Source organism: Sapajus apella, unplaced genomic scaffold, assembly GCF_009761245.1.
Source record: "Sapajus apella isolate SASKATOON/1434 unplaced genomic scaffold, GSC_monkey_1.0 scaffold28, whole genome shotgun sequence".
Taxonomy (NCBI): Eukaryota; Metazoa; Chordata; class Mammalia; order Primates; family Cebidae; genus Sapajus; species Sapajus apella.
Genome location: NW_022436968.1, coordinates 9,313,443 through 9,457,621, shown reverse-complemented (window position 1 = coordinate 9,457,621; position 144,179 = coordinate 9,313,443). Strand labels below are relative to the sequence as shown.

At 34.2% G+C, this 144,179-nt stretch overlaps 1 protein-coding gene and 1 long non-coding RNA gene across 9 annotated transcripts; one reads left to right on the top strand and one right to left on the bottom strand.

Annotated features, from left to right (window-relative positions):
* Window positions 1–26,126: 26,126 nt before the first annotated feature.
* Window positions 26,127–121,994, top strand: FSIP2 (fibrous sheath interacting protein 2). 8 transcript variants are annotated; one of them, XM_032292726.1, is made up of 23 exons: window positions 26,127–26,848; window positions 27,213–27,338; window positions 30,970–31,131; window positions 32,204–32,293; window positions 33,268–33,407; window positions 37,594–37,735; window positions 38,237–38,347; window positions 44,764–44,890; window positions 47,224–47,310; window positions 51,534–51,646; window positions 52,479–52,524; window positions 53,658–53,764; window positions 54,967–55,027; window positions 69,880–69,937; window positions 73,420–73,456; window positions 75,748–84,637; window positions 86,773–96,176; window positions 107,853–108,350; window positions 109,543–109,643; window positions 118,576–118,622; window positions 119,188–119,231; window positions 120,393–120,453; window positions 121,622–121,823. In XM_032292726.1, the coding sequence occupies exons 1-23, from the start codon at window positions 26,750–26,752 to the stop codon at window positions 121,756–121,758; spliced, it is 20,688 nt and encodes a 6,895-aa protein (XP_032148617.1). In that variant the 5' UTR covers window positions 26,127–26,749; the 3' UTR covers window positions 121,759–121,823. The 8 variants fall into 8 exon arrangements, 7 of the variants coding, with proteins under 7 accessions (XP_032148617.1, XP_032148618.1, XP_032148619.1 ...); XR_004273271.1 differs by lacking the exon at window positions 118,576–118,622 and having other exon boundaries at window positions 121,622–121,994; XM_032292727.1 differs by lacking the exon at window positions 32,204–32,293.
* Window positions 121,995–136,208: 14,214 nt separating this feature from the next.
* Window positions 136,209–139,878, bottom strand: LOC116560970. Its single transcript, XR_004273241.1, has 2 exons — window positions 139,696–139,878; window positions 136,209–136,874 (listed from the first exon to the last, which is right to left on the bottom strand). It is a non-coding gene; the product is annotated as an uncharacterized LOC116560970 (long non-coding RNA).
* Between the last annotated feature and the right edge of the window lie 4,301 nt (window positions 139,879–144,179).

Below are 144,179 nucleotides of genomic sequence, written 5' to 3'. Positions count from 1 at the left end.
ATTTCAAATGTGTTTTACTTATTTATTTAATAACACAGGTAACTAAGTTGGTTTCACATTGAAAAACATGATAGTTTCTAAAAATTGAGTATTGAAATAAAATATACTTCATAATCAAATGCAGATATTTTATTTCTGTAGACAATGGAAAAATTGGATTTAATGTACTTGTGGATACATTCTTTTCTCCTAGGGACTATTTAATGGGCCAAAAACATTGCCCATGTAAAGGGTTTGATTATCAATTGCTTAAATAAGTCAACTTAAGTGATTAGTTACATTCTGAACCTAAGAGATTTTGATAGTTTCATAATTTATAATAAACACTTACTAATTGCCTTCTACACATAAGTAACTGAGTAATACAGACACTCTGTGAGGCTCATTAACTTTATCAGCCAACCTGGGATTCTTGGATTTGGTTAAAATGAGGGTTTGGGGACTGAAAATTCACTGTTGTATTCTTTAGTATTAAGGCAGAAAATTATTATTGAAAATAATATTATTTTGGAGTACATGAACCTATTTATCTTCTAAAGACAATTTGAATTTTGGCCATAAATGCTTAGAGCTCATCTGGCATAAAGGATAAATGAAATGATAAATCATCAGACAAACTGCAAAGGGTCACAATGGAGCATGTGCCCATGTATGAATTTGAGGACTGTACCCTGGGGAGAGTGGAGGCATGTTTGGCCTGCTGCTTTAATTTGTCTGTACATGATTTGATAAGCAAACAAAAGGATATGGGAAGCTTGCTTGGCTAAGTGTGCCAAGGCTGCAATCAAGCCCTTCACCCATTCTTTCCAGCTGCCACCCTTGTGAGAGCTGCAGATGCAGAAGAGCTGGCTACTGTACCAAGGTAAAAAGGGCACAGCAGCCAGAAAAAAATATGAACTACAACAATGTAAACCACAGATGCTGGGTCGGAAAAATACACAGAGATGAAAAAAAAAGAAAAAAAAAAAAACCAACAAAAGCACAAAATATTCATAAAAAGCAAAAATTAAAACTCGCCCTCTTAGATATCTAGATAAGCAATGATTATGAATTAAAATATACTACTGGTAGTTAATACAAATATTACTGTGAATTGTATGCTATTGATACAGAAACCCAAATGTGATGGAAATTGAATTTAGAGGAAAAATGTCTGTAACTTGTAAGGAAAAATAGTTTGCCAACACACACAATAAATTTGAAGCATGGTTGAAATTATAACCTGCATTTTGTAATTCCTAATTATCTTTTCACTGAAACATGCTGCCTTTCTCCCATGATGATAACATTCTATGTCAACAATATGACTCATATTATATAATAAAATGATGCTGTTAGATGTGTTGTTTAATAAATTTAAATTGTTACTTGATATTTTAATAATATATGATATAAACATGTAAAACTTTTATTAAATTTCTTATTTGATTGAACAAATAATATAGTAATTATAAAACATTTAAGTAATAATGTATGTTGTCATTTTTCCTGTCACAATATTCCTTCTATTACTCAACACTTTGGTTGTTTTTGGTTTTGTTTATTCATTTCTTAACAATCTGGATATAATATATTCTTAATCCTGTTAAAGAATATCAATTGCATTTTATTCTTTGCATTATTTCTACATGTTTTAAAATCTGTGCTTTAGTTTTTATAACCTGTTCTTTCTCTGGCTGCTACTGGCCCTCTTCAAACATCTGTTAGTCCTTGACTAGTATTCCATATTTACAAATGAAGGATTATGTTGGTTAGTATTGGCATTGGCATTGCATTCTTTCGTAATGGAAGAAGATTGTAAAACACTTAGTTTTTTTCTGTATTATTGCAAGAACTTTATATAAATTATGTGAAGAATTACTATAGATTTATTCTGAGAATCTAGAGCAGTAGATAAATTATGTGCAGAATGAAAAAGTGGGCAAGTTCTAAGGAGACTAGGCAGGCTTCTATTTAAGGTGTGTAATTAGGGAGATGCTTAAGACTCTCAAAATCTCTCTAACAATAAGTATGCTACCCTGGGATTGGCGGATTAAGTGTAAATGGCATACTTTCATATTGAATGGCACTAAATACTTATTTAGATCTTATGAGTTCTGTTAATCATATATATATGAACCAACTCAGTTTCATTCATTTTTTGTATGGATTTTGCATCTCAACTTCACTAAGTTCCTCTCTAATTTTAGTTATTTCTTTTCTTCTGCTAGCTTTGGGGCTTCTTGATGAAGGCAATTAGTTCTATAAACTCTCCTTTTAGCATGGCTTTAACTGCATCCCAGAGATTTTGGTAGTTGTGTACCAACTTTCATTAATTTCAAAGAATTTTAAAATTTCTGCTTTATTTTTGATGTTTGCTTAGGAGTTGTTCAGCAGCAAGTTGTTTAATATTCATGAATTTGTATAGTTTTGAAAGATAATCTTGATATTGGTTGCTATTTTTGCTGCACTGTTGTCCAAGAGTATGCTTGGTACAATTTCAATTTTTATTAATTAACTGAGACTTGCTTTATGACCAAGCACATGGTCAATCTTAGAATATGCTCCATGTGGAAATTAAAAAAAGTATATTTTGTGGTTGTTGCATGGAGTGATCTGTTAATGTCTATTAGGTCTATTTGGTCAAGTGTCAAGTTTAATTCCAGAATTTAATTAGTTTTCTGCCTCAGTGATCTGGCTAACGCTATCAGTGAGTTGTTATAATTTCCCACAATTATTGTGAGTCTCTCAGCCTTTTTTTTAGACCTAGAAGTTATTTTATGAATATGGTGCACCAATGTTGGATGTGTATATATTTAGTATAGTTATGACCTCTTGTTGGAGTGTCCCTTTTATCATTATGTAATGTCCTTTTTTGTCCTTCTTAATTTTCAGTGATATAAAATCTGTTTTATATGATATAAGAACAGTGACTTCTCTTCTTTGTTTCTCATTTGCATGCCAAGTCTTACTGTGTATCCCTTTACTTTAAGCCTTGGTTGTTGTTATATGCACGATGGTCTCTTGAATACAGCAGATATTGAATACTATTTTTCTTTTATTCAGCATGGTATTGTATGTCTTTTAAGTGGTGTGTTTAGCTTATTTACATTCTGAATTAATTTTGATATGTGAGATTTTGACCCTGACACTGTGTTGTTAGATGGTTATTATGTAGGCTTGATTACATGATTACTTTATAGTACCTTGGGCTATGTGCTTAAGTGTGTTTTGTGGTAGCAGGTGTCAATCTATCAGTTCCATGATTAACACTGTCTTAAAAAAACTCTTATAAATCTGGTCTAGTTGAAATGTATTACCAAAATCTTTACTTGTCTGATAATTTTATTTCTTCTTCCCTTAGGAAGCTCATATTGATGGAATATAAAATTGTTGGTTGAAATTTCTTTTCTTTTTTTTATATTATACTTTGAGTTCTGGGGTACATGTGCAGAATGTGCAGGTTTGTTACATAGGTATACAAGTGCCATGGTGATTTGCTGCATCCATCACCCTGTCATCTACATTAGATATTTCTCCTAATGCTATCTCTCCCCTAGTCCCTCACCCCCTGACAGGCTTCAATGTGTGATGTTCCCCTCCCTGTGCCCATGTGTTCTCATTGTTCAACATCCACTTATGAGTGAGAACATGGGGTGTTTGGTTTTCTGTTCTTGCGCTAGTTTGCTGAGAATGGTGGTTTCCAGCTTTATTCATGTCCCTGCAAAGGATATGAACTCATCCTTTTTTTATGGCTGCATTGTATTCCATGTTGTATATGGGAATTACCCAGTAATGTGATTGCTAGGTCAAATGGAATTTCTAGTTCTAGATCCCTGAGGAATCACAATTTCTTTTCTTTAATGACACTGAAAATCTGCCCCCAATCTCTTCTGGTATATAAGGTTTCTGCTGAGAGGTCTCTTGTTTCCCTGATGAGATTTCTTCTGTATATGGCTTGATTCATTTCTCTAGCTGCCCTCAAGAGTTTCCTTTTGTCTTTATTCTTGATCTTCTTGAGTATGATTACTATGTGCCTTGGGGTGGTTTTGCTGTATAGTACCTCACCATGGTTTTCCTCAGAAACAGACTTCTAGGGATATTTTCAATATCTTCATAAACAACTGTGATGAAACGGCCACAGTAGCTGCAGGAGAGGCAGAGTAGGTGAATACTAAATTGCTGGGACTAAAAAAGAAGGGAGACATTGCAAATTAGGAATGGAATTAGAGAGTTTGCTGTAAGATTCCTTCTATAATTTCTTTCTCTGTTCTTCAGTACAATCACAATAGCTTATGCTTTCCAAACTTTACAAAACGATCAGTTTCAGAAAGACACTGTTCTCTTGGAAAAGCTCTTTGAAAGTTTACCCAAATGTGTCTATCTTCTGCCTGAGAACATGAGAACATATGTAAAATCAGTCCTAAAACACTCTCCTTCTTCAAGAAATCTAAAGTTGACATGAAATCTGAATCCAGATAAACTGATTTCCCAGGTTCTTTTTCTCCTTTAGACATACCACATTCTGTCTATTCCAGAGCCTTTCCTCGCAGATCTGAACTGTACGATCCCCTATATGTATCTGCAACTTTTAAAATCCATTGGTCTGCTACATTATGAGAACTTTACAAAGCTGTAATATGCTTTCTACATAGACTTTTCTAGTACTGTAAAAGTTGTGCCAAATTTTAAAAGCCTCATGATCTATTTTAGGAAATTATTCAAATTGTGTAATACTTGGTTATTATTTGATTGCTATTTATTATTCTCCACCAATCTGAAAACTTTACTCTGACATAGCAAACTTCATTAAACTAAACTTTTGAATTAAATGATTATACATTTTCCTGTCTATAATTTTTCTTACTTTGGCTACTTGACAATGGTTTTTATTTTAGCCAGCTTTACCATTAACTTATTTTATCATTTCCTGTAAATGCAAATATCAGTACATAAGCCTCTGAATATGGTTATATAGGGAAAGTTTAATATTCATTCAAGTTTTTTGTTTTGTTGGTTAATATAATCATTACATACAATAAAATGCGCAAATCCTAGGTGTACACTGGCTGAGTTTTGATGAATGAATATTTCTAACTTGAATCTTATCAAGATAGAGACAATTATCATCACCTCAGACATTTCCTTAATCTCACTTCCCACTCAATTCTTATGCCCACCCCCTCAAAGGCAATAATTGCCCTGAACTCTTGACCAGCAAGAGGGTTCCAACCTGAATGGAGGGTGCACAGAAATAAAGGAGACAGAAAAGCGGGATCAGGAGGTCTGGAGAGTAAGTGCTCCACCAGCAACTTTATTTTTCAAGGCTCAGAATATACACATTTTCAGGGTCTGATTGACGTCATGGTAAGGAGAGAAACAAGTAGCTAATTCATCAATTCTATACAATAAATTGACAGCTAAGCAATAGGTGGTTGTAGAAGATAATAATACCTTTGGTGCTCATAAGCAAGTTTCTGTAGCAAAAAACCTTGTTCCGCATGAATGCAGGCCATCTGGTTTCGCCCGTCTGGTTATCTTTTAACTAGATTCTCCTTTTTCTCTTGTCCCCGACTTCCCTATCTCGACTTCCCTCTGCCTGGAGGCCCTGCTCCTGGGCTCAACCTCCCATATAGTGAATACCTGCTTTGCAGTCTCACACAGGAGGGCTCCCAACAAATAATTATTATGACTTTTGTCCCAAAAGCATTAGTTTCATCTGTTCTACAAATTCCTATAAATGAAATTGTTCAACATGCACTCTGGACAAGGCTTATTTCACCAATAAAATGTTTTTTTGTTTTTTTTTTAATATTTATCCATGGCTATTTTGTGTATCACTAATTTGTTCATTTTCATTGCTGAGTAGGATTCCATTGTATGAATTATCACATTTGTTTAACAATTCTCCTTTTGGAGGACACCTGGGCTGTTCGCTTTTTTCTGGCTATTATTAAATAAAGTGGCTATGAATATTTGTTACACTTCCCTTTTGAAAATAAGTTTTCATTTCTTTCTAATAAATGCCAAGGATGAGAAGGCTATGTCACAGATTGTATATTTTTACTTAAAAAAGGGGAAAACACTTCCAGATTTTCTTCTAAAGTGGTTTTAACACTTCAATCATATATGATAGGTCTGGTTATTCCATGTTTCTGTCAGCATTTGAAATTGACAGGTATTTTCACTGCAGTCATGCTGATGGATTCGTAGCAGTAATTTATTGTAGTTTTGTGCTTCCCTGATGACTAATGAGGTTTAACTGTGCTGCCTAGTCTTGGCCTGAAGTATACATGGTTTCTGAGTCAGCCAGAGATTTTATCAGAATTTATACATTGACTTTGGAGCTCTTCATCCCTATTTTTTAATCTAACATTTCCAATAAAATTGTGTTCATATTTTCTCTCAACTAGTATGAAATGTATTCAGGGCATTTCTCTTGTATCTGCTATAGGCAGCTATTCCATTAGTACAACTAGTCCAGTAGTCCCATTCATTTCTGCAGCTCTTATACATATCAGTCAAGTAAGAAATTTTACAGGAGAATATCTTACTCTGATTGGGGGACTGAGAAAAACAGTATTATGTGTTTACAATGTACTAAATGTTTGTTGGAGAAATGAACTCCAAACACTGGTTCTGCTTAAGCTTACCACAGCTACTGAAATCATTGACATGGCTAGGATTAGTGAAAGCTTGTATTTTCAGTGCTCAACTATGACTTAAACTACTATAAGTAAAAAAATTTTTAAAAATATTTACTACATGTTTAGAAAATTTTTAAATGTACATGTTAATTTAATATTTTAGATCAAAGTAAGTGGAAACTTTCATTTTAATTTAATTTTAAAATGCAGAATTTCAATAATTCTGAACAGAGAATGAGAAACAAAATGCATACACATAAAATAAGTACAATATGCAAAATGATTTCCATCTGCAAAAAGTAAAGATTTGAGGAGATACAATATTTTGTATTTGTACATATTTAGCAACAAGAATAAATATGTCTTACATTTTTATTCAGGCTAATATTTTATGAATTTTTGTTTAGCCTATGATTAAAACCAATTTCAATATCATATTTGTTTCCATTTTTATATAAAATGGGCTTTATATCTTATAAATTAACATTGGCACAGCTAATCCAGGTTTTAGAAATAATATACATTAACTTAAATAAAATACATGAACTTAAATAATAAATCTTAAACTGTGACTATTTTATTGGTATATTGATTTTGTTATATGTGATTATTTTAAAAGTATATCATTTTGATTATATATTTTACAATAGATTAAATGAAAAGAATACAACTATATTTTCAACTTACTCTATGAGTATTTTAATACACTGAAAATCATATTAAACATAATACCACATTGGAAAAAGTCCTTTCTGTTTAACAAAACCCAATTTTCTTTACAGTTCAAATTAATTTCATAAAGCTTTTCCCATAAAGTCATCTCTTCCGATGATTTCATAGCATGTCATTCACTGAGAATTAATTATATGTCATCTTGTGATCTCGCTTTTATTTGTAGTATTATTTCTGTTTTTCATGTAGATATGTCCTGTTCCCCTAAATAAACTTAATATTCTCAGGGAGCTTATGTAGTAATTCAAGCTATTCCCACACAGGAACATACAAGAGACACACATATGTGATCTGTTGACTGCATACAAAATGAGATATATCTCTGTTTATAAACATATCTATTCTAATATCATTTTTAGTGCTTAAATTTTCAGCATTTAAATTTAAATTCATCATGTAAATTAAATAAAGTTGAATGCAAAAATTTCAGCTTTTACATTGACAAACAAAAATATATGTTTTGTCAATGTAAAAGTCGAATTGATAGTACGCTAAAAACAAAGGTTTGGTATGAATGCCAGCCAATGGCAGATTAGGCATGTCACAGGGAAGAGGGCCAATATACCATATCTGGGAGAAGAGACTCAAAGAAAGCAAGAACCATATTTTAAACCCTGAGATAGATGTTAGTCCTGTTCCAAAGTATTACAGAAAGCTCAAGGCCCACTAAATATTTTCCTAAAAAAGAATAGAGTATAAGGTGATTTTAAGGCTTTTGCCTTTGGAATATCTTACATCCTCAATTATTATTATTATTATTATTTTTCAAATGGGGTCTTGCCATGTTGCTAGGCTGAACTAAAACTCCTGGGCTCAAAGGATCCTCCTGCCTCAGCCTCCTGAATAGCTGGGACTACAGCATGTGCCATGATGTCCAGTCAAACTCAATTTTTATTTTCCATTTCAGTGTTTAACACAAAACTTCATGGTAATTCACAGCAAGAGGTACATAAAATTATATACAGTCATGCAACACATGATGATGTTTTGGCTAATGATAAACTATGTATATGATGGTAACCCTATAAGATTATTATGAAGCTAAAAAAAATCATATCACTTAGTGATGTTGCAGCCATCATAAGTCATATTGCTACCCATTACTCAAGTGTTTTTGGTGATGCTCGTGTAAATGAACCTATTGCACTGCCAGTCGAATGAAAGTGTAGTATATGCAATTATGTACAGTACATAACACTTGACAACGATAATAAATAACTATGTTACTGGTTCCTGTATTTATTATACTATAATTTTATCGTTATTTAAAGTGTAATCCTTGAACTTATGAAAGAAAGGCATTAATTGTAAAACATTCTCAGACAGTTATTTCATGAGGTGTTGTAGAACAAGTCGTTATTATACTAGGAGATGACAGCTTCATGTGCATGATTGCCTTTGAAGACATTCCAGTGGGACAAGATATGGAGGTGGAAGACAGTGATATAAATGATCCTGACCCTAAGCAGGCCTTGGCTAACATGTGTGTTTGTGTCTTTGTTTTCAACACAAAAGTTTTACAAGATAAAAAATAAAAATGCTAAATATAGAAAAAAGCTTATAGAATAAGGACATAAAGCAAATATTTTCATACAGCTGTACAATGTGTTTGGGTTTTAAGCTGTTATTACAAAATTCAAGAAGTTAAAAAGCTAAATTTTTATAAAGTAAAAAAGTTATTGTAAGCTGAGGTTAACTTCTTATTAAAGAAAGAATATGAATTTAATATGACCTAAGTGCATAGTGTTTATAAAGTCTATAGCAGTGTACGAAAGCATCCTAGGCCTTCATATTTACTCTCCACTTATTCACAGACTCACCAAGAGCAACTTCCAATCCTGCAAGCTACATTCATAGTAAGTGACCTATACAAACGTACCACATTTTATATCTTATACTGTATTTTCACTGTACTTTTTCTATGTATACATTTGCTTAGGAACACAAAGACGTATCTTATGTATTATAATTGCCTATGGTGTTTAGCGAAGTAATAGGCTATACAGGTTTGTAGCTCAGGAGCAATAGGCTATACCATATAGCCTAGGTGTGTAGTAAGCTATCCTTTCTAGGTGTGTGTAAATACAATCTATGATGTTTGTACAATGATGAAATTGTCTAATGATGTATTTTTCAGAATGTATCCCCATCAATAATGTGTATATGACTATACATTATGAACCAGGTACTACTTTTTTTGAAATATGACTGACTACTTTGTTTAATAAAATATGATGTATGTCTAAAGAATTGCTGAATCCATATGTCTGGTATCCATAATCTGTTCCTTCAATTAGCTGAACCTAAAAATTCAAATCTTCAAAGTCTTTGAGACATTTTTATATGAAAAAAGGTCCTGTACAAATATTTGACAACCAATTCTGTTTTTCTTTTTTCCAAATGACTTTGATTATTCTTTATGTTATTTAGTTAACAATAAAAATTTAGCACTAAAAATAAAATTTAGAGATATTGTGGGAATCTCAGAAAATTCACTTCTAAAAGCAAAATAAAACAAAACATGATGCTTTAGACATAAATGCTCTATCTGCTACCAGCCTGAGGATTAAAAAATTTGTTCTCTAAAAGTCTCTAGAGCCATTTTGAGGGAAATGTTTTGTTCTTTTGCTATTGAACAACTTGTCTCCTAAAATCTCTTTACTATCATATAACAAGGACCACATGTAAAAATTAGGTCTCTACATCAGGTTTTATAGGAACGTGAAAATGATGAATATAAGTGCTGAGATCTAAACATAATTTTTCAGGTATGTAATTAGTTTCCAAATATTTTCAGTGGGTATATATGTGTTTCTGTGTGTGGTGTGTGTGTGTGTATTCTCTCAGGTTAAAAGCAGCATTTTTGTTTAGATAACACAAAAATGAGCATTTGCTTTGATCTAATTTTTTAAAGTGTAAAATGTATTTCAAAAAATTTATTTCCTCTGAAAATAACTATTTGTTGGGTTTGCTTTACTAATTGGTTAAATTCTATAATAAAAATTTAATGCATATGTTACAAAAAACAAGATTTCCCCTCATATTTATTCCATTTCAAATTATTCCGTATGTACATTCAAACATAATTATATAATATATATGGAGAACTATGTTTTTCTACCCACAGTAAAACCTTGTTGAGTCTCTAGAATATGTAAAAATAGCATATTAAATTCTGAATTATAAATATATTTAGTGCTAGGTGTATATACCTTGCTTGTGTTTGAAAGTGCTGAGATATTTAAATTTAGATACTATAAAATAGAGATGTGTTATAAAAACACTCACAGACTATAAGTTTTATTAAAAATATTAAAATCTTTCCTCATTATTGCTCATATCTTTTCATCCTCTCAATTATGTGAGGGGAATCCCAGCATCCCTGAAGTGCTCTGTAGTCACTCTTTTCTGTATGTCAGAAATTACAATAGTAACTGCTGCAATAAAACAGGAATCTTGGCCAGACGTGGTGGCTCACGCCTGTAATCCCAGCACTTTGGCAGGCTGAGGTGGGTGAATCACAAGGTCAGGAGTTCAAGGCCAGACTGGCCAACATGGTGAAACCCTGTCTCTACTAAAAAATACAAAAATTATCTGGGCAGGGTGGCTCATGCCTATAATCCCAGCTATTTGGGAGGCTGAGGTAGGAGAATTGATTGAACTGAGACCGGGAGGCAGAGGTTGCAGTGAGCCAAGATCGAACCACTGCACTCCAGCCAAGCGAGACTCCATCTCAAATTAAAAAAATAAAATAAAATAAAGAAAAAAACCCAGAAATCTCTGAATGCAACAGGGATAAGAGGATCCTAAGTGGTGTGGTCCACATGGTGGCACTTAATTACTACACAAGCCAAGCATGATTACTGTAACAGACAGGAGATGCAAAGCTGTGATCAGAATACATTGACTCACAGAGATCTATTGTGTTGGCTAATTGACCATGGCTTTCCTAGGAAAAAAAAAAATATGATGGCAGTCTCTTACATTCTTTCTCGATCTGTGTAAGTGAGTAGTTCTAGATCTACTGAACAGAAATATAACTTGCCACCAAGACAGACTCATGGACCCTTAATTGTTTCCATTCTTGAACAGTTTATATACTAAGAATCTCTTGAACAAAGGGGAGGCTGGGTCCCCTTGAGGCTGGGTCATATTGAGGAAGGACACAATTTCAATATATATATTTTGATTTCAATAGCTTTTGAAGTACAAGTAGGTCTTGGTTACATGGATGAATTGTATAGTGATTAAGTCTAAGATTTTAGTGCAGTTATAGTGTAGTTTTTCCCAAAACTCCCACCCTCTCCCTTTCTAAATCTCCAATATCCATTGTACCACTCCACATGCCTTTGCATACCAAAAGCTTAGCTCCCATTTATAAGTTAGAACATATATTATTTGGCTTTCCATTCCTGAGTTACTCTGCTTAGGATAATGGCCTCTAGCTCTATACAAATTGTGCAATAGACATTGTTTTTTTCTTTTTTTATGGTTGAGTAGTACCCCTTATTATATATGTGTACAGGTGTCTTTCTGATATAAGGATGATTTTTCCTTTGGGTAGATGATATAATGATGATTTTTCCTTTGGGTAGACACCTAGTAGTAGGATTGCTGAATTGAATGGTATATCTACTTTAATTTCTTGAGAAATCTTCATACTGTTTTTCATACAGGTTGTACTACCTTACATTCCCAGCAGTGTCTAAGCAGTCCCTTTTAACCACATCCATGCCAACATCTATTGCTTTTTTGTTTTTGACTTTTTAATTATTGCCATTTTGGCTGTATTAAGGTGATATCTCACTGTGGTTTTAAGTTGCATTGAGGAAGGACATAATTGAATGAAGAAGATGCTAGATCCCTTAAAGAAGGGCATAATTATTTTCACATAATTAAGTCCCTGCAAAAATAATGGTTATAATGATTATCAAGGTTATGCAAAGCAGAACATGATAAATTTAAAATGAAAGCAAATCTAAAACATGTTCACAATATTTAGACCTTTTGGAGAATAATAAGATCATATTTGAAATGAGGCACCTATGTAAATCAGAACACATGAAATAATTTAAATCATGAATTACAAACATTATCTGAATTTTCTCACTTAAATAAAACATATTTTTTGTATCTTCAAAATCACAGTGAGAAACAATAGTTCTAAATAAGACATATTTTTTGTATCTTCAAAATCACAGCGAGAAACAATAGTTCTGATGGTCTTTTAAATTTGACTAGAATTTCGAAAAATTACTCTGTTTTCAGTATGCACTTCCTGGGCCAAAAATGAAAATACTATGAGCACCTTCTATGAGTCAGTAGTTGAAAATAACTTCACTACTTTTTGTATAAAGATTTATTTCTTCCAAATTTATTTCTTCCAAAATAAATTTGGAAGAAATATTTATAAGTCAACTTAGGCCTTTAACATGATTAACCAAGAGAAGAAGATACACACCTAGAGAAACTTAGTAAATATGGCATAAAAGAATTAAACTAAGTAACATACAAAGTATTTATGTTAAGTGAAAGTAGGTTAATTTATTACATTTTTAAAAAGATTTCAAAGTGCCCACAAAACAAAACCCAACAGTTTTCTGTATGCAGGAAATACATCTAAAGCAAAGTGATTGAGAAAGATTTAAAAGAGAGAAATAGAAAATAATTTGACAAACATATGCAAATATTAATATAATAGAAGTCAGTTTTTCTGTATAGAATGTCTCCAAAGGTCTTTATTATTCCCACCTTCATTACTTTTGAAACCATATTAAAGATAAAGCTTTTCTGAGACTGTTCACTAATTAGCTAAAAAAAATTCAACCAAACAACAACAACAAAAACCCATAACTTGATAAGCAGCTTCCTAAAATAACACTGTGATCCCCTGAAATGTTAATATGAACAACCAGCTGGCAGAAGATGATAAGGATGCAGTAATATTTTTAATTGGTGCTTGTTCTGGACACATATTAGAATAGTTACAATACCAACTACATGAACAATTATTCCAATGTTAACAAAAAACAAATTTCTCTTAATTCATTATAATGAGGATAAAAAGTAAAGAAATTATGTAACCACAATTAGAGACATCCTATTTAAATGAATATTTATTCTTTAAAATTGGAGAACAGTTACTTTTTTTTGTGGTGATGGCACTTAATATAATAAATATGTTTGCTTATAAAAATAATCTTAATGCCAGTTTCAGTTTAATAAATAGAACAGATCCAAAGTTACATGCTTCGACAGTTAGCATATTTTCTTAGCCTCTATGATTTGATGGAAAACTGATAGAAGACTTGAGTTGTAAAGTTAAATCTCCCACTAATCTAAATTATAATTTTAGAAGATAATTTCATTTTTACTGAGCCCTGATTTTATTACTTATAAAATAAAAAATGTTCAACTAAATGATGTTCAATAGCAATTTTTGTTCTAACATTTTGAAGGGTTTTCACATTTTAGAATGTTTTATTGAAACATAAATACTCATAATCAGTCATCTTGTGTCACTTTCAGACCTTCCCTCCTTAAACTCACAATACACACATGACATGTCATATATTTATATAAGCAAAGTATGTAAATCATACATCTATAACTAAAACAAATTTGCATAAATTAATATTCCTACTAATCCGGAAGACACTATCCTGTTCATTTCTCATTTGCTTTACTTTAAAAAATATTACTCTTGACATCAGTTTCTCTTCTGCTGATCCTGCCCATTACCTCCTCACAACGTATTTTTCTACTTTCTCTAATAATGCCTTTATTTAAAAAAAAAATAAATTACACTTGACCCATTCAATTAATATCACAAGTTACTAACAGTTTGAGATCCACCATTCAACAAAACAACTTTATCTTCATGCAGATCCATAATCCTTTTACTATGATTAATTTATGGATACTTGCAGGTTTTATAAGCATCTGTGCATAAAGGTTGAACAATCAAAATCTTCTTCTGTAGTTAAAGTATGTAACAAAGTTATTACTACAAATTTGTGATGTACATATCATTAAGTAGATAAATAAATGAGAGAAATAGATCATAGCAAGCTTTAACATATTTTTTACTATTCCATAGCTCAGGTTCTTAATATTGAACAAGAAAACAACAATTTAGAAGCTAAAGGGCAGTGTCAATTAGAAGAATCAGTGTTCAGGAATGAATGTCCTCCTTTCCCCACAAATAAAGGAAGAAAGGAAGAAAAGGAAACTGGAGGTACCCTAGTGTAAACATCGTGAGAATGTCCATTTAAACAGTGACCCCCAAATAAATAAATAATGTATTTACTCATTTGCTGAGGTGGTATTCATTGAATATCTACTACTGAGCCCTTTCTACTTAATGTTAATTATTGGGCACTGTTCTAGTCATTGAAGAATGCACTGAACAAGAAAGATGAAAATATTCTCTAAAGATTTTTCATATTGTTATGATGAGCCAGGTAAAACAAGACAAAGAATTACAACAATACACCAAATTTCGTCTTCAGTTGAAAGGGGGACTGAATGCCTGTCTATGATTCATATATGCAGGATTTCACCTAAATAAAAAGAGTATTTGTTAGTCAAATAATAAAAGACTCTAAGTTTCAAAACTATTGAAACATTATATTGGTTGGGTCAGTGCTTCTGGAATCTCCAATACCACCCAGAACTCTGGTGATTCCTAGGACACATTGAACTCCATGTAAAGTTGTGCTCACTTCTAAGATTTATTACAGTGTAAGGCTATGCAACAGGATCAGCAGAGGAAGGAGTCCGGAGAAAACCATACACAGTCCTATGATGTTCTCTCCCTCCTCTTAGGGGACCAGCTAGCATGCTCCGTTCATTGGTAGTGAAAAGTGCAGTAAAATGTACGTAATGTGTCTGCCACAAAGCCCATTAGACACTCAGAGCCTGTGTTCGTTTGCTAGGGTTGCTATAACAAACTGCTGCATGGCGAATGGTTTACACATCAAAAATTTATTTTCTCACAATTTGGGAGGCTATAAATTTGAAATTAAGGTGTTGGTAGGTTTTCCCTATGTGTACATCTGTCCTAATTTCCCCTTGTTGTAACACTAGTCATATTGAATCAGAGCCCACCTTAATGACCTCATTTTAACTTTGTTGCCATTTAAAAGACCCTATCTACAAACACTGTCACATCCTGAGGTACTTTGAATTACAATTTCAACATATGAGGTTTGGGGGACATAATTCATCACATAACAGAGTCCTGGGTTTTTATGAAAGCTGATCATGTATGCACCTGCTCCTAGCACATATCAGAATTCCAAACACCTAGAAAGAAGGCAGGCATTTAGCATAAATTGCATTATTTTCACAAACTGTACAGGCACAGTAAACTAGTCTTATCAGTTTGTGAATGGTTCGATTGCTGAATTCCCTGGCGCCAGCCAAGGGTGAACTTTGCAAGCAGGTTTTTCATTATTTTTTTAAAATTATTATTATTATACTTTAAGTTCTGGGATACATGTGCAGTGTGCAGGTTTGTTACATAGGTATACATGTGCCATGGTGGTTTGCTGCATCCATCAACGTCTCAACTAGCTTTGAAGCCCCACATGTATTAGGTATTTGTCCTAATGCTCTCCCTCCCCTTGCCCCCCACCTCCAGACAGGTCCTGGCATGTGATGTTCCCCTTCCTGTGTCCATGTGTTCTCGTTTTTCAACTCCCACTTTTGAGTGAGAATGCAGTGTCTGGTTTTCTATGCCTGTGTTAGTTTGCTGAGACACATGCGCATGTATGTTTATTGCAGCACCATTTACAATAGCAAAGACTTGGAACCGACTCAAATGCCCATCAGTGACAGAATGGATAAAGAAAATGTGGCACATATACACCATGGAATATTATGCAGCCATAAAAAATGAGTTCCTGTCCTCTGCAGCAACATAGATGAAGCAAGCGGGTTTTTCTAAAAAACTGCATTATTGAGTCTACTGGGTTAAACTTTTGTGCATAGTTAAGCTGTAAAGTACACAGTTGTATTCAATTCGTGGTATATTTTTATGCTAAATGTTGTATATAACAGATAAAATGTGTACCGTAATTTTTAAACTTTGTTTTGATTTATAAAAAATACAAAAACTATAAAATTTTACTGTTGAGTCCTTAAGCAACTTGGTCCATTTTACTCACTACTTTTGGTCTTTTTATTCATAATCTAAACTTACATTTTTAAAAATAACTGAAAATTATCTATGAGCTTTGCTTAAAGTTGACAAAATACAAGTTTCTTTAAAGAAAAATAGAGTAAAAATTGGGGAAGGGAGAGAGGAATCTCTGTTATCTCTGAAACAAAAGAAAATTACATACAGAGAAAAAAATAGTTTTAGCCATTACCTGAAACACAATCTATGAAAAGGCTCTAAACGGTACAGAAAGAGAACACTAATTGCAGGTGCATAGCTTCTCAGATCTCCATTTCAGGGAGGATAAATTAGTGTAACTGCTTTGCGGAAAGCATGGCAATACCTCTAAGGAAAAAATCCTGGAGAAGTGGGCATACTTTTTAATCCAGCAATCTATGAAAAGGATGCTTGTTGTAAAATGTTTGTAATGTAAAAAATTGAACATTCACAAATAGAAGACTAGCTGAATTAATTATGGTAGTTACAGAATTAAATATCGCATCCATATGGTTAAAAACTAAAATCCTAGTGTGCTTATATGCAACGATCTTCAAAATATATTACTCGGTTAAAAATGTTCCAGGTGGAACTCTGAACGCTTAATATTTTATAAGATATTTTTGCATGTGTGTAATAATACACAAACTACTGTTGTTTGCTTATGAGTTGACAGTATTAGAACCTAGAATTAAAGAGTGAATTATTTTTCTTTTTACTGTGTAGAATTTTGCCTACACTTGTATTACTTTACCAATATAGAAGGTGACTTTTGTGCCCCTAAGGGCTACCAAATTGATTAAACCAACTGATAGAAGGATGAAGTTTAAGAAAAGCTATCATAGAAATAAATACATCTTGGAATTTAAAATAACAGAAAGGATCAGATTTATCATTCAGACTCATGGACTCAGAGAACTTATCCAGTATCAAACTTTACTAACAATTTCAAGTCACTTGGAATCATGAGGCACAGGTAAGGAAAGGTGAGATCAGAATGTCTATGTTGATTTCAGCTCACTAAGTCCAATCACACAACATCTAAGGCATTTCTGGCCCAACTGAACAGATGAGCTTTCTATGAGGTATGCAGGTATCTCACTTTCATGAAAGAAGACAGATTATAAAACATTTATATTTTCTACAGAAAGAGTTACATGTATAACATTTTCCAAGGAGCCATTATACATAAGTCCATATATTTCTGCTTGCTTACCATAAGTAATTCCAAACAATTAAGCACATTCTGCTAAAAGCTTACCATAGAAAAAGACTCTTTTGTTAGAAAAAAACTCTTACTGTTATTGTTGTTGTTTTACTGGTAGATTTATCATCAGTATGTTTATAAGAGGATTAGTTCAACGAACTTGACTTCTTTATTTTCCAGGAGCATCCCCAGCCAAGGGAGAATGTATTGCAAAAATGCAACTTAACTTTTTCCTTTCCAGATGGCATAGATGAGTTTCACAGACATGCTAATCAAATACAAGCAAATATATTTACACTAGAACTTATTCTAGAATAAGAAATTAGTATTTAATACATAATGTAGTTGACTTACATTATTCTTTGTTCATCACAGATTACTAAAATAGATGAAAATAAAGATAAATTTTGATAATAAATTGGCAAATGGGATCATAGTGGATTATTGAAGTGTATAAAATAGTTTAATGATTATATCTTTAACATGTGATATAGGATCAATAAAGCAAATTGTTATGTCAGTCTTTTCATAACTTGCCTCTCATGCCTCTGCCAGGTTTTGTTCAGGATCATGGTGCAGAGTACAGATGATGAAGCTCTGCCCATGTGATGGCTTTAATGTTAGTTTTCTATTTTTTTTTTCTAATTATATACTGGTGAAATCCAACATGAGAAGCAAACATATACATAGTTTTCAAGACTTAAGAGGTAAGAAATAATTTTACTTTAAAAACTGATGAGGAGAAAAGAGAAGTGTTTGTTGGTTAAGAACGATCCCTTGTGGCCAGGCGCGGTGGCTCAAGCCTGTAATCCCAGCACTTTGGGAGGCCGAGGCGGGTGGATCACGAGGTCAAGAAATCAAGACCATCCTGGTCAACATGGTGAAACCCCGTCTCTACTAAAAATACAAAAAAAAAAATTAGCTGGGCATGGTGGCGCGTGCCTGTAATCCCAGTTACTCAGGAGGCTGAGGCAGGAGAATTGCCAGAACCCAGGAGGCGGAGGTTGCGGTGAGCCGAGATCGCGCCATTGCACTCTAGCCTGGGTAACATGATGAACTCTGTCTCAAAAAAAAAAAAAAAAAAAAAAAGAATGATCCCTTGTAACAGAGCCCATTTCAAAGCTTTATGATTATAGGCAAATTATTTAATTTCTTCAAGCCCAACGTTCCTCTTTGAAAAATAGAGATTATAATAACTGTCTCATAGTGTTAATGAAAGGATCTCATACTTTGTCAGCGGACTACAACAATGAATGATACATTGTAACCATAGTTGTTCATTGCTATAACATAAATTGTTCTGAAAAGGAAATTGTTCTGAAACCTAGCCACTCAAACCACAAACATTTAGTATCTCACAGTTTTTGCATCTTAAGAGTCTAGACACAGCCCAGCTGTGTGCATCTGGCTCAAAGTGAGTTATAAGACTGTGAGCAAACTGTTGGTAAGAGCTGAGGTCTCATTGGAAGGCTGAACTAAGAGAGAAAATGATTCCTAGCCCCATCAAATGGGTGTAGGTAGAATTCAATTCCTCAATGGCTGCTGGACAAAAGGCTCATGTTTGTCCTGGTTGTGGACTAGAGGCCTCTCCCAGTTCCTTGCCATATGGACATCTCCATAGATAGCTTACAACCTGGCAGCTGGCTTCATTTGTAGTAAGTAAATGAGAGAGTAGAATAAGATGGGCAAGATGAAAGGGACATTTGGAAAGTCATCACTTTTGCCATATTAGATTTGTTAAAAGCAAGTCACTAGACCAAGTTCACTTTTAAGATTTGGAGGTTACATAAGAGTATAAATATCACAAAGCAGGAATAATTTGGAACCATTATGAGGGCTGACTAACTACAATAGAATTACTGAGGAATAAGTGGGAGATATTATTATTTGTATTAACATAGTTTTACTGCAAATTGATTATATAACAGTAAATTATTTACTCTTCACTCAGATATAAAGTTAATAAACAGAAAGACTTTTGTTTTTATAACATTTTTGGTAATATGACAAACTTTAGAAACAAACTACAGCCATTTGATTAATCAAACAAAAATACACATTTTGCTGGTTAATGTTTTCCGGCTATTTTTCAAACCCTTTCTCCCCAAACATCCAACATATATAACAGTGACTGGGATTGTAAGAGCAATTTATTCCAAAATTATAGCGAAAAAAGCTATAAAAAACAGAAAATCCAGCCCCACAATGTCTTTCTGTGATTTTAAGCTGGATAGCACGGTACAATGATCAGGACTACACAGAGATGGGCAGACTGATCACCATTAATCGTTGTCCCTATTGAGGCTACCCCATCAATGATATTATAAGATATGGTAATTTTAGAGATGAGGAAACAAGTCATGAGTTGAGATAAATAGGATTTAAACACAGGCAATCATACACCTGAGTCTGTACTGTTAAAATTGTACTATATAATCCTAATGTCTCTTACTACCAAGAAATTTTCTCCACTTATGATATATGTCTAGCTACCTTACATTTTAAGCTTAAACTTAAAATGCATTTAACATTACTTTTTATTTTATGTTTCACTTGAATTGTGTGTGTGTGTGTGTGTGTGTGGGTGTGCATGCGTGTGTGTGTGCGTTCATAGAGAGACAAAAAGAAACAGTATATACGAATAAGTTGGCCAACCAATATTTAATTTTGGCCCTTTATTTAAGGTCTGAACTATTCAACAAATCAGAAATCTGGGTTCGGTATCAGTTTTTCAACACCACTAGGATAAACATATTACAAAGCAATGCAAACTATAATGCAAAGTATTTTAAAGAGGGAGATATTGGCAAAGATATATATCTATTTGTTTATCAGGCAATTTTTTAGACTCCATATTGTAATCATTAGCATACATTTCTGTAAAAAAATGCTTGAAAACCTTTGAAACTTTCTGTCATTTTAAAATGTTAATGTCAATTCCTCAAGTTTCTTAGTTTCAGTCTATGACAAGTAATTCCATTACATTACAATATACTAGCTACTTTTACTAGCAATTTTAGATATGTTTTATGTGCAGACTGCCTTTTTGACTGTTAAATGAATTATGATCACTGCAATGTAATATCAAAAACATTTTATTATGTCTATTTTCTGATGAATTCATTAATATTAATGATTTTAAACTGTCAGGTTAAATTATTAAACCTGGACAATATAAGATTAAGAAGACAAGTAATTTTAAACAATATTAAACAAAATTTTACTTTTTATTTTTAATTTAAAAATTCCTTGCTTAAAAAAAGAGATAAGGTTATTGTGAGATATTAGTCAACCAAATATTAATTAAAGATGGCATTATTAAGAATATAAGTCAAATATTAGAAGAAAGCAAAAATAATCAAATTAATCACTAAGTAAGAAACTAAGAAAGTATATATAACTAAATACAAATTAAAATAAATAGAATTAGAAAAGATTATGGTTAGATTGAATCCACATAAGAGTTCATTAATTAAATATTGTGTTTAAAGAGTATAACTTAAATTGGAATGTTTTTCTAAATTAAAACCATCATTTCTATTTTTAGATTCAGAAATTAGCTCAGCTTAATGGAATAGACAAAAATGGGGATCTGTGATGTTTAATTCTACATATCATTGTTACTGAGATCCAGCACCCAGATATTTGGTCTAACATTCAGAATGTTTCTATGAGGGTGTTTTCTGGATGAAATTAACATTTCAAACAGTGGACATTGAGTCAAGTAGATTTCCCTCCATAATATGAGTGGGTCTCATCCAGTCAGTTGGAGGCCTTAATGTAACAAGTACCAATTTCTCCCAAGCAAGAAGAAATTCTGCCAACAGACTGCCTTTGGATTCAAACAGCAAGTATTTCTCAGCTTGTTGGGCAACTGGTATATGTAGAGACCTTTCTATACGTATAGAGAGAGGAAGACACACACACACACACACACACACACACACACACATATCCTTTGTTTGTTCTGTTTTTCTTGAAAATCTTGACCAACACAGGATCCTAAAGATCTTATATTTTATTTCTCAATAAAATATTGAGAATAGACATAGTAGGTGGTAAATCTCAAACATTTAAATATTCTGCTTATATAGTTACATTAAGAAATAATAAACAAAAATGAAGCAAAGTTGGGAGTAAAGTGGTTATTATAAATAAGCCAGGGTTTTGGGTTGTAAATAATAGGAAACGATCCTGGCTAACCTAGACAGAAAAGATTTGGGAAAGCTCAGAGACTGGATAAGAAGTTTTGATATCCAAGTTGAGGAAAATGGAACAGAAACAAGGAGAGGAAACACAGTATCAAGCCACAGGTGTAGTTGGATTAAAATGTTGTTGCTTGTGCTGTGACCAGACATTAAGCCTTCATGGTCCTTAACTGTACAAGAAACTTTGAATTAATTCCTTTTCAGAATACAAAGTCACATGCCCTTGACCTTGTTCCATGGCATGGCAAATGAAAATACGGTAACAAGTGAGATTGAACACCTATCAACATTTACATATGTGGAATTTTCTCCAAATAAAGTGATTGTTAGCTAAAGAATTAAAAACTCTACAAGGATTATCACAAGTAAAACTGAGTTTTATTTCCTCTCAAGACAGGGTAACAGGGAGAAGATATGCCCTGAAACATGTAAAAAACAAACAAAATATGTGAAGCAAAAATTTTCAAGACAGAAGGGTCAATGATCTCTGTAAAACAATAAATGAAACAGGCGAGGCATACTGATAAAACTTGAAAGAACTTTCAAATGACAGCATAGGGAGGGAGGATCCAGATGGAGCTCATCTGACTCCCTGAGTTCAGAACTCAGAGCCCAGAAAGGCAGATGTGGCTAAAGTATGGGAAAGAAAAGTAGAGAGAGGAGAGCTGCATAGAACGTGAACTTACGAACCCTCAAGATGTGCAGAGAATTATCTTTGAGTATTTCCTGCCTATTTGTCACAACTCTGAGAAAACTACCATATGCCATGGAAAAAATCACTCAAAAGGGATAGTGCTGGGCTTTCACAAACAACTGTAAACATTACGTGTTCCCACCAGCTAAGCTGGGAAAACTTCTGACAGATGAGTGATTGGGTGTGCCGAATAAAGCAATAATTGATCCTATACTGAGGTCTCTTCTGGTCTTCCCTAACAGATCTCAAAAGTAAGACCCCAAAGGAACAAATTTTCTCCTAATAACTTTAGAAGGAGCTGATTCTAGCTATTAGTCTTCAAGTTGGCCAGCTGAAGTTCCAAATATCGTAGAACAGAGACCAACTGTCTCCTTTGTGCCTCATTTGAATCTCCAAACCCAATGAGAAGCCACTAGGTACAATAAGCAATTAATGTTGTTTTAATCCTAAAGTTTTGGAGAAATTGATTTTTCATCTATAGATCATTAACCCAACTTGTTTTTTAGTTCATAGGTCTTTGAATTCATACAGGCAGTATCCAAATAGCTGTCCATGGACATAATTGTAGATTACAAAACACTGCATTTTAAGCCTAATCACATTAACTGAATGAGGCTTTTGGTTCTCTTAGGAGAGGTAAGTGTGTTTTGAATATGGGAGCATTGTGAATCATTGGGATCAGAAAGTGATCTTTGGTAGATTTTTGAGGCAATGAGCCCTATGGATGGGAGCCTTAGTGTATACATACCCTTACGTAATTTCCTTCCACGTTAGACAATAGCAAATGTTATGCTACCAAATACTTGAGAAGCACATAAGCACATTAATATTTACTCCCACTTGATGCTGGGAGTCTTGAGACTAAAATGTAAAACCATATTGCCTAATCTTCTGGAGAATGAACACATGTAGATGGTGGCCCTGCATCTCAAAATTCCATTGATTTTTTTGTTGTTGTTTTGAGAGCCCAGACGTGAGTGAAGCCATCCTAGATGATCCAGCCCTACTTAAGCAACAGCAAACCTAAACAATGCCAGGGAACCCAGAGAACTGTGAGAAATAATAAATAATTGTTTAAAGTCACTAAATTTGGGAAATGATTATGTAGACAAAGACAGTAAATAAAGTCTCTGAAAAGACCCCAATGTTCATAAAACCTCAGACACATATTCTTCTAACTTTTCCAAGAACATAACAAATTCTGCTTTACATATAAATATCATAGGTATCTTATCTACACTGTAGACTTTTTCTTTTCCATTTGCTTTCTTTATAAATAGAACTCACCTATTTGATGTGGATTTTTCTTTTGTTTTCAGAATTCATTTTTCTGGCTTACCTGTTTTCTCTGGAAATTCAAGCTTGTCATCCACCATTGTCAGGTTCCCACAGCTATGATTCCCTCCAACTCTGTTCTCTTAAAAGTAGGCAAGATGAGGAAGAGCTCAAAGTTTTGAAAGTTTTCTTCTTAAATGTTTCTCAAATCCACTCTCTGCATGTCTAAAAATCATGAAGTCTCCCAGACCTTTACTCTCATCCCCCACAAATCTGCCTTCCAAACTGTTGCCAGAGTGTTCTTCTAGAATAAGAATTTGCTTAAAAATTTTCAGTGGGTCCTCATTCATGTCTGACTGGGTCAGGAAACAAAATTTAACTTAGCGCTCACCAAGTGCTTGCTCAGCACTATGCTAGGTGCTGTGCATACAAGCCAACCCTTGCACTAAAGGAATTTACATTCTAGCAGAGAGAGACTGACAAGTAAACAGATATTCTTACTATAATGTGACAATGTTAAGATGGAGGGAAGCACAGAGGGAGAGAATTTGTCAAAAGCTTATAACACTTGAGTTGTTTTAAAGGCTGATTAAAATTAGCCAAGCAGTGAAGTGCAAGGGCCTGTCAGCAGTAGGGACAGCATAAACAAAGACACAGAATCATGCATGAATAAGCAGGCCCCATGTAGAGAGCTAATCAAGAACAGTTATGTGTCATTTGAGGTTCAATTCTGAGAGGTGGTATTGGGGAGTTATGTCTCAGAAATGGAAAAAAAAGGGCTGTGAGAAGTAGTATCATAGTACCCCAAAGGCGTCTATATCCTCGTTTCCAAGACTTGTGAGTATGTGAATATTTCATAGCAAGGAGGAATTAAGATTGCTAATGGAATTAAGGTTGCTCATCAGCTGATCCTAAGATAGATACATTAGCTTGGATAACCTAGATCAACCCAATGTAATCACAAAGATTCTTTAATTGTAGAAGGGAAGGAGGCAGAGGCCTGAGTCAGAGAGATTCAAAGATGCTACATTGCTAAAGTCTGAGGAAGAGGGAACTTCTAGAAACTGGAAAGGGCAAGAACATAGGTTGTGACCCAGAGCTTATAGACAGAACCAGCACTTCCCATACACTGGTTTCAGCTCAGTGAGATTCTCTTTGGACTACTAACCTCCATCACTGTTAAAATATTTGTGGTAATTTATGGTAAGTCACTACATTTGTGATAATTTGTTAGCAATAAGAAACTGATTCAGAAATCAAGTAACAGAGGCTATTACACACTTTGCACTGAGGGCAGTTGGGAGTTTAAAATGGGGAAGGAAAAAAATGGTCAGTTTGCCACCAAAGATGACATTGATAAAAGATGGATCATTAGGGTAGATGACAGAAGGGAGATGTTATAAGCCCATGGCAATGGTGCAAACAAACAAAATATGATTAGCTGCTTAACCAAGGAAGTAGAGCAGGAATAGGTAGAATGGGACCAATTAATTTTAGTGATAAAATTACTGGGACTTAGGGACCAACAGAACATGGGAGATAAGAGGAAAAAGAAGTATCTAGAAGCATTCCTCAGTTTCTGGCTTGGGTAGATGGTGGTATTGTCAATGAGATGGAAAATGCAGGGAGAAGCCTTTGTTTTTTCCTGTTTTGATGAAGGGTGTGTGCGTGTAGAGATTTGAGTAGATTGAATTTGAGTAGATTGTGGGACATCTGTGGAAGCTGGGAATAGATTATATCCCAAGCTTAGATTTCAAATTTAAGAATACTAAGCATATGTGTGGAATTAAAACAGAGCGGAGTGTACTGATTAAGAAAACAACCTCAAGAACCACCATTTAAAAGCAATTGTTATTCTTCCTCAATCTTTGAAAAATCAAGGGTAATCATTGATAAGACTATTGCAATAAATAAATGTTTAAAGGGTGTTTAGCATAGTATCTGGAGGTTGGTACATTCTCAAGAAATAGTGTTATTACTAGTCGGGCTAGAAATAAAGATGAAGTTTCAACTGTGGTCCTCTCAGATCAGGCCTCTAGCACCAAGCATTCATAGAAAGAATATACGAAGTTAGTCTAAACACCAAGTGGGTCTAGTTCGCTTCTTACAGGGCCAGGGCCATATTTCACTCACGGCTGTGTCCTATCCAGTGCCTAGCTCAATGACTGGCCCAAAAGGGTCAAGCACTTTATGCATTTCAGCTGGAGGGTTGGGGAGAAAGAGTTCCCCAACCCTCCAGCTGAATAGGATCGAGCAGCAGGAGCAGAGAGGAGACAGTCGGAGAATGGTAAAGAGCGCTAGAAAGGACAAGGAAGCCTAGGGGACAGAGGAGGCAGGAGGAAGGCAATGAGCCCCTTAGGAAGCCAGCACGTCTGCCTTGTGGACCTGGTGTGGGAAGAAGTTGTGGGAGCCTGGGCATGAGGTGTGGTCTCTATGAGGGAAGATGTAGAATGGGCCAAAACAATCACTCGGAAATTTTTATAGGACGGAACAGGGCTCCTTGGAGGCCAGGAGAAATTAGCCAGCTACCGACCAACATAGCATATACGTTTTCGTTAGGATTGGCTGAAGGGTGATGGTTTCAGAGAGGGAAGAAGTTTCCACAGTGGTCCTCTCAGATCAGGCCCCTAGGACCGATTTCTCCAACTGTGCGGGAGCTCTCGGGCCCAGCGCGAGCCACGCCCCTCCCCCTCAGGAGGCCGCCGCCCTTCTGGGGCCGCTGCCGTTCCGAGTCTGGAACGCTGGGGGTAGAGGCTGCGGTCGTGAGGCCCTGGCCGTTCCTGGTCGGGTCCGGACAGAGGGGCAACCGCGTGCGAGGGAAGGAGAGCGGAGGGGCCCGTGCCGACCATGGAGCTGTACCTCGGCGCCTGCTCCAAGCCTGCCCACGTCGCCGTCACCAAGACGGTCGCCAGCGCCCTGGCCGCGGACACACAGCAGTGCGGAGACGTGAGTGGCCGCAAGCCGGGCGGCGTCTTTCTCTGGCGGCCGCAGCATGGTGGGGAGCGGGGCAGGGATCTCCACTCAAGCAAGGGTCGTGAGGCTCCCAACCGTCCCGCTTCAGGAGGCCGCCCTCTTGCGGCGCCCGGGGACGGCGGCGGTGGCGGTGGCTTGGACTGTACCGGCCACAACTGGCAGGCGCGGGACGCCAGGGGAGCTGGTGACCCGGGAAGCGGGAGGACTTCCGGAGGCCTTGAACCCTGCCTGACTGTGTGATTCTTCGGTGTCCTTGGTTGGAGTGGAAGTAGATTGGTCTAAACGAAACGAATACTGTCTAAGAGGAATGACAAAATTCTCCAATTGTGTCTGACAGGGTGTGCACAAAACCCACTTTGTAGGGGTTGGACCTGCTCAGCTACTGGACCTACCTCTCGGGGTCAAGCTGCCTGTGATCCCAGGAAGCAATGCTGTATTCTATACTACGAATTTCGGTGAAAAGGTGAACGAGTTTTTATCATTTTCTTTCCTTTACCCTTTACTACTTTCTGTTCAATTCAGAGGCTGCATCATACAACATCCATTCAAGGAATTTGCATCAACATTCACAGGAAAAAAAAAAATCTGACCGAAGGTATTGTTAGAATGCATATGAAGCATTTTCATCTAATATGGTTTGGACATAATCATAGGCTAGAAAGTTTAAATTCTTAGTCCTTAATTTACAATTCATGGTACCATATTAATATTCCTTATAATAAAACTTCATATATACTTACATAGTAAGTTTTGATGTACCTAGAAACATGTTTGGGAGGTGAAAGGCTATTAGTGCTAGCTGCCATTTAATTATGTGTTATGATTTTAACTGACTATCTTGGACCAAACTCTCTTCACAGGACACATTATTTTGTTTTGAGTTGAATACTGTTTTACATACATAAATTTAAAAAGAAAAAAAAAAGAACTAAAACAGTGGGGGTTAAAATGAGTTAGTATGTTAGTACTTTAACATCATTTCAATGAAAGAAAGACCTGCCTCAATGAGGAAGAGACTCCGTAATGTGCCCCAGCCTTTTCATCCAGTATTGTCTCCAACCAGAGGCTCAGTTTCCTCAAGTTGATATCTTTCACACCTGCCCATGAATACCAGGCTAATAATTCTGTATTTTGTCAACCTTGCCCCCGAACCTGGCATACTCTATCTTCTTCTCCCCAGTCTATGAATCTGAGCTATCTTATAAGAAACCCTGAACTGTTATAGCCACTCCCCCTGCTATTAATTGATCTTTGCTTAGTATTCACATTGACCTGGATTTGTACGATCCCTTATACAAACCATGCTTAATCATACTGGATTATAGTGTGTACTTCCCTTAAGCCTTTTCATGTTTTAGTTCTCAACACCAAACCTACCCCCATACCTCCTCAGCCTTTGACTAAGTAGTCAATGCTGAAGGAGGTTTAGTACATTCTTGACTGGTTGCTTTTATCAATTTTGCAGAAAGTTATACAAGAAAGAATTCTAAGTGACCCACTTACCCTTCTAATGTCTATGATGTCATCAAAAATGAGTAAAACCCCTTGGTATTTGATACTTGCCTAATGCCTTATACAGTTCAGGCAGTTATAACAATGTACCATAGATTGGTGGCTTAGAAATAACATAAACGTATTTATCATTGTTCTGGAGGTGGAAGTCCAACACCAGGACACCAGCATGGTCAGATTCTGGTGAGGGCCCTTTGCAGTCTTTCCATTACCTCTCAGCATGGTAGAAAGAAGACTAGAGCATTCCCTGTGGTCTTTATAGGAACATTATCCCTCTTGATGAGGACTCCACCATCATAACTTAATTATCCCCCAAGGCCCCAGCTCCTAATGCCATCACATTGAAGGTTCGGATTGCATATGAATTTTAGGGGCATACAATCAATCTAACATACTAAATAAACGTGATTTCTTAAAGCAAGTTTTGTTTCTGGAAAAAGTATAATGCCCTTTTAAAAAAACTGATCTGTTCTGTTACATTAGAGCAAGTGAACTACAAATATACCATCTTCAAACAATTTGAGTCACATCCACAAAAACTTTGCAAAAACATGCTTGAAACTTATTCCATTACAGGAGATATAATTCCTCTTTAGTGTATAAACTTAGAACTCCATCTTCAGTCTCCTCCCTCAAATATATTCTTTTTACACTATTGCCATCTTCTCTGTCTACCATTAAGTCACTTGTCTACTACTTTTCAAAAAGATGTCCTATTTTTATTACATTATTTATCCCGAAATTTGTTTAATGATAATTAGGCACCATACTAGTTTTTCTAAAGAATTTTCTCTTTCAGAGTACCCTTCTTCATGAAGTCATGCTTTATATTTACATTTTAAGGGAAACCAGATATATTAATTTGCAATAGAAAGGTTACTCTGGCTCAAATGGGTGGCTTTGTTTAAAGGTGTTATTAGTTTACAGGTCAGTAACACTCAGGTTTGGTATTGAGAAACATATACCTGTCACGGCTAAAAGTTAACATTTTTAAAAAGTTTACAACTAAATGTCAATATCTGAAATAAATATTCAGTACACTCCTTGACTTATTGTTATGGATTATTTCCCTTCCAGAAAAGATCTGGGCTTCATTTGTGAACTCACTGAATTCAAGGCTTTGTCCTATAGGAGTCCTTTCTTTGCCTTCTCAGGAAAGCATTGGTAATCAGGGAATCTAGTTTTCTGGTTAGGCTCCTTGGAAGGGATTAAAGTTTAATGTTACACAAGAGGTCAGAAACTTAAAGAAGCTTTTAAAAGCAAAGGAAGAGCTAGTATCCTATTACGTTCCTCTCATCTACCTTTCACCCACATACAAAGCATCCTCCTACCTATCTTCCTGGAGTTCATTTAAGGGTCCAAACTAGTTAGGCTCCATAGTGTTTAGGATCTGGACTGCAACTATGGCTACAGCCAAACAGAAAACAGAGGTCACAAATTGGTGCCTCTAGACATGTCTGTATTGGGGCTTAGTGTTGTTGTGGTAGTATAAATTGAACTTCGTACCTGCAAGGGCAGATGCTCTCTGGTTTGCCATATTACCCACATACTCGAATTATCTGTCCTCTGGGTCATTTCTTGATTTGACATTATTTTGAACTATTATAAAACATATGTTATTCTGGCCCAGCAAACTTAAAATGGAAAGAAAGGATTAAAAAACAACATTAGCACAGCTTCCTACTCTCATTCTCTACTTTTTCAGAAGTCCCCCAGTAAGCCATTATCAGCATCCTGCTATTGAAAAACTGAGAACTCACACCAAAAAACTCACTTTGCTACTGTTTTAATTTGTGGTGAGATTAAATAACTCAGCTGTTTTCTCTAATGCAGCAGATATAGAAACATAACTAATAACTGATTTTCTTTTCCTCCTTTTATATCTCAATGGCTATTGCCTAAAGGTGTATTTGGTCTTCACACAAATGAATAAACTTCCATTTTAAAATTAGTTCTTCAGTATGTTGAACTGCATAATATAGACCTCAGGTGTTTGTCTTGCTTTAGCACTCAGAGACTGTTCATTTCATGCATTAAAAACCCCAAGATGCAATGACTCTTTAACTCAAAATCTTTAATATCCAAGTTTTAATTTTATGATTTGCTAAAGTTATTTTTATAAATTTTGATGAACATTTTCTGTTATTTTTGTTCATTTTAAGATGATTGAAATAAAATTATAATTACTATTATCCCTTTATCTTTTGAATAGAATGTTCTGATTTGAGAGAGGAAGGAGGAAAAGAAAGAACCCCAGCATTGGCTTTATACCTTAATACAAACTATAATCTATTCCCTTTCTTTTCCTCTTCTTTTTTCTTATTTGACTGAGAGCCAGGGTCTGAAGAGGATTAGAGGAGAAACTGATTGAGGGAAGGTGAGTCTTTGAGATAACTTATGCAGGTGAGGAAAGAGGAAGGGAAAGGCAGGAAAGCACACCCAAACCCAATTTTTCTATAGCTGTTTTTCACCGCTTCAGATTCTTCTTCCACATTATTTTCAATGAACATTCTAATCATTGTGATAGGTTATTTAAAGTAAAAATGCATTAATTTTGCATATTTTTGACTCTGTGTTTGCAGCTTTTTCGACCTTCTTATGGTTTTAACCTGACTGATCCTTATTGTCGACTTTTGGAAAACCAATATAAAAGCCTCCATGATCCACATTTAAAAGCATACTATAAGCGCAAAGATATTCTGAAGAGATTAAAGAAAGGTGGCTACGTCACCAGCAATAATAAAGTGGGTTGAAGATTACTTCTTTTTTAATCAATGAAACCCTTTAAAACTTGATATAAACTTGTTTCTATACCTCACTCGGGGGGGCCTGTGTCACTTTGAGCCTGGTCGTGAGATAATACTTAATAGGCAGTTCTATAAATTTCTCAGTTTTGGATCAAGAGAAATCAGACAACAGTTGTTGCTAAATAAAACTACTCTTCCTTCACCTTTTTTCTTTGTAATATAAAAAATTATTGACAAATAATTTGAGAATACAAAGATATATTAATTTTCCCATGTGTATTATAGCCTTCTTTGTCTTTAATGGCATTATATAGTGTATATAATTATATAATTATACAATGTATAATTGTCAAGGATTCTGTTCCACATACTTTTAAAAACTTGAGATGAAATAGAAACCTACAAATTTCAGTCTGTTAGAACCTTGATAGAGTACTTTCTAATTGGAGTCGAACAATGTTATTGTATGTAAAATTATAGTCCAATTACAGCTAATTTAAATTATTACGGTGATAACTCTAAATGTGTTGACTAAACTTCTTTTATTATATTAGTCATATTAATAAAGTGATATGTATACATTTTTTAGAGACAGGTTCTCACTTTGTTACCTACACAGGAGTGCAATGGCATAGTCATGGCTCATGGCAGCTTTGACCTCCTGGGCTCAAGCTGTTTTCCTGCCTCAGCCTCCTAAGTAGCTGGGACCCTACAGGCACATGCCCCTCTGCTGTTTTTTTTTTTTTTTTTTATTAGAGATGTGGTCTTGCTATGTTGTCCAGGCTTATTTCAAACTCCTGGCCTCAAGAGATCCTCTTGCCTAAGCCTAAGTTATATTTTTGGATAGAAATTTCTTGCTGATTAACAAATGCAGAGAGATACTACTCTACAACATTGTTAGCAGTTTATTACTCTTTATGCCAAAATGTCATTAAATTGTAGGTCACTGCTATTTTTTTTGGAGAGTGATTTTTAAATCATTAAAATAATTTAAAATATATATTTAAAATATTTATATAATGTTAACGTATTTAATATTTTTTAAATATTGATGTGTTTTTGTTTGTAGGTTGTATGTACTTTGAGAGAATTGAATAAGTACAGGCAATATCTTACCAGTTTAAAATTAGACTTTGAAAGAAACTATATAAGAGAACAAGTAAGTTAATTAAATTTAGTTTGTTTACATGAGTTTGGAAGAAATCCTTATTTATATGTAGAGTTTTTTTTTAATCATATTTGACCCTTAATTATTGACAAAGTAATTGCATATTTTTTCAATTGAAAATTTAGAGTAGGAATAAACATTATTTGGATGCTGCTGTGTTTGGCCAAGAATGGAAAAGGGACTGGGTCATCTATCAACACACTAGTAGTAGCTGGCATAATTTAGTAATTAAATTGCTAGTCAGATGTGTTGTTTCCCCCTGAGCTAAGGCCAATAAGAAACATCTCTTGTGGCAGAAAAATTCTTAAGTGAAACCTAAAACAGTTTGAGCCATAGGAAAAGAACAATAAATAAATGCCTGTAATGTTCTATGGTGATTCAAGAACATGTACATTCTATGCTTGTACTCGTACAGGTGCACCTGTATTCATCCAGTAAAAATGTTGTTCTTGAATGTGAAGTGGAATGATTGGGTGTAGTGAGCTGTTATGGAGAGTGACTTCCTTTTGATTTTTGACCCAAAGATTGTGTGTGTGTGTGTGTGTGTGTGTATTCAGATTTCAGGGTCAAGAGGTTTGGATCAAAATGAGAAAGATGTGTATATGTGTGTTTGCAAAGGTATGTTCTAAAAATAAGAGGGCTGAATAAAAATGAGAAGGACTTCTGTATACTTCTAAGTATTCTATATTTTCCCCACTTCTTTCTGTGCCCAGTGTTTCTTCTCTACTTCCTGCATATTTTTATTTAACTTAGAATACATCGACAAATAAATGGAAATTTTACCTTTTATTTTTAGAAAGATGAATCTTAGTTTACTTGTCTGTGTCTTTAACAGATTCAAAATAGACTTAAATGCAATTAATCAGAATTAAGCATTTATAAAATATAGGAATTTATATGATTTTATTTCTGGGAAATGTAAAAAACATATATATATATATGTAATATACACATTTCTTAAATAGAAAATACTTGCAAAACAGCTACATAACGTACCAGAAAACAATCAAATCCCTCAATATTGTGATGTTGCCCAAGTCCAGAACTGGTTGTTAAAGGAGGGCACTGAATCTATCAAGGACCAGGAGCGGCTAATGAGGCATAGGTAAGATAAACGTTGATGCATATTTTATGTGTATGTTGTGGACCCAAATAAGTTGGAAAATGTTAGAAAGAATTGAACAATCTTTTGTAAGACCTAGACACCATTCTCCTGGATTTTTCAGAGTAGAGAAGGAAGCAAAACCAAGAGGTGGAAGAATTTACTACCAGAGGAATTAGCGTTGCTGAAAGCCGCAGGGATAAGGCAAACTGATCATTGAAGGAAAAATTAGATCCAAAATTTTTCTATAGTAGAATAGGGAGAGAAAGGATCTGTAGCACATGCCTCAAGCAATAACAGCTTTTTATGATTCATCTTTAAGGATTGACAGCATTGTTTGAGGAAGTTAGTGCAAAGTCAAAAAAAGATTTGGTATAACTGATGCCAATATATAAATATGTGTTATCTATAAAAAAAAGAGCATAAGCTCATTTAGATATGACTCAGTCATATTCAATCATGGCCATTCCATGAACAAGCCCATTTCTTAGGAAGTAAAGGACGTTATAGTTCTTTTTCCTGCCCTAGGGGCAGAGTAAGGAATTTGGCTACATTTCCTGACTTCTATATTCATTCCATGGTTTCATTACATGGTATTGTTGCCATAATACATATTGATGTACCAGAGATGCAGACTACAGTTGGGAGGTTTGTTGAAGGACTTATAAGGAGCCCAATGCCCACTTTTTCTTAGAGAATTCATTTTCTTTTTCCACTTTTGAAGTTACCGTTTCAGCTATTTCTGCCATATTTACAAGCACATCTTCTTAAACCTACTGATTTGTGAATGCTTACTGTGAAATATGTTTTGAATAACTTTGGTCCACTTTTTACCATTATCTTTGTCATAATATTAGATAATTGGGTATTGGGAAGACCTTATAATGAGTAAAACATGCTGAGTTGGTAGGTTAGGCTGGTTTTTTTTTTGAAGTCAATAAATCTTTCATATATATATATATATATATGGATTTTTTTATTGCACTTTAGGTTCTGGGGTACATGTACAGAACATGCAGGATTGTTGCATAGGTACCTACATAGTAATGTGGTTTGCTGCTTCCACTCCCTGTCACCTATGTCTGGAATTTCTTCCCATGTTATCCCTCCCTACCCTCCCTACACCCTGCTTTCCCTCCCCTAGACCCCCCAACACACCCCAGTTTGTGATGCTCCCTTCCCTGTGTCCATGTTTTCTCATTGTTCAACACCCACCTATGAGTGAGAACATGCGGTGTTTGATTTTCTGTTCTTGTGTCAGTTTGCTGAGAATGATGGTTTCCAGATTCATCCATGTCCCTACAAAGGACATGAACTCATCATTTTTTATGGCTGCATAGTATTCCATGGTGTATATGTGCCACTTTTCCTTGTCCAGTCTATCATCAATGGGCATTTGGGTTGGTTCCAGGTGTTTGCTATTGTAAACAGTACTGCAGTGAACATACGTGTGCATGTGTCTTTACAAAAGAATGATTTATAATCCTTTGGATATATACGCAGTAATGGGATTGCTGGGTCAAATGGAATTTCTATTTCTAGGTCCTTGAGGAATCGCCACACTGTCTTCCACAATGGTTGAACTAATTTACACTCCCACCAACAGTGTAAAAGTGTTCCTATTTCTCCACATCCTCTCCAGCATCTGTTGTCTCCAGATTTTTTAATGATCGCAAAAATTTTTTCCCATTCTGTTGGTTGCCAGTTCACTCTAATGATTGTTTCTTTTGCTGCACAGAAGCTCTGGAGTTTAATTAGATACCATTTGTCTATTTTGGCTTTTGTTCCCAATGCTTTCGGTGTTTTAGTCATGAAGTCCTTGCTTTTGCCTATGTCCTGAATGGTTTTGCGTTGGTTTTCTTCTAGGGTTTTTATGGTATTAGGCCTTATGTTTAAGTCTTTAATATATCTGGAGTTAATTTTAGTGTAAGGTATCAGGAAGGGGTCCAGTTTCTCCTTTCTGCACATGGCTAGCCAGTTTTCCCAACACCATTTATTAAACAGGGAATCCTTTTCCCATTGTTTCTTTTTGTCAGATTTGTCAAAGATCAGATGCTTGTAGATGTGTGGCATTGCCTTTGAGGACTCTGTTCTGTTCCGTTGGTCTATATCTCTGTTTTGGTACCAGTACTATGCTGTTTTGATTAATGTAGCCTTTGTAGTATAGTTTGAAGTCAGGTAGCATGATGCCTCCATCTTTGTTCTTTTTGCTTAGAATTGACTTGGCTATGTGGGCTGTCTTTTGGTTCCATATGAAGTTTAAGGTGGTTTCTTTCCAGTTCTGTGAAGAGGGTCATAGGTAGCTTGATGGGGATAGTGTTGAATCTGTAAATTACTTTGGGCAGTATGGCCATTTTCAAAATATAGATTCTTCCTAACCATGAACATGGAATGTTTTTCCGTCTGCTTGTGTCTTCTCTTATTTCATTGAGCAGTGGTTTGTAGTTCTCCCTGAAGATGTCCTTTACATCCTTTGTTAGTTGTATTCCTAGGTATTTTATTCTCTTTGTAGCAATTGTGAATGGCAGTTCGTTCTTTATTTGGCTCTCTTTAAGTCTGTTATTGGTGTATAGGAATGCTTGTGATTTTTGCACATTGATTTTGTATCCTGAGACTTTGCTCAAGTTGCTTATCAGTTTCAGGAGATTTTGGGCTGAGACGATGGGGTCTTCTAAATATACAATCATGTTGTCTGCAAATAGAGACAGTTTGACTTCCTTGTTTCCTAATCGAATACACTTTATTTCTTTTTCTTGCCTGATTGCTCTGGCTAGAATTTCCAGTACTATATTGAATAGGAGTGGTATTGAGGGAGGGCATCCTTGTCTAGTGCCAGATTTCAAAGGGAATACTTCCAGTTTTTGCCCATTCAGTATTGGCTGTGGGTTTGTCATATGTAGCTTTTATTATTTTGAGGTACATTCCATCAATACCTAGTTTCTTGAGAGTTTTTAGCATACAGGGCTGTTGAATTTTGTTGAAGGCCTTCTCTGGATCTATTGAGATAATCATGTGGTTTTTGTCTTTGGTTCTGTTTATGTGGTGGGTTACCTTTATAGACTTGCGTATGTTGAACCATCCTTGCATCCCCGGGATGAAGCCTACTTGATCATGATGGATAAGCTTTTTGATATGCTGTTGCAATCGGTTTGCCAGTAATTTATTGAAGATTTTTGCATTGATATTCCTCATGGATATTGGCTGAAGTTTTCTTTTTTTGTTGAGTCTTTGTTGGGTTTTGGTATCAGGATGATGTTTGTCTCATAAAACGATTTGGGAAGGATTCCCTCTTTTTGGATTGTTTGGGATAGTTTCAGAACCAGTGGTACCAGCTCCTCTTTGTATTTCTAGTGGAATTTGGTTGTGAATCCATCTAGACCTAGACTCTTTTTTGTTGGTAGGCTATTAATTGCTGCCTCAACTTCAGCCCTTGTTATTGGTCTATTCAGGGTTTCAACTTCTTCCTGGTTTAGGCTTGGGAGTGTGCAAGTGTCCAGGAATTTATCCATTTCTTTCAGGTTTACTGGTTTATGTGCATAGAGTTATTTATAGTAATCTCTGATGGTAGTTTGTATTTCTGTGAAATCGGTAGTGATATCCCCTTTATCGTTTTTTATTGCATCTATTTGATTCTTCTCTCTTTTCTTTTTTATTAATCTGGCTAGTGGTCTTCTATTTTGTTGATCTTTTCAAAAATCAGTTCCTAGAAATATTGATTTTTGAAGGATTTTTTGTGTCTCTATCTCCTTCAGTTCTGCTCTGATCTTAATTATTTCTTGTCTTCTGCTAGCTTTTGAGTTTTTTTGATCTTGCTCCTCTAGCTCTTTCAATTTTGATGATAGGGTGTCCATTTTAGATATTTCCTTGCTTCTCATGTGGGAATTTATTGCTATAAATTTCCCTCTAGACATTGCTTTAAATGTGTCCCAGAGATTCTGGTACATTGTGTCTTTGTTGTCCTTGGTTTCAAAGAATATCCTTATTTCTGCCTTCATTTCATTGTTTATCCAGTGGACATTCAGGGCTGTTTTAAAGGTTTATAAACAGGACTGATAGAAAAACAGTAAAATTCCTGTAGCTCAAGAAATGAAAGGTAAGCAAGGAAGTGGTTTGGAAATGGCATGACAGATGATGCCATCATAAAAGAAACAGCTAATTCACCTTCAGTAATATTTGCACTCTTATTCAGATATTTGGATATGATAAGTAGAAAACTAGAACAACTTGAACGCACAGCAGAAGAACAACGCCTATACCTGATGGATAGAGAAGAAAGACGACAGCGGGAACACACAAGAAGAAAACTTGCTCTTCGTAGAAAAATCGAAGAGGTGAGAGATAACAACTTTAAAATATTAAGAGATAAATTGTGTACAGTTGTTTCACTTGTAAATAATTTTAACTGTACATTGTACTGCCTGAAGTCATTTCAGCTCAAAATAATTTGTTCCCATTAAATATTCTTTATAGCTATAATACACAAGTTGTTACATGAAATTGTGAGGTGGATACCAGGAAGTATGTATATGAGCCAGTTTCTACTCTAAAAGAAAGTTAGAAAGTTACTAGACACTATTGAACTCTCTTAAAGCCTTTATTGTGGAGAGGAATTTTTTTCTAAATTTAGCTTTAGTAAAAAATAATCATATCTGCATTCCTAATAAGAATGAAGAAAGAAAAGTCTATTCTAAATCCAATGTATGACTTTTATTTTGCTTAACCTGATTTCTATTAGGCTCTGACTTGTTTAATATACTTTTTGATGGGACAAAATACAAAGATATTATTGTGCAGTGAACAAACGCCAAGTGCAGTAATGTTGTGATTTCTAGGAATGGAAGACAAAAGAGATGTTACTTCTGACAAAGATGGCAGAAGATGTTAAAAGAGAAGAGAGGATAGAAGAACAACGGCATAGAAACAGAGAAGAGAGTGACAGGAAGGTAGGGTGAGCTTTAACCACTAACTCGAGCTGTTTGAAGAGAAGATTTTGTTTTGGTTTTTTGAAGTACAAATCAGTTGTGAGATGACTGATGATCAGTTACTCCAAATAATATGCATGATATAAAACTGAAAGTTATGGACAATTTTAGTATATTTTGACTATAATATAAAAAGTACTATTATGTGATATAACTATTTTGTGCTTTATTTTTACAACATAAACTGAACTTGTAATTACTATGAAAAAATTAAGTGACTGAATTAGTTTTTTTAGAACCAGCAATTTTTGGCAGGATTTCTCATTTTTTCTTTTACCGGTTAATTTTACTTAGGTTACCTGTTTTTATCTCTAATAATATATAAGATTTTGTGATTTAGAGTGTAAATTAATATAAAGAAAGAGAAAAATCCTACCACCACCACCCTATCAACTTTTTAGTTCACACATACACCCCACCAGAATGTTTCTAAAAATATTTATTTATCCCAATTAATAATTAAATACATGATATTATACCTCACAAGCTGTGTGTAGACTGTTTTTTCATTCAATAAAATATCATTATCAACTTGGCATGTTGATAAATATTGATCTAAATTTCTAAATAGCAATTTTAAATAGGTTATTGTTAAGAAACCTAGATGTGAGTGTAAGATTTAAACAATTTGATTTGTATTGACATATATTGTTATATAGCAATTTTGTAAAAATATTAGAAGTTTAAATATGTATGCTTATCTTTCATTCTCTTTCTTACCTGTATCTTTCAGTACCATCAGACACTCACTGTTCATATTGCAGGCTCAGCTTATTCCAATTTACCATGATTATTATTTTTCTTTTTTCTTTTTTGTTTTTCCTGCTCCTCCTCCTTCTTCCTCTTTCTCTTCTTCTTCCTCCTTCTCCTTTTCCTTTTCCTTCTCCTTATCCTTCTTCTTCCTCTTCCTCTTCCTCTTTTTCTCTTCTTCTACTTTTTTGTAGAGATGAGTTTTCGCTACATTGCTCATACTGGTCTCGAACTCCTGAGCTCAAATGATTCTCCCACCTTGGCCTCCTGAAGCCTGGGATTACAGGTGTCAGCCACCATGCCCAGCCATAATTATTATTAATATTTTTAATATTCAATTTTTCACTATTTTTCAATGAGAGGTCTCACCAAGTTGTTCTCTTCTGTATACTCTGAAACTGCACATCTCTGAAAGTATCTTTGTTTTCCAGAAGCAATTGAACGCACTAGATTTTTCTTCTTTTGCCTAATGTCAATTGCTACTCAAGGAGTTTTGGTCGATTTTAGTGAAGACTAATAATGCAACTGAACAAAATCGGAGGAGTGTCCATTAGACGTGGTCACTGACTGTAAGCCTGATGACAACACAGGCTGCCTAAGCCACGCTAATGGCAGAGCCATTTGAACACCAGTATTTCCAATGAGGTTATTTTACAATTGTCTTTTGTGAATCTTGTTTTATTATGAGATTTTGAATTCCTTTGTGTTTCTTAATATTTTTATGTCTTATGATCTTCAGATTTGATGTTATGTTTTCACTGCAAATTATGTCTTATAGTTCAGATTTTGCTCTTAATATCTTCATCAAAAGTTATTTGTATGGCCCTATTTTTGGACTCTCTTCTATTCTTTGACCTATTTGTTTGATTATTGTACCTTTAATAAATTCTTTCAATGTGTAATGCTAGCCATACACATTTGTTTTTCTATTTCAGTTGTTTTAGTTAATCTCAAGTCCTTTGTATTTCCATACTAATTTTAGCATCAGCTTATTAATTTCTACCAAAACGTCTTGCTGAGATTTATTTTTATCGGATTTGCATTAACTCAATAGGTCAGTTTGGGCACAATTTACCACTTAATAATATTGAGTTTTTCAACTCAAAAATCATATGTCTTTTCATTTATTTAGGTCTACTTAATTTCTCTTAACAGTGCTATGTAGTTTGCACTGTACTGTTGTTATACATCTTTTCATAGATTCATCCCTAGGTATTTCATACAGTTTATGCTATTGTAACATATATTTTTTAAATTTCAAATTTTGAATACTTAATGCTAATATATAGAATAACATCTGACTTATGTGTATTCCTCTTATATCCTGCATTGTTAAAATCATAGTCAGTTCTGGTAGTACTTTTTTCTACATGCCAATTAATAGTCTACATAGATGATCATTTCTGTGCATAAAGGGAGTTTTATTTCTTCCAATGAGAATATCTTTAATTTTTTTTTTCTTGCTTGATCTCGCTGCCTACAACTTTCAGTATGGAAGCAGACATGCTAGCTATTTTTGATTGATGATTTGTTTGATAGTGCTCTCTTTGTTCTTGATCTCAAGGGAAAAGTATTAACTGTCACCAGTAATTATAGGGTTAGCTGTGAGTTTTCTACAGATGTCATTCATCAGGTTGCCAAAATTTTCTTATATTTCTAGTTTGCTGAACATTTCTATCAGAAATGAATGTAAGATTTTGTCAAATATTTTATTCTGTGGCTTTATTAAATTCACATGTAAGTTTTCTTTTGTGGTTCATTGCATAGTAGATAACATAAATTAATTTTTAAATGTTAAATGAATCCTGAACAAATGGTCATTACACCAATACACTGGGTGCGATTGTATTATCATTTTTACATATTGTTTTATTATATTTGCCAAAATTTTGTTCAGACTTTTGTACTAGAGATGTTAGTGCAAAATGTAGTTTTCTTACACTACCCTTTCCTGATTTTGGTATCAGGGCAATGCTGGGCTCATGTCATAAATCAGTATGTATTCCCTCTTCAGATTTTTGGAAAAATTATTTTAAAATTGGTATTGTTTATTTTTTATATATTTTATGGAATTAATCAGTGAAGACATTTGGGTATGAATTTTCTTCGTGGGAAGCTACTTAACTACATATTCAATTTCCTTAATAAACATATCAATTCAAAACATTATTTTTAAAACAGTTTTGATAGTGTGTTTTAGGAATCTTTTCATATCATCTGAATTGTGGGATTTATCGACAAAGTTGTTTATAACATTCCTTTGTTATCCTTTGAATATCTCTAGACCCTGGTGATGTCACCCGCTCACCTTACTGATATGGAAATTTGTAACTTCTTTTTTCCTTATTAGTCCCAACTACAGTTGCTTTTTCCTTTTCTTCTTATTTCTTATTTTCTGATTTTCTCAAACTGTAAGTTTTTAGTTTTAATGAATTTGTCTGTTTTCTTTCTATTTTGTCAATTTGTGTTATTATTTTTTGTTATATACTTATTTTTTGTTAAATAGCTTTCTCTCTTTAGGTGGAAGTCATTAATTGAAGACATTTCTTCTTTTCTAGTATTGAAATTTAGTACTATCTAAATTTCCCTAACACTAGTCTATCAAGAGTCGCCAGGTTTTTTTGATATGCTGTGATATTTATTGATATTTATTCAATTCAAAATACTTTATCTTTTAATTTTATCTTTGAATCATTGGTTATTTAGAAGTGTGTCATTTAGCTTCTAAATATTTGGAATGTATCCAAGATTTTTCTGCTATTGATTTCAAATTTACTTTTATTTTGGTCAAATAACACAGTTTTAGTTCCCAAATCTTTTTAAGTATATTTAGACATATTTTATCATCACAAATTACATTTTTAGGTAAATCACGAATGTATATTTGAAAAATATTTTATTTTTACTGTAGTTGGGTGAAGTATTTTACAACTGTTCTCTAGATATCAAGTTCATTGACAGAGTTGTTCAAATCTAAATCCTAGCTCGATTTCTGTCTACTTGTTCTCTCAATTATTGAAATAAACAGTTTTGAAATCTCTGATTATATTTTTGGATTTGGCTAGTATTTCAGTTTTTGTTTTATTTATTTGAAGCTCAGTATCAGGTGAAAAGTGTTAGAATTGTTATGTCTGTTGGTGATTTGATTGTTTTTATTATTATGAAAATATTTTCTTCTGGTATCATTTTTTGCTCTAATATTGCATATAATATTAATATTGCCACTTCAGCTTTATTTTGATTGCTGTTAGCAAGGCATATCATTTTCTTGTGTTTTACTTTTAAGACCAAATATAGGTCTTTATTTCTCTTTCTCTCTCTCTCTCTCTCTCTCTCTCTCTCTCTGTGTGTGTGTGTGTGTGTGTGTGTGTGTGGTTACTACTCATATAGATGGGCTTTGCTTTCATATGAAATCTGAAAACTGCGTGTCATCTAGGTGTTTGCAGCATTTACACTTAGTATGATTATTAACATGATAGTTTACCAACTGCCATCTCATTCTTTGTTTTCATTTGTCTCATCTGTGTTCTTTTCTGCATTTTCTGCCTTTTTTTTTGGATTTTTAATGATCCCTTTGTATGTATTTTGTATATTGTTTCTTTGTTTAAAATTTACCAGTTAGTTTAAGGATTATAGTATATATGTTTAATTTATTAGGGTAGATTGTAAAGGGTGATTATACTATATTATACCATTTCACATATAAGAACTTTGCAATATTATGCTTTAATTTTTTTTCCATTTGGCCTTTATGCTATTTTGGTCATTTATTTATAATCATATATGTAATAAATCCCACACTACATTGTCAAGTTTGTCTAAATAATTATTTATCTTTTATCATGATGTAAATAAGTCGCATATTATATTTGGCCATATACTTAAATTTTTTATGCTCTTTATTCTTTTTTTGTATACCCATATTTTCATCTGCTATCATTTTTTTCTTCTATCTGAACGGCTTTCTTTAACATTGCTCCTACTGCAATTTACTTTTTTATGTCTGCAAAAGACTTTACCCTTATTTTTGAAAACTTCTTTGAGTATATATTGGTTAAATCAACTAGGTATAGAATTCACCATTGACTATTTTTTTATTTTAATACTTTAAAGATGCTGTTTCACTTTCTTCTCTACATTGGTTCCAAGGAAAATCTACTGTCTTTAAACTTTATTTTTCTCTATGTAACATAATTTGCTTTTCTAGTAAATTAAAAAATTTTTCTTTTTATCAGTAATTTTGAGAAATTTGATTGTTATGCCTTGATGAAATTTTTCTTGTTTCCTATGCTTTGGTATTTTGGGCTTCTTTGAACTGTGGGTTTATGGTTTTCATCAAATTTGAAACACTTTAGGTCATTATTATCAAATATTAATTTTATCTTCTCTCTCCTCTCTTCAAGTATTTATTAGGCTGCTTGAAGTTGTCCCATATCTCTCTGAAATTTTTCATTTATTCACCCCTCTGTGTTTTCTTTTGGATGGTTTCTGTTTCTCAATTCACATTATCTAATCTTTTGGAATGTCTACTCCACCATTAACACATCCATTGTATTGTTCATCTCACATATTTGAAAACTGCTTTTGGAACTTTTTATATCTCCCATATCTCTTCTTCACTTTGTTTACACACAAATTGCAATTATATTGACTGTACTGTTTCATTTTTGTCATTTTTGAGTTAATTCAGTTGGTCTACTTATTTTGTAAGCCATATTCCCCTGTTTCTTTATATCTAGTGTGCTTTGATTGGATGCCAGACATAAATTTTACTTTGTATACTGAATATTTTTATGTTATTATAAATATTATTTAGAATTTTTGGATGTAGATAATTTATTTGGAAACAATTTGATTGTAAAGGTCTTGCCTTTTATGATTTGCTGGTGGGGCCAGAGCCATGTGCAATCTGGGACTTATTATTCCCTGCTACTGAGTTAAGACCCCTCTTCCTTCTCTACTCAAAGCCTTATGACTCATGAAGTTTTTCCAGTGTAGCTTTACAGTGAAATATTTCTAGTGGGAATAGGCATGTTTTCTACACCTAGGTAGGTTCCAGTGACTGTTTTCCCCAGTCCTTTAGGAAGGTCTTTACTGTAGTCTTGGGTAGTTGTTTTACATGAGCTAATCCATTTCTTGCTAAATATTGCAAGAACCCTCTGAGAATCTCTGGGGTTTTTTTCTATATGCATTTATTGTCTTTCTAGTACATTCAACAGTAGCCCAGATATTCAGAAAGGGAAATCACATTTTATGTACTATATTATGTTTATGTCTGGTAGACCTGAGTGATATTTGGGTAAGCCCGCAGGAATCTTCCAATTGAAGATGATTGAGAAATTACTTTAACTCACCAGGGCAGCCATGGATATGATACTCTGCCTGATCAGAAACTGGATTAGTCCTCTGATGATGTGTAGAGCGGTAAATTGCATGTGTATTAAATGTATTCTTTGTGTTTGATCACAATGGAAATTTAACCTTTATTATTCTCTTATTTTCATAACATTACAAGTCAAGACAGGACTAATAATCCATTTTTAATATATTGTCACATTTTAAATAAATTGTTTTACATTTCTAATGACAAGTTAATATTAACCAATATATCTTCTCTAATATTGTAGAAACAAGATCTTTTAGAGAAAAAAATGGCTTATCATTTACAAAAAATGCAAGATACTGGCTTTAAAGGAGAAGATATGGGGAAAAATACATTGAAGTACAAAGGTCAAGATGGAAAACATGGTGAATGTGAGAACATTAAAAGATGATGTAGCTAAGTAGGAAATGCTTATCTACCTAAATATCCTTTTATAATACTCTGTGTATTTACACTTGTTACTCCCTTTGTGCCAGACACTGTTCCAGGCATTTCTATATTACAGTACAAGTTGAAAAGTAGGCATAAATGTAACAATTATAACAAATTATAACAATCTTACCAATTGGCTCAGGAGACAGGCTTGCCTGTACTGTAGTTCTAACCAACCTCCCTATATTTAAAATAACTACTGAAATGATACAAACTTGTATATAAGATAACTGCTCTTATATAGCAACATGGTGTTCTATTATACTGACAACCAGTAAGAAAGGGTGAAGGTAGAGAATTAGGGGAAAAAAGAAGGAACAAATAAATGAAGAAGGAAAAAATGAAGTAAGTTTATAAGGAGAAATGGCTTTGCTATGCCCAGTCTCTACCAGCTTCCTTTATTTATAACATTATGAAATTACAATGGATTTTTCTCTTCTGATATTAGCTACAATTTCACAGCCAGAATGCAGAACTGTAGACTTGATTTAACTATCTTTGATTGTGTAGTATCGGGAAAGAAACTAATTATTGTCCATGCAGCTTCATCATAGTATCCCATGAATCCCATTTCGAGGTCAGAGCTTTCCTGTGTCACTGCAGTAGATTACCAGCTAGCCTCTCTTGACTTTTTTTTACCTGCCTCAGATCCATTTTGTACTGTTGCTTGTTATGCTTAAAACTCTGTTCTGATAGTTTCTTCCTCCACCGTTAAAATTATGACCTATTAAATGAAGCTCTGACTGTTTCAGCAAGCATTTATCAGCATCTAAAGTTCAGTACTTACCTAACTTTTAACTTTATTTTACACTACATCCTTGAAGATGGCAACTATAACCTAGTAGTGATATGAAAATTCTCTGGTGCTTGACTATAGAAGTCCAATCCTGTTTTATCATTTTCAATTGATGTAATGGCTTGGGCAAATTACTTAAACTCATTAAGCCAGTTTCATTATCTGAAAACAAAGATAATACTCCTAAATAATTCCTATAAAGAGTATAAAAATTCTAGCATGTAGTAAGAACTTAATTTATTTTGTTGTTTAGTCAAATTAGACTACTGGTCATTCCTAAAACACATGTTATCTTTCCTGCTTCTCTTCCTCTCTGTATCCAATTTTCTCAATTTAGAATGACCTGATTACTATATCCACTTATCAAAATCCTACAGTTCTTTAAGCCCTACTGTAAATTACACGCCAAAAAGTCATGTTTTATAACCCTAACTGGAAGGCCCCTCTTCTATGAATCTCTGAAGTAGTATTTATCACTTTTAATTCACATATTACATACTTCCCACCATCTTAATCATTTATAATAGTAAACTGCCACCTTTGTATTTAACAGAACACCATGAAAAGCATATACACTAAGTACATGTTTGCTAAATGGATTAACTAAATCTATTTACTTCATTAAGGCAATTACAGCAATATCATGCCTCAGATATGAAACCACTTTAGTAACCATACATTTACTACATCTTCATTAACTTTCTCATATAGTAGGAAGAATTTAAAATAGCTTAAACATTTGTTATTTAAATACACTGTTGTTGAAGAAGTAGTATATAAATGAGCTTAGTTTATATTATCAAAGTGACAGAATAGAAAGAATACCCATGGCATAAATTAAATTAAATTATACTACTATAGTAATGTTGTTACATTCCAACAAATAGACAACTTTTAGTGGGATCAAGAAAGTAAAAGAAAGAAAATACCAGAAGCAGCTGCTCAGTGATCAGTGAATATGGAAACGGATCACTCTTACATTTAACAGGGGATCATAACAGCCCCCTGAACACACATGCAGTAAGGACCTTCTGCCACTTTAATAGTTAGAAAAGCAAAATTGTAATTATCTTTATCACAAAGAAGGGAATATACATGTGTATTTGCTCTGTCAGGCATCAACACATATCCAAGAATTACTTTAGTCACTGTGGACTGCTGACTGTTCAGCCCAGTCACATGTTGGTATGCACCCAGATGGAAAATGACATGTTTCAGTTGAGCCCAGGTACAGATTTCCCTTTCTGCCAAAAAAAAAATTCTATCCCTCCAAGGGTATCTTTTAATATGAAGGGATAATATTTCAAGAATCGTCTTTCCTCCCATTTCACATCTCTCTTCTCCAATTTCTCTCACAATCCCACATACAGATTAGCATATAGTTCAGCTCTTCTTGGGCATAAAAGGATAAGTAGTCTATCTTGGGTAATTCTGTCATCATTATTAAAAATAAATGTTTTATTATATTTCTTTAAGCTTCTCCAAAGAATAAAAGGAAGACTTCTGAAGATATCATTTTAGTTTATCCTGCTGGAGACCAGAATACGTATGAAGAAATATCTGGTAATTGAATATTGTGACAAGAAGCATGAGATACTAAACAATAATTTGGGGAAAGATAGTTTGTAACAGCTTCTTTCACTTAAATATAGATAAATCTTCTGTTTTCTCTTGTCAAATGACTGATTTTGAGTGATGCTTATCAACAGCTATATGGCCTTAATTGCTTTTAGAATTTGATACATAGATAATTGACTTATTGTTTTGAACCTGACATTATATTACTATGTTAGAAAATTAAATGAAAGTTCTATTATGATTAAATATGTAATATAGCATGTCTAACAACTTGTAAAAAAATTATGCTTAAAATAATTTCAGAAAACTCTGAAATGTGTTAGAAATTAAGTACATTAACTCCAGATTCACTGTGGCCCTTACTGAAACATCATTTTATAATTTCAACTTATGCTGTCTCTCTTCATGTTGTTCATTAGAACTCACTAAAAGACCATAAGCCCAAGTTACAATAGAAAAATCTTCAAAAAAAATTATCAAAGCATGACTGTTCAAAAGTTGAACAGTTTAACTTATTTCCCATTATTAAATTTCAAAGAAAAATTAAAGTTAAATTTCTTGGCCTTATTGGTTAAAAAATAAAGGAAATGTTAAATTTCTTATCCTTATTCGTTAAAAAAATAAAGGAAATGCTGTTAGTATGCAATTTGCTTAGTCTCATCAAGAATCAGAAATGTTGGGAAAGATAGGGTTGCCTTAGCCACGGCTGTCTTCCTGCCTCAGAATCACTGAGATTCAGTTAATGTAACTCCAAAATTCATAGGTCCCATTTTTAAAGTTCAGTTTTTACAACATACCAAAAGGTTATTTATAATTGGCAAATTTATGGCAATACCAGCTCTACATCTTACACTAAATGTAGACAATAAAAGTAAATTATCAATTTCTAAGGCAGTTATCTCAAGCAAACTGATCCTGTAAGAATCTGGTGTTTAATGCATCAGTCTGATCTTCCTGTTGTCAAAGAATCTCAGTGACATTTCAGGAATGGATGGTCAATGGAAAATATTGTTTTTAGCCCCACTGTGATACCAGTTTATTGTGACAATTGTCTGGGGAATAGACCCACAAATTTAATTAAGCATGGTTGGGAGAAATATACTATTGAATGATGAAATGTAAAGTAATGTGATCCATATCAGCCTTGGGTGTGAGCAGTTATGTATAGTTACTCTCCAGTCTCAGTGAAGGGTATATGTGTCATTGTGGTCTTCTTGTGAATTTCAGAAATACGCAATAGTGACATTACAAGTCATATGTTTTTAGAGGTGCCCCTCTTTCCCATGCACCATAATCAGGTCTTTCTGGTTTCCACTTCATCATGGCATCATGAGTATGAACGCAGAACAGTGTCACATCCTCTATACTCTTATGAGAAATTTGCTCCACACAGTTTTGCAGCTGGTGATTCTCCAGGCAGAGGTCAAAGTCAATTTCCTGCTCCAGCTCCTTATCTTGTCTCTATAATTTTTCATTCTCAGAAAATATCTCAAGGCATTTATTTTGTTTTTTTTAAATCATCCTAAAGCAAAATGGAATATTTTGTACAATTACATGTACAATCACATGTATAGATTTGTGTAACCTCGATCACAATCACATGTAGAACAGTCCAATATTCCAAAAATCTCCCTCATCCTGTTTATTTGCAGTCACACCCTCCTTCTCCCAACTAATAATCCCAAATTACCTGTGGGATTATTAGTTATGTTACCTCTGGGATTATTATCAAATAGTGGTATGTTCTCATGGATATAGTTATTTTTCTGTTGGAGAATGTTATGTAAATGGAATCATACATTATTTGACTTTGTGAAAATGGCTTCTTTTACTCAGCATAGTACCACTGAAATTCATCCAAGTTATTGCATGTGTCAATAGTTGTTCCTTTCCATTGCATGGATCCATCAGATTTTGTTTATTCATTCTTGAGCTGAAAGAAATTTGAAATTTGGTGTTGTTTCCATGTTTTGGTGATTATGTATAGAACGACCAGAAGTACAGTTGTCATTTGAACATTAAGGGCTGAGAGTTGGAGCACTGACCTGCACAAAAAATTTACAGTTAACTTCTGGCTGCCCAGAAACCTACTAACAGCCCACCTTTGACCTTACTGATAAGATAAACTGTGGAATAACACGTTATATATGTTATATATATTATATACTGTAATCTTACAATAAAGTAAGCTAGAGAAAAAATGTTATTAAATTGAGAAAGTGATAAGGAAGAGAAAATATATTTACTATTTATTAAGTAAAAGTGGCTCATTGTTAAGGTCTTCTCATTGTCTTCATGTTGTAACACCTCTGGCCAACGGAAGCTCCTGCATTATAGCTCTAGTGGTGTTTCTGGCATGGATCCTAGTGGTGTTTGATAGCACTTCTTGCTACCTGGGAAAACAGGAGGATTCTAACTTATCTTGTACAAATCTAGGTGCTTTGGCAACTTTGAAAATATAAAGTGATTACAGATTGATACATTTATCTGTATTTATGCAAATACCCAATTTTCTTTATTATTGTGGCTTTAAAATAAGTTTCAAAATTCAGTGGTTTGAGTTATCCAACATTTGTTGTTATGCCAGGTTGACTTCATTATTCTAGAACCTTTGCTTTCTATACAAATTTTAAAAACTTGTCAATTTCTATAAAATAGCTTGCTGCTATTTAGTTGGGATTCACTTTTCATTTATTTCTCTCTGTCTAGGACCTTCAGTACAATGTTGAACAGCAATGGTGATTGTGTACCTCTTAATCTTGTTCCAAAACATAAGGAAATGTGATACATATGCATTAGGATACTATATTATATTTATCATATTATTTTAAATTATATTATAATTACTATATTATTTATGTAATTGTCAGTATATTCTATTTCATATTATACCTCATATTTATAATTTGTTTTGTTTATTATTCTTGCATATTTGTTCATGGGGGAATTGAAAAAATTTTTAATTTATTATAATATCTGTAATGATATTTTGTACCAAAGTGATTCTGATGTAAAAGTTTGAGATAGGAAATGTTCACTCTTCTTTAATTTTTGGAAGAGTTGTGTAGAATTAGCATAATTTCTTGCTTACATATTTAGCACAATTCAGAGGCGAAGTCTTTTGAGTCTGTAGCTTTTTTGTGGAAAAGTTTAAACTTCCTACTTAATTTCTTTGCTACAGGACTATACATATTATCTATTTCTTTGTGATAAAATGTGGTCGTTTGGATTTTTCAGGGAATTTGTTTCTTGTATATATTTTTAAATTTATTGGCAAACACTTTCATGTATTTCTTTATTATTTCATTTAGTAATTATCTGTAGATTCTATTTTACTGATTTGTGACCTTATTTGTTTTTGGCTTATTACTTACTGAACATCTTAAGAGCCAGTTTTTTATTTCATTCTTTCTCTCTCTTTTTACTTTTTTAAAATTTTTACTTTTTCTTCTGCTTACTAAGTGTTGGCAAGGATGTGGAAGAACTGCAACCCTGATGCACTGCTGATTGTTATGTAAAATGGCACAACCACATTGATAAACTGGTTTGGCATTTTAATTTTTAAGTTAAACCTACCATGTAACCCATTCATTCAGCTACTAGGTATTTACCCAATAAAAATGAAAAAAAAACTGTGTCCACATAGGACCTGTACATAAAAGTTTATAGAAATTTTTATTTATAAATTTTATTTGGAGTAAAATAAAAATTATATTTATTTATAATAAAATTAATAAAATAATATAAACAAAATAAATATTTTATTTATTTATAAAAACTGGAAACAATCAAAATGTCCATAAATAGATAAATGTATACAAAATTATGAAATAGCCATACAATAGAATTCTTCTCAGAAATAAAAAATAAAAAATATACCTTTGATATATGTGACAATGTTGTGATGAGTGAAAGAAGCCAGGGAACTATGAAATTCTAGAAAGCACAAACTAATCGTGAGTTAGAGGTACAGATTATTGTTGTTGGATTATGAGAACAGATAGATAGATAGATTACAAAGTTGCATGAGAAAACTTCAGGGGTTAATAGAAATGTTATCTTGTATACAGTGATCATTCCACAGTTTGATTCATATTTCAAAATCAACTAAATAATTAAATAGGTACAATTTATTGTACTTTTATTGTAGATTCCTAAAGCTGTTAAAAAAAAATACTAGAGTTTCTCTCTGTTTTATTTACTTTTAGGAAATACAGCAACTGCTGCTCATCAGAATCAAAATAGTTCAGAGAATTTTATGAAAAAAACCTCAACTTCTGTTGTTCAGGCAAATGTACAGGATAATGGTATAAATCAAAAGGTACAAAATTATGCTTTAAAGTTTGGTGTTGTATATATTAATTTATCTACTTAACTTTTATTTCCATGAGCTCTCTCCTTCAGCAGCATAGTATTGATTGGTTAGGGAAATTTTTATTCATGAAACCTGATCCATTTTCCTGGCAGAGAAAGTATTGAGTTAGCTTTGTGCCGGGCGCTGTATGAATTTTAGCAGAAAATAAGCCAAACAAACATTTGGCAGTAATAATAATAAGGATAGCTTATGTTTATTGAGCATATACTATTGACCAGGTGTTGTACTAAGCTAGAATAATGGAAAAAAAAAAAGGAAATTGGGTAATATAAGATAGAAAGAAGAATAATACATAATTGCTCCTCTAAAAAACTCATTGTCTAGTGAGGCGACAGACACAGAAAAATGTTATTCCAATAAAATGTTCCTGGGATGATGAATTTTACTTTGGTTCTAGACAGTGTTTTCAATAAGGATTACACTGGTTTGGACTGGGTATGAATGGATTAGATTGGATTTCTTCGAGACAAACCGAATGAGTCTAAACTTTTTAGAACTAACCATAGCATTTATGTATTACCATGCCTTTAGGCAAAATAGGGAAGACTGGAGAAGTAAGTTTATTCACTGATACATATTGAACTCAGTTTTTAACTAGTTAAATTTGAGATTATATGGAAAGGAGGTTAATAATATATATTGTACCTAAGCAGTTTTTATGAGTTACAGGATAAAAGAAGGAAAGCATCTGTATTCATTGGTTAATTGATAGAAAGCAGAACCTCTTTTGGAAGCACAGTTACTAATGTATTTTTTTCTTTAATGTGGCACCATGTAGAGAGATGGGATGATATCTAAAAACTCAAGTATTGTCGATGATAGAGGTAAGAAAATGGACAATATTCATAATTTTTCTGTTATTAAGTATATAATTATATATCTTAGTTGTTTTATCTGATTATAAAAATATGCTTTTTTAGAAAAAGGATGATATAATTTTCTATGCATATAGATATTATAATTAGCCCATATATTTGAGTGATTGCTGGATGAGTGTCCTTTCAAAATTTGCAAAGTGTGGAAAAGATAGGGTCTTGCTATGGCTGTTTGTAGTTATAGATAAAGATGCTGACATATTGGCTCCAGCAGATTGGAATACAGAGAATTATACCCAAGATTGTGTCCATATTTCAACAAATGGTACATTTTGTTTCCCATTTCTCTTTAAATAAAATATGCATTATCCAATATTTCTGTGCCTTGTTGTGTTTATGCAAGTCACTAAATGTGCTCACCTGCATGTCTGATATATGCATACAGAAAATATGAGAGATCTTCTTCCAGTAGCTAAAGATCACCTCAAATTTAACACAAAACTAAATTCATCATCATCTTCCTGACCCTTTTATTTTCACCCAGGCACAAAACCTGAGTTGTCTTGGACTCTTCCTCCTAAGCTTTGCATCTAAAAGTTCACACTTTCTGTCTCTACTTTCTTGATTTATCTTGACCTTCACTCTTTTTCATTCTCATTGTTCCTATGCTTGATTTTCTCCATTCTTCTCTATTGCAGTACCCTTCCTCCAATTTAATCTTCCTCTATTTCACTCACTATACATTTGTTTATGTAAACAATATTCCTAAAACATGGCTTTGTTTATTTCACTATTCAAAGAGTTTTTCATTGCCTACTTAATGAAATGCAAACATTTAGTTCTAGCAATGGGCTGTGGTTATAGCAAAAGATTAAGCTGGCATAAAAACATTAAATAAATTAGGATTTCAGACTTGTTTTTGACGGCAATGAGAACCATTGGAAATTTGTAGGCAGTAAACATCAAAAAAGTCATGTTATTTTTGGAGATATTTCCTTGACTCAAATAAATCCCTGATGTGGCAACTCTAGTCACTGTGGCAGCTGAGCAGGGAGAATGTTGGAGTAATGCTGTAAACTAATGTTAACCCTGTCCCAGCAATATCAACTTCTCATATTTAAAGTTATCTCTTCTTTTTCTAGGAGATACTAACATTGCAGGCCAAGGTTCAATTATTGCAGCTCAGGCATCACCCACAAGAAATTTATCCAGACTTTCACAGGCATTTTTGGATCCTTCAAGAGAAGAGGTAAATAAGAGTTCTTTTACTCCAAATACAAACACAATAAAAGGGATACAATCTTATGATCATACTGGTATACAAAAATGTCATTATTTATGTAATCGCACAAAACAACTTTATTCTCTAAAGTTAGTCAAATCATAATAACATTTTAATAGCCCTAGAACAGTCTGTTTAAATGTAAGATACAAGATGTTAGTTCATGGTATGTATCTGCAACTTTTAGAGGAAGTATAAAGTTGAGCTTTTTTGATTGGGCTTGTACTAGTACTGATTTAGTATTAGTAGTTTTTGACCAGTGATTAGTTACCTGCTGTTGAAAAGATACCAGCGAAGTTTCAAGGTATAACTTTTGGACATGAAATAGATTTTCTCTGTCAGCTGCTAACTTGTTATAGGAATCAAATATGCATCGTTGGTTTCATTATTAATATAGTATTAACTAGCTCAACTGTCCTAGGGAGTTAATGTGGTTTGAAATAGATTTCAATAAACTAGAAATTTATTAAATCATTTCCAAAAGAATTCTTCATGACTAGGGTCGAAAGTGGCATGATTTTCCGTGTCCTATAATGTATAATAATTGAGACAGTAAATTATGTATAACTCCTAATTGTAGCATATTTACCACAATTGCTTTTCTATAGTGCAGTTTTAGAATGAACGTTTGACAAATGTACATTGGGCTTAGTTCACTGTTCTACTATATCAATTGCCACATTAAATATGCTAAGAGTCAAAAAAAATTTTTTCTAACAGCTTTGACATTTGACGTCATATTGGCCAACATATTATAAAGGCTATGCCCTTAACTTAAAAAAAATCTCCTTTAAAAACAGTGTCTAAATTTTATTACTGACCTTTCTGGGGTAATATGTGCAGTATCTGACATTGCCATCCATATTAAATCTTAGGTGTGTTAGATGGGAGTACAAATATATGCTGAATCCCAAAGTTTTAGCAAATCACCAAATGTGTAGGTAGTTTTAAGTACAACTTTTGATACAACTGTGAACTTGGAATTCTATAAATAATACATGCAATGTAAACATAATAAAACGTACATTTCTTATAAATTGACACTAATGATAAATTTTTAAAATCTTAAATTTTTGTACTAAAATAAATATAAAAATCATAGTTGATGTTTGAATACTAAAATTTCTTTTATGGATCTATTTGTTTTGTTTTCGTGAATTATGTAGAAGGAGACAAATGCTAATTGTAATGGAAAAGCAACCAAGAGATCAAGCTGTCTCTACAAATCAGGTAAGTACCAGCAGCAATTATTGAGTAAATCTTGCCTTCTATTTATTTTTTCAACTAACATTTATTGAGTTTTTGCTTCATACTAGATATGGTGCTAAGTTTTAAATATTCAAGGAAAAATGGCACAATTTTTACTCAGGGCTCTTGCAGAACACTAGGAGAGATAGTCATGGCCCAATATGATAAAGAGCAATCAAGGAAGTGGGTATGTATAAAAGTCGGAAAAGTTATGGGAAAGAGAATTCCTATATCTACCTAGGGTCATCACAAAAGCCTTTACAATTTAGGAACAGACTGCATTGAGTCATGAAGGATAAGAAGGAATTTCCTATTCTCTTTTTGTTATTTTTATTGTTTGTACTAATGTTGACAACCAAAATTGGAAAAACAAATTAAATTCTTTGTACACATATCCTTATTCTTACTGTTTCCTCCTTTAATATCAGCTTCTCCCCCACAACACAACTTTATTAAGGTATAGTTGTATATATTGAAGGTACAGATGGTCCCTAACTTGCAATGGTTCAATTTAGGATTTTTCAACTTCACTGTGGGTTTATTGAAGTATTAAATGCATTCTCAGCTTACAATATTTTTGACTCACTGTTGGTTAATTAAGATGTAACCTCATCCTAAGACAAAAAACATCATATACAACTTGATATATGTATATACTATAAAATATTCACCACAACCAAGCTAATTAACATATTCTTAACTTCACGTAACTGTTTGTGTGTGGTGGGGGAAGAATACTTAAGATCTACTTACTTAGCAGTTTTTAATGATACAATATTGTTAACTATAGTCGCATGGTCGTACATTAGATCTTCCAAACTTATTTATCTCATTTAACTTCCTCATGGTAACTCCTGGTAATGACCATTCTATTCTCTATTCCTATGAGCTTGACATTTTTATATTACACAAATAAATCATGCAGTTTTTGTCTTTTTGTATTTGGCTTATTCCACTTAACATTGATGTTCTCCAAGTTCTTTGATGTTGTCACAAATGGCAGGATTTCCTTCATTTGAAAGGCTAAATAGTATTCTATTGTATCTCTCTGTTTGTGTACCTGTATTTACCTATACATCTACTTAGACAGACAGATAGATCTATCTCATGGTATATACCAGATTTTCTTTATCCCCTCATCTGTTGGTGTACATTTGTTTCTATGTATTAGCTATTGTGAATAATGCTGCAGTAAATATGGAGTGCAGATGTCTCTTCAACATACTGATTTCATTTCCTTTGCATATGTACCCAAACATCAAATTGCTAGATCATAAGGTCATTGTTGAGGAAACTTCATATTGTTTTCCATAACGTCTGTACCAATTTACATTTCTACCAACAATGTGCAAGGTTTTCTTTTTCTTCACAATCTTGTCAGCACTTGTTGTCTTCTACTTTTTTGATAGTAGGCATTCTAAGAGGTGTGAAGTGGTATTTTATTGTGGTTTTGATTGTATTGCCCTGAGATTAGTCATGTTAAGCATTTTTTCATATACTTTTTTGTTATTTACATGCCTTTGTTTGATAAATGTATTTAGGTCTGTTCATGTATTTTGCTCATTATTTGTAATGGCATTTTTTTTTTAAACCATTGAGTTGTGTCACTTTCTTAGATACTTTGGATAACAACACCTTATCAGACATATGGTTTATAAATATTTTACACAATTCTGTAGGTTGCTTTCTCACTCTGTTGATTGTTTTACAGCAATGCAAAAACTTTTTAATATAATCTCATTTTTCTATTTTTGCTTTTATTGCCTGTGCTTTTAGTGCCATATCCAAACATATTGCCTAGATCAACATCAAGAAGCTTTGTATGTTTTCTCTTACAGTTTTATGCCTTAAGGCCTTACATTTATATCTTTAATTCATTTTTTGTTGCTTTTTTTTTATATGATGTGAAGTAAGGATCTGATTTAATTCTTCTGCTTGTGGACATACTGCTTTCCCAACAACATTTATAGAAAAAATTATCTTTCCCTGTTGTTTCTTTTTTGTGTTATTAATTGGAAAATAGTTATTTTCTATATTTATATTTTATTTTATTTTTAATTGGCAAATATTTTCTTTATTAAGAAATTTTTATTTTATTTTGGGTTCAGTGACACATGTGCAGGTTTGTTTAACAGATAAACTTATGTCTTGAGGGTTTGTATTTCATCACCCTGGTACTAAGCCTAGTACTAGTACCCAATCATTATTTTTTCTGATCCTCTCCCTCCTCCCAACCTCTACTCCCAGGTAAGCCTCAGTGTTGTTGTTCCCCTCTTTGTGTCCATAGTGTTCTCATCATTTAGCTCCCACTTATAAGTGAGAATATGAGGATTGGGTTTTCTGTTCCTGTGTTAGTTTGCTAAGGACAATGGCCTCCAGCTCCATCCATGTTCATTCAAAGGACATGATCTAATTCTTTTCCATGGCTGCATAGTATTCCATGGTTTTTTAAAAATATGCACCATATTTTTAAAAACCTAGTCTACCATTTATGGCCATTTAGGTTGATTCCATGCCTTTGCTATTGTCAGTAATGTGCTGCAATGAACATACACATGCATGTGTCTTTATGATAGAATGATGAATGTTCCTTTGGTTATGTAGCCAGTAATGGGATTGCTGCGTTAAATGGTGGTTCTGTTTTCAGCTCTTTGAGGAATCATCACACTGCATTCTACAGTGGTTGAACTAATTTACACTCCCACCAACAATGTATAAATGCTCCCTTTTCTCTGAGAACTTGCCAGCATCTATTATTTTTTTAATACTAACCATCTTGACTGGTATAAGATAGTATCTCATTGTGGTTTTGATTTGAATTTATCTAATAATCAGTAATAGTGGGCTTTTTAAAAATACGCTGCTAACTGCATGTTTATCTTCTTTTGAAAACTGTCTGTTCATATCCTTTGCCCTCTTTTTAATGGGGTTGTTTGTGTTTTTTTTCTTGTAAATTTGTTTAGGTTACTTACAGATGCTGGATGTTAAACTCTCATCAGATGCAGAGTTTGCAAATATTTTTCCGATTTTGTAGGTTGTCTGTTTACTCTGTTACTACTTTCTTTTGCTGTGCAGGAGCTCTTTAATTATATCCCATTTGTTAATTTTCGCCCTTGTTGCAATTGCTTTTGGCATCTTCATCATGAAACCTTTGCCAGTTCCTATGTCCAGAATGATATTGCGTATGTCGTCTTCCAAGGTTTTTATAGTTTGGGTTTTACATTTAAGTTTTTCATCCATCTTGTGTTGATTTTTATATATGGTATAAGGAGGGATCCAGTTTCAATCTTCCGCATATGGCTAGCCAGTTATTCCAGAACCATTTATTGAATAGGGTATCATTTCTCCATTGCTTATTTTTGTCAGCTTTGTCAAAGATCAGATGATTGCAGGCCTGTGTGTCTATTTTTATACTAGTACCATGCTATTTTGGTTACCTTAGACCTATTGTTGTATTGGACGGAGCGTAGAAAGTTAGCACCAAGAAAAAAGTATGCCAGATTGCAGGGTCATGTATTATGCCGGCGACCACAGAGGACTCACGTCTCTCCAACCTGTGGTGTCAAAAGGAGGGTGCCACGACTTTTTATACCCGAAAAATCACCTTGGGAGTGGGGGTGAGGGGCGGGGATGGGGATGAAAAGGTTTCGGACATTCCAAGGGCTAGGGGATTCTGTGATTCACCTCCTGGGCGGAGACGAGGGCGGGGGTCTCCGGACATTCCAAGGTCCAGGGGATTCTGTAATTCACCTCCTGGGTGGAGACGAGGGCGGGGGTCTCCGGACATTCCAAGGGCCAGGGGACTTTTGTCATTCTGTTTGTTACTTCAGTGGTTTACCGAAGTCAAGATAAGCATTTGTTTACACACAGATCTTAGTTATCCTGGGCTGCTTATTTTAGTTATTACTAAATAACTAAAGCAAAGGCTAGCAATTCTGGCACAATATCACACTATAATATAGTTTTAAGTCAGGTAGCTTTGATGCCTCTTGCTTTGTTCTTTTTGTTTGGGACTGCCTTGACAATTCAGGTTTTTTTAATTTGTTCCATATGAAATTTAAAATATTTCCTTGTTCTGTGAAGAATGCTATTGGTGGTTTGATAGGAATGGCATTTTATCTATAAATTGCTTTGGGCAGCATAATCATTTTAACAATATTGATTCATCCTATCTATGATCATACAATCTTTTTCTATTTGTTTATGTCATCTCTGATTTCTTTAAGCAGCATTTTGTAATTCTCAGTGCACAGATCTTGCATTTCCCTGTTTAGTGGCATTTCTTAAGTATTTCATTCATTTTGTGACTGTTGTGAATGACATTGCATTCCTGATTAGGCTCCCAGCTTGACTGTTTTTGGTGTTAAGAATGCTAGTGATTTTTGTACGTTGATTTTGTAACCTAAAATTTCCTGAAGTTGTTTATTAGTGTAAGTAGATTTGAGGCTGAGACTGTGGGATTTTCTAGATATAGAATCATGTCATCTGCAAACAGGAATGTTTTGGCTTCCTCTTTTCCTGTTTGGATGCCGTTTATTTATTTATTTATTTATTTTTGATTGCTTGATTGCTCTGGCCAGGAATTCACATGCTATGTTAAATAGGAGTGGTAAGAGAGGCCCAACCTTAATTGTACCAGTTTTCAAGAAGAATGCTTCTAGCTTTTGCCTATTCAGTATGATAATGGCTGTGGTTAATTATAAGTGGCTCTTATTATTTTGATATATATTCCTTTGATACCTAGTTTGTTAGGAGTTTTTAACATGAAGGGATGTTGAATTTTACCAAAAGTCTTTTCTGCATCTATTGAGATGATTATGTGTTTTTTGTCTTTAGTTCTGTTTATGTGATAAATAATGTTGATTGATTTGTATATGCTAAACCAATCTTGCATCACAGGAATAACACCTACTTGATTGTGGTGGATTAGTTTTTTCATATGCTGCTGGATTTGGTTTGCTAAAAATAGTTATTTTCTGGCCGGACAGTAATCCTAGCACTTGGGAGGCTAATATGGGCAGATCACTTGAAATCAAGAGTTTGAGACCAGCCTGCCCAACAAGGTAAAACCCCGTCTTTACTACAAATACAAAAATCAGTCAGGCATGGTGGTGTTCACTTTGTAATCCCAGCTACTCAAGAGGCTAAAGCAGGAGAATTGCTTGAACTCAGGAGGTTGCAGTGAGCCAAGATCACACCACTGCACTCCAGCTTGGGTGACAGAGCAAGACTCAATCTCAAAAAAAAAAAGAAAAAAAAAAAAGAAATAAATGGTTACTTTCTATATTTATATGGTATAATGTAATGTTTCATTGCATGTATATATTGTGTAATGATCAAATAAGGCTTATTAGCATGTATATATCTATATCTCACCTCAAATATTTATTTATTTTTTGTGGTGAGAATATTTGAAACAATTTATTTTAAAATACCCATTGGGTTTCTTTGGTATCCTTTTCAAAGATCTGTTAACCACAGATATGTAAATTTATTTCTGGGTTTTATATTCTATTTTGTTGGAATATAGGTCTGTTTTTATGTCAGTATCATACTGTTTTAGTCATTATGGTTTTGTAGCATATAATATTTTGAATCAGAAAATGTTATGCATAATCACATACCTTTGTTCTTGCTCAAGATTGTTTTGCCTTTTCAGGATCTTTTGTGGTTCCATATGAATTTTAGGATTTAAAAAATATTTTTGTAAAGAATGTTGTCAAGAATATTATAAGGATTGCAATGAATTTGTAGGTCACTTTGTGTAGTATAAAAATTTTAACAATGTAATTTTTCTAATTCATGAACCTGAGATGTTTTCCATTTATCTGTCTTTTAAAACTTCCATCATCAATGTGTTCTAATTTTTGCTGTACAATCCTTGTATCTCTTTGATTAAGTTTATTTCTAAGTATTTTATTGTTTTTGTAAGTGGGCTGCTATTGCTTTCTTAGTTTTGTCTTTGGGTAGTTTGGTCACTGAAAATCAATTGATTTTTTAGCGGTGATTTTGTATCCTGCAACTTTACTGAATTCATTCATTCTAACATTTTTTTTTAGCTGAGTCTTTAGGGTTTTCTATGTATGTAATTATGTCATCTGCAAATAGAAATAATTTTACTTCTGTACACCAAATTGACCTAACACATGCACAGAACTTAGCACTTGACAGAAGAATACCACACATTCTGCTCAAACATACATGGAACACTCTGTGAAACAGATCATATGCTGGGTTACAAAACAAATCCTATAAAATTTAAGATCAAAACAATTACATTTATATTTTCCAACCACAATGGAACTAAACTTGAAATCAATAACAGAAAGAAAACAGAAAAATCACCAATACATGGAAACTAAACAACACATTCTTTAGAAACCATTGGATCAAAGAGGAAACCAAAAGGGAATTTTTAAATTGTCTCCAGGCCAAAAAAAAAAAAAAAAAACACAAAAAAACACCCACAACATACCCAAATCTATGGAATGCAACAAAGACAGATCTATAAGAGTAGTTTATAGCAATAAACACATAGCATTAAATAAGAAGAAAGATCTCAAGCGATCTAACTTTACACCTCAAGGAACTAGAAAAAGAAGAAAGTAAGTCTGAAGTCATAAGAAGAAAAGAAATAAATATTAAGTCATAAATAAAATAGAAAACTTAGAAAGCAATAAGAAAAATAACAAAACTAAGAATTGATTGAAAAAAATAAAATGGGCAAACCCTTGGCTAGACTAAGAAAAAAAGATAAATCAGAAACAAAAAGGTACCTATTAATGTATCTTTCAAAAATAAGAAGGATAATAAGGAACTGTATATACTAACAAATTGGATAAACTAAAAGAATTGAATGGATTACTGGAATCATAAAACCTACCAAAACTGAATCAAGAAGAGACCCTCTGAACAGTTCAATAATGAAAAAGGAGACTGAATCTATAATCAAAAGGTTTTCAACAACAACAACAACAACAAATTGCCAAGGACCAGAAGAGTTCACAAGTAAATTCTATCAAAACATTTAAAGCATTGTGGAAGACAGTGTGGTGATTCCTCAAGGATCTAGAACCAGAAATACCATTTTACCCAGACCATCTGTAAACTATATTTTCTGAAATTGTGGAATTTTTGTGTTTTGTTTCTGTGGATTTTTAGTAAGTTGTTTGTTTGTTTGAGATGGAAGTCTCATTCTGTCACCCAGGCTAGAGTACAGTGGCAAGATCTCAGCTCACTGCAACCTCCTGGGCTCAAGTGATTCTCCTGTCTCAGCCTACTGAGTAGCTGGGATTACAGGTGTGTGCCACCACACCCAGCTAATTTTTGTATTTTTAGTAGAGATAGGGTTTTGCCATGTTGGCCAGGTTAGTCTTGAACTCCTGACCTCAGGTGATCCACCTACCTCAGCCTCCCAAAGTCCTGGGATTACAGGTGTGAGCCTCCTAACCTTTCTGGGTTATGGTTTTATTTAAAAATTATAGTGGTTCCTGCCTGTAAACCTAGAACTTTGGGAGGCCAAGACAGGTACATTGCTTGAGCTCAGCAGTTTGAAACCAACCTGGGCAAAATGATAAAACCCCATCCCTACCAAAAATACAAAAACTTAACCAGGCATCATGGCACACATCTGTGGTCCCAGCTGCTTGAAAGGCTGAGATGGGAAAATCACTAGAATTTGGGAGGTAATGGTTGCAGTGAGCCATGATCATGCCAGGGCACTCTAGTATGGGTGACAGAGTAAGACTCCCTCTCAAACATATGAAAAAATGCTCATCATCTCTGGTCATTAGAGAAATGCAAATCAAAATCACACTGAGATACCGTCTCATGCCAGTTAGAATGGCCATGATTAAAAAATCTGGAGACAACAGATGCTAGAATGTAGAGAAACAGGAACACTGTTGGTGGGAATGTAAATTAGTTCAACTATTGTAGAAGACAGTGTGGCAATTCCTCAAGGATCTAGAACTAGAAATATCATTTGACCCAGCAATCCCACTACTGGGTATATATCCAAAAGATAATAAATCAATCTATTATAAAGACACATGTACACATATGTTCATTGCTGCACTGTTTACAATAGCGAAGACTTGGAACCAACCCAAATGCCCATCAGTGATAGAGTGGATAAAGAAAATGTGGCACATATACACCATGGAATACTATCCAGCCATAAAAAGGATAAGTTCATGTCCTTTGCAGGGACATGGATGAAGCTGGAAACCACCATTCTCAGCAAACTGACACAGAAACAGAAAACCAAACACTGCATGTTCTCACTCATAAGTGGGTGTTGAACAATGAGAACACATGGACACAGGAAGGGGAACATCACACACTGGGGCCTATTAGGGGGGCTGGGAGGTACTGGGGGAGGGATAGCAGGTGGTGGGGGGATTGGGGAGGGATAACATTAGGAGAAATACCTAATGTAGGTGACAAGGGAAGAATGCAGCAAGCCACCATGGCATACATATACCTATGTAACAATCCTGCAAGAGCTGCACATGTACCCCAGAACTTAAAATATAATTTTTAAAAAATCCCTTTCAATGTAACAGTTACATTGGTACATATTTCTTGTATTTCTAACTTTGATAACAGTTTTATTTTTAATTTATTTGAATTAGTATCAGAAAATTAAATCTCTATTCATTGACATTGTTGATTTTGATAACATTATATTATTTATTTTTAATTTATTTGAATTAGTATCAAAAAGCCTAGGCTTTAAATCTCTTTTCATTGATGTTGTTAAATTTTTTTTATAGCTAAGTATGTGATATGATATATGACATTTTTAAGTGTTTTATGGATATACCAAAAAAAAAAAAAAAAGTCTATTTTCTGTCTGAGGGATACAGGTTTTTTTTAATTTTATTTTATTTTTGAGACACAGCCTCACTCTGTCACACAGGCTGGAGTGCAATGGCACAATCTCAGCTCCTCCACTCATTGCAACTTCTGCCTTCCAGGTTGAAGCAATTCTCCTGCCTCAGTCTCCTGAGTAATTGGGATTACAGGCATGCGCCACTATGCCCAGCTAATTTTTGTATTTTTAGTAGAGACAGGTTTTCGCCATGTTGCTCAGGCTGGTCTTGAACTCCTGATCTCTGGTGATCTCCCCACCTCAGCCTCCCAAAGTGCAGGGATTACAGGCACTAGCCACTGTGCCTGGCCTTTCTTTTTTCTTAATGAAAAATATGTTTAAGTAATTTCTCATTTCGTATGATAGGTACTGTGACCTTTTGGTAGATAATAATGTCAGGTTAAGAAAGCATCTTTCTATGTCTAACATGCAAAACTTTCTTATTAGTGGTGAAAGTTGACTTTTAAAAATATATTTTATGTGTCTGTTAAGACTATGATATTATATTGTTAAAACAACCACATACCCTTGATTAAATCAATTTTATCTATCATCTGTTTTTCTTCTTATACATGTGTAGATTAAATTTACTAGCAATTTATTTAGGATTTTAGCATCTAGGTTCTTGAGAGAGGTTGGGTTGTAATTTGCTTTTCTCACAATATCCTGATCTGGTTTTTGTGTCAAGATTATACTAGCCCCATGAGTTTATTGTATTGCCTGTTTTTACTATTTTATAGTCGTTTACAAAGTTGAAATTATATATTCTTTGTTTGGTAGTCATCACTGTTAAAATAAATAACCTAGTCTTTGTTCTTAGTGAGAAAAAACTAAATTACAAATTTAATTGCTTTAGTGATTCAGAACTATTGTTTTTCTTTTTGAGTCTTTTTAGCAGGTAACTATATTATATAAATTTATTTAATTCATCTAAATTTTCTAATATATTTGCATAAAGTCATAATATACTCTTTTTATTTAGATGAGGTTATTGAAAGGCAATATGGCATAGTTGCTAAAAGAATGTACTCAGGTGGCCAGGTTTAATCCACCCTCCAGTACTTAAAATGCATGCTAGTTTGGCCAAGTTATTTAATGTCTCTGTTCTTTAGTTTTTCCAACTATAAAATAATAATAATAATAGTGATTCATATAGTTGTTATGGAAATTCAATGAGTTAGTATTTTACAGTTTTTAGAACAGTGTGTGAGACTTAACAGGTGATATGTAACTTTGAAAATTTAAAATGTATCAAAAACCTTGTCATATAATATTTCATTTTTTTCTGAATCATGTTTAATTTCCAATTTTGTTAGTTTGTACTCATGAGTTAGTTGTTTAATTTTGTACTCCTGGGTTAGTAATTCTAATTTTTACTTCATTGTTGTTGGTGGTCATTTACAATTTAATTGCATTGTAGACTGACAGTATGATCTTTATGATACCAACCTTAAAGAAGAACTAGAGAATGCCTTATGGCTTAGCAAACATGATTAATATTTAATAGGTTCTGTATGGCTGAAAACAATGAATATTGTTCAATTTGGAATGTAATGTTTAAATATCTCCATTCAATCAATATAATGAATTGTGTATTTCAAATATATAACTTATTGTATTTTCAAATCCACATATATACTTATTTTTTACTTGTTCAAAACATTATTGAAAATAATGATGGTGGGTTTGTGAACTTCTTACTGTAGCTCAGCCCATTTTAAAAAATATTTTTTGATCTAGTGATTAGACATATTCACATTTTAGAATCATCATATCTTCCAGGTGAATTGAATATTTTATCATCATGCAGTGACCTTTACCATGTTATGTTTTTCCTCAAATTAAATGTGTCTAATATTAATATAGATATGTCAGCTTCTAATCTTAGTGTCTTTATTTGTTTAGATGGCTCTTGTAGACAATGTGCAGCTGGATTTTGTTTTATTTTTATTGTCTTAGAATTTATGACTTTTAATGGAACCCAATCAATTTGTATTTATGTAAATTACAAATCTCTGGAAGTTTTTTGTTGCTTTATTTGTGGTTTCTCTTTGTCCTACTTTTTAATATATATTTTTTTATTTATTGCATTCTCTTAAGAGTGCTAAATTTAGTTTTTATGTAGTATTTTTTACTGTTTCATAAACTGCATAACATATGTATATTTCTTTTGGCAATCACCCTAACTTTTTTTGTTTAAATTTTTATGGATACATAAAAGTCAGACATATTTCTGGGGAACATATGTATTTTGATATAAACATACAATGTATAGTAATAAGTCTGGTTAATTGGGAAATCTTTCACTCAAACATTTCTTATTTCTTTGTGTTGAACATTGTACATTTACTCTTCGACTTATGTTGAAGTATATTTAAAATAAAAGCTAAAGTAAGATAATTAACTTCTAATCACCACTTCATATTATACTTATTATTGTTCAATAATTTATATTTTGACATTTTAATTTTTTTGTCAGCCAAATTAACTTCTTATTACTGTTTTATACAAATTTAATTTGTATTTATCCTCTTGTTTACCAACTTATTTTGTTCTCCGCTCACTCCTTCTTGTATTTAGTACTTCTTGGGATCATTGCCATTTGTCCTAAAGTACTGCGTTCTTTAGAAAGATCTTTAGGGAACGTATTTTGGGAGTAAATTCTCAGATTTTATTTGAGAAAATGTTCTTTATCCTTGTATTAGAATGTCATTATGTCCAAGTGTACAAATAAGGTTTAGGGGACAGTTATTTTTTCTTAGCACTTTAAAGATATTATTTTATTTAGGCTGAGGCAGAGATTTCAGTGAGCCAAGAATGTACCACTACACTCCAGCCTGGGTGACAGAGCAACACTCCGTCTCAGAAAAAGAAAAAACAATTTTTTAAATTCTACTTTTTATTCTAAGTAATTATTCCTGTGTAAGTGATTCTTCCATCCCCCACGTCAGGCTGTTTTTAAGATGTTTTCTTTGTTTTTCTTTAGTGTTATTATAATGAGCAGTTCTGTACAAGTTTCAATCATTTTCTCTTTCTATATTTCCTCTCTTCATTTCCGTTATCTTCTTCTGAGTATTAGACTACCCTTTTGTCTTATATCATTTAACAACTGTATTTTCCATTTCTCTGATGCATTCCTGTTAATTTCTTCAAATATGTCCTCCAATTCACCAGTTTTCTCTTGTTATTTAGTTATTTAAAATTTATTATTTCATAAATTAATTACATTATACAATTTATTGAACTACGGCATATTGCATATATATAATACAATTTCTAAATAGTTATTTTCAAATTTGTCTGGACTTCTTATAAGCTCTTTTTCCATTCTTATCCTTTCAAATTCCTTCTTTATATATTTAAATATATAAAGTTTGCTTATTTTATATATCTGGTAATTTTAATATTTGAAATCTTTGGGATCTAAATTTAATATATTGTTTTTGTTTCTGTTAAAAACCATAGTTTCTTGTTTTTTTAAATATTTCTGTGGGAGTGGGAGGTTATTATTGTTATATGTGAGCTCAGTTTTGACAGAAATTTATTGTTGGGGATTCTATAATATTTGTATAGGCTGTAATTCTCTAAAGGAAATTTACATATGCTTCTGCCAGTTATCTGTAAGAGCTGTGAACACAGCTTCATTTTAAATTAAATTCTCACATGCAGTTTGAAGGACAATAAAGTTTCTGCGGATTTGAAACTCAAGGGTATAGAAAACAGTATCTGTGATTATGAGTTCTTAGAAAATACTTCTCCATCCATAGCCACAAGCCAAGACATAATTTTTCTGCTTCCTCTGTGGTATGATTTTTTTTTTCTTGCAGATGACTAATTGACAATGTAGCTCTTTGGGATCCTATACAGATGGTCCCCGACTTACAGTGGTTAGACTTATGATTTTTCAATGTTTTTTTTTTTTTTTTTTTTTTTTTTTTTTTTTTTAAGACGGGGTTTCACCATGTTGTTGAGGCTGATCTTGAACTCCCGACCTCAGGTGATCCGCCTGCCTTGGCCTCCAAAGTGCTTGGATTACAGGCGGATGTGTGAAAGCAATAAACATGCAATAGACACTGTATTTTAAGTACCCATACAACCATTCTGTTTTTCCCTTTCAGTATAGCATTCAATAAATTACATAAGATATTCAATACTTTATTATAAAGTAGGCTTTGTATTATCTGATTTTGTCCAACTGTAATCTAATGTAAGTGTTCGGAACAAATTTAAAGTAGGCTAACCTAAGCTGTTATGTTCAGCAGATTAAGTGTATTCAATGCATTTCCAGCTTAATATATTTTCAACTTATGATACGTTTATTGTGATGTCAACCCCATTTTAAGTCAAGAAGCATCTGTATATTTTTAGGAGCTCTTAGTTTTAATTTGCCATCTTTTGGAGGCCCAATGTCTTGTTTTTTTTTTTTTTTGAGTTGGAGTTTCCCTCTTGTTACCCAGGCTGGAGTGCAATGGCGCGATCTCGGCTCACCACAGCCTCCGCCTCCCGGGTTCAGGCAATTCTCCTGCCCCAGCCTCCTGAGTCGCTGGGATTACAGGCACGCGCCACCATGCCCAGCTAATTTTTTGTATTTTTAGTACAGACGGGGTTTCACCATGTTGACCAGGATGGTCTCGATCTCTTAACCTCGTGATCCACCCGCCTCAGCCTCCCACAGTGCTGGGATTACAGGCTTGAGCCACTGCGCCCGGCCTCCAATGTCTTGTTTTAAATGCTCTGACCAGACACTACATTTCCAGATGTGGCCAATGTCCCTAGAGCAGGTATCGGCTTCAGCATTTGTTTATCACTATAGATTTCTGTTCTCACAATTGTTTTACCTTCAGAAAGTTCTACTATCTCTTTGAAAGTTTAGCTATTTTTAACAGTATACTCTATACTGAATTCTAGGCAAAATGCAAGACACTTCTTTAGCATATTGCTGGAAACCACAGAAGAGCTTTTTGTATTAAAAATAGTTTTATCTTCACATTTAACTTTCAGATATGTGCACTCTTAATCTCAGTTCATTTCTCTCTAAAATTGATGAGTTCATGTCCTTTGTAGGGACATGGATGAAACCAGAAACCATTATTCTCAGCAAACTGACACAAGAACAGAAAACCAAACATTGCATGTTCTCACACATAAGTTGGTGTTGAACAATGAGAACACATAGACACAGGAAGAGGAACATCACACACCAGGGTCTCAGGAGTTGGGGGCTAGGGGAGGAATAGCAGAGGGTGGGAGAATTGGGGAGGTATAGAATTAGGAGAAATATCTAATGTAGATGACAGAGCAATGGATGTAGCAAACCACCAACATGGCATGTGTATACCTACGTAACAAACCTGCACAATCTGCACATGTAGCCCAGAACTTAAAGTATAATGAAAAAATTTAAAAAATAAAATAAAATTGACCACACATCAATTATTTTATTTAATAATCAGGTGTACACAAGAATTAACATAATTAATGCATAGCATGATGAGTTTTATAATACAAACATGTTTAGAGTTCTTTGAGAGCATTGGGAAAGGTATTATTCAGGTAGCTTTCAAGGAAGGCTTTCAAGAGTTGACATAAGCTGAATGAGACCTAAAAGATGAGAAGTTTAAAGACAGCACAGGGCATTCTGGACAAAAGAAATTGCAAAACCATAGGCCAGAGAGGCATGAGAAATGGGATATATTTAGGGAACTGCAATATATTCTGTCTCTGGACCATAGCATAAATATGAAAGACTAGTCAGAGAAGACACTGGAGAGGTAGGAAAGGACATCAGATCTTATAGTACAGGTTCTTGCTAAAGACTTTGGACTTCACTGTGGAGAGTCTCTGAAAGCTTGTAAACAAGGCAGTAACAATAGAAAATAAATACGTATTAGAGGATTAACATTTAGCAAGTTTCTGAGGATGGTTACAAACTATATAATTTTCTTTTTCTAATAAATAGGACCTCAGGCTCAGGCTACAGACCCGGGTATATTTTCTTCTCCTGTTAACACAAATATGTAAGTATCTAAGGAATTATATGTAATCATAAATAAAAATTTTAATAATTATGTAAGAGTGCTGCTCATAAGCAAATGATTACATGGAATCCTCAATTTTTGTAGTTCTACTTGGATTTAGTGAAACAGTCTTTTGCAGACTTTCAGCACTAAGCTTAAGTTGTAGACAAAAGGAATCTTTGTCCTTCCCTTTCTTTATCTCCATATCTCCACTATGGTTCTATAATCCACCTATAGTCAGGGTCTCCACGCCACTTTCAAGTGTATCTGCATCATAGCTTTATTCAGGTAATTTCTCATAATCTGTATTTATTTCTTTGCCTTTCTTTTCTTTGAAATAGCTACCATTCCTTATGCTTTTTGAGACTATTGGCTTTCTAATACTGGTAATATAGTTTACTCTGTAGTATTAATGACTTAATCAGTTATCCCCCACCGTAAAGGGTATTTTGCAGATTAACACAAAATAATAATCTCTAATAGTAGAAATTACGGCACGTAGAAGAGATATTTGTTAAGCCCACGGACTTTTCACTCCTCAAACCTTAGTGACCACCTATTTTGTTGATGTTTATATCTGCTTTTCTCAACTTAAGAAAAGAGAGAGAGGAAAATATGAATCTACGTAATAGCAATGAGTTATTTTACACCCATGCCACAATCTTTTAAAAAAATCAGCAAGACAAATGAAGTCTAGGAAAGATGTTACAAACCACAAATTCCCATGAAGATGATTGAGTAAAATAAGTTGTGAGTGATGGCAAATGATATTGACATGTTCAGACCAGCCTTCTTGAAATAATAATTTTTACCTTAAGACAGATAAATACCAGTTTGTTTGAATTACTGAGTATTCATATGATACCTAACACAGTAAGAGATGCAGAAGGAAGGAAACTGACTTGTCTAGTTCAAAGCAATAAAACTTGATGACCGTATGTAGACCACATGTAAAATAACATTGCTTATTTTATTTATTGGATGCATACATTTTTATTTCTTGGAAATATAAATACATAGCTTTTTAAAGAAAAGGTTATAAGAGGCTCATAATATAGTTGTAAAAAGTGCATTTTTATCTTCTCAAACCCAAGAATGTAGAACTACAAAAATCACTTGAATATTTCATAGCAGGCATTTTCAATATTCTTTCCTTATAAATCTTAGCTTGGTGAAAAATAAAAAACTCTTTATCTTACCTGGAGCTTCTTCACCACTTCTCTAAAAGCATACACAGAGATCCAAATAAAGGGCAAAGACACATATGTCACATTCCTCTTGTTCAGGTTTAACTCCAAGTTTTATAGGAGTTTGCTGTGGAAGTCTCACATCTATTCTATCATTTCTTTCTCTTCTCTCACTTTTTGCTTAGTTTTCTTGTTTCTGTTCAGTTGTTTAATGTTACAAAAGATTTATGCAATGGAGATAAAAATTCAGTACCAAAGGAATGAAAATAAAGCAAATATAACAGCAGTAGGAGTAAAGTTGCAATAATTCAGCATTGCACTTAGGTGATGAATAAGTGTGTATTACAAGGAAGGTATAAGGAGTAACAGAATGAAGAAAGCAATAAATCTATTATCCTGAAGACTGTGGTGAAAACTTGTAGTTTATTTATTGGATAATAGTCTGATGGTTTTTAGTGCAGGTATAATGGTCAAATTAGCATATATAATGAGTAACTTTGACAATGATATATAGGAAAGATTGAAAGAAAGAAACTCAGAACCAGTTATCAAAGTCCATTAGTGGCCTGCACAAAGGCTTCATTGGCATTAGAGAGAAGTAGGCACAGATCCAAAAGACTTTAAATAGGGATTTATTTATCAAACATTTATTGAGAACCTACTATGTTCAAACTATAATGCCAGATCTGAGGCAGGTACCAAGATAAAACTATGTTTCTATGATTTCAGGGTATTATTTTTGAAGGATATTATGAAGCTGAAGAGAGGGGATAAAAATAAGACAGATTAAAACACCAAAACCTGTTGCTATTACCTAGGCTCACTGTTTTTCCTAAATAAGCGCTCTCTGGAATGCTGCAAGTTTTTGATTAATTTTCTAGAGTTCCAGAAACTATAATTCTGGTCATTTTTCTTTTGCCAGTTTACTCATTATTTTTTTGGAGGAATGAATATATGAGATACGTACTCTGCCATTTCTGCTGATGCCATGCTTTATCATTTTTGTCATCAATAAAGCTTTTTCAGTTTTCAGATTAAATTTACATGTAGGCCTTTGTACTTTGGTTCTGTGTTGCATGCTTTTGGAGCAGAAAGTCTATTGGGAACTGGTATCAATGAATACATAGAACTCCTTGAGTTATGTTTTATGCCAATGATATAACATGAAGAAAACAGAAAAATGAATCTGAATGCATTAGGTTGCAGAATATCTAAGAGAAAAACCCGTGGAAACTTGAGTTGACCTAAGAAACCAGATCCTAGAAAAACAAATGAGGGCAAATGATAGAGAACATATCACTGACATCAGCTTCCATGCTCCCAGTTGCATACTGCAAAAAGGTACTAGTCTAAGGATGGACTGTTGTCACGAAATCCATTTTATGAACTGAACCCAGTGAAGTTTTTTTTTTCCTGCCAAATTATAGGATGTAGTTTTCAGTCTGGCTATTTCTTAAAATTGAATCATAAACCTTGGGGGAAATGTAAATTTAATCATGTGGAGTACAGGCCTAAAAGGAGTGTACTTAAGAAAGTAGAAAGAAAAAAGAAACAGTTCAAATCAGCAAAAATATATGAAAATAAATCAGACTGCAGTTTTAGATCTTGTTTTAATAAATATTTATTTTATTTTCTATTATTTTTATGATTGAGCTATTCTTTTTTGCAATTCAGAAAACTTTTTATTTCATTAGTGTGTGGTGGTAAATGTAATAACACATGATAGAATATTGTCATACATAGTAAAGGAATGCATCTAAATTGGTATTAAACATAGCTAGAAATCCATGATTTTAACCCATAGTTATTGAATAATCATTCACTATTTTCTTTCTACTATGGAATATGGGGAGTGAACGGTAGAACTATGGCATTTGAAAGAGCAAATAAATGACTATCAGAAAGTTCTGGTCAGATGCCTTGCTGCTCTATCAGACCTTTTAACAGTCAGAAGGAACTCATCTGCCCCTCCCTGCAAATCCTATATCCTTTTTCAGAGAAACCAAAGTGGGCATGGCTAAGGTGTGTTAGAAGGACAAAGATCAGAGAGGTACATTGTTTATGCTGCAGCTATAAGTCTGTTCCCATGAATAGTAAAGTACATTTCTAAAACTAGAGGCCAATCTAAGGAGAAAGTAAAATAGGAGGATTGGAAAAAATGGTATATTCTTCATTTTGAATTTCTATAGAAAAACTCTTAGATACAACAAAATGATTCAATGATTAGAAATTTTAGAAAAAAGTTTTATAAATTCTTGACTCCATAATAAACAAATGATAAACCTTTCTCTACAGGCAACAGAACTCACCGCAAAATTGCTTGCAAGAAAAAGTATGTATCGTAAAATCCACTGATAAAGTAACATATGAGTCATACTTTCTGATACATCATAATAGAATACATTTTGTTAACTAGAAAACTAGGAGTCATCCATTGATATTTGTTGGTCTTCTTCTTTGTCCTTTTTTCTTCTTTGAAGTTCCTTTTCAGTTAATTCTTATACTTTCCTGTGGTCCAAAGTTGTTATCAAAAATAATATTAGCCCTTCAAGATGAGGTCTCATGGGTATAGAATGGTGAAATATTAAGGGACCTAGCCTTCACAGGAAGAGAATCAAATACCACAAGCCTATTCTATCATGGGAAGCTATATTGATATGCCCTTGCAGATCTTGTTAGTGAACTCAGTAGTAGATGAGTTGAGATGCTTGGATCTGTCTTTAGCAGTTTTGTGAAAAGGGACCTCATCACCTATGAGCTAAGACTTGGAACAGGCAAAGATAAGGTAGTATATTTTTATGAGACCGAATTTGGATCTAGACTGAACACTCAGGAAAGAGAAAGCATTTGAGGAACAGTACATATTCTGGCACACTATTTAACATGGACTTGCCCAATTCATAGAATATGCAGCAAATACGAAAGCTTTGACCCAAGGGAATATTTTTCAGTTTAGTGTTGTAATAGAAAGAAAGTGAAAACTGGATTTCATCTATCATATTTCATTACAAAGAAAACTTTAGAAATAGATGCCTCTTTTATATATTGAGGTTGGAATCACTTTGCCACAACTAGCCTAAGAGTAATAATGTAGGTTATTGTTTATCATCTCTCGTAATAAGAAAAATAACATATATTGAATGTCTTAGTTTATAATTTATATGTGTTGCAGTTGATTTAGAATAATTATCTTCTCTGTAAACATTTAGGTTTTATTCTTAAATATTTGATTTAGAGTGTATTTATTTAAGACAAGTATTTCATAACAGACTGTCATCTCAAAATATGTGTCATAACCACTAACCCATTGCTTATACAATAAGTAAAAAATATTGGGGGTATATTTGGGGATTACAGCTGAATAAAGTGGCCTTTCCTCAGGTGTTCCTCAAATGCTTTGAAATGAGCCATGAGGGAGTGTGGCATATATATGTTAACTTTTCTTTGAATATTTCTCTGAAATATGAATAATTTTGGACTAATTTAGGCAATATTTTGGGTGTGAGCAGCCTAGTTACAGGAATCTTATTTACACGAAGACCTACATATCAGCCTTCTAAGCTTTGCTGCCAATTACTTGTGTTTACAGCCTGTATGCTTTAAGAGTTTTAACAATTTAAAAACAGAGTACTACTTTATTATAAGTAAGATGAGTTTTGTACGCACAAAATACATTTGCGGTTGGTAAGCAGAGGTTTATAGAACTCTACAGATGCATTTGTTTCTATCCATGGTCCAGTACAAATCTATGACAGCATCATTGGTCACTAAGGAAATGGTTATTCAAATCTGGTTCTTAGTTCCAGCTCAGTAATAGTCTAACTCTCTTAATCTTGCTCAGCCCTCCCTACTCTTTGATTCCCAAATCTAGTTTGGCTTTTATGTTGTATCTAAAGTAATGTATTCCCTTACTTTATTATCTGTTCTCAGCTTTCCTATCTAAGGCAATTTGTATTTACACTTGTTTGTTGAGTAAAAAGCCCATCAATCTATATAAAGCATGAACTTTTATTTTTGTCTATCAAATAATTCTTAATAATTAACTTTAGTCATTTCTATATATATATAGACTGCAGGCTCACCCTTTCAGCAGGGCCTGGAAGAGAGAATGATTTGTGTTCCTTCCCCATATCTCAGTTAGACAGATGCTTCTGAAAGCAACCAAATATTTTGACTGCATCTGTTTTGAGAAATATTTTATTACAAATATTTAATGATCTTAAAAATTAGCTATATCATAAAGATTATATATTTTCTTTCCAAAATATTTGCATGCTGTGTGCCTATACAACAATTTGGTAATTTTTTTAAACAAAAAATCATTTATCCTGATAATAAATGCCAAGGGAAAAAGAAACTTTTGAGAGACTGTGAATAAAATAAATCTTAAACACTCACAAAAAAAAAATACTTCAGTGTAATGCAGAATAAACAAACTAGAAATTCATCTGAAATTCTAAATTTCTAGTCTGTTTTTTTTTTTTACTATTTTCTTTCATAAACCATATTGGTATTCCACCTATACATTGCTTGATATAAAAATTCGATGTTACCTGCTATCTCCAAAACATAGAGTAAGTTGTTACATGACTTTGTTTTCATCCCTGCTTACTTCATTTCTAGGTGACTTCTGAAGAACTGAATATTATAATTCAGAATATAATGACCTGGGTTGTGGCTACAGTGACTAGTATATTGTATCCAGCCATCACAAAGTATGAAGAAAGATTGAGAGATAATACATACCCAGCATCTGATAACTCCATCCTCTCTTCAGATAGTTCAAGTTTCTGTAGCACATGCAGTGAAGACTTTACATATAGAACCTACACATCTTCAACAACTAAAACATTTCAGGCAGAACCCTGTGCATTTGCAGTTGACCTGTCAGTAAGGAGACCAACCACACCGATAAAACTTTCTCCTGCACATAAGGGAAGAACTGCTGTGGGGAAAACCTATCATGCAAAAGGACAATCTATAACCTCTACACTTAAATATAATAAAAGCAACGTGCTATGTTCATACCCTAAGCTCAGAAGTTGTAAATCAGATAGTCATCTTTTAGCATCATTTGAAACAAGCACAACGAAGTCTAAGGATGCTACTACTGAAACAGATAGCCTAGGGAGTTCATTGATTTGTGATAAAAAAGCAAAAGCCATAGATGAAATGAAGAATTTAAAAAATGTGTTTGTTAACTTTAAATGTCACTTGAAAGGGAAAACTAAAGTGATTTTAGAAAGCATTTTTCGTGAAATAATGTCTGATTTAACCCAGGCCATTCCCTGTCTCTCTTCTGTTACTGCTGAAGTTTTTGTTGAACAATGTGAATGTGAAAAAGAAGATTTGCCCTCCAATGTTGATATTTGCTCACTTGCTTCTGAGATTGTGGAAAATATGCTTGAGAAGTTAGAGTCTGCAGTGGAGAAAAAATGTGTTGAGATGTTTTCACAAGAAGATGTACCAGTCAACATTAAACCAAGCTTAACAGCCAGTGATGAACATCTCCCATCATCAAATAAAAAACCTTTGATGGAGTCAACGCCTCATACTTTGGACCCGATGTGTGATATTGCAGAGGACATGGTGCATGCCATTTTAGAAAAGCTGATGTCTCTTACTTCTTCTAAGCAAAAAGAATTTCTTCATCTTAAAGATTCGACTAAGCTTTCCTGCCAGCAACATAAGACAGACCCAGTATGTATGTTCCTTCGGAGAGCTAGCAAAAATAAATCTAGTCTTGAATCTGACACAGCTAGTTTAATTGTCAATGAAGAAATACAAAATTTACTATCAAATATTTTTTCTCAATCCTCTTTGGTTGGTTATATAGAGGAAGCAATTAGTGCTATACTAGGTTATATACAAACTGAACTAAATAATGAGAGAATTATTGCATCTGAAGAAACAGTGGTACTCCTTCAGCTACTTGATGATATCCTTGTTCAGCTCCGTCAGGAACCAGCAAAGGAAAATTTTCCAAAAAGTAGACAATCTAGAATAAGTAGTCCTTCTGACACCAAAGAAAAGTACAGACTCGCTGGCACTAGATTATCTAATAGTCCTAGGTCTAGAAGACCATTTCTACCTATAAATGTTCCAGGCATGGTTCTTTATTCTGAAGATGAGGAGACAGACAATATTGTAAAAAATGTGCTTGATTCAACTTTCAAAGATGAAAAAGTAAAATCACAAGAACAGATTCCTAATGATTCGTTTACAAAGGGAAACACTTGTTTTGAGTACAAAAGAAATATCAAACCACCTACAAAGCCTGTTTCTAGAAGCCAAGTTGCATTTCCTGATTGGGAATTAAAGACTGAGCCACCATCTCTTAATCATAAAGATACTTTAAAGAAAAAACTTTGTTTGAATAAAGTTATTTCAACCTTCAGCCAAGACCAAAAGCATCAAATACAAAAGGCTTCAGAAAACATAGTCACAAGTGTTTTAAAAGAAATGCTCAAGGACATATCTTCTGTTCCTCCTGGTCACTTAGACAGAAAAACTGGCAATGAAGCTTCAGTTCTTGTTTCACAAAAGCCTCAGGGACTGTCACATCAAGAATGGATAGACCAGCTGTTTTCTGTTTCAGAAATCAATACAGTGGCTCAAGAAATAACAGATTCTGTGCTAAACATACTTCATAAGGCACAAAACTACATTTCCAATACCACTAGAAGTTGCATTTCATCCTCAGTTCATCAGACTTCCTTAGATAGTTCTGACACTGCAGACAGAGTCAAAGAAGCACCACATAAATGTTCATTAAAAACATGGTTTGACAGTGAAAAGAAAATGCAATCTTTATCTTCATTCAATATTGATTCTGAAAAGCCTTCCTGGTTAAAATCTGGAGAAAGTGAACTTAAACCTGTAGATGACATTAATGATAAGATCATTCATACAATTTTTAAAAGACTGAAGTCATTTATTTGTCCAAAATTGCATATGGGCTTCAAATCTTCACTACAATCTCAACTTAGTAAGTACACAGCTAAAATAGTGAACATTGTTTTATGTGCTATCCAGAATGAACTGGAACTCCGTAAGAAAAACCTAAATTTTATGGAGATGGACCATACCAAATCCCTTACAGCTAACACTAATAAAAAATTAGAATCTCTTGTCACAAGTATTGATGATGACATTTTGGCAAGTCCATTATTAACATGCATTTATGATATGTTATCCAGCAAAAATGCAGATCAAAGAAACATTCCACTTTCTTCATGTATGCCAAAGTCTGCAGATGACAGTGTTGATGAACAAAGCATTTTACCAAATAGGCAGGATAAAAAATCTTTTCACAAATATATGGCTACTCCTTGTGCCCTCCACAGTGTCAATGATGAAAAAGATATTCAAAATAATGCAAAATTGGAAGTGTTAGATAGAATTGGGGAAACACTACATGAAATGTTAAGCAAGCTCCTGGGAAGCCAAGAGACTACCAATAAGAATCAGAAAATGGCTGCTGCATTGCAGTCTAATATTCAGTTAGTTTCCAAAGCAATTTTTGATTATATCCTTGCAAAATTATCTGGAGTTGACATGGATGCCAGTTTTGCAAGTTGTGGATTAAAAGCCATCTCAGAGTCTCTTGACATTGACAACCCATCATTTGCTTCAATTATTGAGAAAATGGCTAAATCCACCAAAATAATCTCCAGCATAGTTTCCAGAATTGTTCAGGAGGGCAATAAAGAGGGGACTCAAAGCAAAGCAAAACCTGTTGCTCCTGTGTCTTCCAAAGCAGAGAGCACAAAAGAAATGCATCCAAATAAACTGAAAACTGTAGCTTCAGACATTCTTAATATGGTTTTTGCTAAACTGAAAAGGTTTGCCAATGGATATTTAGAAATTCTGGATGCTATTAATGATGAAAATAAGGAAAGCAGTAAGATGGGCTGGGAATGTGAAAGCACCAATATTTCCAGAGACACACATGAAGAATCATTTCTGTCTGCTTTATACACGCCGGCAAAGAAGGTATCAAGTGCTATCTTGAAGGCTATTCAAACAGAATTAAATGTGACCTCATCAGACTTGAAGACAAGTGTAAAAACCCCACCACATGAGACTCAGGTTCTTACAGATATAGTCAAATTAATTTTAGATGCAGTATCTTCAGATATGTTTAATGAAACTGAATCTGAAGAGGGAGGCATTGAAACTTATCGATACAGGCCAACATATGGAAGTCTTCCTGGAGGAGCTGAATCAGATTCATTTCTAGAAGATGATGCATATACAGAAAAAAAAATTATTGATGATAGATCACTACAAAGAGAAGAAATGAAAACACATTCTCTTAAACAATGGGCTCTAGAAAAAACTTTAAACAAAATTGAAGTAAAACTCAAAGAACCAAATATATCTCCAATTGCTCCGATCATAAGAAATATTTTGAATGAAATTTTTCAAAGTACTTTAATCAATCAATTAAATGTGCTTTTTCTCTCCCACTCTCATTTTAATGACATGCCTCACAATGTTGATGAGCCAATTGCCCAAACACCTGTTCAATGTATAGATAAAATGATGGATCCTTTAATTTCTGAAGCAGATATAACCATAGTAACAGAAAATATTGTTAAAACTGTATTTCACAAACTTTATTCAGCTGCCATGACAGAAAGAAATGTAAGGAAAAATAGGTATAAAACTATCACTTTTTCAGCAAATGTTTCTTTTCATGAACACACCTATGAAGGAAAGTCCTCTGTCACTGTCTTGGATAAAAATCCATGTACTTTTCAGTCTAGATTCAGTGTTGCTGACAAAGAGGCAAAGGTAAATGTAGTTGAAGATATTGTACAGGCAATATTAACAAATTTGGAAACGTTTGCTACTTCCAAAGTAAAATCTCTCTTTTGTTCCCAAGTCAACTTTACAGTTCCAATGGCCTTACCTATTCAACAAGATCAGAGTACATTGAGCAAAGCATTATCAGTCAAAGATCCATATTCTGATGAGCAATTTTCCTATTGCTCAGTAGATCATACTAAGTCAGGAGAGACCAACTTGTGCCAACTGTCTTTGTCTAAATTAAACATTTATGCACAACAAGTGGCTAGCAAAAATTTACAAGAAATTAAACATGAATTAGATAAAGAAAAGGATAATCATTTCTTAACTCACAACATCGGGATTTCTAAAAATTTTGCAAGTCAAATTGTTAACACAGTGTTAGACATTATATCATGTAAAGGCAAGTGTAACAAAAACAGTTCTGATAAAGAGATTGGTTTGGATCAGCAAAAAGGTGTTATTGAAAAGCTGCTCAATAAAACCGAATATCAAAAAGTACTTCAGTTTCAAATACAAGACACAATTGAAGGTATCTTATGTGATATTTATGAGAAAACTCTATATCAGAATAATCTGTCATTTGCCACTCCCACTCTGAAATGTAGCATAGCTGATAAATATTCAAAAGAAAGTTCTGAAATGTTAATGGAGGGTGCAAATAAGTTTATTCCTAAGCTTTCAGTTCCTAAATCAGATGTCATTTTGATATCCAATGATACAGTGAATACTGTTCTTCATAATCTCAGTTCAGCTGTCATGCTTATCATAAATGCAAAGAATCCTACTTCTGCAACATTGTCACTGACCTTTTCTGATATGTTTCCAAAAATAGACTGTCAACAGCCTCTTAGGGGGTCAAAAACTGAAAGAAAAACAGAGTGTTTTTCGTATTCAAGAAATCAGAAATCAGCTTATGCTGATGATAATCATTTAACTGTAGTAGAGAAAGAAGACATCCAGAAAATTGCTGCTGATTCATGTGAAGAAAATGCTAACTCCATTACTAAAACTATTTTTAATCATTTAGAATCCTTTGCCACAAAAAGAATTGATTCATTAATTACCCTTGCTTTCCAACATAAAGAAAAGTCATTTGTTATCCCAGAATTGGAAAATTGTAAACAAAATGACAGCATCTTTTATGATTCAAGCCAAGTGGAATCAGATGTGAATGTCCTGCAAATACCAGCAACTGAAACCATTCTCAGCCAAGAGCTCACGGATTTCACTTTTGCCAGTCACAGAGAAAAACTTGGATCCATAATTCACCTATCACAAGCTAGCCTTAAGACATATGCTGACATCATTGCCAGTGCCATTTTGAAGCTTATTAAAAATGATTTAGACTTAGAAATTCAAAAGATACATCCATATTCAAACAATATTTTGTTCCAAGGAAACATCATTGTGAGTGCAATTGTTGACAGTATGTTAAAGATGTTAGATGATAAAAGATCTGCAAAGGAAATTGGTTTCAATTCAAAAGAGAATCCTAACTTTTCACAGTTAACTTTATCAAATGAAATATTGCTGGGGCACAAAGAGAAGCAAATAAATACCAAACAATTTCTGTTTAGAAAGTGTCCATTAGAACAAAACCAACTGATATTGGAAAACAAAAGCCAGATAATTGTTTTGGAAGAAATATTTATGAGAAATGGAGAATCAAAACACAATGAAAAAGTTGAACTGCTCAGTGCAGTGGAAGAATTGTTGAATAAGTTATATCAAAGAATAAGGGAAGTCATAGGCCATTTGCCTCCATTTAATGAAACTTCCAACTTTATATCTAATTCTAAAATTAAAACACGAGGCACAACACAGAAAAACAGTTTTCAATCATATATTAACAGTGTATCAAATGACATAGTTGAAAGTGTTTTGGGGAAAATGTACTTGGTAGTTGTGACATCATTGTATGAAAATAATGAAAGTAGGAGAGAAGTTGAAACATCTGACTGCAATGATTCCTTACCAATGAAACCGTTAAGGTTTAGAGAAACTAAACAAGCAGGAAAAATAAATAGTTCCCCTAAATATGTGATACCACAGGCTTATTCTTATGCAGGCAATCAAAATATCTCTGCAATGGAAAGCACATTTTTGCCATATTTACCATTGCAAGTGAAGAACGACTTAATTCAAATGGTTCTCAATAAGATTACAAACTTTGTCTCACTTCATCTAGAAGAGAGTTTGTCCCCTGAACATTGTGCTGATAAGTTGCAACTTTTAAGGCCACACACTTTTAAGGTCAACCCTAAGGACAGACCTAAGCCATGCTTTAAAGCAAATTTAAAATCAAGATCAAAACTTACCACTTTGCCTAAATTTACAAAAAAACCACACTTAGGACTGAGTGCTGTTAAGGCCAAAAGCAAAACCAAGTTAGGTCCTAGAGAGAAGACCCCAAAAGACAGCCAATCCAAAACTGCCATTGGGTTGTCACACATCATGTCAACTGGAGATGCCAAAAACTTACTGGACACAAAATTGCCCACTTCAGAACTAAAAATATATGCCAAAGATATAATAATTAATATCCTGGAAACAATTGTAAAGGAATTTGAAAAGGTAAAGCAAACCAAAGCCTTACCATGTGATCAAATCATAGCAGCAGGTAAAATAGTTAATACAGTTTTGCAAGAATTATATGTTACAAATAACTGCAATTTGGCTTATCCAATCAAATCCTCACATCTCAAACTTTCACAGGGGAATATAAGCACAGGATCCCATGCTAAACAAGCATGTTTTTACTTGGAGAATATTTCTTCACAGCTAGAACACATTTTTCCTAGAGAAGGTATATTTAAAAAATTGTTTGACAAGTGGCAAACAGAATCAAATGACAAGGAAAATGAAAAATGTAAGCTACTGATGATAGCTGAAAATGTTTTGACTGAAATTTCAGTAAAAGCGAAAGGATTAGTATATTCTCTTTCACTTTTAAATTTGCCGCCTCTTGAGAATTGTGAAAGCAGGCTTTATAATCATCTTAAAGGAGCTTCTACTAGAGCTGAGGATAGCAAAGCACAAATTAATATGTTTGGAAGAGAAATTGTTGAAATGCTATTTGAAAAATTACAGCTATGCTTTCTGTACCAAATTCCCACTCCAGATAGTAAAGAGACTCTATCAAACAGTAAAGAATACATTACTGCTAAAAGTAAATATGGTTTTCCAAACAAGCATAGCCTCAGCAGTTTACCAATCTATAACACAAAGACAAAAGACCAAACTTCTATGGGCTCTAGCAACCACATTGTTCAAGAGATTGTAGAAAGGGTTTTAAACATGTTAGAGTCATTTGTAGACTTGCAGTTTAAACCTATCTCCAAATATGAGTTTTCTGAAATTGTGAAAATGCCTATAGAAAATCTTCTTTCTACCCAACAGAAACTATTAAACAAAGAAATGTTGCCAAAATTACAACCACTTAAAGTGTTTCCTGATGAATCCAAGGCAAATACTATTATTTTTAAGGAAAACATACAGGATATCCTTCTACGGGTTCATTCATTCCATTCACAATTACTGACATATGCTGTTAATATCATCAGTGACATGCTTGGTGTAATTAAGAACAAGCTAGATAATGAAATAAGCCAAATGGAACCATCTTCAATTAGCATATTGAAAGAGAACATTGTAGCAAGTGAGATCATTGGCACACTAATACACCAGTGTACTTACTTCAATGAGTCTTTGAAACAAAACCCTTCAAAGGAAAGTTTATTCCATGGAGCTGAAAATGCCTATGTTGTTAATCAGCTTGAATTAGCAACTAATATGAAAACATTCACCTCAAATTTTGAGTTAAAGGAAGGTAGTTTGGGGATTAATCCTTCACTAGTGAGTATAACTGACTTTATGTTTTGTTCAGATGAAGATGTGAAAGAAAAGTACAGGGTTTTATCAAATTTACCCACCTCTGTCAGACCCTCTGTAGAAGACACATTTAAAAGCTCAGAGCCAATGAAAAGGCCTGATTCAGAAACTATGCCATCGTGTTCTAGAAACAAAGTACAAGACCACAGCCCAAGGAAATCCAACTTTGGTCATTTTGATGAGATCATGCAAGAAAATCACACCCTCCCTGAAGGCAGTATCTCACAAAAGCTGTTTAGGAAAGCAAGCAGCTCCACAGAAGCATCGTTAAAGCAAGTCTTTTCATTCATAGAAATGGGAAAAGGTGAAAGTCTAAGAGCGTTTCATTATGATACCCTAAAACCAGGTGTTGAACCAAATCAAATTCAGGCAACTGTTTCTCCACTCAAAATATGTTTGGCTGCAGAAAATATTGTCAGTACTGTGCTATCCAGCTGTGGCTTTCCAAGTCACCCACACGCTAATGAGAATGTGGAAATAATGAAGCCATTTTTCATATCAAAACAAAGCTCTTTATCTGAAGTATCTGGAGGACAAAAGAGTAAGGAAAAAAGTGTTCTTAGAATGCAGGATGAAATAATCAGCTATATACCTGAAGAAGAAAACAAAAATCTTGAAGCCAGCAGGGAAGATTCTTCTTTTCTGCAAAAATTGAAAAAAAAGAATTACCCAAACATAGAGACTCTGAAAGAAGTTGAAGCCTTTACTTTTGCAGATCATGAATTGGGTCCCAATGAAGTTCATCTGATAGCAAGACATGTCACTACATCTGTGGTCACATATTTGAAGAACTTTGAAACTAGAGGTAAGCAAGAAAGAACTTACACTAAAAGTTGTCATGATTTAGAAAGAAAACCAATAAAAGATATGTTTAAAAGATTTCCTGTCTAAAAAGCTGTAGTCACCATTTTTATGAAAATGGTCTTGGAGATAGGTGACTACTGAGTTGCATTTTAATTTTATTTTAAGTGTTATTTTATTTAGAAATAGTGTATCTGTCACTGAGGCTAGAGTACAGTGGCATGATCATTGCTCCCTGCGGCCTTGAACTCCTGGACTGAAGAGATCATCTCAGTCTTCCCGCAAAACAGCTGGGACCACAGAGCATGCCACTGAACTCTAAGTTTTAAAAATATTTTTGTAGAGACAGGGTATTGCTATACTGCACAGGCCGGTCTCAAACTCCTGGCCTCAAGTGATCCTTCTTTCCCAGCCCCTCAAAGTGTTGGGATTACAGGTGTGAGCTATCATGCTCGGCCTCAAGTGCTTTTTAATCTATCACAATGCAAATAAATAAATAATTAAATGTTTGCAGGGTTTGAATTTGAAGGATGTGTTGCTCAGTTTTCTGTATCTGCAAATGAGAGAAAATGAGACAATTTTAAAGCAGGAGATTTTGGCTGAGCATGAGATAAAACTTTGGAAGAGTTTTAAAAATTCTTGCACAAAACTTCTTTATAATCATATGGCAAGTACAGTTAACTGATTGAAAGTCATTTCATTTCTTTTCAAGGGGTATGATTGAAGGCTTTGCTACTGTTATTCATAATTTAAAAGAACAGTAGAATTAAATATCTTGTTTTGTTTGCATTCCAGTATTCCAACTTAAATTCTTTTCAGATATGATACTCCAACCATATCATTAGAGGGATTATATTTGCATTATCTTTCTAAGAATGCTCATGTGTATACATTAGGTTAAACAATACGTAATACTCACTTTGTATATCAAAAACTGTTGATTATTGACATTTAATAAAATTCAGTTTAATAATACTATAACATCCCAGAAGTGGGTCAGTAGTTTGAGTTACCAATAATTAGTTGCTATTACAACAGTCCAGATACATCACTTGCACATCATTCTCATTGGAGATATTAGCAATCCTACCCACCTGCACAAGGACTTTATTTCCCATCCTTAAAACCAGTATTCTCCCAAGGTGGATGGTAATGAGGCTACAACTATAAACTCTTAAATAGACGTACTCCAGGCAGGACCTAATCGATTTTAGAAAAATAAAGAGAAGAGTCATGATTTCATCACATTGATGCTTGACTATCAATTTTATTCCTTATTCTCAGACTTCTCCAAGTTCTTCCAGTGACTTCACTGATGTTTTCTTTCACTTGGAATATCATTTCCTCACTCCCTTTACCTTGACATGGCCAAATCCTGTGTAGCAGTCAAAGCTCAGTTTACAGGCTTCTATCTGCAAACAGTCTTGCCTGATACCATATGAAGATATATAACATAAAATTAGGTTCTGAGGGGAAAAAAACAACAACTGTGTTGCTCATAGCTGCCACACCCAGAAGTTGGCCATTGCGAGTAGGTAATGATTTGTAACAAATACAGTTTTGTATAAAAGAAATACAGAGTTCTTTGCTCGGCTGGCCGACCTTCCCTCTTTGTGACAAACTATAATCTAGAGGCTAAAGTACTACTGCTATTGCAATCTATTACTAGCTTTCCTGGAGTTTTTAGTCAATTTAATATTACAACACAACTCCTTAATATTCTAAAAGTAAAACGTAGCAAAACATGAAATGTTTTGTCTAAAAATATTTCAAAATTATTATGTGGAGCCTCTAGATATCACTGGAGACATGGTAGGATGCATCACTAAACCTGGAAATTATTTCTCTGCCCCAAGCTTTTCAGCCTCTTAGAGTTCATAGCCATCCAGTCAAGGCAGACATCAGTATTTGACTTAGTGGTTTGAATTCTGGGGTGCTATTTTCTCAACTTAGTGGCTAAAATTAAGATTCTACAGGGTGATAAATAAATGTTTGAGGAAAATCCAATTTCTTTTTGTCTAGATTGTTCTTTAGTGAGTTGCTCAAAGGGTGAAATATATATGTAAATAATTACCAACATATTGAATTTTCTATATTCTCTTTAATGCATGCTAAAATTACAACGTTCTCTTTTTTAAGTTTTTAGTGAGGAGAAGATGTCTACGGTTTCTACATGGTCAAGGAAAAAGTATGAATCAAAACAGTCCCTAGGAAACATAGATAATGATTCCTCAATTTATCAATGTTGTGAATATCTCACTGAATCAGTACTTTATCATTTAACTTCAAGCATTTCTAATGGCACCAGGAAGGGTAGAGAAAAAGAGAAAGTATGGGAAATTCAAGAAGCAGCATTTATCAAGATTATTTCAATTCATTCTCAAATGTTTGCGAGCAAGTCAATTTCCATTGGAGAACTTGCTTTATGTATTTCTGAAATCATTATTAAAATCCTTTTCAATAATAAAATTATACAGGCTGACATTGCACATAAAATGGTTTCCATACCAACAAAATACATTTACAGTCCAGGAATAGTTTCTGGTGGCTTTGATGACCTCTTTCAGGATCTCTTATTAGGAGTGATTCATGTACTGTCCAAAGAAATAGAAATAGATTATCACCTTGAAAACAATGGAAGAAACAAATCACTTTCTATGCATAGAAATAATAGTGTATCCATTTGCAACAAAATCAACAGACAGGCAGGCCCCAGAGACTGGCAGTTATCGATGAAACAAATTGATCAACTTTTTCAAAAAAATAAATTAAATTACCTTGCATGTAAGCTAAACAGCCTGGTTAGTAACCTAAAAACAAGTGAATCCAAAGAAGTTGTCAATAAAGTTTTTAATATTGTTTCTGATTTATTTTCACCAGATGAATGCCCAGATAGGGGTACGGATTCTGGTAAAATACAAAGAACATTTGTCTCCTCCTCAAATAATGAACAACCTAATAGCATATTTAGAAATAACTCACAGCTCTCCTCAAAATCAGTTTTTCTTCTCAGTGTTGTATGTGAGAAACTTATCAGAATTCTTTTGGAAGAATGCACAAGCAATGTCTTTCTTGATAATGGATCTGTTTCAGAGGAAACATCAGCAGAAGAATGTCGATTTTTAAACATGCTTCAAAGTGTAGAAGATGGAAAATCTGATTATTGTAAGAGAGGAATGAACTGTGAATTCCTTCAAGGAGATTACATGTCAGACCTTTTGGAAAATGTGGCAGAAATTGATCAAGACTTATTGTCATCAGACTCTATGCTTACTATTATTTCCCACAGTTTGGTTAAATCATTGATGAACAAATTATCTCACGGTATACAACAAGCTCCTGAAAGTCAACCTTTTGAAAATGAGCATTTGAACTACAGAACAAGAGAAATACAGTCAAGTTTCACAAAAGCAAGAAAGCCAGAATTAACAGAATTAAGACAAAGTAAATGCTCTTTAGGACTCAGGAGTTATGACAGTAATTCTTTGACAGTATCCCTGAATAATCCCAATGTGGTTAGCTCCAAAATGCAAGCACCATTTGGCAAGCATTGTGCAGTGAAATCCTCTTCTGTGTCATCACTTGAAAGACAGAGAACAAAAGAAATGGATGAGGTAGCCATTCCTAATAAGCTACATCAGGAAGGTATATATGCTGGTGTTTATTCAGCCACATTTTTGGAAGGAATAATTTCAGAATTGTTTTTTAATCTCTCTACTTCGTTGTGGGGTAAAAATAAAAACATCACTGTGTCCTGGCTCAATGAGATGAATACATTATTTGTCAACAACGTAGTGAATGAATTTAATAAAGCTCAAGTCACTGTTCTACGGAATGCTGAAGAAAGACTGTGTTTTCCACCAGTTCATACAGAAACTGTTAGCAAAATTGTCACCTCAGTTTATTATGATGTTTTACAGCAGTATGAATTAAAAGTAGCCTGCGGTAATGATCTGATACATGACAATGCCTCAATAGCAGAACAAATAACAAATGGCATATTGTTGGAGGTTTTAGACTACAAACTGCCATCTTTCCTCAGGGAATATCTCATACCCCATTCATGTTACCCTCTCAAACCTGAAATTATATTGCAAAAGCTTCAAAATAACCTGAGAGAATTTACTTCCCTACCCAGGTCTTCATCAGACTATAGTACCATGTTATCACATTCATTTTTAGAAGATGTCATCAGAAGGCTTTTATCTCAGCTCATTCCTCTGCCCATTACATGTTCCTCTTTAGGAAAAAAATATTTAATGAGTTCAGATTTTAATAAAATGTCCACTTGTATAGTAAATAAGGTTATGTCAGCCATTTCCAAACATAAAATCTGGTTGACTGTATATGATAATAAATATCTATATACTGGAAAAAACCTACAGAAGATGGTGGATTCTATTTATGGTAATATTTTGCAAATGTCTGACTCTGTTGTTTCTATACAAAAAAGTGTAATAAGCCGAAGCCCAATTATGGTTGACCAAATAGCCAGTTTTATCATCCAAGAGATTATTGAAAATCATCTTCAACCATTTTTGAGTGGAGAGGTTTTATGTCATTCAAAGAATCCACTGGATCCAGTATCCACCATGGTTAAACAGGTTCTGAGTGAAGTGATAGAGTTACACAGACCTCAGAAGCAATCACCTTTAGGTATTCCCCCTGATTCATTTGTAAGGGAGATTGTTGCCAGACTTTTGTCAAAGATTTTCACCCCAAAGCATAACACTGAAATTGAGTTGAAAAACATGACTCAAAGAATAGTAAACTCTGTAAACAGCCATTTTGATAAAACTAAAATTCACACTCTCTGTGATGACAAAGAACAGCCTTTCTCCTCTTTCGATACAGATATTGTGGATGAACTTGTCACCTCAGTTTATAGAAATGCTTTAAAGCAGCATGGGCTAGACCTTGCTATTGATAAAGAGTCTGAAGATAGTGGCATTTTTGTGGAAAATATTACCAATCTAATTGTAGCAGCTATTTCAGACTACCTTCTTCATCCACTGTTTTCTGGGAATTTGTCAGCTTCTACCGATTCTAATTCAGTGGCTGAGAATATTGTTCAGGACATCCTTAGTAACGTCAGTAAATCTACTGAGCCAAGCCAGAGTTTACCTCTATATAACACCTTGCTGCCATACACATTTTTAGAAGATGTTATCAGAGTACTATTATCTAAATTATTTTCTTCTGCATCTAGCCTGGCTCTAAACAGAGAAACCCAAAAAGATTTATCAAGATCGAATTTCAATGAAATTGCTTCAAACCTAATTAGTGATATTCGGATGAAAATTTCTCAACATAAAATTCAATTTTCAAAAGAGGAAGAAGAAACCAAATTTATTTATTCAGAAGATGATATTCAGCACCTTGTTGACTCAGTATTTGAAAACATTGTGCAAACTTCTGGGTCGGAAGAATCAGCTGTGCAAAATATCACAAGCAGTAATGATGTTCTTATTGAAATAATAGCAGGCTTCATCATTAAACATATATGTCAAAAACATCTTCAGCCATTTGTGAATGGAAAATCATTACCTTCGTCAGACACATGTTTTGATGATGAGAGAAGGCAGTTATTTTATACCAGTGTTTATTCTTCAACATTCTTGGAAGATGTAATCTCTGGAGTTTTAAGAAAAATATTCCACCGGGTAGTAGGCATTGTACAAACAAAATCCGTAGGAGATTCAGATGATGAACTGTTTGAGAAAGCTGAAGAACTCATACATTTGATAACAGGGGAATTCGCAAAAGCCCAAGTTAGCATTATAGATAATACTGAGGAAAGATCGTGTTTACCTCCAGTGGAAGGGGCTGCAGTCAAAACAATTGTTGACACGGTGTACAGCAAAGTTTTGCAAGAATATGAAATGGAAGTATTTCCCAATAAAGATTTTCTAAATAACACAAAGACTTTGGCTACCAGAATAACTAATATCATCCTGGCTGAAATTTTTGATTTCCAAATTCATCCAGATCTTATAGCAAGTCTGCCTTTTAAGTCACATTCCAAACTCAGCACAAATGTTTTAAAAAAGAGAGTTCAAGATGATATAAGTAAATCAAGATTCCAAAGACAAGCTTCAACAATCTATACCACTATGTTATCACATAGTCATTTGGAAAAAATCGTCACTCAGCTTATATCTCAGATGAGTCCATTGGACACCAGTGCAGAACAGTCAGATACTACTAAATCAGACTTAAGTAATACAGTGATAAAACTGATAAGTGAAATTATGTCAATAATTTCAAAACATGAAATATGTATTATTAAATATGGGAATAAAAGACAGAGTGTGATTTCAGCAAAAGATATCCAGGCTATGGTTGATTCCATTTATGCTGATCTTTCTCATTCAAATATGTACCAGTCCATTACAAAAGAAAAAAAGAGCATAAGTGACATACCTGTTTCAAAAATAGCAAGTTTTATAATAAAAGAAGTCTTTAATCGTCATATTCAATCATTTTTATCTGAAGATAAAACTCTCCTTTTGGCTGCAGTTGATCAAACTTATAAATCAAAAGCAATAGACCCTAAACAAAGAGAATTATCTTTTATTGTGAACTCATCTGTCTTTTTGGAGGAAGTAATTTCTGAACTTTTATGCAAAATTCTTTATGCATTTTCACATAATATGTTGGTTACTGAAAATCCAGATAGAGTGAAATATGAACTTACCAGCATTGTTACAACTTTGGTAAATTCAATTGTTCTGGAGTTCACCAAATCAGAGATTTCAGTTGCAGATAACTTTGATGAAAATTTACGTTTCTCAGAAAGATATAAAGAAATGGTACAAAAAATAGTCATCTCAGTATATGGAAAAATATTGGATCAATATAAATCTCTCATTCAAATATATAGGGTTATACAAAGTGACACAATCTGCTTTGGTAGGAAAATATATTATTTGCTATTGGAAGAAATTTATGACTATCAGGTGCAGTCATTAGTTTCAGGAGAATTAGCGTCATCTTCTTATTCTTACCCCCAAGCTGATAATATAATCAGAAATGTGCTTAACATAATCACAAAGGATAGCCATGCCTCGCCATCGTATATGACTGTGTTGCCTCATTCTCTTTTAGAGGACATGGTTTACAGACTTCTAGAGCATAACTTCCCTTCAGCTCACACTGAAAAGGAACTAAAAGAGGAAGAGGTTTCATCAGATGATGAACTTGTGGATGCAGCTTCAAAATTGACTGATGAAATTATAAAAGAAATTTCTGAACATGAGGTTCGACTTTCCATGGCAGAGGATAATGCAGAGAGTATGCGGTTAGAACCTACTGAAAATTTAGTCGACTCCATATGTAATAATATTTTGAAAACTTCTGAATTCCAAGCTGAAGTACAAAAAGATGCAGACAAAAAAGGATGCTCATTCCTCAATAAAATAGCTGGTTTTATTATGAAGGAAATCATGTATCATCATTTACAGCCATTTTTACATGGTGAAGAATCATCTTTCAGTGACTTACCCAATTATGACCATGTCTCTGAACTTGCTAAATCTGGTAAAGAAAAGACACAGCCCTCTCTATATTCAGCTACATTTTTGGAAGACGTAATCGTTAACCTGGTTCACAAATTTTGTTGTCTCCCCATTATTACTGAAGATTCTAGGAAAAATGAAATGGCAGAGCCAGATATTATGGGGTTGGCTCTAAAATTTTCAAATTCTCTGATAAGGGAATTTAAGAAAAGTGAAATAAAAGTTTTACCAAATGCTGAAAAAATGTTTTCTTTTCCACCAATTGATAAAGAGACAGTTGATAAAATATCCAATTTTGTATATGATCAGTTCATAGAAAAATGCACATCTAATGATACTCAGAAAGGTGATGAAAGTAACATTGCTATAGGGATGATTGCTGCTCTAGCCCAGAAGGCAATGTCTGCATTCAAGATTCAATCACTTTTTTCAGGAGACTGGTCTTCCACCTTCTTTTCATTTCTAAATCCAGATAATATCACCCAAAGGGTTCAACATCTACCACAAAACACCTCTACACAAATAAGCAGATGCTTAACAGAGAACCAACTCCCTTTACCAGATCAATCATATAAAGATACTTCTTCCACTTCAGACTGCAAAAGCACAGTGAGCACTTTGGAAATAAATAGAGATACAGTGAGTAGAAAGAAAAGTTTTAAAACTAAGGACACATCGATGACAAAAGGTGACATCCAAAATCCAGTACTTAGCTCTACAAATGCAATTATGAAAAGCAGCATAATTAACCTGATATCAGAGTCAGCCACAGGTGTGACAAATAAGAAGAACATGGATGAAAATAAAGTGGGAATTTGTACTCAAAAACATAGTGAGAATGTATCAAAAATCACTTCTTCAACTACCAGTGTGAAAAGTAAAGATACTCAGGAGCCAAATTTGAGTGAAACATTTAAAAATAATGAAATCGAGAGGAAAAGACATTTAATTCCAAAATATAAAGAAGGGCAGGATGACAAGGTGCACACACATTTTCCATTAATAATTGATAATATAGAATATGAGAAGGAAGTACTTGGATCAGATTCTGAAATAGGCTATAAAAAGAAGATTGACAATGCAAAAGAAAGATCATTTAAAAAAGATGGCAAGCACTTTCAGTTACCTTCTTCAAAATCCAGGAGAAATCTAGGGACTCCAACGGAGACTTTGGAAATAGGAACTCAAAGCAATGAGGGGAGAAGAGACTCTCCGACCCAAACAGACAGGGATGAGGAACACCACTCAGATTATGAACATGTTCAAAGTGTCATTGAAAATATTTATGAGGATGTTTTACAACGATCTTCTTCTCCAGAACCAGCATATTATTCAAAACTCAGTTATGACAAAAGCGCCCCAGGTGATAATGCATTAAATGTAATTCAGGAGGTCAGCAGGGATTCGGCACAGTCTGTTACGACAAAAAACTTATCCTTCTCAACTAACAAAAATGTCCCTGCCAAAGAAAAAGAAGAGACAGAGAGAGAAAAAGAGGAAGTAAGAGAAGAGATTAAAAGTGAGCCCAGTAAACCAGATGGCCCTCAGTACCAACCAAAAAATAAACCTGGAATTTTTCCCGCTAAATTTTTAGAAGATGTTATTACTGAGATGGTTAAAAAATTGATCTTTTCTTCTATACCAGAAACACAAATACAAGATAGAGGTCAAAATATCTGTGATGAGAAAAATCAAGCTAAACTCTATGACACTGCTATGAAACTCATCGATTCACTGTTAAAGGAGTTTTCAGATGCTCAAATTAAGGTTCTCAGACCAGACGAGGGGAATCAGTCTTTCCCACCTGTGGGAAAAGAGCCAACAACAGATGAAGCACCATCCAGCATTAAGATAAAATCTGCAGATAAAATGCCACCTGTCAATAAAATGACTAAAAAACTTTCAATTAAGATGCCATCAACTGACAAAACATTGGTCAATAAAGTTGTTCACTCTTCTGTTTGTAATATTTTAAATGAATATGGATCTCAAGACTCTATTTGTAAGAATATAAACAGTAATGGAGAAAATTTAGCAAGAAGACTAACTAGTGCAGTGATAAATGAAATTTTTCAACATCAGCTTAACTTGATATTTTGTGATGAGGTTTCAGTTTCAGCATGTTTGCCTCTGGAATCTAAGGATGTTGTTAAAAAAGTCCAAAAGTTGGCCCAAACAGCCAGCAAAGAATGTCAAACTTCATCACCATATACAATAATATTACCTCATAAATTTTTAGAGAATGTGATTTCTGCTCTTTTATCTAAAATTTTCTCAACAATATCCAGCAAAGAAACAAGAAAACTTGAGGACAATTTGTTCGCAGAACTGGATGTCTTTCAAATTAAGTTAGTAAGTGCAGTTGCAACAGAGATCTCCCAAAATAAACATATGATTATACGATATGTAGAATCCTTACAATCTGATGATCATGAAATTACTCAGTTAGTGGTTCAGTCTGTTTATAACAATCTCTTGCCACAGTTTGGATCACAAGAGATCATACAAAATTGTGTCACCAGTGGATGCAAAATCCTTTCAGAAACCATAGTTGACTTGGTTTTACGAGAAGTGGCTGGCAATCAGTTGCAGAGCTATTTTTGTGGAGAGCTACCTCCACATCAGTGTGTGGAAGTTGAAAACATTGTTGAAAATATCCTTAAAGATGTTTTCCAAACTACTGATGTGCCCTTACCTAAACCATCACATGCTCATAAACTGTCTTATAACATAATAGAAGAAATTGCTGTGAAATTTTTATCAAAGCTTTTATCTGTATTTCCAAAAGTGCATAAAGAAAGAACCAAATCCTTAGAAAAGGAAATGCTAAAAATAACTTCAAAAATATTAAATTCAGTCCAAGGATTTATCTTCAAAAGTAAGATTAAACTTGTAGCACCCACCAAGGAATCACCTACTGTACCGGAAGCTGATAACGCAACTATTGAAAACATAGTTAATTCTGTTTTTACCACTGTTTTAAAACACTTTGGTTCTTTTACTTCTATATTTAAAGATTTAATGGGTAAAGGTAGTGTCCTCTCAGATATAATAGGCTTTTTATTGGTGAATGTAATTTCCAATTCTGAATTTCAACCTCAAGTAGAGGAAGAAGTATCAAATTCAGAATTAGTTCTGGAAGCTGTCAAAATTATGGAAAAAGTGACCAAAATTATTGATGAACTTAAGTCTCAGGAAAAGTATTCATCCAGAAAAGGTTTGACATTAGATGTCAAATTTTTGGAAGAGGTGTTGGCCTTGTTCTTGGCTAAACTAGTAAGGTTGCCAAGTTCCTCAAGCAAAGATGAAAAAAACTTATCAAAGCCTGAGTTAAATAAAATTGCATCTCAACTGACAAAATCTGTAACAGCTGAAATTTCCAGAAGTAACATTACTCTAATAGATTCTGATCCTGAAAAACGCTGTTTAAATCCAGAAAATACAGAAAGGGTTTATCAGGTTGTTAATTCTGTTTATAATAAAATACTACAACAATCAGGAACCAACAAAGAACTTTATTATGACATAAAAGATACAAACACAGTCTATCCTAAAAAAGTGGCTAGTTTAATTATTGATGGAGTTTCAAGTTTTCCATTAGATACAATTGGCTCAACAATTTCAAATGCTGATCTCTCTGGAGAGTTAGACATTAACAGAATTGTTCAAAAGGCACAAGAACATGCTATTAATATGATTCCTGAATCGGAGGAAGAACAGTTAGATCAAGTTTCATCTGAAGAGGAATATCCTATTAAAATTGTTCCACACATTGGGAAAAAACCAGTCAAAATAGATCCAAAAATTATTTCTGAACACTTAGCAGTTATTTCTATAAAAACTGAACCTCTTGAGAAACTTAAGCAGGAGTGTTTGAAAAGAACAGGACGTAGCATAGCAGAACTGAGAAGAGCATCAATAAGTGGGAGAAATTATTACTCAGAATCACCTAATTTAGAAAATAAAAAGAGAGAAAGACGTACCTCACTGGATAAGACTGGAAAACTGGATGTAAAACCCTTAGAGGTAAGTGCAAAAGTAATGGCAGGAAAATGAGTGGATAGTGAGACATGGTTTTTCTGTGATTTCCTTCCTCAAATAAGTATATGGATATGCATTCATTGTTGTTGCTATTGCTCAGCCCAATAGGAGAGCTGGTTGTATCGGTTCATCCATACATTCATATTATTTACTAGGATTTGCCATGTTATTTCTGTGGCTCACTCTAAAAGTCTCAGGCTGGTTTTCCTAAGACAATCGTTTTGAACCTTTTTTTTTTTTTTTAAGAATGTGATTATAAGCATATACCCTTCACAGTAAAACCAGATTGACAGGAGTTATAATTGACATTTGAATATTTAGAAGTAGCAATCTTGTGTAGTTCCTTAGTTTGTTATAGATATCTAAAGGTGTTCAAACAGGCCAACTAAAAGAATATCAGGGTACATAGAACAGTCTAAAATAGTTTTAATTTTCAAATTTAAGGCTCTAGAGTAGTACTCATTTTCTTTTTTTTTTTTCCCATTTATTTATTTTATTGCTTTTTAGGTTTTGGGGTACATGTGAAGAACATGCAAGATTGTTGCATAGGTACACACGTGGCAGTGTGATTTGCTGCCTTCCTCCCCATCACCTACATCTGGCATCTCTCCCCTTGCTATCTCTCCCCAGCTCCCCACCCCCCACCGTCCCTCCCCTATTTCCCCCCAACTGACCCCAGTGTGTAGTGCTCCCCTCCCTGTGTCCATGTGTTCTCATTGTTCAACACCCGCCTATGAGTGAGAACATGTGGCGTTTGATCTTCTCTTCTGTCAGTTTGCTGAGAATGATGGTTTCCAGGTTCATCCATGTCCCTACAAAGGACCTAAACTCATAATTTTTGATGGCTGCATAATATTCCATGGTGTATATATGCCACATTTTCCCTGTCCAGTCTATCATCGATGGGCATTTGGGTTGGTTCCAGGTCTTTGCTATTGTAAACAGTGCTGCAATGAACATTCGTGTGCACGTGTCCTTATAGTAGAATGATTTATAATCCTTTGGATATATACCCAGTAATGGGATTGCTGGGTCAAATGGAATTTCTATTTCTAGGTCCTTGAGGAAACACCACACTGTCTTCCACAATGGTTGAACTAATTTACACTCCCACCAACAGTGCAAAAGTGTTCCTATTTCTCCACATCCTCTCTAGCATCTGTTGTCTCCAGATTTTTTCATGATTGCCATTCTAACTGGCATGAGATGGTATCTCAATGTTGTTTTGATTTGCATTTCTCTGATGACCAGTGATGATGAGCATTGTTTCATATGTTTGTTGGCCTCCTGTTTGTCTTCTTTTGCAAAGTATCTGTTCATATCCTTTGCCCAATTTTGAATGGGCTTGTTAGTTTTTTTCTTGTAGATCTGTTTTAGTTCTTTGTAAATTCTGGATATCAGCCCTTTGTCAAATGAGTAAACCATAAAAATTTTTTCCCATTCTGTTGGTTGCCGATTCACTCTAATGACTGTTTCTTTTGCTGTGCAGAAGCTGTGAAGTTTGATTAGGTCCCATTTGTCTATTTTGGCTTTTGTTGTCAATGCTTTTGGTGTTTTGGACATGAAGTCCTTGCCTACACCAATGTCCTGAATGGTTTTGCCTAGATTTTCTTCTAGGGTTTTTATAGTGTTAGGTCTTATGTTTAAGCCTTTAATCCATCTGGAGTTAATTTTAGTGTAAGGTGTCAGGAAGGGGTCCAGTTTCTGCTTTCTACACATGGCTAGCCAGTTTACCCAACACCATTTATTAAACAAGGAATCCTTTTCCCATTGCTCGTTTTTGTCTGGTTTGTCAAAGATCAGATGGTTGTAGATATGTTGCGTTGCATCGAGACCTCTGTTGTGTTCCATTGGTCTATATCTCTGTTTTGGTACCAGTACCATGCTGTTTTGATTACTGTAGCCTTGTAGTATAGTTTGAAGTCTGGTAGTGTGATGTCTCCTGCTTTGTTCTTTTTGCTTAGAATTGACTTGGCTATGTGGGCTCTCTTTTCGTTCCATATGAAGTTTAAGGTGGTTTTTTCCAGTTCTGTGAAGAAGGTCATTGGTAGCTTGATGGGGATAGCATTGAATCTGTAAATTACTTTGGGCAGTATGGCCATTTTCACAATATCGATTCTTCCTAACGAACATGGAATGTTTTTCCATCTGTTTGTGTCCTCTCTTATTTCGTTGAGCAGTGGCTTGTAGTTCTCCTTGAAGAGGTCCTTTACGTTCCTTGTTAGTTGTATTCCTAGGTATTTTATTCTCTTTGTGGCAATTGTGAATGGAAGTTTGTTCTTGATTGGCTCTCTTTAAGTCTGTTATTGGTGTACAGGAATGCATGTGATTTTTGCACATTGATTTTGTATCCTGAGGCTTTGCTGAACTTGCTTATCAGTTTCAGGAGATTTGGGGCTGAGACGATGGGGTCTTCTAGATATACAATCATGTCGTCTGCAAATAGAGACAATTTGACTTCCTCCTTTCCTATTTGAATACCCTTTATTTCTTTTTCTTGCCTGATTGCTCTGGCTAGAACTTCTAGAACTATATTGAAAAGGAGTGGTGAGAGAGGACATCCTTGTCTGGTGCCACATTTCAAGGGGAATGCTTCCAGGTTTTGCCTAGTCAGTATGATATTGGCTGTCGGTTTGTCATAAATAGCTTTTATTATTTTGAGATGCGTTCCATCAATACCTAGCTTATTGAGGGTTTTTAGCATAAAGTGCTGTTGAATTTTGTCAAAGGTCTTCTCTGCATCAATTGAGATAATCATGTGGTTTTTGTCTTTGGTTCTGTTTATGTGGTGAATTACGTTTATAGACTTACGTATGTTGAACCAGCCTTGCATCCCCAGGATGAAGCCTACTTGATCATGGTGGATAAACTTTTTGATGTGCTGTTGCAATCGGCTTGTCAGTATTTTATTGAAGATTTTTGCATCTATGTTCATCATGGATATTGGCCTGAAGTTTTCTTTTCTTGTTGAGTCTCTGCCGGGTTTTGGAATCAGGATGATGTTGGTCTCATAAAATGATTTGGGAAGAATTCCCTCTTTTTGTATTGTTTGGAATAGTTTCACAAGGAATGGTACCAGCTCCTCTTTGTATGTCTGGTAGAATTCGGCTGTGAACCCATCTGGACTGGGCTTTTTTGGGGTGGTAAGCTCTTAATTGCTGCCTCAACTTCAGACCTTGTTATGGGTCTGTTCAGGGTTTCGGCTTCTTCCTGGTTTAGGCTTGGGAGGAGGCAAGTGTCCAGGAATTTATCCATTTCTTCCAGGTTTACTAGTTTATATGCATGAAGTTGTTTGTAATTACCTCTGATGATGGTTTGAATTTCTGTGGAATCTGTGGTGATATCCCCTTTATCATTTTTTATTGCATCAATTTGGTTATTCTCTCTTTTCTTTTTCATTAATCTGGCTAGTGGTCTGTGTATTTTGTTGATCTTTTCAAAAAACCAGCTCCTGGATTTATGGATTTTTTGAAGGGTTTTTTGTGTCTCTATCTCCTTCAGTTCTGCGCTGATCTTAGCTATTTCTTGTCTTCTGCTAGGTTTTGAGGTTTTTTGATCTTGCTCCTCTAGCTCTTTCAGTTTTGACTATAGCGTGTCAATTTTTTATCTCTCCTTGCTTCTCATGTGGGCACTTATTGCTATATATTTTCCTCTAGAGACTGCTTTAAATGTGTCCCAGAGATTCTGGTATGTTGTATCTTCATTCTTGTTGGTTTTGAAGAACATCTTTATTTCTGTCTTCATTTTGTTGTTTATCCAGTCAACATTCAAAAGCAAGTTGTTCAGTTTCCATGAAGCTGTGCGGTTCTGGGTTAGTTTTTGAATTCTGAGTTCTAACTTGATTGCACTGTGGTCCGAGAGACTGTTTGTTATGATTTCCGTTCTTTTGCATTTGCTGAGGAGTGATTTACTCCCAATTATGTGGTCAGTTTTAGAGTAGGTGTGATGTGGTGCTGAGAAGAATGTATATTCTATGGATTTGGGGTGGAGAGTTCTGTAAATGTCTATTAGGTTTGCTTGGTCCAGGTCTGAGTTCACGTCCTGGATATCCTTGTTAATTTTCTGTGTGGTTGATCTGTCTAATATTGACAATGGGGTGTTAAAGTCTCCCACTATTATTGTGTGGGAGTCTAAGTCTCTTTGTAAGTCATTAAGAACTTGCCTTATGTATCTAGATGCTCCTGTATTGGGTGCGTATATATTTAGGATCGTTAGCTCTTCTTGTTGCATTGATCCTTTTACTATTATGTAATGCCCTTTTTTGTCTCTTTTGATCTTTGTTGCTTTAAAGTCTAATTTATCAGAGATGAGAATTGCAACTCCTGCTTTTTTTTTTTTTTTTTGCTCTCCATTTGCTTGGTAAATCTTCCTCCATCCCTTTATTTTGAGCCTTTGTGTATCCTTGCATGTGAGATGGGTTTCCTGGATACAGCACACCGATGGGTTTTGTCCTTTTATCCAATTTGCCAGTCTGTGTCTTTTGATTGGGGCATTTAGTCCATTTACATTTAGGGTTAATATTGTTACGTGCAAATTTGATACTGCCATTTGGGTGCTAGCTGGCTGTTTTGCCCATTAGTTGATGCAGATTCTTCATTGTGTTGATTCTCTTTACCCTTTGGCATGTTTTTGGAGTGCCTGGTACTGGTTGTTCCTTTATATGCATAGAGCCTCTTTCAGGAGCTCTTGTAAAGCTGGCCTGGTGGTGACGAAATCTCTGAGTACTTGCAAGTTCACAAAGTATTTTATTTTTCCTTCGCTTATGAAGCTTAGTTTGGCTGGATAGGAGAATCTGGGTTGAAAGTTCTTTTCTTTAAGGACGTTGAATATTGGCCCTCACTCTCTTCTGGCTTGTAGGGTTTCTGCTGAGAGATCTGCTGTGAGTCTGATGGGCTTCCCTTTGTGGGTAACCCGACCTTTCTCTCTGGCTGCCCTTAGTATTTTCTCCTTCATTTCAACCCTGGTGAATCTGATGATTATGTGCCTTGGGGTTGCTCTTCTTGAGGAATATCTTTGTGGTGTTCTCTGTATTTCCTGGACTTGAATATTTGCCTGCCTTGCTAGGTTGGGGACGTTTTCCTGGATAATATTCTGAAGAGTATTTTCCAGCTTGGATTCATTCTCTTCGTCGCATTCAGGTATGCCTATCAAACGTAGATTAGGTCTTTTCACATAGTCCCACATTTCTTGGGGACTTTGTTCATTCCTTTTTACCCTTTTTTCTCTGTTCTTGCCTTCCCGTTTTATTTCATTGAGTTGATCTTCAACCTCTGATATCCTTTCTTCTGCTTGGTCAATTCGGCTATTGATACTTGTGCATGCTTCACGAAGTTCTCGTGTTGTGTTTTTCAGCTCCATTAATTCATTTATATTCCTTTCTATTTTGTCCATTCTCATTAGCATTTTGTCAAATCCTTTTTCAACGTTCTTAGTTTCTTTGCATTTGGTTAGAACATGTTCTTTTAGTTCACAGAAGTTTCTTACTACCCACCTTCTGAAGTCTGATTCTGTCATTTCATCACACTCATTCTCCATCCAACCTTGTTCCCTTGCTGGTGAGCAGTTGTGATCCCTTTTAGGACGAGAGGTGTTCTGGTTTCAGGTGTTTTCATCCTTTTTGTGCTGGTTTCTTCCCATCTTTATGGATGTATCCACCTGTCGTCTTTGTAGTTGCTGGCTTTCAGATTGGGTCTCTGAGTGGATGCTCTGTTTGTTGATGATGAGGTTATTTCTTTTTCTTGGTTTTCCTTCTGACAGTCTGGCCCCTCTGTTGTAGGTCTGCTGAGGTCCACTCCAGGCCCTGCTTGCCTGGGGATCACCTGCAGCAGCTGCTGAACAGTAAGGGTTGTTACCAGTTTTCTTCTTCTGCTATCTTTGTCCCAGAAGGATACCCACCAAGTGTCAATCTGATCTCTCCTTTATGAGGTGACTCTTTGGCTCTTTGGATATACAGGGGTCAGGGAGCTGCTTGAGGAGACGGTCTCTTCTTTATAGGAGCTCAAATGCTGAGCTGTGAGCTCCATTGTTCATTCAGAGCTGCTGGGTAGGTACGTTTAGGTCTGCTGCAGCAGAACTCATAAACTGCTTTTTGTTCCCAGGTGCTCTGTCCCAGGGATTTAGGGCTTTATGAGTTTCCATTATGCAGCTCCCTTTCTTTTTTTTTTCCTTCAGAGCTGCCCTGCCCAGCATGGAGGCAGCCTAGTCACTGTCTGCCTATGGAGGCTTTGCTGAGCTGCTGTGGGCTCCGCCCAGCTGCCGAGTGAACTTCCCTGCAGTCCTTTTTATATGGGTGTAGTTAGAACTGCCTCGGCAATGGTGGCCTGCCTCTGTTAAGGCGGAGCCTCTCTGCAGTGGCGGGTTGCCTTGGCAATGGTGGGCTGCCTCAGCATTGGTTGACTACCTCCGTAGTGGCGGGCTGCCTCAGTAATGGTGGATGCCCCTCCCCCACAGAGCTGAATTCCCAGGTTCAGCTGCACTTGCTGTGAAACTTTCAATCCAGAGAGTTTCTGATTGCTGTTCTTTTGTCGGGGTGGGACCAGCCGAGCCTGATTGCCTGGCTCCCTGCCTCAGAGCCTTTTTTTTTTTTTTTTTAAGTTGTTGTTCCAGTTGTCTGTTGAAGCGGCGCAAGGGTCTGTGTTTTTTCCTGTGAGGCAACTCACTGCACTGGCTTAAACAGCGGCACTGAGATTTGTGGCATTTATTTTGCCCTGGAATCTACTGTTCTGTTTCCCTGCTCAGTCCCCTTTTTAAACAGACGAATGGGTGACTTCCCATGGCTCCAATCTCCAACCAAAAGGGCCCCCAGACTGGTGTATTTTGTATGGAGAACCGCTGCTCCAGGGCTCCAACAAAGCAGCCGCGCGGGGCAAAGCAGCGGCGCTGGCGGGCACAGCCATGCTGGCCAAAACAGCCGCGCTGGTGACCCATGGAGCTCCTCCACCTGGGAATTGCCTAGTCTGTGGGCAATAAAAATGTGGCGTCCACTCACCCTCTGCACTTTCACTGGGAGCTGCAATCCTAAGCTGTTCCTAAACAGCCATCTTGGATCATAACCCCTCATTTTCTTTCAGTAAAATTTATCAGCAAACATTAGACTGCAAACTCTTAGATTACATTTGCTCTATTTTACTTCAATTATATTACCCTTTCCCATTTGCCCTGGTGTCTCAAGATGTATCCATTTTTTTCATGCTTACACACTTGTTTTATCTAAACCCAGCTGCATTAGTGCTCCTATTTTTATAAGCCTCTTTCCTACTGCTTGAATCCTTACTCTGCATATACTCAGGCCCCAAATATTTTAACTGAGAATTTAAAATGTCAAAAATAATGTCCTTATTATAAGGAAACTACTACTGAAGACCAAAGATTTGTCTCACAAACAAGTAGTTTGCATGGATCCATCAGGGATTTTGTTTTGTATTAAAATCCCTTTAACTGATGGTGTGCATTTGTGGGAGGGCTGAGTATGCTTAGGCATGTAGTTTGTAACCTGGACAATTAGCAAAGTTTTATAGAACCATGCCGTCTGGAGCATAAACTTAGAGTAAATTTTTTTCAGCACTCTTCTGCAACCCACTAAACTGAATCTCAAGGCTAGTAAATATGTTAATTAATGTTTTCAGTTTTCACACCCTGGTATAGTTTGATATTTATCCCTGCCCAAATCTCATGTTGAATTGTAATCCCCAGTGCTGGAGGTGGATACTGATGTAATGTGTCTGGGTTATGGGGACTGACCTTTCATGGCTTAGCACTGTCTTTGCAAGAGTGAGTTCTTGCAAGATTGGTCATTTAAAAGTGTGTGGCACCTACCCTCCCAACACACACACAATATTTTTCTCCTGCCTTCACCATGTGATGTGCCTGCTCTTACTTTGTTTTCAGTCATGATTGGAAGCTTCCTCAGGCCTCACCAGAAACAGATGCACTAATATATATATATTCATATATATATAAATGTATAAGGTTATTAATATATATTAATATATATAAGGTAATTTAATACATATAAGGTAATATATACTATCATATATATCATATATATTATGATATATATATATATATATCATATATTATATATATATATATATATATATATATATTATATATATATATATCATATATATATATATATATCATATATATCATATTATATATATCATATATATCATATATATATATATAACCTGCTCTCAGGAATTTCTTTATAGCAGTGGAAGAATGACATAACACAGAAAATTGGTACCAAGGAGTGGGGCAGTAACTGAAAATATTTTTCTGTTAACCAGCACCTTTGGAACTGGTTAACAGATAGAGGCTGGAAGAGTTTGGAGGCTCAGAAGAAGACAGGAAGATTAAGGAGAGTTTGGAACTTCTTAGAGATTGGATAAATGGTTGTGACCAAAAGGCTGATGGACAATGGTGATATGAACAATGAAGTGGAGGCTGATAAGGTCTCAGATGGAAATGAGGAATTTATTGGGAACTAGAGCAAAGGTCACTTTTGTTATGCCTTAGCAAAAAACTTGGCTGCATTGTGCCCATGCCCTAGAGTTTTGTGGAGTTTCATCATGTGAATGATGACCTAGGATAGCTGACAAAAAAATTTCTCATAAATGAAGTATTCAAGATATGACCTGGCTGCTTCTAATAGCCTGTTCTCAGATGCAGGAGGAAAGAAATGACTTACATTTAGAATTTATATTTAAAAGGGAAGCAGAGCATAAAGTCTGGAAAATTGGCTGGGCATAGTGGCTCACACCTGTAATCCCAGCACTTTAGGAGGCCGAACTGGGTGGGGCACCTGAGGGCAGAAGTTTGAGACCAGTCTGTCCAATATGGTGAAACCGCATCTCCGCTAAAAATACAAAAATTAGCTGGCTGTGGTGGCACATGCCTGTAGTCCCAGCTACTTCGTAGGCTGAGGCATGGGAATGACTTAAACCCAAGAGACAGAGGTTGCAGTGAGCCAAGATCATGCCACTGAACTCCAGCCTGGGCGACAAAGTGAGACTCCATCTCAAAGAAAAAGAAAAATCAGCCATATGGCAAAGAAAGAAAAAGTTTTGGGTTTTTGTTTTTTGTTTGTTTGTTGAGAGAAATTCAAGAAGGCTGTGGAACTATCGCTTGTTAGAGAAACTTGCAAAACTGAATTCAGCCATATGGCAAAGAAAGAAAAATTTCTGTTTTTTGTTTTTGTTTGTTGTTTGTTTGTTTGTTGAGAGAAATTTAAGAAGGCTGTAGAACTATCACTTGTTAGAGAAACTTGCAAAACTGAAAGAGAGCTAAGTGCTAATATTCAAGACAATGGAGAAAAGGCTTTTTCTCCATTCCTCTCACTGCAATCTGTTTTATTTCAGTTCCAGAGGCTTAGGAGGAAAGAATGGTTTCATGGGCTCTGCAGCCTCAGAACTCCACTGCTCACATCCCCATGGCTCCTTTTCCCTCTTCCAGCTATGGCTCAAAGGGGCTCAGTTATAGCATGGGCTGCAAGCTATAGCCTTGGTGGTTTCCATGTGGTATTAAGCGTATAGACACACAGAATCCAAGAAAAAATGAGGCTTCTCAGCCTCTGTCTAGATTTCAGAGGAAGTATGGAAAAACCTGTATGCCCAGGCAGAAGCCTGCTGCAGGAGTGGAGTCCTTACAGAGAACTTTTACCATGGCATGCAGGGGGGACATGTAAGGTTGAAGGTCCCACACAGAGTCCCCACTGGGGCATTTCTTAGTGGAGCTGTTGGAAGAGATTTTGAATTCTGCAGACCCCAGAATCGTAGATCCGCCAGCATCCTGCAACCTCAGAGTGGAAAAGTCTCAGGCACTCAGCATCTTCCAAGAGCATCCACCAGGGCTACATCCTGCAAAAACACAGGGGTGGGGCTGCCCAAGGCCTTGAGAGCTCACCCCTCCCATCATTATGCCCTATATGTGGGAGATAGAGTCTAAGGAAATTATTTTAGAGCTTTAAGATTTAATGACTGCACTTCTGGATTTCGGACTTGCATGAGGCCTGTAGCCCCTTCCATCAGACCAATTTCTCCCTTTTCAAACATGAGTGTTTGCCCAATGCCTGTACTCCCATTGTCTCTTGGAGGTAACTATTTTGTTTTTGATCGTATTTTGTGGTGTGAGAAGGATGAGAGATTTGTAGGAGCCACAGGCAGAATGATATAGTTTGGATATTTGTTCCCCTTTCAAATCTCAGGTTGAATTATAATCCGCAATGCTGGAAGAGGGGGCCTGGTGGGAGATGTTTGGGTCAGGGGGATGGATCTCTCATGGTTTAGTGCTGTCTTCATGACAGTGAGTGAGTTCTCATGCTACTTGGTCATTTAAAATTGTGTGGCAACTGCCCCCAACTCTCTCTTGCCCCTGCTATCTCCATGTGATGTGCCTGCTCCCACTTTGCCTTCTGCCATGATTGGAAGCTTCTTGAGGCTTCCTTAGAAGCAGATGCCACTATGTTTTCTGCAAAACCCGCAGAACTGAGAGACAATTAAATGTCTTTTCTAATAAATTACCCAGTCTCAGGTAATTATAGCAGTGCAAGAGTGACCTAACACACACCAAAATTCTTAGTTTATCATGGTCTAAAACTTCTTTAATCTTGTTTACTCTTGCTTTTTTGGAAGAAATGATAGTCTCTTCCAGCTCCGAAATTTTATTTTTAATCTGGGTTCTCATCATTATATTAGCATATACTTGGTAGTCTTCATTCATATGTAAATTATTGCCTGGGAAAAAAATTAAGTGAACAGACTATAAAATAACATTAACTAAACTCAGTTAATTATCTATAGAATTATCTGCCACAAATCTTACTCTTAGTTACAAGCTTCCTTTACTTGAGTCATTTATAACCACAGAGTGCAAGAAAGGAATATTTAAACTAAAAAAAATACCACTGTCCTGTTCAAGGAAGGAAAAGCCATCCTAAAAATAAAACAATAAAGAAGCAGACACAGGCAACTCAGTTAAGGCATGTTATTTGCCCCAGTCTGGCTACCAGTTTTATCTATCTTCAACAAAGGGCACAGCAGAGAAGAGAAAGAAAGACCAGCCTGGCCAATATGATGAAACCCTGTCTCTACAAGAGAATACCAAAATTAGCCAGACATAGTGGCACTCCTGTAGTCCTAGCTACTCAGGAGGCTAAGATAGGAGAATCACTGGAACCTGGGAGTCGGAGTTGCAGTGAGCCAAGATCGCATCACTGCACTCCAGCCTGGGTAACAGGGAGAGACTCTATCTGAAAAAAAAAAGAAAGAAAGAAAAAAAAGAAAGAAAAGAATGTATGTATATTTAGATTTCTCTATGAGTCCTTACCTAGGATTTTTGGAAAATAGGTTATCCTGTCTTCTTCTGTCACAAAACGTTCAAGATAAATGACAAAGAAGTAATTATGTTAGATTTTGCTCTGACTTTTGGAGTAAGTTAGATTAGATTGATGTATAGAAATGTAAAAAAGTGATGCATGCCAACAAATATTTTTTTATTTGACTTTATTTCTTTTAAAAATATTGCTAATATTAAGTGATAATTGAAGACATTACTTAAATCAAAAGTAGAAATCACAAGAAAATAGCTACATTATAATCAAACTACAGGAAAAGCGATTTAGACATTTGTTTTTAATATTTGCTACACCTTTATTTTCAGGCTGTTGGCAGAAATTCATTTCAGAATATAAGAAAGCCTGATATTACAAGGGTAGAGCTCTTAAAAGATGTGCAAAACAAAAGTGATCTTATTGTTCGATTAGTGGCTCATGATATTGATCAAGTGGATTTGGAAAATTACATAAAAGAAGAACTTGATTCTGATGAAGATGAAGTTGTTTTAAGAGAGACTGTGGCAGAAGAAAAAGGCGTTGAAGTATTTAAAGATCAAGTAAAAGAAGTCAAGAAGCTAGAAGAAAACAAAGTTTCTCCTAAGTCAACACTAAGCACTAGCAGCCTGAAAAAGCTTTTGTCACTAAGTAAATGTTGTCAGACCACAGCCAGTGCAAATATTGAAAGTATTGAAGCAGCCTCAAATCAGGTAACAGAATCTAAGGAGACACATGTTAAAAGAGCTGTTGCTGAGCTTGACATGGCCATAAAAAAAGCCATGCCTGAAACAGCCTCTTCATCTTGGGAAGAAAAGCCACTGTGTAAGGTAAGTGAGAAGCATGACAGTTAGTGACAAGAAAGGAGAGACAGCTTTACAAATATGGCTCAATAATGTATCTTGGTTAGTCAGAAAAGAATGAATTGAGTCTCAAGCCTGGTGATATTTACAGAATAAGGGAAATAATTACCAGGCACAGCTGTGAATCTCAACTGTAGGAAAGCAGATAATAGGGGAAAAACTAGATTAATTAGAATCTCAAAGAAAAGACAAAATGAAACTGTTAAGAAAAATGTAAACTAATTATTAAAAACAATTGCTTTCCACCCTTTTGTATTTTTGCTGGTAAGTACTCATTGAACATTTTGTGTGTCGAGTCTAATGCCACTAGAACAGCAGCAGAAGATTGGCTCTGAGTAGGAGGAAGAAAAAAAGATCCACAGAGATTCAGACTGCTTAGGTTTGAATCCTGACTCTTAGTAGCTAGGTGATCTCTTGGTAAGCTATATAACCAACTTACCCAAACCGTAACAAGATAATTTATATATTTTAAATACCACCCTTACAATTAGCCCATAATCTCTGCTATCAGCATGGTTAACATCTCTTGTTGCTGGCTCCAAACCCTCAAATGATGGTCTGGGTCTCAAAGACCTTTTGAGTTTGGTCCTGTCCAAAAATCTATATCATAACATGTTTTTTGAGAATATATTATTTTTAATATTCTGATGAGGCCATTCTCTTGGTTATCCATTTGATGTGATTCTAAGGTAAAACAAAACTTAGATGAACTACAGAAAATAACAGAAATATAAGTCTGCTCAATTCAGAAGTACACATGACTTTGCAACAAATGATCAAAATATGTGTTAACATGATTGATCTTGCAAGATACCTAATTGATCAGAGTTGTATCTGTGTTCTTCCTCCTTCTGAACCCCATAATATATGATTTTAAATGCTTTTAAAGTTTAGAGGTAGATTTCAACATTGTTCTAGATTTATGTTTAAAATTTGTTCAAATCCAGTATCATAATTTGAGTAATCTTCACTGAACTATTTCAAATTAATTACATTCAAAGATACTTTTTAATTATAATTATAGGGTTCATCCATCTTTTAAGTAATTTCTAAAAGTTTGTTCTGTTAAAATGTAGATTATATGGCAAAAAAATGCCATAAGGTAAGAAAGTATATCTGAAACTCCATTTAGACCAATAGCTGATTTGTCCTTTTCCAGAAAGAAGAGAAGAATCTTCTTACTGAACCACCACATTACTTCATACACAGAATTATGAGTTCATCTTCATACAACCAAGAAGATCTCATTTCATCTACTGGGTACGTGAAATTAAAGTAGTCCAAATATAGAAATCTGATAAACTAGAGCTTATGGGTAGAATGGGACCCCTGGCAAAACGGTAACTGATCAAGTATTTAGCTTCAGACCTTCCCTCACTTCTTCCTTTCATTGGAACCCTACTGTGCATAATTCCAAAGCCATGTTTTGCTATTCACTCATCCATTTTTAGATTCTTGGCCTATATGTTCCAGTTTTGAAACCAGTTTCTAGTGTATCTTCTTTGTAGTCTTATTAAAGTGTTTGTTAATGTATTAGGTTATTTTCTAACATGAGAGAGAGGTAATGGCCCAGAAATGGAGTAAGTAGTATCAGTACAAAAGAGGCCATGCTTAGCTCTCTTCACAAAGCTAGTGTTCATTGCCTACAAGAAGAATCCCCAAAGGAATGAGCAAGAAATGTAAGTTGGAGCATTCAGAGATAAATCATAGAAAGCAATGGAGTTTGATGTGACTCTTTAAGAATGGATCGCACTTATGCAAGTGAAAGACAATTCAAGTGTGGATGACACCAGTAGCAAAATATGGACCTTAACAGTTATAGGGGACAAGGAGGAACAAAGTGCCCTCCTTGTAATCTGATTAATAACTCTATCAAGAATATATCTAAAATTGTGCTTAAATTTATAAAATTATACATAACTTAGAAAAGATATCATTGTTTATCTGGTGAGGAGTACTGATGATATACACAGAAAAATCTACTTAGTGATTTATTTTTTTCACTCAGCATGCTGGAATTGTATTTGCTGTTTTTTGGGGGTTTTTTTTGACATAACCCTATTTTGGCTCACCATTGTCTCTTTCCTCCTGCATAACATGTTATTGTAACATACATAACTAGCAATGTTGGGACCTCTCTATTGGTTGTATCAGTGAAGTAAAAAGCAGGTATAAATAATATTAAATAAAAATAATTTTATAGCAAGATAATACCAGGAAGCTCAAGGTTCTGATTTTCCCATGAAAACAAAATATAAGCAACTACAAACTGACTAACACAACTTCATAACACCTCTGGAAAACAGTCGGCAGCAACCAAATAAATACTGAATCAAGAAAAAGCTGGCTGGGCATTGTGCATCATGCTTGTAATTCCACCTCTTTGGGAGGCCAAGGCATGAGGATTGCTTGAGGCAAGGAGTTTGAACTTAGCTTGGGCAACATAGCAAGACCCTAACTCTAATAAAATAAAGTAATACAAAATTAGCTGGAATGGTCATGTGCACCTAGTGCTAGCTACTCAGGAGGCTGAGGTGACAAAATTGCTTGAGCTCAGGAGTTTGAAGTTACAGTGCACTTTAGCCCAGACAACAGAGTGACACTCAGAGAGAGAGAGAGAGAGAGAGAGAGAGAAAAGAGAGAAAGAAAAAGAGAAAGAGGAAGGAAGGAAAGAAAAGAAAGGAGATGAAAGAGGAAGTAAGAAAAGAGAGAGAAAAAAAGAGTATGAGAGAAAGAGAAAGGAAGGAGGAAAGAAAAAAGTAAAGGAAGGGAAGGAAGGGAGGGAGAGAGTTGTGAAGAAAGGGAAGGAGGAAGAAAGAGAGAAAGGGAAAAACACATTCAAAATTAAAAAAAAAAATGTGTAGTTTAGCTTGTTCTTAGACTCAGCTTCCTCCCAGCATTGTATAATAACACAGTCAAGAGAAAGGACCCCAATTTACAGTGTCCTCCCTTTGGTCGAAAAAGCAGAATAGATCCTGTTCTGACCTATCCACGGGCTTTCTTAGGAAATTATTTTTGTTTCACCTGACTAGGAACTCAAATAGACAATGGTGTCATCATTTGGTTTTAAGCCTGAAAACTACAGAAAGCAGTGGATAGCTGCCACAATGCATGAAAACTACAGGGGGTCTGCAGAACCATAAACATCTTGGGCAAGAAATTATGAGAAGAGAGAGACTGTAGAACATCTAAGTTCCTGAGAAGGAGCAAGAAGTGACACTTTGTGAAATTAAATCATTTAAAAGCAGCTTGAAAAAATGGGTTTGGGGAAGCACAAACATAGGCTTGAAAGCTGCATGCACAGCAAAGATCTGAAAAAGTCTTAAGTCTTCACTTTGGACTGTTTCCAAGGCTTAAAGTCCCACTAATTAGTAAAGATTTTCCACATCAATCTTCAAACACTAGAAGAAGTGGCTTCTTTTTGATTTCAAATACTCATATTTAACAAAAGATCACTAAGCATACAAAAAATAGGGAAGTTCAGTTCATTTGAAAGAATAAAATACCCAGAAAATGTTTCTGAAGAAGCGTATCAGTTGGACCTACATGGCAAAGACTTTAAGACAACCATCTTAAATATGTGCAAGAAAGTAGGTAGACAAAGAACTAAGGAAATTAGGGAAAATATATATGAACAAAATTAAAATATTAAGAGAATTTATAAAAAAGAACTGAACAGAAATTCTGGTTTTGGTAGCACGTTAGGGCAAATAGAGTTAATAATAATTTATTATATATTCTAAAATAACTAAAAGAGTGGGATTGGACTATTCTTAACACATAACACAAGACACAATATATGCTTGAGGTAATGGATACCCCAATTACCCTGACTTGATCATTGCACATTGTATACCTGTATTAAAACATCACATGTACCCCATAAACATGTACAAGTATTGTACGCTAATAAAAATTAAAAATTAATTCTGAAGCAGAAAAATATAATAACTGAATTATAAAAATTATTAGAGAAGTTCAACAGCAAACTTGGACAGACAGAAGAAACAATCAGTGAACTTGAATGCAAGTCATTTTAATTTGTCAAGTCTAAAGACCAAAAGGAGAAAATGCTGGAAAAAAAGTGAGCAATGCCTAAAGGATTTTGAAAACACCATCAAGCAGAACAATAAACACATTATGTAAATTCCAGAAGAAGAGTTTGAGAAAGAAACAGAGAGATTATTTTAGGAAAAAGAAATGGCTGAAACTTACTAAATTTGAAGAATTATATATATACACAAATTCTAGAAGCTTAACAAACTTCAAGCAGAACAAACACAAAAATACCACATCAAGACACATATTAAACATTCAGAATACAAAGAGAATCTTTAAAGTAGAAAAAGGAAAGTGATACATCATGTGTAAATAACCCTCATAATATTATTAGTGGTTTTCTCATTAGTTATAAGCCAAGAGGCAGTTGGATGATATATTTAAAGAGTGAAAGAAAAAAAAATACAGTCAAACAAGAACTCTACAACCAGAAAAAAATGTCTTCAAAAATGAGGAGAAATTAAGATATTCCAAGACAAGAAAAAGAGCTGAAGGAATACATTAACACTAGACCTACCGGAAAAGAAATACCAAAGAAAGTTCTTCAAGTTAAAAAGAAAAATGAAATAATACTAAACAGTATCTCAGACACATATGAGACTACATAATTTTTAACAAATGTAAATACATGAATAAATATAAAAAACAGTATTATAATTTAGCTCATATATCCACTTTTTAATTTCTAAGGGATTTAAAAGACAAATGCATAAAACAGATTATAAATTTATGCAAATAGGTACAGAATATGAAAAGATATAATTTGGGACCTCAATAAAATAAACTGATTATGGAGTAAATGTGTTAAAGAGTAGAGTTTTTGTATGCAATTAAGTTAACTTGGTATCAATTAAAAAATAGAATATTAACTTTAGGATGTTATACATAATCCTTGTAGTAACCACAAAGAAAATATCCATAAAATATACATAAAAAGAAATTAGAACTGAATCAAAATGTGTCACTAAAAAGCTCAACTAAATACAAAGGAAGGCAGTAATGGAAAAAATGAAGGACAAACTGTAAGATGCAAAAAACAACAAAATGGCAAAAGAACGTCTTTCTCTATTCTAATTACTTAAAGTATAACTGGGTTAAACACTTTAATCAAAAGATATAGAATGACAAACGGATTTTAAAAACAGAATCCAACTGTATATTATTCACAAGATATTCACTTTAGATCTAAGAATACATGTAGGTTGAATGTGAAAGAATGGAAAAATATACACCATTGCAAATAGAAGCCAAAAGAGAGAGAAAAAAATAGGACATTATATGATGATAATAGCATCAATTCACCAGGAAGAGATAATTAAAAACGTATATAAATGGTCTCCAGCTTAATGATAATTTGACTTACAATTTTTTAACTTTATGACAATGTGAAAGCAATACACATTCATATATTATACAATATTTTTAATAATTTGTGTTAGATGATTTTGCTAAACTGCAGACTAATGTATGTGTTCTGAGCATATTCAAGGTAGGCTAGGATAAGCTATGATGTTTGGTAGGTTGGATGTGTTCGATGAATTTTCAATGTATGATATTTTTCATTTAAAATGGGTTTGTTGAGAAGTAACCCCATTGTAAGTTAAGGAGCATCTGTATGCACCAACATCACAGCTCCAAAATATATAAAATAAATACTAACAGAATTGAACAGGAAATAAACAGCTCTACAATAATAGTAAAGGACTTTAATAGGCCATTTTCAATCATGGAGAGACAACAAAATAAGAAAATAAGAGGATGTTGATATAGTTTGGCTGTGTCTCCATCCAAATCTCATCTTGAATTGTCGTTCCCATAATTCCCACATGTCGTGGGAGGGACCAGGTTGAAGGTAATTGAACCATGGGGGTAATTATCCCCATGCTGCTTTTCTCATGGTGGTGAATGAGTTCTCATGAGATCTGATGGTTTTATAAGGGGCTTTTACCCCTTTTCCTTGGCACTTCTCCTTCCTGCCACCAGGTGAAGAAGGATGTGTTTGCTTCCCTTTTCACCATGATTGTAAGTTGCCTAAGGCCTCTCCAGCCATGCGAAACTGTGAGTCAATTAAAACTCTTTCCTTTATAAATTATCCAGTATTAGGCAGACCTTTATAGCAGAATGAGAACAGACTAATATAGATGTGAATAACACTATAGATTCATTGAATCTATCAGATATATTTATATAAAACAATAACAAAACACACCATTTACTCAAATGTACATAGCACACATAGATAAACTGTATCTTAGGCCCCAAAATGAGTTGTTATAAATTTTAAAAAGTTTGAATTTATAAAAAATATATTTTTAAATTACAAGGAGACAAAACTAGAAGTCAATAGCAGAAGAAAGCCAAAACAGCTTAAAATATGTGAAAATTAAACAATATACTATCTACTAATCAGTCAAAAAAGGAATGATAAGGGAACTTACCAAACTTAAGGAAGACAACAAAAGCAATGTTAAGAGGAAAATTTATAGTTGTGAATTCTTCATTAATACATAAGAAAGATCTTATACCAACAACCTAACTTTACGCCTTAAGAAACTAAAAAAAGAACAAACTAAAAGGTACTAATGAAAGAAAATAATAAAGATTAGAGCAGCAATAAAATAAAGAATAAAAACACAGTAGAGAAAATCAATAAAACCAAGAGTTGGTTCATTAAAAAATAATCAACAAAATTGACAAGCCTTTAGCTAGATTGCCTAAGGAAAGAAAGCCAAAATCATAAACTAAAGAGGTAAAATAGCAACTGAGTTTATAGAAATAAAAAGGATTATATGAGGGTACTATAAATAATTTTGTGTCCAACAAGTTGGATACTCCAGATGAAATGGATAAATTTCCAGAAATACACAATTTGTCAAGACTGAATTATGCTAAATTATATTGAACAAATTTAGAAATAGTAAAGAAATTGGAACAATAACTGAAAAACCTCCTAACAAAGAAAAGCTCATGACCAGATAGTTTCACTCATGGATGTCACAAATTTTAAAGAATTAACACTAATCCCCCTCAGACTTTTCCAAAAAATTGAAAAGAGAAAGTACTCCCAAAGTCATGATGCCATCATTAGCTTATTACCAAGACCAAAGACTGCAAGAAAACACTACAGACCAATATTACTAATGGATATTAATACAAAAATCTTCAACAAGATATTAGCCAACCAAATTCAGCATACATTAAAAGGTTTGTAGATCATGACCAAGATAGATTAATCCCAGAAATACAAGCAGGTTTGAATATACAAAAACCAATAATAGGCCAGGCACAGTTACTCATGCCTATAACCCCAGCTCTTTGAGAGGTTAAGACAGGCAGATTGCTCAAGCCTGAGAATTTGAGACCAGGCTGGGCAGCAGGGTGAAACCCCATCTCTCCAAAAAAATATATACAAAATATAGCCAGGGGTGGTTGTGTGCACCTGTAGTCCCAGCTACTAAAGAGGCTTGGCTAGGTGAATTTATTGAGCACAGGAAGTTGAAGCTGCAGTGAGCTGTGATCACACCACTTTGCTCCAACCTGGGTGACAGAATGAGACCCTATCTCAAAAAAGAAAAAAAAAAAAATCAATGTAATACATCACATTAACAGAATGAAAGGGAAACATACACATACATACATAGACACACACACACACACACACACACACACACACACACACACACCCATTTCAAATGATGCAGGAAAACTACTTGACAAAAGTTCACACTTTTACATGGATAAAAAGACTCAGCAAACCAGAAAGAGGAGGACACTGCCTCAGCATTGTTAAGGTCATATATGAAACATCAATAGCTAACATTGTCCTCAGGGTAAGGAAATGAAATATTTCCTCTGAGATCAGGGACAAACAAAAAACAATGACTACTTTTGCTGCTTATATATGACATAGTGCTGGAAGTGCTAGCCAGAAACATTAGGCAAGAAAAAGAGGGATAGGCATTCAAATTGGAAGAGTAGAAAAGTCATTGTTTATAGATGACATGGTCACAATGTAGAAACCTCTGAAGAATACACACAAAATACTTATTATATTTAATAAATTAATTCAGCAAAGTTGCCAGATATAAAATCAAAACGGAAAAATTAGCTGCATTCTATATACTTAAAATGAACAACCTAAAGACAATTAAGGAGAAAAATCTTTTTATATTAATAACAAGCAGAATAAAAAGGAATATATTTAACCAAGGAAATGAAAGATGTGTATTTTGTCAACTACAAAATAAGTAGAAAGATATTTCATGCTTATGGACTGGAAGATTTAATATTGTTAAAATGTTCATTCTACTCAAAGTAATCCATGGAATCAATGGAATCTTTATCAAAATACCAAGTTTTTTTTGTAGAAATAGAAAATTTATCCTAAAGTTCACTAGTGTCTCAAAGGGCCTTTAATAGGAAAACAACCTTAAAATAGAACAAAGATGCAGATGTTTCATTTTATGATTTCAAATCTTACTACAAAGCTATCATAAACAGTGTGATACTGACATAAAGATAGACTTATAGAGCAAGAAAATGGAATAAAGAGCTGAGAAATAAATCCTTCCATATATGATCAAACGATTTTTACCAAGAGAACTGAGACCATTTAATGGGGATAGGATGTCCTTTTCCACAAGTGGTGATGAGAAAATTAGATACTCACATGCAAAAAGCAAGCAAACAAAAATGAAGGTGAACCCTTACCTTAAACCATATACAAAAATTAACTCAAAATGAATCAGAGATTTAAGTATAGGAACTAAAAAAAACTTTTGTCAGAAGACATGGGAGAAAAGCTTCATGACATTGGATTTAACAATGTTTGTTTTTGTTTTTGTTGTTATGATACTAAAAGCACAGGCAAGAAAATAATGGATATATTGTGCTTCACTATAATTAAAATTTTTGTGCTTCAAAGGACACCATCAACAAAGTGAAAAGTCAACGCACAGAATGAGAGAAAATGTTTGCAAATCGTACGTCTAGTAAATAATTAATATTCAGAATATGCAAATAATTATATGACTCAACATCAGTGTGACAACCCAATTAAAAATGTCCAAAGGACTTGAATAGAGTTGAATATAGGCAATATAATGATTTTCAATCATTTCCCTAATCATTAAAGAAATGCAAATCAAAATCACAAGACTCCACTTTCAACACATTAAGATAACTAAAGAAGGAAGTAAGAGAGGGAAGGAGGGAGGAGTGAGTGAGGAAGGAGGGAAGGAGGGAAGGAAGGAAGGAAGGAAAGGGAGGAAGAGAGGGAGGTAGGGAGGGAGGGAGGGAAAAGAAAACAAGCACTGGTAAGGGTGTAAAGAATTGAAACCCTCGTACATTGATGGTGGGAATTTCAATAGTGCAGTCACTGTGGAAAACAGTATTGAGGAGTTCTCAAAAATTAAACATAGACTTACCCTATGATCAAGCAATTCTACTTTTGTGTACATATTCATAATAATTAAAAGCAGGGACTGAAACAGATATTTGTACACCATTTTTCACCATAGACAAATCCCAATGTTCACTGATAGATGAGTATATAAACAACATGTGTTATAAATATTCAATGTTATAAATATTCAGCCTTAAAGGACGTATATTATGACACACACTACCAGATGCATGAACTTTGAAGATGCTATGCTAATTGGGATAAGTCAGCACAGGTCAGCACAAAAGGGCAAATACTTCGTGACTCTCATATGAGTCCCTAGCATAGTCAAAATCATAGAGACAGAAAGTAGAAAAGTGGTTTCCAGGGGATGAGGAAAGAGGAAAATTAGGTTTTAATGTTTAATCGGCATAGAGTTTCAGTAGAGAAAGATGAAAAAGTTCTGGAGTTGGATGATGATAATGGTTACACAGCACTGCAAATGTACTTAATGTTACAGAACTATACACTTAAAATGGCTAAAATTGTAAATTTAATGTATGTATAACCACAATTGTAAAAGTAGTGGGAAAAAGTCAGAAATCATTTTCATTTGATTTGGAATCTCAGTGCATAGTATACTATTTCAGGTTTTTTTCCATATGAAGAATAACTGTTCTTTTGCTTAACCAGTAAGTTCTTCATTTATTAAATATACCTGAAGTGATGTTCTTTTTTCTTTTGTTTTAGTGAGGCTGAAGATTGTCACTCAGATCCAAGTGCTAAAATATTAGAAGGTTGGATTCTTTTTTCTGAAATTAGAGTATTCAAAAAGAAATGTTTACTGCTTTGATAATTTTTTTTAGTTATCAAACTAAAAACCATTCCCTATCTAAGGTCTTCCTCTGTTTATTTCTGGCTCAATCCATTCCAATCACCCTAGCCTCCTTGCTGTTCCTCAAACATTTTACACATTAATGACCCTTGGATTTGCTAATCCTCCTGTAGTACTCTCTCACCTGTATCTGCATATCCTTACTTTCAGATCTTAGCTCAAATGTCACTTTCTCAGTGAGGTCTTCTCTGATCACACTCTGAAACAGCAAATTAATTCTGATCATGGTGCTACCTATACCAGTTCTTTGCTTTACTGCATAGCACTTTCTGTTTATTGTGTATTTTAATTGTTTTTTGACTATCTCTCCAGAATGTAAGTCCCATAAAGGTGGAGATTTATGTCTGTTCACAGCTGTATCACCAAGAGCCTAAAACACTGCATGGTTTATAGTAGATCAGATTTGTGTCAATTAATATATATGCCTCAGAAAGAGAGTATTTCACTTTTTTTTTTAATCTCTACAGAAAGTTCTCAGGAACAAAAGTCAGAGAATAGAAGCAGTGTTGAAGTAAGTATTTTTAATTATCCTTAATTGGAATGTATTGGGACCTAGTTAAGCAAAACTTGGTTTTCACAGTTCAGTCAGGGACTGTGTGTTGTGATTTGTAGGATATCAGGAAGCATTCTCCTGTTCACAATTTCTTACACCCTGTTCTCTCTCCCTAGCTGAGGCCTGTCCCTGGTATATTAAAATATCTTAACAAAATCCTTTGGGTTAAGTCAGCATTCCTTGTTTAAGTGCACAAAATAATATACTGGTTTTTCCTAGCATCTAAGTACAATCTCATTTATTAGCTCTGTTGCAACAGTCTCTAGAAAGAGCCTAGAAAACGAAAGTTTTCACAGGTAATGCAATTATATAGCCGAAGTTGAGAATCAATACTTTACATTGTCTCTGCCTCATTTTATTCCTCAGGTATCTTGTTTACAATAACTTAATACATGAGCACACTTAAGTCTTCTTGGAAGAACTATGGTAAAACTCTTGTAATAATATCTGCTGCTCTTTACCTGATACAGACACTGCACATTCCTTTTATGTTTCATGTATTTAAGCCTTATTTTATTGATTTTTAACAGATGACATTTTTTCAACCACTTGTCCCAGGCTATTTTATGCCTCTCTGGGACAATTGCTGCTCCTGCACTTAAAATTGATAAGGGTCTACAGAGTAAAGCTAATATTGGAGACACAATCCCAGCACTGTCAGGTCCACAGAGTCACTTTATTGCTACAGGCTTTGCAGTGGCTAAGATTTCAATAAAATAAAATTTGGGGTTACAAAGTGATCATCATTTCTCTCCCCTTATCATTACACCTTTTTTCAGAAAAGGATTTTTAACTTTTGTCAATTCAATCAAAGGATAGAGGGGGCAGACAGGGCTGAGATTTTTCATGAGTTAATATGTTTGCACCACTGAACTTCATTTTGCGTTAGCCAAGGCCTGCATTCATAACAACGGTCAATCTTAGGCATCTTACTTCACAAAAACTATGAGCCTCAGTCTCAGTGAGCAATTATTTGAGATTGCAGAGCACAGATATATTTTATGGAAGGTGCTGTAGTGATATATATAGGTATATCTAGTGGATTTGAGGATTTATTGGTATATCTAGTGTTCAGTGTCCAGTGAAAGACTCAGTTTGTATTTTGATTTACCTTGGCAGTTTATCACCATCTTTGAAAGATCCAAGGGTGTTGGCAATGCAAATTCTTCAAACATTTCAGGTACAAAATGAACTATTTTAACAACTGGTATAATTAAGCTCTCAATTGTATCATTTTGAATTTAGGATTTGTGATTACTATATTGGAAATGAGTGGCTCTCCCCTTGCATATTATGAAAATGGGATTGAAATAATATTCTTACTGTTTGTACAAATACCAATTTGCAGTTGATTATGTAGTTCTCTTTCTGTACACCAGAGGGACAATGGATAATTTAACTAAAATGTCTCAGGCACCAGCTATCCACATTTTATTTAAAGAAAAAAAATAAGAATCATTAAAGAGAAAAATGACAATAGGTTTCCAAGGTTACCCCCCAGCTAATGAGTGGCAGAGCTGTTTCAAGTCCCAGTCTCATGTAGCATCATCATTGTCTACACACTCAAATGGTTGTAAGAGTAAGGTAGGTACTATGAACAACAGCAGCAGGTTGAGCAGGGGCATGAGGCTCATGGGAGATGGCATGCTGCCTTCGCAGGAGGGAGCTGCTACTCAACTACCACCACTGGCATGCTAGATTGTTCCCAGTTTTTCCAATTTTTCCAAAGAAGCTGTGTATAAAAATTTTATATGAAAGTTCATAACTTTTGAGTATCATTTACTACAATCAAGAAAATATGCAATTTTAGTGGTCCTATTACAACTTATGAAGTATCAGAAAAGTACATAAATGATTATTTCTTTACCTATAAAATAATAATTTTGTTAAACTAAAATGATTATATTCTTTAAAGCCTCATGCTGAATAAATGGTGCAAAAAAAAAAAATCCAAATAGAAACCCTCTTATTACCTACATAGTCCTATCTTACATGAGGTAAAGAACCACTTGGGGTCAGTCAATGGAAAATTTATTCAAAGTAGATGAGAATTTATAGTATTTTTAATGTACTTCTACCTTCTCTTGAAATAGAATAGAGCTGAAAGTTATGTTCCCATTTCACTTATTAGACATTTTCAGAGACTGTTCTGCTGGGAAAAGAGAAGTGGACTTTGCATACCTGATGAAAGAAGTCTCATAGGACAGTAGGCATAATGATGCCATGAGTGTCAGAAAGCCTGGACCCTATTCCCAGCTGGATCACTGTTTACTCATATAACCTTAGGCAAGGTATTTGACATCAGCATCCAAAAATAAAGATATTCTTCTTGTTTACTTTGTCCACAGAAACTCCTAAGCCCGATGTCTCCAAACAAGGATCTAAAATGCTGGCAAAAATGTCTTCAGCTTTGTCAAAGGTGTTTTCTCGATATAATACCAATATTTCCAGATCTTCTTCACCAGCTCACCATGATGAGCACTAAAGCTTTTGTACCTGACATAAGTATGCTTACTTCTCTTAGAAAATAAAATGATTTTTAAAGCATAGTACAGTGTCTTATAAGATGATTCCTGTATTACTGAAAATAAAAGCAAAAAGTGTAAGAGGGACCAGGTAAAAGAAAGGTTTAATGTGGGTAACCTCCCATCTAAGCACCAAGGAAGGAGAGCTAAGCAGATTCCCAGCACAATTAGTGCCTGAAGTATATTTTAGTTTATAGTGTTACTACTCAGTTATTTCCTTTTATATTATCCTTTATATATAATCATATGTTAGTTTATAGAATGAGTGCCTGAAGAATATCTTACTACTCAATTATTTCTATATAATATATATGTGTGTGTGTGTGTGTCTGTGTGTGTGTGTGCGTATATCTTAGTTCATAGTCAGAGAACTGCCTACGGCAAACACGGTACAGGGCATGAAGCATGAATTAAGGAATAAGCAGCTTATAGTCAGAGGAATGTCTGGAGCAGACATGGTGCAGAGCATGATTTAAGGGAAAAACAGTTATACCAGAACAAGAATCCATGGCCCAGGTGGCAGCGTTCAGTATCATAAAGATACCCGCTATATGGCAGGCTTGGGGCAAGAGCCACTCCTCCTGATAAAGGAGTTGTAGAACCTTGTGTCCAGTTCTTGTGGAAAGCTGCCCTCAGACTGGCAATCCCATGAGCGACCGAGGGCTTAAAATCCCTCCAGTATAATCGCGCCTTGGTGACTGTGAACTTCATTAGCTCTTGTCACTGTGCTAGCTCAAAACATCCTCCTATAGAAATCATTGGAAGCTGCCAGCAGGTGGCGGTAGACCCTGTCAGCTCTGTCTCTGCTGTGTGACTCAAAGCATCCTCCTATAGATATTCTTAGAAGTAGCGTGCCCATAAATAAGAGATATTGCACACTGCACCCTTTTCACTGCGCACGGCCCACCTCCTTGCCTCGGTGACCTAATGGGGGTCAACCCCTCACTGAGCACGGCCCACCTCCTTGCCTCAGTGACCTAATAGGAGTGGACTCCTTGCTGTGCACTGCCTACCTCCTAGCCTACCTAGGTGACCTAATGGGAGTGGACCCCTTGTTTATTGCTCATGACCCTATCACTACCCTTAAAGATGACCTCACTCACTACCCTGCCCCCTAACCTATACCCAATAAATACAGATACTTCTGGACGTTTGGGGCCTCGCCTGTCTCCACTTATAGGTGGTGTGGCCCCCGTGAGCCCAGCTGCACTTTCTTTGTCCTTCTGTGCCCTGTCTCTTTATTTCTCAGATCCTGTGCCTCAGCACAGTGATAGGGGACACCCCATGGTGGCCCTACAGTTAAATAAATGCTTTGGATATGCATTTTGGTATAAGAAATGTTAATAATTAGTATTACCCATGTGCCATGAGATTTGACTAAACGTATAATTAGTAAACTAGACAACTCACAATACCCACCAGGAAATGCACATGATTTCTCCTATTAAATTTTAGAGGATGTTGTTACCAGGATAGCTATTAAATTGAGATGAAAACCAAGTTGAAAATGAAACTATGGAACTGATCAGCTTACTGTTAAAGGCATATTTAGATACTCAAATAAAATAATTTATATCAGATAAATTTTTCCCATCTGCAAGGAAAGCTAGTTTAGTTTGCGTCTCCAAGGCAAAATGATCAAACTCTAAATAAAGCACCATTTGAAAGTATGTGATAACTGTATATAATTCCATATATGCATAAAATGGCCCCTGTGATTAAAAAAAAGATAAATCATTGCAAGTAAGGTACCTCTTGTGGATAAAATATGAATCAAAAAATCATTGGTCAATAAAGTTATTAAACCATTCTCAGAAATATTAGACAGGAATAGAAATCAAGATCCATTTGTAAAAACAAAAAGTAATGGGAAAAATTTAATAAGATGGCTAGCTCATGCAGTGATAAAAGAATTTTTTTTTTAATTAGCTGAACTTGCCACCTTGTGATAAAGTTCCAACTTCAGCATGTTGGCCTCTGGAATCCAAGGATGTTGTTAAAAAGATTCAAGAGATGGACCAAGCAGACAATACAGAATGTCAAATATCATAACCCAAAAAGGGTGATTCATGAATTTTTAGAGAATGTGTCTTCTATCTAAATGTTCTTGACAATCGCCAGTAATAAAGCAGAAACATCTGAGAAAAATTTGTTTCAAAACACCAAATTCCCTTTAATGAAGTTGATCGGTGCAGTAATGACAGGAAATAAAAAAGTGATTACCTAGTCAAATTTTTACATTTAAATGATAGTAAATTTATTTAACTGGTGGCTTAGTTTACTTATAATAATCTCTAAAAAACAGATTAATCCCAAAGATCATACAAAATTGTCTAATTTGTGGATGCAGACCTTTTAAAAAATGATGGTTGGTGTGAAATAGCTGGAAATTCAGTTCAGAATTATTTTCAAAAGAGCTGACTCTACATTAATGTGCATTAGTTGACAGTGTTGTTGAAAGCATTCTTACAGATGTCATCCAAACCAATGATGTTTCCCAAACTTAGATATCACGTGCAATATAAGCTGTCTTTTAACATAAGATTTCACTATAAAAATTTAAAGCACTCTGATTCACGTACTTCTGGATTGAAAAATTTAATATAAATGTAAGATATTCTCTTATTTAAGATGGTTTTTAATTGTGAAGAAAGTTTCCAGTTTTCTCTGACTCAAGTAGAGGAAGGAACATCAAGTTCAGAATTAGTCCTTGAATTTGACAAAATTTTAGTAAGATATGGTTAATATTGAGAAATTTAAGCCCCAGGCAAAACCATCCAGAAATACTTTTGTGTTAGATATCAGGTATGTGAAACATTGTCTTTATTTGCAACTAAAGTAATAGGGTAAATATGCTAAAAGTATCAAAGACTGACTTGAAAAAAATATATATTATTACCTGATAAAACCTATATTGGCTGAAATTTCTAAAAGTTAATATTAGTCTTCTAGCTAATGACTTAATGCTAAAGCAAAGAAAGTTTTTAAGATTCCTAAAGTATCAAAATTATTTATTAGGTTGTTGATTCTTTCTATGTTTTACTAAAATGGACTGGAAAACATTTTATGTGAAAGGCTAGAAGGCAGATATTTTAGGTTTCTAGATTCTCTGTCAAATATGCTCCATTATGCTATTGCAGCATAAAACCAACCATATATAACACATAAACAAATAGATGTAGATGTGATTCAATAAAACTTTATGGACACTGAAATTTGAATTTCATTTAATGTTACATGTCATAACATGGTATTTTTTTATTTTTTCAATAATTTAAAAATATAAAAATTAATCTTAGGTTGATTAAAGACAAGTGACTGGACAGATTTGGCCTGTGCTGATTTCTGTACTATAATAAATTGGAACCCATGAATAAGTTTAATATTATGTGAAGGGTACAGATTATTGCCTTAAAATAATACTAGTAAAGGTTCAAATTCCATTACAAAAAAATTGTTTGTATAGTTCAAATGTTGATTTCCTTATTGAATATATTGTTGAAAAGGCATATGAGCATGCTGCTAAAATATACTTTGAATCAGAAAAAGAGGTAAGGCTGGCCATGGTGGCTCACACCTATAATCCCAGCACTTTGGGAAGCCAAGAAAAGTGGATTACTTGAGGTCAGTAGTTCAAGACCAGGTTGGCCAACATGATGAAACCCCATCTCTACTAAAAGCATTAAAAAAAAAAAAAAAGCTGTGCATGTTGGTGGGTGCCTGTAATCCCAGCTACTCAGGAGGCTGAGGCAGGAGAATTGCTTGAACCCAGGAGGCAAAGGTTGCAGTGGGCTGAGATCATGCCACTGCCCTCTAGGCTGGGGACTTCATCTCAAAAAAAGAAAAAGAAAAACAGAAAAAGGAAAAGGAAAGAAGAGAGGAAGGAAGGAAAAAGGAAAGGCTAAAGAAGACTTAGAACAAGATTTAATTTGAAGGTAAATTTCTAGTTCAAAATTCTTTCTTACTTTGACAGTAGCCAATCAAAATGGATGCAGACATGAAACCAAAAGACTTGGTAGTCATTTTTGTAAAAGAAATAAGCAAATTAAAATCCCAGTTAATATTGCAGCAAAATGGTAGAGCATGCAGTTCCAAGCTCTTATCATCCAACAGAAATGTTGACAAATAAGTTTTTTAAAATGTCAGCAGCAAGTTTTTTAGAACTCTGAAAAACAGTCAGAAGTTTGCAGCAATTAGTCAAACATTGAATCCAGAAAAATAGGAAAGGTTTGTGGTATATTTACTTGCCTTTGCCCAAATCCTTTTCTCAACCCAGTAGCAGTCTTGAGCAAAGGAGTCTACATTCCAGTGCAGGACCTTTTTGGAAGAGCAAAGCAGACCTCATTCTAAAACTACTGTGTATGTAGTTTTAGAACATACATTTAAATCCTTGCATTTGATTATTTGGGTGTATATCGAGAAGATAAAATAATAGATCATGTGATCATTCCATGTTTAATTTTTTTGAGAAACCTCCAAACTTTTCAAGAGTGGCTGTTTACTTTCTCTTTATACTTTTATCTCTTTATTAATGTTTATATTATTTTCTTGGTTTATTTTATTATTTGTCTACTTATTCCTTTAGCTCTTTGAGTATTTTTTAAACAGTTATTTTATAGTCTTTGTACAATTAATCCAAAGTATAAACTTCCTTAGGCATGGCTTCTGCTTTATTTGGCAGGATTCTGCTTTATTTGCCACAGGAACAGCTGAAGCAAGACAGTTGTCTCTGTTTTATCTAACTGGGAACTCAGACAGGAAAATTAGCAGACATTGCTCAAAAACACTGCCAACCAAATAACAACCTGCAGATGCTTGAGGCAAAAAATAACCAAAGAACCAGGAAAAAAACCTGGGAAGAAAATCTTCTAAGAAATTAAGAGGCCCATAGCTCCTATGTGGGGGAACTTAGAAAGCCATGCACATGTATAGGGGAAGATCTACATTCTGAAAATAACAAAAATAACCTAAGATATTACCTCAGGTTGTTCCTTTGGCTCTGTGCAAGCCTAGCTAAGAATTGACGGAGTTCGAGGAAAGATCCAATAAGCGTAGACTAAGAGACATATTTTTAGTTGTATTCTTGTTTGCTTGTTTGTTTTCTTTTTGTTCTTTAACAAATTCAAGGAAATCTCTGTGAAAACTCTAATTGAATACCAGGAATGGGTACTTCAGTGATCACACAAGGAAGAGTCTTTACAAAAACATACTGCCAAATACACTGTCCAGACACTAAACAAATAGACCACTAAAGCCTTCAGCAATTGAAAAACAACTCCAGGAAAAGGGGGACATCTGATATCCACGGTTAGCACATAATATTCTTAAGCCCAGTTTTCAACAACTACAAAAATCATAAGGAATACAAAGAAGCAGGAAAGTATGGATCATTTAAAGGAACAAAATAAATGATTAGAAACCATGCCTAAGGAAGTTTATACTTTGGATTAATTGTACAAAGACTATAAAATAACTGTTTAAAAAATACTCAAAGAGCTAAAGGAATAAGTAGACAAATAATAAAATAAACCAAGAAAATAATATAAATATTAATAAAGAGATAAAAGTATAAAGAGAAAGTAAACAGCCACTCTTGAAAAGTTTGGAGGTTTCTCAAAAAAAATTAAACATGGAATGACCACATGATCTATTATTTCACCTTCTCACTATACACCCAAATAACCAAATGCAAGGATTTAAACGTATAAAAGTACACCAATGTTTATAGCAACATTATTCACAAAGCCAAATGTGGAAGAAACCCAAATTTTTATCAGTATATGAATGGATAAGCAAAATATGGTGCTGTATGTGTGTGTGTGTGTGTGTGTGTGTGTCTGTGTGTGTGTGTGTCTGTGTGTGTGTGTAAAGACTCAATGGAGTCTTAAATTCAGTCTTAAAAAGCAATGAAATTCCAATACATGCTACAACAAGGAAGAAGATGGAAAACATTATGCTAAGTGAAAAGCAGACACAAAAGAGAAAATGTTGTTCCACTTCGGAGGGGTAGATAGAGTAGACAAATTTATAGAGAAAAAAAAGTGGAAAAAAATAGAATGTAGAGCTAGAGAGAGGGAGGAATGGGAAGCTATTGTATAATGAGCACAGTGTTTCTGTTTGGAATGATAAATAAGTTCTGGTAATGAATAGAAACGATAATTACAAAACAGTGGGAAAGTACTTAATGCTAGGGAACTATACACTTAAAATCATTAAAATGATAAAAATGGAAAATTTTATGTAATGTATGTCTTACCATAACAGTAAAAACGAAACCACACAGAAATTCTGAGGCTGAAAAACATCATAACTAAAAAAATTGCTAGAGGGATTCAATAGCAGATTTTGAACACATAGAAGACATAATCAGTGAACTTGAAGACAGAACAATTGAAGTTATTTATTCTGAGGAATAGAAAGACAAAAATAATAAAGAAAAGTAAACAGAGCCTAAAGGACCTATGAAAAACCATCAGGAGACCAAATAATGCAATATGGGAATTTCAGAAGAGTAAGGGGAAAAAAGAATACTGGAAAAAATAATTTTAAAAACTGAAAAATTTGATGAAAGACATAAATCTGTACATCCAAAAAGCTCAAAAAACTCAAAGTAGAATAAACTCCAAGATACCCACACCAAGACACTCTACAATCAAAATGTCAAAGGCCAAAGACAGGATTCTGGGAAGATGGTAGAGTAGAAAACATAAGAAGCCTCTCACCTCACCTAGACAATTTTACTGACAGAATATGGCTGATGTAACTATTTTGGGAACTCTGGCATTGACTGAAAGTTGATAAATTTTAGTCTCAGAAAAGACCTGAGAAGATCCTAAGTTTACATCTTAGGCAGATCCTTGGCATAGAGAAAGCCTACAACAATAAAAAATAAAAATAACTAAAAAGAGCAAACCAGGCAGGGCATAATGTGATTTCCATAATTACCACATTTCTTATATTCAAATGTCCAGTTCCAATGAAAACTCACAAGGCATACAAAGAAAGGGACTATTGAGAAGCAATGCAATGTGAGAGGGACATGGGATTTCAAAAGGTCTATGGGCAGTAGAATATAGTTTGGATATTTGTCCCTGTCAGAATCTCATACTGTAATGTAATCCTCAATGTTGGAAGTCGGTAGGTGTTTGGATCATGGGGATAGATATCTCATGAGTAGCTTGGACCATCCCGTTGGTAATAAGTGAGCTCTTTCTCTGTGTTCACATGATATCTGGTTGTTTAAAAGTGTGGGGCACTTCACCCACTCCCCAGCACTCTCACTCTCACTCTCTCTCTCTCTCTCTTTCTCTCTCCCCCCTAATTTCACCATGTAATGTACAGGTTCCCACTTCACCTTTTGCTATGAGTCAAAGATCCCTGACATCTCCTCAGAAGCTAAGTAATGTGGGCACCTACAGAATCATCAATCAATTAAACCTCTTTTCTTTACAAATTACCTAGTCTCAGTTATTTCTTTATAGCAATGCAAGAATAGCCTAACACACCAGGGATAAATTTCACTTGTTCATAGCATATAACACATTTAATGTTCTACTGAATTTGGTTTGCTAGTATTTTACTGAGGATTTTTACATCTATGTTCATTAGAGATATTGGCCTGTAATTTCCAAGCATCTTTTCTGATCACAATGAAATAAAACTAGAATGATAACAGTGAGAAATTGAGTAAATTCATAAACACATAGAAACTAAACAAAATAATCAATAGGGCCCAAGAGAAAGTCAAAAGGGAATTTCAAAATATCTTTAGACAAATGAAAAAAAAAGTAAAAAAAAAAAAAAAAAACCCAATATCCTACAACTAATGGAACACAGGAAAAGTATTTCTTAAGTACTTGGAGGGAAGTATTTAAACATAAATGCCTACATTAAAAATGAAGGAAGGTCTTTTTTTCCTTAGCCTCCTCCCTACAGAAAAAGTCTTAAATAAATATGACTCTATGCCTTACTCTCTAATTCCTTATATGTCAAGAAATCAGAAAAAAACCAACAAACTAAACCCAATGTTAGCAGAAGGAATAAACTAATTAAGATCAGAGTAGAAATAAACCAAATAGAAAATAGAAAAACTTCAAAAGAACATTATAAAACTAAAAGAAAGTTTTTTGAAAAAATAAACACAATCAACAAATTCTTACCTATACTGAGAAAAAAGAAGAGTCAAATAAACAAAATCAGAGACAAAACAGGCAACAACAGATGCCAAAGAAACAAAAATAATCATAAGGAACTATTAGGAACACTTACATTCAAACAAATTAGGTAACCTATTAAAAAAATGAATAAATTCTCAGAAATATACAACCTACCGAAACTGAATTAAGATGAAATAGAAAGCCAAAATAGATAATAACAAATGAATTCTAATTATTAATTAAAACCTCCCAACAACAACAACAACAAAAAAAAAAACCCAGGACCTATGGCTTCATGGATGAATTCTATGAAACACTCAAAGAATAATTAACAGCAATCTTTCTTCAACTCTTTTTAAACTAAAAGAAGAACAAACACATCCAAGCTCTATTTATAAGTAAGGCAGTATCACTCTGCTAGCCAAAGAGAAAATCATCTTTTAAAAATTGTGTCCTAATGTTTACATTGAATATCATGGTACTGTTTAACTGTGTCAAAGTCACTAATCTCTTCAAACTTCATAGAGTACTTCTTATAATTTTAATAATTTCTGAGTCTTTATTTGCAACAAACTAAATTGGTCATATGACGTTTTTTCTACCTAAGCTATAAATTTGTTAATGACATGTTTCTATGCTGCTGCTTTTAGAGGAATGCTAAGCAAGCCTCCAAAAGTTCAAAATTATAGTGAAATCTATGAGGGAGATTATTTTATGATAATATATAAGGTAACAATTGCCTTTACTTTGGTGAAATAAAATCACCACATTTGGAATTTCTAAGAAACATCTTATTTTCAAAGTTTTATTGGAATTTTAAGAAAGTTATGACAGAAAGGTGATTTGGGGAGGATGTAAGAGGTACATTGATTAAATGATTTATCATGTATAAACCATTTAGGAAAACCTGGTACAAAGTAATTTTAAGATCGATCAAATAAAAGCATGATCTAAATTTCCATGCAACTTCACATTTCTCACTTCTCCTCTAGGGAACTAAAATAACCCATAATGTCATGTTGAAAAAAAATGAGCGTTCATGAGGGTTTATCTAAGACACCCAGTTGTCTTCGGATCAATAGGAGAATTAACAGATATGCAATTTTATGTTCAAAGGCACTTAATGACAGCTAAGGGAACTACTGCAGGGAAGTCTCACGATCTTTTCATGTGAGGTAAAACCTCAAATTTGGAGGCTTATAAGAGTTCTGGTGATAAAAATAAATAAATAAATATACTTCGGGAGGGGTCATATCAGTTACACTTTGTTGATCATTTATGTCAGTTAATACTTTGCTAGAGGATTTAACCAGTTCTTTTTACTCCAGAAGATATAGAAAATGGTTATGTTGGTGGGAAAATTACTCCTAGTGGACACAGTGGCTAGCTTAAAGAATACTACCATTTGCACCTAGAAAGGTCAGAGATAAGAGATACGAGAGAGTGGTAATGATTTATTAGCCCAGTACATAAGAACTACAGGTGCTGAAAACTAAGTTAAAACCAGTTTTTTCATCTAAAAACTAAGTTAAAAACTAAATAGAACCCCATGTAGGATTTTGGACTTATAATGTTATTTAATGTGCTGAAGGAGATTGTGACAAATATTTGCTGAGCTTCTACTATGTCTCAGGCACCGTGCACAGGGAGGTAATACAAGAATAAGTAGAACACTTGTAGCCTTTGGCTCACTGTAACACACAAGAAAGATACACAAACTGTTAATCACAATACTTTGTAAAAAGAGATATGACTAATGTAAGCAATGCATAATAGAAAAGTACATTAAAAGCATATCTAAATATACCCAATTACATAATTTTTAAATATAAAACCAGTTCTGTAGAAATTACAATAAATTGTCAGAAAATGAAAATATAAATGTTATATCTTTTATAATAAAAATATGGCTAAATATTAATGAAAATCAGAATATAAATGACAATTATATCAACATTTTGGAAAAGAATTGGGAGGCCACATATCAAAATATATAAAGAAACATTTATAAATATGCATGAAGTCTGAAATGAATTATGGGGAATCAAAACAATTATGTTAGCTCTGAGTATCACTTTTTTTTCTTTTGTAAAGTATTTCTAATTTTAAAATTAATAAATAAAATTAAATTTTTGGTAGCATGGAAATCATCATTCCTTATTTATCAATTATTTTCATATGATTTTTAATGTTAAATAATATCTTACATTTTAATGCCAAAACTGTCAAACATCATTAACCACAGAAATGCTTAAAATTATGGTAAATTAAACAATTTTACTAGAAGAATTATGTCTCACTTCTCCTCTGGAGAAGTTATAATTGTTTTAGTAAAAACAATTTCTATTTCCAAGTCACATTTCTCTCAGTACATCAAATGCGTTTGGGTGAGTAAATTCTGAAACAGGAAATTCATTTGTATTTCTTGCTTGTACAGCTTTCTAGCTTCTAAGTTGCAATACCCCCTTAAACAATAGGTTATACAACTGCATGAAGTAGGAAAAATTTAGAAGCTTTCTCTATACATTTCTGGATATAAGTCAGGATTTTTAAAATACATTTTCCTAAGTAAAATAAACATCACAAAGACAAAAATGAACAACAAAACAATTTAATTTTTCTGATAATTTTTTGATAATTGTTTGGATAGTTCTGGTATGCTTCATTAAATTGTCACATTCTATACTGATGTGTGAATTGCTAAATGTTATGCTTATATGCTATGTTTTGAATAAGCTGGAAGTTAATCTTTAATTATTAAGACAGCATATTAGGTGATAAGTGCATTGCTCTGATGTTTACTATATTACAATAATCAATATGATTAACTCATTTACACAAACTAATTAAAATTTCATTGCATTTCACTGAAAGTTAGATTATTAATATTTAAACTAAAAATTTTACGTAAGAACAAAAAGACAATGTTAATAATTTATCCTGTTTCAAGAATTTCATAGGTGAAAATCATGCTTCAAAACTCTCTTCTAATGAATTCTTAATAAATATGCAAAGCCAACACATTTTAAAACCCTGTGACAAGTTAGAGTCTAATAAAAGGAGAGATACATTAGCAACATATTCTCGTTCAAGTTAGTCCATAAACATTACATGAGGTAAGGACTAAATTAATAAAGGATACGTTATGTTACTGTTACCATATGACAGCTGTTACAATTTTAAGTTATATCAAGGTAAAAATAGATTAATATAAATTAAAATAGGATTTTGGATGACTAGTAGAACATTTTACAATTAATATTTATGAAAACTTTTTATAATACTGGATATGAAACATCAGTAAAAGACGTTAAGGAAGATTTGAAAATTTTCTGAATAATTTATTATTCAATAAGAGAGTATATACCAAATCTAGAAAATAAGGCAGTTTTGTCTAACTTGAATAGAGCTGTGAGTGAGAAAAAGAAACATTTACCACTCCCACACTGTTTTGGAAATGTTTAGAGCAAAGATGTAATAAAAGAATACAAACACAAGGCTGCCTACCTCAGTTAATTTGGGGAGAATATTTTTTGGGGAAAGGAGTTAGTTACTACATTATTACTCTGTGGTAATGGGAAGAAAAAAACTCATAAAATTGGAGGTCCTTTATTTGGAGCTACATTTGCCACTAAATAATTCAATACACTACATAGTTTAATACGCTTAATAGTTCAATGCCTCATAGTTCGAATATCATAGGCTTTCAATCCCTGAGCAGTTTGCATCCTGGTGCCAGCACAGTTAAATAGTAGTCAGATATTTAATTAAGACCACAGACATGTTGAGATAATTAGCTAGTCATATATAGAAAACACATAAATTGATACCACAAAATTTACTCTTACATACTGAACACCAACTCTTATCTTACATAATATATAAAACTTTACTCAAAATGGATCATAGCTCTGAATGTAAAAGCTAAAATTAGACAATTTCTGGAAAAATATTAGAAATTTTCTTTGTCATCTAGTGTAAAAGAAGTTTTTTTAGAAGTAGGAAAAATATTTTAACAGACACTTGGCAAATCAAAGATTGATGAATGGCCAATAAGCATATAATAAAATGTTTAGCAGGAAAATGGGTTTCAATTTATGGTATGTCTGTGTGATGATATACAATACAACAAGTAAAAGGAAATGAATTACTACTGATAAATACAACACGGATGAATCTCTGAAACTTTTCTTGTGTGAGATGAAATAGACAAAAGTAGTGCATACTCCATAACTTCACTTATATAAAAATCCAGAAAATTTTAAAAATCCAGAAAATTTAAAAAAATATATAGTGACAAGAGGCTTGTCTGCAGCCAGGAGCACATAAAGAGATAGGTTGAAAAGGTGTATAAGGAATCTTTGGCATGATAAAGATGCTTGTCATAATTGTGGTAATGGTTCCACAGGTATATTAGAACTCAGATTTCATAGCGTCTTATCTTGTTAATGGATTAAATTTATTTTACATAAGTTACACCTCTAAAACTTTTTAAAATTGTACTTTAGGTTCTGGGGTACATGTGCAGATCATGGAGGATTGTTGCATAGGTACACACATGGCAATATGGTTTGCTGCCTCCATCCCCCCGTCACCTACATCTGGCATTTCTCCCATGTTATACCTCCCCTACCTCCCCAACTCCCCCGCTGTCCCTCCCTTGGCCCCCACAACAGACCCCAGTGAGTGATGCTCTCCTCCCTGTGTTCTCATTGTTCAACACCCGCCTATGAGTGAGAACATGCGATGTTTGATTTTCTGTTCTTGTGTCAGTTTGCTGAGAATGATGATTTCCAGATTCATACATGTCCCTACAAAAGACATGAACTCATTGTTTTTTATTGCTGCATAGTATTCCATGGTGTTTATGTGCCACATTTTCCTTGTCCAGTCTATCATCAATGGACATTTGGGTTGGTTACAGGTCTTTGCTATTGTAAACAGTGCTGCAATGAACATACGTGTGCATGTGTCTTTACAATAGAATGATTTATAATCCTTTGGATATATACTCAGTAATGGAATTGCTTGGTCAAATGGAATTTCTATTTCTAGGTCCGTGGGGAAGCACCACACTGTCTTCCACAATGGTTGAACTAATTTACACTCCCACCAACAGTGTAAAAGTGTTCCTATTTCTCCACATCCTCTCCAGCATCTGTTGTATCCAGATGTTCTCACTCTGTTGCCCAGGTTGGAGTGCAGTGGCATGATCTTGGTTCACTGCAACCTCTGTCACCCAGGTCCAAGAAAATCTCTTACCTCAGACTCTCAAGTAGTAGAGATTACAAATGTAGGCCCCTACATCTAGATAATTTTTGTATTTTTAGCAGAGAGGGGGTTTCACCATATTAGCCAGGCTGGTCTAGAACTCCTCACTTCAAGTGATCTACCTGCCTTGGCCTTCCAAAGTGCTGGGATTACAGGCATGAGCCACTGCACACAGCCAAATTCTATATATATTAAAATACATAACACATAGTTAACACTTTGAACAATTATCTTTAAAAGATTTTTTAAATATGTATTTATTGCTATATTTAACATTTCTCATGCTCTTTATTATTTTGTGTAGATGCAAATGCCATTTGCTATTATTTACCTGCTGATGACAAAATGTCCTTTAACACTTCTTGCAGTATAGGTCTGCAAATCAGCTTTTGTTTAAAAAATGTTTAATTCACCTTTATTTTTCAAAAAATATTTTGATGAATATAGAATTAATTAGATTTTTTTCTCAATAACTTTAAGATACATTTTTATGAATTATTTTTAACAAGAAGCCTACTGTCAGTTTATTTTTGTACATAGTATATTATTTTTCTCTGGCTCTTTTAGAGATTTTTTCATTAAGCTTCTTTCTTATATTGGGAGCTTATCATTTTAAAAAAAATTGACAAGCTTTTAATTATTATTTTTGTAACTATTCTCTTTTCTTTTCTTCAATGGGGCCTAATTATAATTCCATTGCACAACTTGATACATTCTTATAGGAAATTGGTATACTGTGAGAATTTTTTCAATTTTTTTATGTTTCATTGGAATCATATCCATTATTATGTCTTCAGGTCTACTGAATTTTTTTATAGTATTGTATATTTTTATCTAAGGAATATATATTTTTCTAGTTTTGATGATAATTATGTTTTTTTCTGTCTTCTTGAATACATTTAGCATATTTAACAGCTTTTTAAAAACTCTTGTATACTAATTTTACTATCTGTGTTATTTTTAGTTTTCTTTTGAGCTATTGAATTATCTATGAACTGTGTTATATTTTCCTGGTTGATTTTTTTTGGCATTTTTTGACTGGATGCCAGATACTGTAAACCTTATATTGATGATAGCTAGATTTTGTTATTCTTTTTAATAGTATTGGGCTCTGTTGTGCTGGTACACAATTAAGTTACTGAGAGTCAGTTTACTTTATTTTAGGCTTGCTTGTATAGAACTTATTTGCCTTATACTAACACAATACCTTTCTGGGAATTCTTCCCAGTATTTGTGTATTCATTACATTTTGGCTAAGCATGTCCAAAACTATTTGTGGAATCTAGGAATTGTTTGGCTTACTGTTTTCTTATGGTTCTTTCCCTGGTGTTCAGTGGTATTCTTTCATACATACATATATCTGTACAGATCAGTACCCAGCCAGCCATAGCGTCAAGGGACTCTCTCAGCACATCTTCAGAATTCTCTATCAATCTCTCCCAATCCCAGCTCTCTGGCACTAAGCTACTCAAAACACAAAGTTCTGTTTTCTTAACTCAGTAATACGTCAGGCTTTGTTTGCATTCCCTGTCTTGCACTGCAGTGAGAAAACCGTTTTCAGATAATAATTCAAAAGAATTTACAGGACATACCTTTGTTTTTAACACTTCTCAAAGAATCATAGTCCTATACTGCATTTTGTCCAATGCCTGAAAAAAATTAGTTCATATATATCTTTCTGTCTTTTGATCTTATTTTTGCAGAAGGAGAGAAAGTAAATTTAACCGATTACTCTGTCGTAGATAGAAGGGGAAGACGTATTATACACATTTCTTGTATATATAAATTCCCTTTGAGCTTGAATCCACTAAACCTAAACATACCAGACATTAGAAAACAAATAAAAGGACATGTATAAAGAAACAAAATAAATAATGAAATATATGTGAGTTTAGCTTTTTAATGACTTGGGAAGTGAGGTTTAGAAAACCACTTTTTGATGTTCCTAAATGGCTCATCATATAATCAACAACAATCGTTTTTGTGTTTTCATGTTTCCTATAGCTACTAAGTGCCAGGCTTGATACAATTATGTATACTTAAATAAATTTTACATCAGATCATCTTTTGTAGAGGACTACAAAAAAAGTTCCAAAATTGGCAACCTTCAATTTTCTTTAAAAGTTTGAAATATGAGTATTTTGTTTGTCTTTAACCAAAATAACAAAAGTTGCAAAATAACATAACACAATTAGGATAATAAATCATAATCAGCATATCTTGATTTACATTATATTTTAATTTCTTGAAAATTATATATTTCTAACTTGCTGACAGCCAATTTTAAACACTTGATAAACTATTTATTCTCTAATGTATTTCTCCTATGATTTATCTTTGATTGTAATGTAAGGAAAAAAAAAAAAACAGCTGCATTCTCCACTTGTGAAAGAGTGTTTCAATAAATGAGACAAGCAACATCAGTAATAAAGCAATTTACTTCTTTACAAAAATGACTATCTCTATTTAAAATCAAAACTGTAGCTATTGGTAGAGCCTTGCAGGTGGTATGGCTAAAGTGCAACTCTCTGGGAAATTAGGTTGCCACTGTATTAGCAATATTATATTGAGAAGGGCATACTACAATTTCTGTGGAAAACATTTAAGAGCTTTCCTTTTGAATTCACTACGAAGAAACTATCTCATTTCACTTGGGTCACTGATACCAGGTAAGTGACAGAATGTGGTCCATTTCTGCTACTGCAGACAATTAATTTCTACTTCTCAATGTAGGCAGAGATTCCAGAGCATTCTTTAATTATATAGAGAAAGAAATTTAATAAATCCATACAGTTGATACAAAAAAACGATATTGTGTATTTTAAGGTTGTTATGTTTTTAGTAGTTAGGGGTTGTGGAAATAGATAGAACATGTTCCAATGAGACGCTCACAACCCCCCTCATACAAACTTCTTTTGTTGTTAACTATCACAAGTTAGACTACTACAAAAATTTTCCAAAGTGTCTTCAGAGCTAACTGAATTTTTTAGCATCGACTAAATCTATAAGATTCTATCATTAAACATTGTTTAATGTTGTACACTGGAGAAACTAAACAATTATTCAACAGTGATACGTTGACTACAAACCTGGAACCATATTATTTCACTAATATTTTGATATTAAAAATCAAGGCATCAGTTATTTATGAATTGAGGTATGTATCTTAAATTTACATATACTAATGCTTGAATAGTATTGTGTTAATATTTCATTGAAATACTTATAGCTTATATTTGTGTACCATTCAACAGTTTATATTATATATATATAATGTTATATTATTATACATATCACTATATTTAATAACTATATAAGATACATAGGAAAGAAAATAGTATTCTATGAGATGTGACACCATTAATTTCAGAAGAAGGAGAATAGCCTAATACTATATATCTAATCAATTGCAATCTTTCTGTTTTGCTGGACTGTGAAAAAGGGTAAATTTTACAGAATAACTGTCAGAATAAAGTCATTATTATTACAATAATACACCATATTTGGGAAGCAAGTTTACAAAAGGAGGAGGAAAATGAATAAAAAGGAAAGCTTATAAATTAATAGAGAAAGAAGATATTTACATAGCACTTTCCAATGAACTTACATGTTCTCATCAATATTGCATCCATTATCTTTTTATAATATAAACTCAAATTGATTTCAGTTCATTTAAACATGTTTACTATCTTGTATTTGGAGAAATTCTGTATTATGGGTGTGTCAGCATTCTTGTCAACTTGTCTGAGCTGCTAAATGCTCAGCAGATACGTATTTATCACAAGTTTTATATCCCCAGAGGTTTGAGACTTCAGAACAAATTAAAGAATATTTCCAAAATTGCCAAGTGGTACAATAAATAATTGTTTTTTTTTTTTTTTTTTTTTTTTGAGACGGAGTTTCGCTCTTGTTACCCAGGCTGGAGTGCAATGGCGCGATCTCGGCTCACCGCAACCTCTGCCTCCTGGGTTCAGGCAATTCTCCTGCCTCAGCCTCCTGAGCAGCTGGGACTACAGGCACGCGCCACCATGCCCAGCTAATTTTTTGTATTTTTAGTAGAGACGGGGTTTCACCATGTTGACCAGGATGGTCTTGATCTCTTGACCTCGTGATCCACCCGCCTCGGCCTCCCAAAGTGCTGGGATTACAGGCTTGAGCCACCGCGCCCGGCCAATAATTGTTAACAACATAAAACTTAAGCTTAATTTAAATTTAAAATAACTTATCTTAAAAGGCAACTTAAAAGGCTCCTTCTTGATTTTATAAAGCCTACAAAATGTTAGTTAGGCTACAACTATGAGTATAATGCCTATCCGATTATCTGGGGTGGAACAGCTTCATCCAGAAACCATCCATCCCTATTTATCCACATTCATGAAAAAAATTTATTGTATGAAACCGAAACCAATCCTTGGTGCCAAAAATGTTGGGGACCACTGATCTAAGCTATACAGTATAACAACTACTTACATAGCATTTACATTGTATCATCTAGAGATGATTTAAAGCATCTGTAGATTTTGAAGGGGTCCTGGAGCCAGTCCTAGATGGATACCAAGGGATGACTGTATTACCAATGAATATGTGAAAACTGAAATTAAAAATTACCATCACTGCTTAAAAGGATAATATACCATGACCATGTAGACTTTATCTCTGGAATAAAAGATTAGCTTAATATTCAAAATTGATTTAATTAACAAATTAATAGATTTAATTAACAATATTAATAATATGATATTGGTATTATAATATTCTATTACATTATATATTATTATGATATATATTGTTATAATGAAATAATAAAGAATATTAATTAATTTAATTAATATTAATGAAATAAATGATAAAAATATTGGTGCATTTAAATGCATACATAAAATTTCAGAAAAAAGGCAACACTCATTTACAATACACACTCAACAAATTAGCAATAATAGGGACCTTCTTCCTCAACCTGATAAAATGAATCTGAGAAACACCTACAGACTTTGCTTTTCAAGTGGGGAAAACCTGATTCCTTTCCTCCTGAAATCAGGAATATGGTAATAATGCCTACTTTTACCATTCCTATTCAAAATTTTTCTGGGATGGTGGTTGTAATTTTTATAATAAGGTACAAAATAAAGACAAACAGGAAAGGAAGAAGTAAACTTTTTACAGATGGTGTAATTATTTAAATAGAAACATTCTACTTTGGGAGGCCGAGGTAGGCAGATCACGAGGTCAAGCGATTGAGACTATCCTGGCCAACATGGTGAAACCCCTTCTCTATTAAAAATACAAAAAAATTAGCTGGGTGTGGTGGCGTGCGCCTGTAGTCTAGCTACTCTGGAGGCTGAGGCAGGAGAATTGCTTGAATGCGGGAGGAGGAGGTTGCAGTGAGCTGAGGTCATGCCACTGCACTCTAGCCTGGCGCCTGGTGACGGAGTGAGACTCTGTCTCAAAAAAAAAAAAAAAATAAGAAAGAAAGAAAAAGAAAAATTCTGTAGAATCTAAGACAAACACATAAAAAACTACTAGAACTCATAAAGGAATGTGTCAAAGTCTAAAGACAGAATGTCAAATACAAAAAGAATTGTATTTTTATTGACTAGTGTCAAACTATCATAAAATAAAGTATTCAAAAGTTTATTTACCGTTTCAACACAAAATATAAAATAGGAAGAAGTCTAACAAAAAAATGTATAAGATCTCTACAATGAAATCTACAAATCATAAATGAGAGAAAAAAGATGACCTAAGTAAATGGAGAAATACAGAATATTCATGGACTAAATCACTCAATGTGTTAAGATAACCATCCCAATGAACTATATAGTAAATGTAATTCTACTTACACAAATTGATTAATTGATTCCAAAAAATGATACTAAATAAGAAGAGAAAGTTGAAAGACTTATTCTGCCTTCAAGAATAAAGCTACAAAAATTAAAACTATGTTATTAGTGAAAAGACAGATATGTAAATCAATGTAATAGAATGAAGCATACAGAAGTAGGCCTCCTCATGTACAGTTAACTTATTTTTGACAAAGGTGCCAAAGTTATTTCATTTAATTTGTGTGGATAAAGATTGAGAGCTGGGCACAGTAACTCATGCCTGTAATCCTAGCACTTTGGGAGGCTGAGGCAAACAGTTCAATTGAGCCCAAGAGTTTAAGACTAGCCTGGGCAGCAGGGTGAAACCCCGTCTCTACAAAACATACAAATATTAGCTGGGCATGGTGATGTCCACTTGTAGTCTTACCTACATGGAAGGCTGGGATGGGAGGATCACCTGAGCCTGGGAGGTCGAGGCTGCGGTAAGCCATATGGCACCACTGAGCAAGGGTGAGATCCTGTCCAAAAAAAAAAGAAAGAAAGATTGAGCATTCTCCCCATCTTACACCATGCACAAATTTAATTTTTAAAATGAAAAATTTCTAAAAGAAAAAGAAAGGAAAAATTTGTGATCTTGTAAAAAAAATTTTACATAGGCTAAATAAAACATGAAATATAAAAGTAAAAACATAAATTATGACTCCATTTTAAAAAATGCTCTTCCCAAGATACCATTTATACAATTAAGACAAAAGGAATTTAGTGGCCAGGTATTGAGGTAGTGATTGGGGTGAGCCAAACCAAAAGACACAATGAAATCTTTATTCATTTACCACGTGTATTTATTTGCTTGAGCTGTCATAACAAAGCACCACAGACTGGGTGGCTTAAACAACAGAAATTTAATTTTTCACAGTTCCTCAAGCTGTGTCTCTGAGATTAATGTGTTGGCAGGATTGTTTCTTCTGAGGGCTGTCTCCTTGGCTTGTAGATGATCATCTTTTCCCCATGTCTTTCATGCCCCTCCCTGTATGGGTGGCTTTGCCCTAATTTCCTCTTCCTATAGAAATACCAATCATATTAGATTAGGATCCATCCCAAAGACCTCATTTGTCTTTAATTACCTTTTTAAACACCTTATCTCTAAAGACAGTCATATTCTGAGCTACTGGTGGTTAGGACTTCAACATACAAACTGGTGAGGGAGGAAACACAATTCAGCCCATAGCACTTCAACGGTGAAGGTGAGAGGCAAAGAGAAAGAAAAAAAGTTCAGGCTCCCAGTGTTACATTTTCCTCCACAAAATCGTTCTGGGCAAGGGTCAGTCAGATGCCTTGCAGTGCAAGTAGGGGAATAGTCTCATGGCTGATAATCCTGAAAACAGTGAAAACCTTCTTATACACCCAGGTAGCCAGAAGGAAGGTGAGAGGAATGTGCCAGGAATGGAAACTATTAAGGCAGAGTGGAGAAAACATCTAGTCAAGCCTTCCTGATAAGGTTTCAGTAGAAGCACCTGAAATATATCCAGCCTCAGTCCCCTCATAATGAGGCCTCTGCATGGAGGCACCTGTGCTAGGAATGCCAAAAAAGCACACGAGCACGGCTGGCCCAGGACTCTGGGGCTGCATCTTTGACTGCACTTCCTCTATATTTAAACTGTCAAAAATACAATGTATACATGAAAGTCCACATTCTTAATACATTTTGGATGTATAATCTAAAAGTAACTAAAATTAAATTGTCAAGGTACTAATAAAGGAACTATAGAAAGAAACAAAATCCACCTAAATGAGAACAAGCAAGGGCTATTGATTCAGAGCTTCCCATATAGCAATGGAGGGAGACACCATTCCTTGTGTTTGGCAGAGACTCAAAAGCAGGCACACAAGTGGCTAAGTTTTGTATAGAATAAAAGGAAGACAGCAAATATGCTCTGATTGGAGGCTGTTGCCATGGGAAAGCTATAGGCAGGCTAACTACAATCAAGGGCATGCTCTGTGATTGGTTATGGAAGCATATTTGACTTTCTCTCATTGGTCCTAAGTTGGAAGTAGGAGCAAAAATTAGAGAAGCTGTCACTTATTGATCATGTCTTGGCTGCTTTGGGCCAATGGCTACTGGGATTGTTGTTCTGCTTCCTGAACTGGTTGCTATAGGATGAGGGTCAGAGTTCTCTTTTTATATATGGTGTGACTATTGTCTGTATATTCAGTCTCTCAGAGAAAGCAGAAAAATATTAGCTCAGGACTTTATGACCAAATTATACTGTCAGTTTCTGAATAAATCCCAACTAATGAATATTATTTTGCATTTTCTTCTCAGAAACTAGAGTTTATACATGCCTTATAAATTAGAATTAAAATTACACTGTAAAGTAGAAAAATGTTCAGAAAGCACAAATTAAGTGAAATATGCATAAATATACCATACAAATACTAAGGAAGAAAAATCTGAGCCTGGAATTTCACAGAGTATAGTGAATAGCAATGCAAACCATAAATAATGAAAAATAAAAGGTTGACAGGTCTGAGATCCTAATAAGCTATAATTTTTAATTCATCATGCCGCATTCAGAAAAAAAATATGTGTAATAGCAACTTTTAGCATGTTGGAGAAGGCATATATTCCAAGGTACTGATAAAATTAACAATCAAAGAACAAACAAAACTTTCAGCTGTCTCTCAGCCAGGGTAATGTAAATGTAAATTGCATTGCTCTTTTTTATGTGAAAGAATGAAAAATGCAGAGAAGAGATAGTAACATTTTACTTTAAACACTAAAGCACATTTCTCATGCTTTGATAGTTTGGTATGATGATTAATTGCACAGTCTCTGAAATGAGACTACCCAAGGTCAAATCCTATCTTTGCCACTTATAAGCTAGCAGTTTCTCTTCATGACATGGGATTCTTGTCATGATTATGTAACCCACATCTGAGACATTTAACATGAAACCTATCACCTGGGTTGTTAATACCTCTTCAATGTTTTCTATAAATGTGTTATTTACATGAGAAATAGATACTGCATACCTAATGCTTTACAATCACAATTTAAAATGGGGATACAATAGTAAACCAAATAAACAGAGTTCTTGGTTTTATTGAGGCTTCGTTCAAGAACCCACATCT

What these genes read in the sequence shown, in the direction of transcription:
- FSIP2 (XM_032292726.1), top strand. Translation starts at nt 26,750, where the DNA reads ATGGAGCTGTACCTCGGCGCCTGCTCCAAGCCTGCCCACGTCGCCGTC. An exon ending in TTCGTAGAAAAATCGAAGAG is followed by an intron (nt 37,736 to 38,236) that starts GTGAGAGATAAC and finishes TGTGATTTCTAG; the next exon opens with GAATGGAAGACAAAAGAGAT. An exon ending in TGGATGTAAAACCCTTAGAG is followed by an intron (nt 96,177 to 107,852) that starts GTAAGTGCAAAA and finishes CTTTATTTTCAG; the next exon opens with GCTGTTGGCAGAAATTCATT.